General features: G+C 35.8%; 4 protein-coding genes and 2 non-coding genes across 13 annotated transcripts; 3 read left to right on the forward strand and 3 right to left on the reverse strand.

The window, feature by feature from the left end:
* Positions 1–26,488: 26,488 nt before the first annotated feature.
* On the forward strand, positions 26,489–42,890 carry LOC112754924 (uncharacterized). Of its 8 annotated transcripts, none has more exons than XR_003178848.2 (25): positions 26,604–27,172; positions 27,947–28,045; positions 28,183–28,407; positions 28,513–28,632; positions 28,840–28,923; positions 29,009–29,068; positions 30,207–30,335; positions 30,598–30,659; positions 31,005–31,061; positions 31,623–31,746; positions 33,216–33,350; positions 35,778–35,858; positions 36,191–36,304; positions 36,405–36,484; positions 36,731–36,866; positions 37,184–37,333; positions 37,565–37,650; positions 38,746–38,933; positions 39,022–39,114; positions 39,656–39,843; positions 39,999–40,110; positions 40,960–41,117; positions 41,578–41,694; positions 42,075–42,407; positions 42,509–42,890. XR_003178848.2 is itself a non-coding variant. In XM_025802747.3 (24 exons), the coding sequence occupies exons 1-24, from the start codon at positions 26,954–26,956 to the stop codon at positions 42,297–42,299; spliced, it is 3,042 nt and encodes a 1,013-aa protein (XP_025658532.1). In that variant the 5' UTR covers positions 26,489–26,953; the 3' UTR covers positions 42,300–42,890. The 8 variants fall into 8 exon arrangements, 4 of the variants coding, with proteins under 4 accessions (XP_025658532.1, XP_025658534.1, XP_025658533.1 ...); XR_011874542.1 differs by having other exon boundaries at positions 41,578–41,687; XM_025802747.3 differs by having other exon boundaries at positions 26,489–27,172; positions 42,075–42,890.
* Positions 42,891–53,156: 10,266 nt separating this feature from the next.
* LOC112757506 (uncharacterized) lies at positions 53,157–60,622 on the forward strand. The gene is made up of 3 exons (XM_025806078.1): positions 53,157–53,259; positions 58,893–60,343; positions 60,584–60,622. Exons 1-3 carry the CDS (start codon positions 53,157–53,159, stop codon positions 60,620–60,622), a joined length of 1,593 nt encoding a protein of 530 aa, XP_025661863.1.
* Positions 60,623–70,959: 10,337 nt separating this feature from the next.
* On the forward strand, positions 70,960–74,708 carry LOC112754927 (eukaryotic peptide chain release factor subunit 1-3). The gene is made up of 2 exons (XM_025802754.3): positions 70,960–71,303; positions 73,098–74,708. The coding sequence occupies exon 2, from the start codon at positions 73,119–73,121 to the stop codon at positions 74,430–74,432; it is 1,314 nt and encodes a 437-aa protein (XP_025658539.1). The 5' UTR covers positions 70,960–71,303; positions 73,098–73,118; the 3' UTR covers positions 74,433–74,708.
* Positions 74,709–75,278: 570 nt separating this feature from the next.
* Positions 75,279–80,789, reverse strand: LOC112754926 (uncharacterized). Its single transcript, XM_029293755.2, has 2 exons — positions 78,325–80,789; positions 75,279–75,943 (listed from the first exon to the last, which is right to left on the reverse strand). Exon 1 carries the CDS (start codon positions 80,692–80,694, stop codon positions 78,661–78,663), a length of 2,034 nt encoding a protein of 677 aa, XP_029149588.1. The 5' UTR covers positions 80,695–80,789; the 3' UTR covers positions 75,279–75,943; positions 78,325–78,660.
* Positions 80,790–86,532: 5,743 nt separating this feature from the next.
* LOC112761285 (small nucleolar RNA R71) lies at positions 86,533–86,640 on the reverse strand. Its single transcript, XR_003181686.1, has one exon. It is a non-coding gene; the product is annotated as a small nucleolar RNA R71 (small nucleolar RNA).
* A 14,459-nt stretch (positions 86,641–101,099) lies between these two features.
* Positions 101,100–101,207, reverse strand: LOC112759946 (small nucleolar RNA R71). Its single transcript, XR_003180407.1, has one exon. It is a non-coding gene; the product is annotated as a small nucleolar RNA R71 (small nucleolar RNA).
* Between the last annotated feature and the right edge of the window lie 42,972 nt (positions 101,208–144,179).

Raw genomic sequence — 144,179 nt, forward strand, 5'->3', positions numbered from 1 at the left:
TCACAAAATAATTGGATTAATTAAAGAAAAGGGCGTAATATGCAATAAATCAATGTCTTAATTTCAATAAAAAATATGCGTACACATTTTTTTGTTTCTAACATTGATCATTGCACATCTATAAATTGTATATCTATTTCTGTATCAAATAAAATTTAAATATTATTTATATAAAATTTTCTATCTAATTCCAACTACAAAAAAAAATATAAAAAATACAATTAACAATAAAGAGATACAAATTTATTAAACATTACCTGATCATATCAATTTATCAAAGACTTCTCTATACACAATATTAATCATGCAATTCTCAAAAACTCCCTCATGATATAAAAGTTTATAATCACATAATACATTAAGGGGACATATATATTGTATAGGATTAATCTACTCTAAATTAAAAATAGAAATATTCAATTAATTTGATTATCTATTTCAGAACAAATCATTATAATTATGTGCATTTAATTCTTAAAATTAAAAATATACTATTTCTTTTTAATTAATAGTATTTTTATTTATTTATATGTATATATTAATTATTTAATTAATAGTTACTTATTTTGTTTATATATATATATATATATATATATATATATATATATATATATATATATTAATTATACGTAAATATATTTAAGTCACATATAGGTTAATTATTTTTTAATTATGATTATTTTCTTTTGAGTCCATAATTATTTAATGATTCTTTTATTCTATATATATTAATTATTTTTTATTATAATTATTTTTTATAATTAATAGTTTTTTTATTCTCAAGATATATTTATTTCTTAATTACGATTATTTCTTTATATATATGAAGTTCTTGTTTTGAGCCTACAATCATTTAAAGATTTTTTTTATTTCTTATTATTAATATTAGTGTACGTGTACTAATATTAAAAAGTTATGGTCATTTTCATTAATCATGATAATTTTTATAAATTATTATTAAAAACATAAATTTGTATGAAAATAGTGGTATAATAGAAATAATAAAATTATAGATAGTATTATAATTACGTAAAATAATATTAATTATAATGGTATATTTATTTAATAGTAATAATGATAGAATTGATTTCTTTAAGATAGAAAAATAAATTTTTAACTAATACTAAATTAATTTGATATATATTAATTATAGTCGTAAATTTTAACTATTAACATATTTTTTTATATCAATAATTATTTCTTTATATATATATATATATATATATATATATATATATATTATTGGACAATTAAATTTTATTTTAATATACTATTCCTTCATTATAGGTTATCATACGATTATACGTGTAATTAACTATACGATAATATATTATAATAAAATTTTAACACAATAATTCTATAATTACACACTAATAAAATTTTAACCCAACTAAATATATTATTGGACATCTAAAATTTTCAATAAATACTATTGTTAATAAAATTTTAACCCAACTATTAATTATTTTATTATTTGTTTACAATAATTTTACATAATTAATTAAAATAATTGTCATTAAAGATATTATTTGTTATTAGCAGATTTTTTAACTTAACTATTTTTTTCTTAGTTATACTGAGAGTAAATAAGAATTAAAAATAAATTTAAAAACAAAAAATTTCATATAATAAAATTTAAAAATAACCTATCCAAAAATAATAGTCGTAATATATAAATTGAGACAACAATTTAAATTTTTTTAAAATTAATTTAATTAATTACTAATATTAGAACTAAATTATTTAAATAATATTTAAGCTATCCTAGTACTTAGACACGTATAGATTAGAGTCATTCTATTAACGACACCCAACTGAAATAATATCATCAACTCGAACATTTAGAATCCGTGAAAATGTAGACCATCATTTTGTTAAATAAGTTTCATCATCCGCTATCTATAGAATACAGTAAGGTATAAAATAGTCACATCGAGAAACTAAATTGGCATTTATTTTCATCAATGGCATTGCATTAATGCAGCAGAAGGCCGATAGTTTCTGAAAAAAATCACAATATCTTATAAAATTATTTTTATTACGAAAAGTTAAAAAAAATAAATATAGTACCAATATTTGAAATTGCATCTCTAAATTTGTCATAATTCTAGCAAGATTGAACTTGAATTGAGGAAATTAAATCTCATTATATGCTCCACTTCAAAGATTTTCGGGTGAACGTAAAAAGTATGAAAGGGATGAAATTTGAACTTAGCCTATAAAGCTCCTTGGAAGCAATTGCTCGATAGACGAAAAGAATAAGTTTGCGTAAGAATAATTATCAAAAGAATAATAATATATTGGCTACATAAAAAAATAGCATAAAAAATTGTAATTTGTACCTTAAAAAATCAATTTTGATGAAAAACGAAGAATACATTCTTATTCTATAATGTAGTCAAAGAAGAATAATAAATTAAAAAAATTAAACAAAATACTTTGGCTCTCAAACTTAGACTCATGAACCACAAAAGAAACACTATATATAACCTTTAATAATACGAAAGTAATTATAAAAATTAATTATTAATATCGATATCAATTTGTCACTAATAAATACACACGTGCATTATAGAGTATTTTAACAAAATTATTTATGTTAGTATCATATTTATGGCAATTAGAATCATAAATTTATATTTAATTTTTTGGATTTTTTTAAATAAAATAAAAAAATTTATTAGTTTCCCAAATACGATTTTTAAACTTTAATTCCTCAAATACGATTTTTTTGTGGAACCACTTGATAAAATGTGCCCTATTTTCTAGGGTTTGTTTGTGTACTCTGCTCTGCTAGGGTTTTTTCAGGAGAATCCTTAATTGTGAGGCCGTCTCATAGAAGACTACTAGGGAACAATGGCAGCACATGCTGTTGGTCGAATTCATGCTACTAATGCTACTGTGACAGATGAAGAAACAGTCCTTCTGTTCAATGATGAGGACATAAAGGATGGGATAGAAAAATGCTCAAGGAGTCTTGTAGGCAGGCTGTTTTCAGATTGAAAAATTTGTCCAGGAACTATTGAGGCAGCTTTATATGCGATCTGGAGCCAACCGATAGGTTTCAAAGTCATAGATCATGGGGGGGACTTGTTCCAATTCTTCTTCGACAATGAAACGGACTTGATCAGGATTGAAAGAGGTGCACATTGGCTTTTCAAAAACTATATTTTGAATCTACGAAGGTGGAATGAGGACTTGGAGATTAAAGATGAGGAGTTTGCAATGGTTCCAACTTGGGTTCAGCTATGGAGATTACCAAAACAATGCAAAACAAGAAACCTGGGCAGCAAAGTAGGAGAAACACTTGGGAGCATGTTAGAGACAGATCTGTTTTCAATAAGGGGTAAGGAGGACCGATTGCTGAAGGCAAAAGTGATGCTAGACATCACAAAACCACTAAGAAGATCCATTAAAATTTCAGGCAATAATCAGAAAGTAGTGGAAGTGAACCTGAAATACGAATGTATCGGTAACTTTTGTTATTATTGTGGTTTTATTGGTCATGAAGTGAGAAATTGCCAGCAGAATTTAGAGGATACGGCGGTTGGATAGTCAAAGGAAGAACAGTGGGGTTCGTGGCTGAGAGCTGAACAAGTGGGAGGAAAATAGAAAATTCAAAGGAGAACCAAAACCCCAACAAACCTAAAAAGGAGGAGGAGAGGAGACAAACGTCAAGGAAGCCTACACCAGTAAATCTAATACGTGCATTTGCTAGCTTATCAGTTTAAGAAGGCAATTCACAAAATAGTGGAGCTGAGGTAGGTTTCAAACCAGAAAACCAAATCCCAGAAGGGGGAGGAGAACAGGAGGAAGTGGGAAAGAGTGACCCAGGACTGGAAAGAAGAAAACAGAACAAGAGAAGGGGGAGAATTTGATAGAAGCTGCAAATTCTAACAGTTTATTCACCTTCGAAGCAACAAGCCGAAGTGAGGAGGGTAATGGAGGCAGCGAGCTGAAGTTGAAACAGTTAGCCCGAAGGAAACCAACCCTCAAATCGGTCTCAGGATCCAAGAGGAGCAATATGGGGTTGCAAGACATGACGAATAGGAAGAGACAGTGTCAAGTAGTAGATACATTAGCAAGCATGGGAGAAGGTGCCACCCAACATATGGCACCCAAGGAGGGATGAAGATGTTGATGTGGAACTGTTGGGGTTTAGGGAACCCCCTGACAGTTCACAACATCCAAGGGATCACAATATCCCATTCTCCCGAAGCATTGTTTCTATGTGAAACTAGAAAAAATGCTTTGACAGTGGAGAGGGTTGTTAGGAGGGTAGGTTTTACAAATTGTTTCACAGTGGATCTGGTGGGTCAGGCAGGAGGCATGGTAGTCGCATGGAAGGAAGGCATTAATTTACAAGTTATTGAGCAAGAAAGTTTCTTTATTCACTTCAAGTGTCACCATGTGGAATCTAATAAACAATGGGATGCAATTGGGGTTTATTTAGCCACAGAAGAAATAAGAAGAGAACAATTCGAAAGGATACTGCAAAGAGTTCAGATTGGGGACGAAAAGATGATTGTAATAGGGGACTTTAATGCAATCAAATTCCATCATGAAAAGGAAGGTGGTAGAAACAAGGTAGAATCCTCAATTCAAGAATTTAATGACTTTATCAATGAGGGTGAGTTGGTGGATATGGGCTTCGAAGGAGGAAAATTCACTTGGAGCAACCGTCAAGTTGGAGGTAACCTGATACGGGAGAGATTGGATAGGGTGCTAGTCACTAATGAGTGAAGAGTGGTTTGGCCGAATGCATTTGTGACGCATTTAGACGGCATTGGGTCAGACCACAAACCTATTTTGTTAAGTGACGATCGACAACATAGGAGATTTAAAAGAAGATTCCGCTTCCAAGAAAGATGGTGTGAAAAGGAGGAGGTGGTAGCATTAATCAAGGAAGCATAGAAAATAGAAATATCTGGATCTCCAATATTTAAGTTGGCTGGAAAGCTAAAAAACTGCAGGCATCGGCTGGTGGACTGGCAAAGGAACTCCTCCACTAACTCCCAAGTCCGAATTTCATACATTAAGGAACGGCTGGTTGCTAAATATGAAAAAAAAAGCCATGTTAATCCCACAGAGATTCGAATATTGGAAGCAGAACTTGAAGAGGCTGTGGAGGATGAGAAAAGGTATTGGAGAGAAAAATCCAGGGTTTAATGGCTAAATTGGGGAGATAGAAATACTAAATTCTTTCACTCGAAATTCAAATCAAGATCAAGGAGGAATAAGGTGTGTGTTATGGAGGATGAAGAAGGAAATTCAGCAACAGACCTGGATGGAATTGCTCAAATCGCAGAGGATTACTTTGTGAATATTTTTGCCTCTAACAACCCGGCTGATTCGGAGGAGGAGATTCAACATGTGCCTCTGAAAATTGATGCAGCCACAAACAAAAGGTTGATTCGGCCAGTTTTGGATGCGGAAATCAAGTCAGCAGTTTTCTCTATCAATCCCTTTTCAGCTCCTGAGGATGACGGATTTACAGCTAAATTCTTTTAATACTTTTGGGGGACAATTAAGGATGATGTGATCAGAGCGGTCCGAAGTTTTTTTTTTTGAGGTAAAATTTTGAAAGCTTTTAATCACACTCATATCTGCCTTTTTCCCAAAGTTGATAATGCGAGCACTATGAAGCATATTCAGCCTATAAGTCTTAGTAGTATTTTTTACAAAATTATCTCTAAGATTTTAGTACACCGAATGCAAATGGTCATGAATAGAGTGATTAGTGACAATCAAAGTGCTTTTGTTAAAGTGAGGCTGATTAGTGAAATGTTCTTATTGCTCACGAGTTTATGCATTTCCTAAAAAATAAGAGATATGGTGACTATGACTTAGCTCTAAAGCTTGATATGAGTAAGGCTTATGATAGAGTCGAATGGTCTTTTGTTTGGGCGATGATGAAAAAGTTGGATTTTTGCGATTAATGGTTGGACTGGATGAAGGAATGTGTGACGATGGTTTCTTACTCTGTTACTGTGGATGGTCAACCACATGGTTATTTTAAACCATGTAGAGGGTTGCGTCAAGGTGACCCTCTTTCTCCCTATCTATTTCTATTTTGTGCAGAGGGTCTCTCACATCTGCTCCAGAGAGGAGAACAGAGACAGGATCTTTCTAGTTTGAGACTGAATCACAGATGCCCAGAATTACCCATCTATTTTTTGCAGATGATTCAATTTTATTTAGCAAAGCTACAGAAGGAGACTGCCGAAGCTTACTAAGTATCTTACAGACCTACGAGGGTATAAGTGGCCAAGTGGTTAATCTAGACAAGTCATCTGTTTTCTTCAGCAAAAATATACTGTTTCACACCCGAGATCAATTGTCTAATCTTCTTATGGTTCTGCATGTTGGAAATCAAAATAAGTATTTGGGGTTACCGTCAGTTATTCAGAAGTCCAAGAGAGCTACTTTCAATTATATTAAAGACAAGGTCCGCCAAAAACTCCAACAATGGAAACGAGCTCTACTTTCTCCTAGTGGTCGAGAGATTTTGATAAAGGCAGTAGCTACAGCAATTCCCATCTATACTCTGAGTTGTTTTCGATTGCCTGATATTTTATTAGAGGAGTTACAACGCACTATCTTACAGTTTTGGTGGGGACAAAAAAATAGAGAGAGAAAGATGCAATGGATAAGTTGGCAGATTACATGTAGACCCAGAAACTAAGGAGGACTAAATTTCAAAGACCTAAAGGCTTTCAACCTTGCAATGCTTGCAAAACAAGGCTGGAGGCTACTTACTAAATCGAATTCTCTGCTTAATAAAGTCTACAGGAGCAAATACTACAAGTTCACAAATTTCCTGAGAGCAAAGACAGGGAATAACCCATCATGGGGCTGGAGGAGTGTCTTGGAAGGCAGGAAAGTCCTGGAAAAAGGACTAGTCTGAAAAATTGGTAGGAGAAATATGGTGAACATTCATACAGATTCATGGGTCAATGACTACACTGCAATTATGCCTATTTTTAATCAAAACACTGATCGAATCCCTTAGTGGGTCTCAGAACTAATTTTACCTAACAAAACTTGGGACCAGGATAAAATAGCAAAATTTTTTCAACCAGAAATCACTGAAGTAATCATCAATACTCCTATCTATAAAGGAGATGATAAACTAACCTGGATGCGGACCAACAACAGCGGATATTCTGTAGCGTCATGTTACTGAGTAGCATTCCTCTTCTACCACCCTCCAGCGGAGTTTCTCCCTGATCGATGCAAGCAACAAGAGCTTTGGATGAACATATGGAAGATGAAAAGCCAACCTAGATTCAAAAATTTTATCTGAAAGATGGCTCATGAAGGCTTACCAGTTAACCAAAAGCTGCATTCCAGAATTGCTTCTTCTAACCCGATGTGTATTCGCTGCTAAATGGAAGAAGAATCAGTAGGTCATTGTATTTTTGACTGCCCGGACTCAGTGGAAGCATGGAGGCTCGCGGAGCTTGAAGTTCCTGCACAACAAACGGAACTATGGAAGTGATGGTCAAAGTTCATACAAGCAACCAAACTTAGAAGCCATAACTATTCAAGTGATATAGAGCTAGCAGCAAACCTGTGCTGGCAGATCTGGAAAGCAAGAAATAAATTGATCTTCAATAAAGAGCGGAGAACACCTTGGATGTGTGTTGAAGCGGCTCACTGATCCATGCAGAAGAGATGAAGAAGATGAAGAAGATGAATTGGGTATGGTGTTCTTTGTGAGAGAGAGGAGAACGAAACTTCTTCTGAGGAATTAGAAAAGTTACTTAATCAATGTAATTCAATTACATTCATAGTCTTTGTTGGATCTTTTCCAAAATTGCCCCCTATGGGTAGTCCCTAGTGGACCTTTCATTTCATTTTATTAATGAAATATATTATTTGAAAAAAAAAAACGATTTTTTTGTTGAGAGCAAATTCACTGCACTCCCAGCGAACTCTATAAAAACGATAGAGTTCACCTTAATCTAGCAAACTCTACTCAAATTTTTAAAAACTCACATTTTTAATCCATATCATCGTCTCTAAAATAGTATATAGATCTCCAAACAGTATATAGGAGTACACAAAAATACACTGACAACAAACCTGGCTTCTTCAAGGATGATTTTTAAATTATAAATTTAAAAAAAATAAGCCATATTTAACAATGGCAACCATTATCATCGTCTCCAAAAATACACAGGTACACCGGAATAAGTCATATTTAACAAAAAAAAATTTAATTATAAATTGAAAAAATAACTATTTCCCAAAAATAAAATACGATGTACTCTCATGTACTCTGGAGACGATGATAATGGTTACCACTGTTAACTTTTCAAACTCAATCTGATATATTTGAAGTGAAGTTCGCCGGAGTAAGAAGAACACTCATTTTTATAGAGTTCGTCGGGGATGCGGCGAACTTGACCAAATGCCAAAAAAAAAATCTTAAACCTTAATTTTTTATTATTAATATCAATATCAATTTTTTTTTTTTTACCAAAGATAGGAGACTCGAACTCGCAACCTCTTAATTGAGTATGGGGAGACTATGCCATTTGAGCTATTAGTTTCGTTAAAAATTATATTATAATGATTGATAATTTATTTTTTTTACCAAAGATAGGAGACTCGAACCCTCAACCTCTTAATTGAGTATGGGGAGACTATGCCATTTGAGCTATAACTCATTGGCTTATAATGATTGATAATTAATATAATTAAAATGATTAAAAATATAAATAATTGACAACTAGTCTAATTATACATTGAATACTAATTTTTATATATAATTATAAAGATAATTTTCTAAAATAAGTTGAGAGAAGAGAAATATGTATATTGATATCATAATGTGCCACATCAATATTTTTAGCGCTAAAATGTTATCCGTTGTAGAATAATATAATGATTAAATTATATATAAATAATAATTTAACCAATGATTTTAAAGTAAAGAAAAGAACTCAAACGAGGTTGAACTAGTACTATTACTATTCTACATTAGAGATGGCAAAAATATCCAAATTCACGAAAACTTGCAGGAAAAATTTGTAACGAGAGTAAAATGAGAACCCGCAAAATTTTTATAGGGATGGGGATCCCTCCCCACGAATAAACAAGGGCAGAGGAATTCCTGCTAGCATAAAATTACTAAAATATCTTTTAGATATATATATATATATATATATATATATATATATATATATATATATATATATAAAAGTTAACGTGAAATTCTAAATCTCTATATGTTTAATTTTTTTTTATTTAGAAACAAATTAATGATGTGCATAATATCTAAATTTACACCAATTAATTATTTAAATTTGTATTATTTATGGTTCTAAAAACCAAACCGAATCGGCCAGTTCAACCGGATTAACCGGGAATCAGTCACCTAGTCGGTCCGGGTAAGGTTAGAAACCATTTGGCAAAAAATTGGTCAAAAAACCGGTCGAACCGGCGATTAACCGGTGAACCGGAAGAACTGTCCGGTTTTTTACGGTTTTTGGTTTGAAAATAAAAATGCTAAACGGCGTCGTTTTGGGAGTTTAAAAAAAAAAAAAAGGGGGCTAAACGCCTAAACGAGTAAACGAAGCCCTAAATCCCTAATGTTCACAGAAATCACCCAGATCTCATAACTCCAGAAGCCAGAAGAGAAGAAGAATCACTGAAAAAGCAGTTCACCACCCACAGTTCCACCGCCATCGCCACCGCATCCCGCAGCGACAGCAGCGACGGCGTTGAGCACGGCAACCACCACCGCGTCCTGTTTCGTCGCCGAACTCGCCCCCTGTTGCGTCGTCGCCGAGCTCGCCTCCTGTTGCGTCGTCGCCGAGCTCGCCTCCTCTTCCGTCGTCGCCGTTACTCGCCGCCGGTGATACTCTGTTATTCACTTGTTCTATTATTCCTCCTTGCTGCTTCATGATTTGTGGTTTTTGATTTGCTGAGGTTATTTGAATTTTTTTGCTGCTTCATGGTTTTGTGGTTTTTGATTTGCTGAGGTTATTTGAATTTGTTTGCTGCTTCATGGTTTTGGGTTTTGATTTTCTGAGGTTATTTGAATTTGTTTGCTGCTTCATAGTTTTGTGGTTTTTGATTTGCTGAGGTTATTTGAATTTGTTTGCTGCTTCATGGTTTTGGGTTTTGATTTTCTGAGGTTATTTGAATTTGTTTGCTGCTTCATGGTTTTGTGGTTTTTGATTTGCTGAGGTTATTTGAATTTGTTTGCTGCTTCATAATTTTGGTTGCTGAATTATTTATTTGTTCATGGTTTTCTGAAGTTATTTTCTGGCCTTTGATTTTCTGATTATTACAGATGGAACAATCACAAAGTAACCCACAGCCATAAGATAATGCTGAGAAGTGATTGAGCAATCTGGAGCAGTTCTTGCAGGCGATCACGCCCTCTGTGCCTGCTCAGTATCTTTCTATGGTTAGTTTTCAGTAACTAGCTGGCAAGTTTTGGCTGGAATTTTTAATAGTTGTGGCTGGGTTAGGGAAGAAATAGTTTCTTTAACTAAGTTATGTAATTTATTGTAGTATTGTCATTGTTTGTAACGGATAGATTTAATGGCTGGTGTGACAATAAGGAGTAACATTTTGAAGGTCTGAATAGGATCAATGAATAGAAAGGAGAAGTGAGTTTCTCATCCATAAAGAAGTAAGCTAGTAAATGATTATTTGGTATTTGATTATTGACAGATTTCCATTGTTTACAAGTCATATGACAGATTTCCTTTATTTTAATGTGGTTTACGGATTTGATTCTCCTTCATTGTTTTTGTTTTTAGCCATTTGCTTGTCTTTCCTCTTTTGATTGTGAATTGAATATTGCAGAGGATCATGATGAGAGTATACCCTTGTATTAAACAGGAATGAGAGTGTTGTTCAATATTAAGTTTTCTATTTTTCTAGAATTAAACATGATCATGATGGATTGAAATTTTTATTGAATTTGTATATTTAAAATTGTATATTGAATTTTCAATAATTATATTATATATTTAATGAAACCGGTTCAACCCCGGTTAGACTCCGGTTGAACTATTGAACCATTAAACCTGTCACCTGACCGGTTCAATGACCGGTCCGGTTCTCGCAACCTTGGTATTATTATAAGAAGAGAGTACTATTATCTAGGGGTGGCAACAGGGCGGGTTTTTGCTCTACCCGATTCCGCCCCGCCGTACAACAACCTGCATAGAATCCGCCCCTCTTCTACCCGTGGGTAGTAAAACGTTGAACCCTAACCCGCCCCTGCGGGTACCCGTCCCGCCCCTGCGGGTACCCGCCCCGCCCCTATCCGCCCCTATAATTATTAAAATTCAATAAATAAACTTAAATTTCAAAATTTATATAACCATCATCACATACATAATATAAATTAAAGTAAAAATTTAAATATGATACAATATTATTAATCATTTACTAATTATTTTACATATATTATACATATTATATATTAAAATTATATATATTATATATATAGCGGAGCAGGTAGGGGCGGGTATTACCTAAACCCGACCCCGCCCCGCCCCTCCCAAGAATCCGCCCCGCTAAAAACCCGCCCCGGTGTGGGGCAGGTAATTACCCGCCCCGAGCGGGTAGGGGCGGGGTGGGTACCTGCGAGTTCGGGTGGTATTGCCAACTCTACTATTATCAAATTATGATCGTTGATCAAGATTTATTATGTTACTATGTTAAAAAAAAATTATTTTATTTTATTTTAATTTATATGTGGCAAAATTTTGAATTTATATTATTAAATTAAATGTGTATGAATTATCTTTAATTTGATATATTTTAGTTGAATTGCATAAAATTTTATCATAATTTTTTTTAATTTAATATTCATAAATACTCACAGAAAAAAATAAATTGAAGTCCGTTACAAAAATGCAACAAGAATGAGAGACAAAATGTTTTAAATAGAAATAAGGAGTGGGAAAGCCAATGAGTTATAGCTCAAATGGCATAGTCTTTCCATATTTAATTAAGAGGTTGTGGGTTCGAGTCTCCTATCTTTGGTAAAAAAAAAAGGAGGTCTCTGCCCTATAACCCATTGTCATCCTGCTCTACATCCATTAAAATAAATTGAAAAAAAAATTAAATTGAGAATTTAGCACTTGGTTGTTATTTTAAACTTAGGTAAAGTTTAAAAGATTTTTCTCTTGCCTAAGTACAAGGCTCGACCCTTGGCGCCAGCATTTTTTAATTGAGATATAAATTAATATGCTTGTGACAATGACGAGGTCTTTCCACATTTTTTATTATTATAAATGGACTTTAAATTAAAATTAAGATAAATATAGAAGCTAAAATAAACAAAATTACTTAATTATTTTTATTAATTAAAAAATAAAAAATAAATTATATTCCATTCTTTTCTTTTTTTTCTTTTTTCTTTTGAGAATTATCATTATTGTATAATCATTATCATCAGAATGAAAGAAAGAAAATAATGCCAAAACAAAACTATAAAAATTATTCAACAAAAAAGGTGAAATCCTAGCACTTCCATAACTCAGGTTCTCATATAGTCTATTAGCAGTTCTTTTTCAACCACGTCGGAAATGGATAGTGAGTAGCGGTCCGCCAGCCACTAATAAAGTGCTGACACTCTCATAACTCCGATTTAGTTTGAGAATGACGAAAAAGACAACGACGGTGGTGGACGAAGAAAGTGAAGATGATATTGTTGTGTTTATCGATGTTGGGGATGCCATTAATGACGATGCCGCTACTGCACTTCGACGATAAAGGGAAGGTGGACGATAAAGGGAAGGTGGCAGTGGAGCAAGGAGACTGGCGACGTGATGATGAGTGATGGTGTGTTGACAGAAGGGAGAGGGAGTGAGAGAAGAAAAAATGTGAGAGGTGGGATAAAGGTATTTTAGGAACAAAATGTTATTAAAATTTCAGTTTTTGTTTTCATAAATTTCAATTTTTTGTGTCTCTACTTTTGGAGGTATTGAAGGGACTGAAATTTTGGAGATGGAAATTAAAATTTTAGTTTCACTGTCTACCTGACAAGAGAGGATTTATGCCAATTTGGATTTCTCAAAATAACTTCCGTTGTAAGTATAGACCAAACCGGCAATAGATCCTCTCAATCAAATTTTAATTCTAAAGATGTCACAATCAATACAAAATAATCGAGAGTATTTAAACTCCCGGATCGTCTTCCCTAAGGTAGCGTTTGGTAGAGAGACAGAGACTGAAAGACTGATACTGAGAGACAGAGACTTAGAGACAGAGACTGAAATAAATCTCAGTATTCTGTTTGGTGCAAAGTAGGAGATAGAAATTAAAATAAGAATGAAGCTCTAATTTAATTTGTACAAAAAATAAAATTGGAATTAATTAATTAAAATGAAGGTATTTTAGGTATAAAATGTTATTAACGTTTCAGTCTCTGTCTTTAAAATTTTCAGTCTCCTGTGTCCCTACTTTTTGGAGGTACTGAAATACTGAAATTTTGGAGACAGAGACAGAAATTTTAGTATCAGTCTCTAAGCCAACAAACATGATACTGAGTCTCAGTCTTTCAGTCTCTATCCAGTATCTCAAAACAAATACTACCTAAGAGTTGTAATTAATGTGATCAATCATTGGCTATGTGAGATTTTGGGGGTTTTGATAATAAGATGCAAGAAATTAAAATGGCAAGTAATTAAATAGAAAGCAAGTAAAGTAACAAAAAAAGGAATTAAATGGTAAAAAGAGCTCTTGGTAGGAATTGGGGAATTAGAGATTCCTATCCTATTTATGGACCACAAACATGGTAATTGTGTGGAATTAATCCCAATTAGTCAATTCTAACATAAAGAATTAGTCAAAAGGGCATAAATGATCTCAATCCACAAGTCCTTACCAACTCTATTAATGGAAGGCTTAGTGTTAGTGAAAACCAAATCAATTAACAATCCTCACACAATGTGGAATGGACATCCACCACTCAAGTTCACCCAATTACTCAATTTCTCAACTAAGAGTGTGAAAAATTATGCAAAAATCCAACCAAACGTTTTATCAAACACTTGGAAGGCATAAAAAGAAAGCATAATAAAATAACAAGAAACAATAAATTCTACAACTATCAAGCAAGAAAGGTAAGAATAGCAACTCAATTTAACAATAAAAGAGAATGGAACATAAATTGCATTAAATAGAAATCAAAGTAACAAGAGTGTTCTACTGTTCTTAAACAAAAAAGTAAGTAAAATGAGAAATTAATAAGGTAAACTAAGGAAATTAAGACAATGGAATAAAGAAAGGTAGAAGAAACTAGATGAAAATAAGAATTAAAAAGAGAAATTACAAAGAAATTAAACTAAGAAACCTTAATTCTAGAGAGAAGGAGGAGCTTCTCTCTATAGAAAATGACCTACATGATGCTAAACTAACCCTAATTTCTCTCCCCTTTTACATGGGATGATGGCCCCTTTGATATAGCAAGAATCAGCTTCAGAAAGCCCCAAAATTGGGCTCTGGAGGCCCAGAAATCGCCCCCAGCGATTTGCATTAATGAGGTCACGTGCTGAGACTTGTGCGTACGCACACTTGCTGATTTTCTTCCTGTGCGTGGGCATAGGTGCTGATTTGTTTTTCTCCTTTGATTTCTTCATGTTTTCTCCCAGTTCTATGCTTCTCTTCCACTCTTGTCAAGCCATTCCTACCTATTACACCTGAAATCACTCAAAATACATCAAGACATCGAATGAAATAATAATGGAATAAAATTGATTAAATTAAGTACAAAATAGCATGTTTTCATAATTAAGCTCAATTTAGGGAGAGAACACAAAAGTATGCTATTTGGATGAATAAATGTGGGTTTATATGATGAAATCCACTCAAATCAATCTAAAATTTATCGTCAAATATGGATTCATCACTACCAAACATAATATTGAGTCTCAATCCCTCAGTCTCAGTCCTAATATCTCAAAACAAACGCTACCTATGGGCCCACAGTTCAATCCTTCGAACTGCCACTGGTTTGCGCTAACTCATCCATTTTCGGCGAGTTTGACTGTCATTGACCAGGTTGTATGTAGGAACGGTCTAGGAGGCAAACAAAATTGGCTAGACTTCTGGTTCATTAGTTTTTCGGTTGAATCAATCAGTCCGGTCCAATTCTGATAACTATGTCTATCACTCTTATGGGCTTATGGGAGACTAATTTAGAGTGAAAGGGTTTAGGCTTAGTTTGGTCGAGTAAGGGCTTATTTGGTGAGCTTTTAAAAAAATAAGTGACTTTTTTAGAAAAAGTCTTTTTAAAAGTAAAAATAATTTAATATTTAGATATTTTGCATCTCCTGATGAAAATTTATAAAAAAAATTGTAAGCGTTTTCGGTGTTTATTTGAATAGTTTTGGTGTATTCAGTAAGCAATTTAGTGTATTGTAGAATTTATTCTTCTTTTTTGCAATTTTTTTGAACTTGGATTCATTTAGATTAACATCATTTCAATACAGCATAAGCAGGTTCATAGAAGTTTAATTTTGCAAAGAAAAATTATGAAAAACTTGGATTGAATATTTACAAAGATACAAAGTATGTGTTTGTTTGAACTATACATTGCCCAGATAATTCATTACACAACCAGTATAAAAATTCTTAATAATTTACAATATTCAAACTATTTACTATCAGTATCTCCTGATTCCAATGTACAGTAAGGACTTAATAATACAATAGATGGCTTGGATAACCTTATGGCTTCAGATTCTTGAATGGCTTTATTTTTGAGTTGATTTATTTCACCAAATAGAATGAGTGAAGCATATTCGACTCTGAAATGATCAACTTCTTCATACAATTTAAAGAATTTTTTTTATTAAACTCCGTTAATTTAGTATAGAGAGTTATTTATTTTTAAAGATAGTTACCTGTTTCTAATTCTTCCATAAATATTTTTTCTTTTTGATCTTTTTCGGTTCAATTATCTCCAGCCATTTCATCACATATATTGCACAATCGTAGCTAAAAACAAAAATAAATTAACACAATAAAATAGAACAGTAAGAGAAAACAGAGTAAAATTTCTTAGATAGTAAGATTGATACCTTGTATTCTGTCCAATGATGTTAACGTATGGTGCTTCGACTCCCTCATCCTTGTCCATCAAATGTTTTTCTCCAACAAACACCCTATTTTTGAAATTATGAAGCCCTAAAAAAAATATAAGAAACACTATATTTAACACCTAATTATACCGAAATGAATAAATGATAATGTCACACAAACAACTACCAATGCACCTTATTTCAAACAGAACTATACCGAATTTATATAACGATAATAACAGACATAGATAAGAGAATTTATAGAAAAAAACAAAAATATGTATCAGATAAATAACTTACAATAAATTTATTAAGTTCTGTTTTGGCTTCCGAAGGAGATTTTTTATTATATGGATCAAGGATATAAAATTTCTTCTTTTGAACATTCGTCATCCATATCCACCAATGGTTCGCATAGCAAACTGGGACAAATATCCGAAGTTTGGCTAGAGAGAATAATTTTTTTAGTTTAATTGGCACCTAATGAAAGAATTATTTAAGAATCTTTATAAATGAAAACTTACAAATGGATGGGATGCAAGCTTTTTTTTGTCTAAAAATGGGATGTAGTCCTTATAATCTTCAATTTGAAAGGGCTTGTTAGTTTCTGGATGATTGAAATTGCCTTATGACTCGCCAACACCGCATTCTACAAAATTTATATAAAACCGAAAGAAATAGTTACAGCAAATAATATATTTTAATAATACACCGAAATTTTAATGTACTACAGCTTATCACAATATTAAGAGGGAGACAGTATATGAGTTTTTCAAATCTTTCAATTTTTTTGCTGTTCAGAATTTGACACATTGCAAAAATAACCTACGAAAACAAAAATTCCAAACTTATTATATATATATGGCACAACAACTCATAACAAAATCATTAATGTTATTCCAATATTACTAGATTTTTGATATATGAATTGGCTTTTAAAGATGTAAAGTGCATTCTGGTAATTTTCAATTAAGATTCATGGTTCAGCTTGAATATCGTCTCCCACTCATTAGTGCCTTTATCTTCATAAGTCTTGATATTTGTGACCCAATGAAAGTATTTCTCCTTAAAATTTTCTGTTATTTCCTTTTGTCTCACCGGAGTTTGGAACTTGTCAAGGAAGTTCAAAGTAGACTGTATCTTTTCTGGTGGAAATTAAAACTTTTCTCCTTAGCATAATTTAATACTACTGTAAACCCAGTATTCATCATATCAACCAAATTTTCCAACTCTTTCATCAATACTGGGCTATCTTGAGATTTTTTTTATGTCAGCTAGTGGTGTACCCTCTTGAGTAAGTGTAGCTTCTTCACTTGATTGCGTAAAATCAAGGCTAAATGATGGTGCAAGAAAGTCATTCTTCAATGCAGCATTGGCAACCATCATTATTCCATCATTCACGTCTTGAGCGGGTGGATGACTGCATGGTGACGCATAAAATAGTTTAAGAATATACAAAAATATTAAAAAAATATTAAGTAGAACTTATACATTAGTAGGAAATTAGTAGGAGCTACTTCCTCATGAGATTCTTGTTGAGGTTGTTGAGGTTGTTTTTCGATATATTCCTCTGTCAGAGACTTTACAGTAGGTTGTTGAGGTTGTGGAGAATTACAGGATTATAAAAAAGGAATTTAATTAATACAACCAAACTAAGTGCACCTCAATTCATATGAAATATATCGAAATACGAACTAAATACACCACTATTTAAAAAGACATGCAACTCAATAAAACATGTATAAAATGGCACCAAAAGTACTACAACAAATTTCTATGGGTTAGTTGCAACAAATGCATTAACAAAGTCCCTCAAAATGGGAAAAATCAATATTTTGTTGCCTAGTTACAACAAAAAGAGGACAACAATACCAAGTGCACCTCAAATCACATGCAATATACCGAAAGATAAACCAAATACATTGAAACTATTAGAAAAGGAATTTAATACTTATATAACAACCCCAGTTTTTATAAAAAAAAAATGAGTTATTAGCTTATTTATGATAATTATTGATAATTTTATTTAAAGAAAATTATTTCTCTAAATGTAATTAAAATAAATTTTATGATATTTTGAGTTTAAAATTCAATAAAATTTTCTAAATAATTGAGTATTTTCATATTGAGGATTTAAAGTTTTAATAAATGAAAATTTTATACAATTTAAATTAAAATAATTAAAAAGGTTTTGATTAATATTATGTACTAAAAGGAAATATATTTATTTATCTCTAGTCTTAAATTAGAGTATTTAATTAAAAAATAATAATAATAATTTATAATTTGAAAAATAAATAATATTCTACTTAAAATTAATCATATTGATTAAATTTGGTTTTAACTCAAACCCTAAATTCCCAATTTTAAACCTTAATTTTACTAATCCTAATCCCTTCTACCCAACCCACACACACGTAAAACCCCCCTCCACTACTTGTTCAATCTTCAATTAGCCACGTTTAGCCTTCCATCACCGCCACACCGCTTCCCTTTCTTTCAAAATGTTATTATAATGAGGCCTAATTGACACGGATAACCGTGATACCAAGGTGTCTAATTGACACAGTAAAGGGACCATATTCGGGGTTCACTCCGAATAACGTCGAGTTACGGGTAGACAACCGACGCATGAGCTCATGGCCTGCTTAGGATAGACATGCATCATATTGATTGCGCATTTGCATTTGGTCTTGTTTTGCTTGTTATATTTTCTCTGTGATGTGTTGCTTGACTTGTTTGTCTTATTACAATTTGTTTGTTTGTTGATTTGTTTCTTGTGCTATTGTTTCTCTGTGATTGGGAACTAAGGTTGTGATTGAGATTCGTTTAAGTTCGGAAATTTAAAGAAGGTAACAAGTTAATAAAGTAATAATAAAAAGTATTTTCAAAGGTTTAACAAAATAGTTTTATTGAGTAAAGTTAGTTATTTGCATTTTATTTCATTACTTTTACGGCATTCATATTCCCTACTGAGAACTAATGGTTTATTCTCATCCCAGAATCTTCCACCCTTTCAGTGACACAGGTTCGGAGACTCGGTTTGAAGCTGCGGGTGATTATGAGTTTTATTTAAGTTAAGTTTACATGTTGAGTTGTTTTCATAGAATTTCCTCGCCTTTATTATTTAAGATTTTATTTTATACAGAGGGATAGGAATTGTATCTAAGTTTCTTTTGGATTCTTTTGTATAATATTTATTATTACTAATAACTATGTGAGTAGTATTGCTTGGGAATCTATGATATATGGTTTTTAATTAATAAAAGCAAATTTTTTAGACATTTTCTTAAAAATTGAAACGCGATATCGAACTAAAGGCTCAATATTAAATAGTAAATAAAGAAAGTAGATTAGTAATGCCTTATCTTTAGTACGATCATGACGTACTAATAGTTAGGGTGTTACAACTTACGCATTAATAGTTTTTTCTTCTATATATTCCTCTATGGGAGATTTTGCAGCAGTTTGTTGAGTTTGCAGAGGGATTTAGGCAGGTATTTCCGAAGGAGGAGCAAATACTTGAAGTGGAACTCTAATGAAGACAAAAATGAAAAAGTTAATATGGATTAAACATTCAAGTTCAAATGATTAACTTAATGAATAGAACATTGAAAGTGAATTGAAAAACTCACATGTCCAATGGTTCTGATTGAGAATGAGTCTGTTTTCGAAGAACAATAATTTTTTCTTTAGGATTATTATCTATTATTGCTTCCTGAACAGAAGCTGGTTCATTCAATGATTTTTCTTGTTCCTTGAACTTGAATTACACCAAAATCATCTCACCACTACACCTCAAACATTCAATAAAAACATAACTTCTGTTGTATGAAAACTTACATAGTTGCAATTTTTTCTTTTTTTGTTGCCTTTTTTTTCTTGAATAAAATCTTGAAGGACTTATTTTTCCTAAAAAAAATATGAAATCAGAAGTAGAATATAGTAGCACAAGAATTAAAAAAATGGTAAGAGAAACAGAAATTATATGTTATCACTTAGTTAATTTACACTACTCTGATAGCTTGTCTGTGTTTGAAACATAGAATCTTTTTTACTTGTCAAATTTACATATGGTATTCTAAGGACAAAATAAACATTATTCAGTAAAACTAGAGTAATTACATCCGGTTTTAGGAAATTTTAACAAAGAAAGAATTTTAGATATTGAATCCTATGTTTGCGAAGAATCATAGTGAGTTTCTGTGGAGTGGAACTCGCTTTCTGAAATACCTGTTATTTTTTCCTGCAATCATGGAAAAGCAAACAATCATCAGAAAAAAATATAATAAAATTGACAAAATACACCAAAAAATAACACATACTTTTGTGCAGGCTTATCATTTGTTTTCTTTAATCTTGTTTTTCTTGTTTCTTGCATTTATTCACTTCTAACAAAATATACCGAAAAGTGACACTTACTTTTTTACAGACTTGTATTTTTTTTTCAATCTTCTTTTTCTTATTTCCTTCCTTTCTTCACTTCTGACAATACATGCAAAACATTCTGTTAATAAATAAAATTTTGACAAAAAAAATATAGCATTACAATGATAGTTTTTGAATCTTACTCATCATCAGATTCAGTTTCTTTTTTTGGATTCCATCCTGGAAAAATAAAAAATCATCAGGAAAACAAATACAAAAAAATTGATAAAACACACTGAAAAAGCAATGCATACTTTTTTGCAAGCTTGTGAATTTTTTTTCTTAAATCTTCTTTTTGTTATTTCCTCCAATTCTTCACTTCTGACAATACATGAAAAAATTCGGTTAATAAATAAAATTTTGATAAAAAAAACAAAACATAGCATTCCAATGATAGTTTCTGAATCTTACTAATCATCATATATTCAGTTTGTTTTTCGGAAGATGAATCCTCAATAATGTGCTTTCTCTTTTTGGATTCCAACTTTAAAAAGCAAATAATCATAAGGCAATAAACGCAATAAAATTGACAAAATACACCAAAAATAATTCTTACTTCTTTGCCATTCTTTTAGGTTGTTTTCTTCTTTTTGGTATCTCATCTGAGTCATGTTCAGAATTAGACTCAGACTCAGCAACAATTTCACTTTTCGAAGAAATAATCTTCTTCTTTTGTGGCTTCTTTTGTTTCTTCATTTTTTCCTTCTTTTTGTCTTTTGATTGTTCTCTCAAATGTGTTCTTTTCAGATGCCCTAAAGTAGAAAAAATATTAGTTTACATAATATATTTAAAACAAATACACTGAAATTAAAGAAAGAATTCTGTTGAGTTACCATATCATCATTAATCTCAGCTTCTATTTTTTCAACCTGCAACTCCTTAGTTTAATGTCACACCCACAGTGGTCCAGAAATTGTATGCACGGGCTTATTCTTATGTGTAAATTCATAAAAATATACAATCATCAGAGTAAAGAGGCAACTATCAACAACATATTTCTTTTTCAATGTGTGCTCTCTGATGCTCTTGATGAGGAAGTTGAGCACATGACCACCCAAATTCCATTCACGTATTATGTCCACATAAAGAATGGGCGGCATATGAATCGGAAAAATTTTGTTTATCGTTGTCAGCAACAAGAAGCATATCTGAATGTAGAGGATGAATGTCCTCTTAAATTTTAGTCGATTTTCCTCCCCATCAACATTCATATCCATCAAAGAGTTTGTCAATTGCCACAAAGTCAAGTATTGGAAGTTTCTAACAACTTCCTTCTGCTCCTCACTAATATCTTTAAATTAAGGTTTAATTACTTTGTTGGTCTCTATAGTTTCGCAAAATTTTTAATTAGGTCCCTATACTTTTTTTCTTTTAATTGGGTCCCTGCATCAATTTTTTTTTCAATTAGGTCTCTCTTGGCATAATTGGCTTAATTTTATAGGGACCCAACTAAAAAAAATTGGTGCAGGAACCCAAATAAAAGGAAAAAAAGTGTAGGGACTCAATTAAAAAAAAATTGGTGCAAGGACTCAATTAAAAGGAAAAAAAAGTATAGGGACCTAATTAAAAATTTTGTAAAACTATAGGGACCAACAGAGTAATTAAACCTTAAATTAATTTTATTTGAGTAGCGTGGTCCTATAAAAGTAGCAAAAATATTTTAATAACACATAAATAATTTAATAAAACACCAAAATTTGATTTATAGAATAGATTATAAAATGAATTTTTACCAGATGCATTCAAGTCAAGGGCAACTCCTATATTTTTTTAGGTGATGTGGAATACACCATACCATATGTGCAGTGTGTTATTATACAGATCAATTGAATATGCCAATTCTTTTAAGAGCTTATGTGACACATTTATGGCAATATGCATTATACCAGGGAATCCCAATTCTTGAACAATAACTTTCTTATCATCGCTCATGTTGTGAAATTTATTATGAATGGATCTTGTGAAACATTTCAAATCATGAATTTTCTGTAAATAAATGAGAATCATGTAAATAAACTATTTATACAAAAAAAATTGAGTTGTTCCAACATATATATGCTTACATTATATTTTGGTGCTTCCTTTTTGGCGATGTCCTCCTAGCAACTTTTTTGATTGTCATTTTTTTTGTAAGGAATAAAAAAAGGTTAATAGGTAACAACAGCACCAGTTGCACCTCAATTTAGACGAAATACACCGAAAGACAAACCACATATACAGCTATTATTTCTTGATTACATCCTACAATGTGAGTTCAAAAAGACATGCAACTCAATCAAACATGCATAAAATGACACCAGAAGCACTACAACAAAATTCTATGGGTTAGTTACAGTAAAAAGAGGATATCAAGTGCACCTCAATTTACATAAAATACACCGAAAGATAAATCAAATATAACGTTATTATTTTTTGATTACATCATACAATGTGAGTTCAAAAAGACATGCAACTCAATCAAACAGGCATAAAATGACACCAGAAGTACTACAACAAAATTCTATGGGTAGTTATAACAAATTCATGAACAAAATTTCTAAAAAATGGACAAAAACATATGCAAACCACTCAAATATGTACAAAATAATATCAGAAGTACAAGAACAATATTCTATTGTCTAGTTACAGTAAAAAGAGGACAATAACACTAAGTACATCTCAATTCACATGAAATATACCGAAAATTATTACTGATTACTATAGATAAACTCAATTTGAAGCATGCAAACACTCAAACATACACAAAAATACGTTCAAATCCCTCAAACACATGCAAATATAGGTTAAACTATACGAGAAACTCTACGTAATATTTTTACACTGACCTAACATAATTATCACCAAATGAATAGTATAATGAGAACAATAATATGTACTTTAACGCAAGAACATAAAATGAATCTACGAAATAAACAAAAATATGACTATCTAGTATTTTGTGATAGAAATGAAAAAGAGAAGAGTGAGAAAATTGGACGATTAGTGAACAGTATCTTCAATAATCTTTCGTCTTCTGTTTTTGTGTTTCTTGTGAAGATTTTGAATTTAACTTTGAGATTTTCTTGAGTTTTGACGACGATTTTGAGAGATTTTTGAGAGATTTTGACCGTTATTTGAATTTTGAGCGTTGCAGTTTTGATTGAAGGAGAAGAAGCATTTTTCATAATAAAATTCGCGCTATTGAAAAGTTGTGGGAGCGCGTGTTTACACGCACTCTAATCCGAGGTTGGTTTTTGTTGAGCTTGGGCCAACTTGGTTGTACTTGGTTGCCAAAAAGGCTTGTATGTGTAACGTGACTGTAATTAAATTTAGTACATTCAAAAATATTGAGAATTTTAAATGCATAAAAAAAAAAAAGAAAAACTAGTAAATAGACTAATTTTGTGCACAACATTCAATTTCAAAGATTAAAATGAGTCATTTAATATAAAGTTAGGGACCAATTTAGTACATTTATAATGATGACATAGTGGATGACATGTAAACGAATAATGTTGTGACACATAGCAGAAGTTGACACATGCCAAATAGTATTGTGACACGTAGCACACCCATCCATGTTAGCTTACCACATGTCACTGATCGACCCGTCATCATATCATTACATGTGGCCAAACCATGAAGTGACACATATCACTAATAATCTACGTTATCAAGCCACGTCAGCATGCTGTTAATGAAAAAAGGGTCAAGGACTAACATAATGAACTTTTGCGAATTTTAAAAATGTAATTGATGCAATTAAAATCTTAGAAACAATTTTAGTGCACGACGCCAATCTCAGGACCACTTTGGGGCTTCCCTCAACATACAACTGCACAAGTCTATAAAAATCTATGATCCACGGACATTGACATGTACACGGGACATGACACGACACGAGATATACCGACACACGAATTTTAAAATATTATATGACACGAGGACACACATATTGTTTTGTCGATTTTTAGCAACTCGATGGTGGTTCGATTCTAATGGTCTGGGAGCGAAACCTACTACTCTTTCGCGGGTACCAGTTTTAGTTGCATCAAAATCTATGCCTTTGACAATGAAAAAGAAGAAAGAACCAAGCTTTGCAGAAATTCGAAATGAACAATAAAACTTAAATGGCTTGAATAAAAGGGAAATCAAATTACAAAAAGAAAAAGTGTTTAGAAAAATAAATGGCAAATTAAAAGGTAAAGACTGGAAAGAGTAAAAGTTGCTGAATTTAAAGGAAAGGAGAGGACATTGCAAGGAAGATAAATTGCATGAAAAGAAAGTTACAGGAAATTTAAATGAAAATTAAAGATATGGAAGGAACCCTTCAAAGAAAAAGACTCTTGACTGACTCAGAAAGTCGCTGAGGATGTGAGTGAGTGTGAGTGTTTTCTCTGAAAAGATTCCAACCTTTGTTCCTTCGATCTTTCACGTATTTATAGAAGTCTTCAATCAAATTCAGATATAACTTCCACGTGTGTTAATCCTTGAATAACTGTTTCCGCTCTCCTTGAGTGCCCTCTGTAACTGCCACTAACCATCTTCACTTGTTAACTTTTTCACTTCTTCGATTGCTTCACTCTTTCTTGATGAGTCCTAGTCGATCAAAATCCTCTCCTTCATCGATTGACCATCCTCGATGAATTCTATGTAGTTAATATTCACTTCTTTTTTCAACTAACAAATTGCCTTAGAGATTGAAACTTTTGCCTTCGATTTGGTTTTCTGTCTACCATCTTCAACACCAGTAACCTCTTCTTCGATCAGCTGACCTCCGTCGAGTCTGCCTCTTCGATTTTCATATTTGCGTCAATTGATTAATAGAGAGTACCTAACGGAGTACCTCATTGACTCCAATCCAAAGTTAATTCTAACATATATTTGGAGGTTGATCCAAATATTTTGGCTCTTGGCAATGATCAAAGTCTAACTTGTTGAACATTGGCTTGTCAAAAAATTCAATAACATCTTTATCGAAAATATTATTTTTGATATAACACATATATATAAAATGTAAAGTATTTTTTAAATAAATTGTAATAATATCTTGTTATTTTATTAATCTTAAAACATAAATAAAATTTTAATTATTTTTAATATCTTATTTAATTATATAAAGTATTTAAAATATTTTTATTTTAATAAATAATAATATATACTATTTCTAAATTTATTTCAAGAATATATATTAAGAATAAGATTGGACATGCTGATATGTTAAGAATTTTTTAAAATATCTATTGTTTGACAAAATAGACACGCGTGTCAGATGAATATCAATAAGTATTGTGTCCAAAATATATGTTCGACACGCAAACTTGACAACTCAAAAAAGTGTTTGTACTTCATAGATAAAAATAAATGTTTTATCCCAATATACTTTTTCAATGACTAGTAACTTTTCTAATAAGATGTTTTCTTTACTAATAAGTGAATGTATTAATTTATTTTAGTTCTTCATTTTTGCATTTTCTACTAAAAATAAATACATTATCAGTTTATTGAGTAAATATTCAACCCAATTTTTGATAATTTTTTTTGAAAGATTATAAAGTTTTTTAAAACAATTTTTTTTTTCAGTCTTTGATATTTAATTCTGTGAGACTGATTAATCCTTCTGTTAATGATTTTTTTTAAAATATACTTATGTGAAACGTTAATCACTAATATATCATCTATTTAATTTTTATAAGTAAAAAAATTTAAAAATTACTAATATTTTTTAGTTTTACATAATATATTTAGTTAATGTATTAGAAAAAAGTAATAAAAAATAAAATTAAAAACTAAATAGCCTTGACAATTATCATAAAAAGACAATGAGATTTCTAACAATAAAGAATTTGTTAATCCTAATTAGTTTTTAATGGATAAATCAACAGTTTAACATATTATGTAAGTTTATTCTGTTAATTTAGAAAAAAATATTAATAAAAAAGTTAATCAATTTGATAAAAATAAAAATGAGAGAAAAAAATATTTTTTTATTAAAAATTTTATTGTCATTTGTTAAGACTGTTTAAATTTTTTTTTTTAATTTTTTTATTACTGGGTCCAAAATCGAGAGGAGTAGCGGGTCCTCACCCCTCGTAGGGCAGGTAGATTGGAGAAGATCGGACCAATGGCAGTTCTAGAAACAATAAAAAACGCCCTTGAAAGAATTAAGAATAAGAGAGAGAATACAGCAATTGGCGTGTGGCGTATGTTGGGTCGCAGAGGAGCACAGCCAAACCCTCACACACACACTGCTTCATTCAATTGTAATTTGTAGCCCACAACACCAACCATAGCCGTCCGATGAACCCATAAAACAACGGTTAACACTTCTCCATCAGATTCCTCTTTCAATTTCCAGGCGTCGCTCCCTCCCTTCATCATCGCCATCATCCTTCCTTTCTCTTTTTTTACTAATTTCTAAAATTATTAAAAATTCCTTTTATTTTTTTAAAAAAGAAAAAAAAGAAAAAAGAGGGGGCGAACGAATGGAACTTGCAGTGAAGGTGGCTGAAGCTGTCCATGTGCTGAACCACGATACCCAATCGTGCAACCGCGTCGCAGCGAATCAGTGGCTCGTTCAGTTCCAGCAAACACACGCCGCCTGGGACGTTGCCACCGCCATCCTCACCGCCGATCGCCGCCACAATCCTCTCCCCGCCAATTTCGAGGTGGAGTTCTTCGCTGCCCAGATTCTCAAACGCAAGGTCTCTCTCTCTAGAATCCCTCTTTCTCTCTCGTAATTCACTTAGGTGGAGATGGAGACTTGATTTGATTGCATTCGGTTTATGATCCTTATAATTCAAGTTTCTACTTTTATGCTTATTCTGATTATGATGATTATGCTGTGCACTTAGGGTTTGTGTGGACTGTGGACTCTCGAGTGAAGTGTGATGATTTTGGTTGTTGTCGTTGCTTGTGCGTATCAAGCACGCACATGGCATTCATTTGTGAAGTGCACCTTGCGCTTCTTGTTTATAAGGGCGTTGAGATAACGGGAACTGTTGCTTCTCAATTTGAAAAATGTCGTATGCAATTATGTTTACTGTGTAACAATACTACTTGAGCTGTTGGGGAGACACATTCATTTATGTTGTGTGTGTGTGTGTTGGTTTAATGAGAAAAAAAGGGGTTTTGGGCTTTATGGATCTTGTCAGCTACTGTAACTTGGTCAAAGTCATGTGATAGAAGCTTCTATGATTTTTAGGTGTCAAACTTGTAGAAGGATTAAGGTTCCAAACTCTTATTTTCTATAAATATTTTTTTCAAGACTAACAAGGGCTACGGTTGGACTGTTTAAAAAGACACTGTGATGGGTTTAGTGGTGCCTAGCTACCAAAACCAAATTCCCCAGTTTGTAATTTTATATTTTTTGGTTTTTCTATTTTTATGCTGTTTGCTGATTAAAAAAATCCACAAAAATAAAACAGTTGATGCTTCAACTTAAACTAATTATTGTTGTTATATGTTTCATATTACAGATACAAAATGAGGGTTATCTACTGCAATTAGAAGCTAAGGATGCTTTGTTAAACGCCCTTCTTGTTGCAGTCAGGAGATTCAGCACTGGGCCTCCCCAGGTTTTTTATTTTTATTTTTTTAAGACACAAGACTGCTGATGGAGAGTTGTTATGATTAAAAACATTCAGTTGTCTTGTAGATTGATTCATCCTAAAGGCATTTAGTTTTGATTGGCTCTTTGTTTTTGCCATGACAGCTTTTAACACAGATTTGTCTTGCACTCTCTGCCCTTGTTCTTCAAGTTGTTGCGCATGGAAACCCAATTCAGCAGCTTTTTTACAGTCTGCAGAATTTGCAGAGCCAGGATAATGGTAATATTGCCGTCCTGGAGATGCTCACTGTCCTGCCAGAGGAAGTTGTTGATAATGAACGACCTGATTCTAAAATTAGTTCATTACAAAAAAGCCATTATACACAAGAGGTTTGGGACTTCTGCTTTAATATGTTTGCATGTCCTTGTGGTCTCTGCCCTTTCTGTCTCACTATACCTTCTAGTTCCATACACTCTACTATGGTTGTCTTGCAGCTTCTATCGCATACGCCTATGGTTCTTGATTTCTTGCTGCAACAATCTGAACTAAGTTTTGATGGTTCTGTGCAACAGCATGAAAGGAATCGGAAAATTTTGCGTTGCTTATTGAGCTGGGTATGTACTTTCACAGTTACACAGTCATATTAACCCATTTGATTTTTGCTATGGTGCATACTTCTAAGGTGGTTCACTTTGCAAGCATGGTTCTCCTTGGTTTTATTTGCTGGACAAGACATTTTCTGCTTTAGATATTCATCTATTGGAGCTCTATCAGATGTTCTGTTATCATTTTACTTTATTCTAGTATGTCCTTGTATTCAGGTTAGAGCAGGATGCTTCTCGGAGATTTCCCAGGGAACATTGCCAGCTCACCCACTTCTGAATTTTGTGTTCAACTCATTGCAGGTAATCCAGTTCTTGTGCAGTTGTTTCTTGAGATGGAGTATTCTTTACTACTCAAGATTGATTAATTTCCACATTCTCTGTGTAGGTACCTTCCTCATTTGATTTGGCCGTTGAAGTACTCATTGAACTTGTGAGTAGACATGAGGTATGGTTACCCACTTTGATGGAGTTTATTCTTGAGTCTCGATCTGTTCAACTTAATTGCATGCTTTTTATGGGGGAAAAACCTTAATTGCATTTTATCGTAATCTAAGTGATTGATGTAATGTCTCATTTCACTTGTAATCTGTTTACCTACTAAATTTTAGATTTGTCTAGCCCCTATAACTGTCATGCAGTTATATTGGTGGGCGATATTCAAATTGAACAGTCAAGGAACTGAGTTCAAGCTGCAGGGCCTTTAGGATAGTTTAGGTCGAAGATACTTGTTGTATTGATGGTTCATTAGAGCTTAGAGGCATGTCATGGTAAGGGATGTTTATCATGGATTCATGGGCCAATTTAAGGATATTTGGGTGCTATCAATTATATGTATAAAAGTTTATTTGTGGTCTGTGAAGTCTTCCATATCAAATTCTTCAAAACTCAGAAATGAAATAATAAGTGAATCAGAGTCAAGGAAACAGGTCTAGGGTAGACTTCAGATTGAGGAATTCATATATGAACTTGATGAAAAACAAAAGAACCCTTTGTAATATTAATTGATAGCTTGCCTATCCCACTTAGAGATTAGTTGCATTACTTTAGTGTGACCCAAAAGCCTTGAGCTATGTAATTTGGTTTTAAACCTTTTCACTTGGAGCACTTGAATGTATATGCATATTTGGTCTATGTTCACTTATATTTAGGCTACCAGTTAGTTTTACAAACCTAACATCTCTAGGATAGTTGAATACTTGATTTGAGTCAACCGAAATATTTTGAGTCTATTCTTTTTTCCCCTTTGACATGTTTAACTCTTTCTACTGGCTTACCTTTCATTTTTTTTTTTCGTTGTATATTTCAAAATTTGGTTGCCACTGTTCAATTTTTGCCATATTTGAAAAATGGCCGAGAGAAGCAGTGAATTGTTACTATTATAATTGCAAGGTTGGTTCCATTGCACATGTAACTAAAATTTTTCTGAATTTTATGCCTGGTATTTCTAGGAACATTTAGGGTGGACATTGGTAGTTTTCTAAGTGAAACTTATCTTTATATTTCATTGAGTTTTAATCTTTATGTATGGTGTCTCTAAGGACGTGTGATATATTGACCGATAATTTGACATGGCCTTTCTTTAGGGAGTGCCTCAAGGTCTGTTATGCAGAGTACATTATTTAAAGGAAGTACTTCTCCTTCCAGCTCTTACTAGGGGAGACATGAAAATAATTGGGGGCCTTGCATGCTTGTTGTCAGAAATTGGGCAGGCTGTAAGTAATGGAACAGTAATTTCACTAATTTGTGTTCCCTTGGATTTCTGAATACTTGTTACGGATACCTTCTTTTTGTTTTCTGTTGGAATTACACTGATAAAGCAACTACACACTAACTGCGACATTTTATTTAACTTTCTGTTTACTGTTATGAGAGTACCTGAGTTTCTTGTGGTTGCTCACGTTTATTGATTTTTTCTAGCATTTTATACTCATGCATGTCTCATTTAACTTGTCATACTTGTTGAATGTATGCTAGGCTCCGTCCCTTATAGTAGAAGCAAGTCCAGAATCCCTTGCATTGGCAGATGCACTCCTGAGGTGAATTGCAACAATTTATTTAGAATCCTTTATTGCAATAGTCCTTTCCAATCATTTGGTTGCCAAAGAATCAAGGAGTTTTTATTTGTTTTTTAATGAGCTTCCAGTAAATGAAATTATTAAATGTGACCTCTATGCTGTATTGCACATAAGATGCTTTTCCATTAAAATCTAGCCATATATAATGGTCATAAATATTTGGTAACAATTGTAATTGGGAACTTTCATAGGTACTTTCTCATGTTTTTAGAGTTTTGCATATTTCTAATAAACTTACTTGCATAAAGCACCTTATTTTAGATATTTGGTTTTGGATTGTGACTAAGCTACTGAATATGCGAGCAGCTGCGTGGCATTTCCGTGTGAAGATTGGGAGATTGCAGACTCTACACTGCAGTTTTGGTAATGCCATTTTCAGCAAGCTTCCAATTTGTTTATGTAGTACCTGCCTCTACTTGTCAATTGTTGTACATATGAATGTGTGATATATGTTGATTGTCTCTCTGTTCTCTCTTCTTTTTTACCTCTTGTTGACTGTGGTAGAGTTGCTTGCCTATGTTTATTCACTAAAGTATTTGGAGCATTTTCCAATTGAGATTAATTGGTTATGCATAGTTTCTTCATTTTCTCTATAATGTTCACATACTAAATCATGCTGCTGTTTCAACCTAGTTGATGTGTCGTAACTCATATAAGCCGAGTTTATCATCTATTGTTATTTTAATTGCTATGCACCTGTGTATGAGAATGATTACAGGATTTTAGCCTTGTTGTCTTGTATATGAATCCTGAAATCCTGAAATGCTGATAGATTTGAAATTCTTGCTGTACACTTGAGCTTCTTAGTTTCTTTAAGATTTTTTCCCCCGTTATTTTTTTCTTTTATCCTTTCATTCTATCTTCCGTGCCTTTAAAGACAATGTCTTAGTACAGTCAGCATGAACGTGATATATCTTGTTTCAGGTCCGCTCTTGCAAGCTATATCCTTTGCCTTGATGAGGATGGTGCAAAACATAGGAAACATGTGGAGGAAACTTTTTCACCTGTCTTCTCAGCATTACTTGATTCATTGTTGTTGCGATCTCAGGTTTATTTTCAGTCTGTTTGTATTATCCATTACGTGCCTTGATTAATGTATTGTTTCTTGTCTGACCCCTTTTTTAGCCCAGGAAGGATAGGGGTTTGATGTTGGCTTTATTATTTTTGGTTTATCTTGATGGGATCGACATCGTAAATCAAGAGAGTTCTCTACTTCTAACTTCTCAGTGCTTGGAGCCACATTGGATGTAACACTTTAAGCTGAATTTAAATATATCATAGCGCAAGCAAGACATCAATATTATTATTTATTATCTGAACCATATTTTGCGTAAGTTGTTTTTAACCCAAAAAAGGAAGTTGGGTTCAGTTGATCCTACATAGCTCAAACATATAGCCACTGCTTTACTGAAGACTCGGTCTCAGAAACACTTAGAGGCTGTTGAAGAATTATGAATTCAGGATTAAGGAAAATAAAAGATCGAATGCAAGCACAACTAAGTCCATGAATAAGAAGACTAATAAAGATAAACACATTAGGAATATGACAGAAATCAGAAATAGTAGGAATTGCTTCCTCAACAAGATGACAAATTGGGGCCATAATATTCTAATTAAATTAAGGATATTCTCAATACTCCGTAGTATTTGACATTAATATAAAACATTCCTAATATTTGCTACCAGAGTAAATCCATTTGCAGGAAGCAGTTAGAACAGGAGGAGTGGAACTTTTTCTCTAGGTGGTAAAAAGGCCTTAGGAAATAACCCTTGAAGAGGTACTTTGTAGTTTCAATCCCTGTGGTGAGAGGTGCCAAAGAGGTCACACCTAATTGAAGAAATGGATTAAGTGATTAACAGATGATAGCAGTAAAATATTTGACCTTCCATGCACGCTTAAGAGAGTGCCATGTGTTTCTATTAAGGGATATTCCCATTGTAGACAAACTTGTGTTGATGGTAAAAAATACTTTCAAAAGAAGCTTGAAAGTCTTTTATTTGTTAAATAGCGTGAAGGAAGTTTGCAAACTACTAATGATTTTCTTTTACTGTTCTAGTTGATATTTCAGGTTTAAAGACTATTGGATATAGCATTTTACTATACTTTTGCCTGAGACTTTACAATAGATTTATGCTAATAATAGTTGACCTTTTTTTTTGGTGTCTGTAGTTGACCTTATTTGCTGGCTAGATTATAATAGGCACAATTTAAATTCAATAGAAGTAAACTAAATTAATATCGGTATATGTCCCATTTAAGTTTTAATTTAATATACTACATAAGTACATATATGAAACAAATGTTTACTTGCGTATTGTTTTTGTGTGCATAAATAAAACAGCTGTTGCTCAAGAAGTCAGCTTCATTGTTTGTTTGTTTGTTTGTTTGTTTTGTTTTTGTTTGTTGTTGCCTTTTCCCCTCTCTGGTAATTCTTTTTTGATATTGCTTCTTGATTGTAATGATGGAATCTCTTGAAAGTTTCAAGTCTTCTTTCTTTTCCTTTTGGCACTTGGCAGGTGGATGATTCTACATACAATGATGACAGAAGAGTGATTGAGTTGCCTGATGGTCTTGTCCATTTCAGGATGAATCTAGTAGAACTTTTTGTGGATATATGTCACCTTTTAGGATCTTCCATATTTATACAAAAGGTATTTTGGATAGTTCCATTGATTTTAATTCGTTTTTGAGTTAATTTCCGCATCTCCTGGGCTATGTTGTGTGTTTTATACCTTGATCATGGTGTGATTATACACTGGTATTAGTTATTTATTATATAATAACTGCAATACTCACTACTTGTGAATCTATTTGATCATTTTAGGTTATTGTAAACAGATAGTGAGGATAATAGCTAGATTAATAGAGATATCATATCATCTTTTAACATACCTATTGATATATTTACCCACCAATCAAAGAAATAAAATATTGTTTCCCTGTGTTTGATGAAGAACCTTAGTAGAAGGAAAGAAAAGATAGGCAGAAGAAGGTATACGCTGCTAGAGCAAAAATGTAAAAGCAAAGCTAGGCTGATGAAGCTTTAATAGAATCAAGCTGAAGGAGAAGAAATTCCACCTCAGATATCTGAATGATATTTTTTTAGCTAGTCTTATTAAAAACAAGTAAGCATTTATATTTGAGGAGCAAAGACCCAACGATCACAGAGATTAATTCTTATGAGGAGCATTAATTCATATTTATGATGGATTTAACATGAACTTACAGAGAGAACTGTTGTTAAACCAAATAATCTTTATCATCTATAGTAAGAGTATTGTGTAATAATAATTTACTTCTTGATTAGTCCTTTGAGCTTGGAATTCTTGATATGTTGGAACAAGAAGGGGCTCAGACCAGTGGACAAAAGGGGCATAACGGGCTACTTTGCTGAATGATTTTGAATAGATCTTGTTATGATATAAAGAAAGCTGGAGACAGAATCATAAGTTTGCCTTGGCTAAGGACTATGATCCAAATTGGAAGCCTTTCCAATAATGTGGGTATAAGTAGGATTAAAAGAGCTTGACTAAGAGCCATTTTGGTGTTTGTTGAAAAATAAGGTTACAGGACTTAATGGTTACATCTGGTTTTTATCAAGGCTGCTGAGACAGCACTGGGGACAACCTGTGAAGGTGTTTGATAAGTTTCAGTGTGGAGGAAAAATTGGTGCTAGTACTTGCTTCACTTTTATCTCTTTGGTTCCTAAGAAGTGGTGCATGGTAAACCCATTAGTGTGGTCATTTTTCTTTTTGTCTGGATAGAATGTTGAGCCTTGAGAGATACTGTTTCAGAAACTAAAAGTGCATTTACTTCAGGTAACCATACTTGGGATGTTGTTTTTTTGCGAGAAGGAGTGGTAGATAATGCAACACTTAACAAAAACATAGTTTGTTTCTTAAACTTGATTTTGAGAAAGCTTTGATTGGTCCACTTTTTTTTATTTGGAAATAGATTTGGAGGATTGGTGCTTTGGTTCCGTGTGGGAAACAGAGGTACCTTCCCTGTGATGATAAATGGTGAGCCCAAAACATGGTTTTGCAATCAAAAGGGTGTTGGATAGGGAGGTCTTTGATCTTAATTTTGCTTATTACTAACCTTATATCTAGAGAATTTCCCAATGACCTTATTTAAAGTGGGTTGAGGGCATTGTTGTTTCTTATTTGTTAGTTGCTGATTAGATAGGACATATAAAAGTTTTTCCTTCGCCGTTCTCTCTCTTTGAGTGGTCATACCTGGCATTGGAGTGTTTGCTGGGACTAGTCAAAGGGCTAGTGCACCAGCTAACGTGGGCTCTAAGACTGCTAATTGTGGTGGGATGTTAGGATCCAACTGCAAGTTATTAGCTTTAGGTTCCAACATTGGAAATATGGGATTCTGGTGCTTGGGCTGTTCAATTTCAGCATGTAGCTTTTGTGGTGTAATTCTTCCTTCTGTAGGGAAACTAGGATACTTACAGACTGTTTTCCGACCCCAAGATATATATATATACCTGTGAGTATAAAGCAGAGGCTGTCTCAGTAGAGCTGCTAAGAATTATAATTGCGCAAAACATTCCTATCAGAGTCCTTTTGGATCTGCTTGACTCAGCTCATGTCTTCTCAGCTTAAACTTGTGATTCTATTTTACATCCCCTATTAGATTGGATGTATATGTTAAACTTGTTTACATTGATAGTGTATTAAAATGAAATTCTTAGCTCCAAAATTGTAGTTTTCTATGAAAATGAAGGCCAAGGAAGTCAATGTCATTCATTCATTCATTCTGGTAATTAGTTTATAAAATATTCCAAGGTTTTACTATTTAGCTCATCTCCTAACTTCATTTCTGAGCAGCGTGGTATAGTACTTTGGATATTTTTGCTAATTACTTTGCTAGGAAGTTATTTGTTTATTAGATTTTTGAATGGGAAATATTCTGTTATCCAGTCGTTCTGGTTCATTTAAATGTAAATGATATGCTTTCATAGATACCTCAATCATATTTTTTGTTAGACAGTTACTTGATCATCGGTAGATCATGTCATTTTCGTTATAAGTGAAGTCTGGTTTTTCAGTTCGAGTATGTTGAACTTGCAGCTCTTTATTGCTGGGTGGGCATCTCCAAATCTACCAATCCCTTGGAAGGAAGTGGAAAGCAAGCTGTTTGCTCTTAATGCTGTGAGTGCCACTCGCTGCTTCAATTGGATACCATATTAGCATCTTAATGACAGCATTGATTCTATTGATTTGGCATGCAGCAAAACAAAGAACTGAGAAACTGAGTATAATGTTTGCATAGTGTAATGCTTTTCTTTTAGTTTTGCATGTTTGCTTTTATAATACTTCAGCTCCTACTCATGTGGTGGTTGTCCCTTTCTGTTATATGTCTACCTGGCTTTGTTCTTTAGGGTATTGGGATATTGAAAGCTAGTACACTGTTAAACCTTTAACAGCTATATACTAGTGCCGCTCTACCCAATTTATTTATGGTAATTTATCCTTTGTTTCAGGCCGCTGATGTGATAATACAGAATGGCCAGAGTTTTGATTTCTCTATGGTCATGCAGATTGTGACCATGTTGTCCACAAAGCCGTCAGATGGGTTGAAGGGTTTCAACTGCATTGTGCGTTCTATAAGAACACTCTCTCATTTCCTCATTGACATTTGTTTCTTAGTGGTGTTTCTTATTTTCTTGTCCATCTAAAGGTGTAATTTCATTTTAGGTATACAGATCTCTAGCAGAGGTGATTGGTTCCTATTCTAAGTGGATATCTTCTTTCAAGGAAAATTTTAGGCCCTTGTTGTGAGTACTCACAATCTCCACTTTGTTGTAGTATATGCATATTTAATGGAATAATTGATCTTTTCTCGTTATTATTTTTAATTTTCTATTACATGCTCATTTAGGTTGGATAGATATATCTTATCAAGATTTATCATTTGTATAATCAAACTTAAAATAACTATGTTGAACATGATTGACTAATTGCTGATTTGATCATTATTGATATTCACATGTTATGTTCTGATGCAAACTTTCTATTTTCAGATTATTTCTTGCTATAGGGATTTCAGAGCCTCTATCCTCGAATGCTTGTGCGTCTACCCTGCGGAAAGTCTGTGAGGATGCTTCTATAGTAATTTATGAACCTTCAAATTTGGAAGTTCTGATGTGGATAGGGGAGGTAAGCTACTCTCCATGTTTCAGTGCCACAAATATCCAACTGAAAATATCATGCTTTGAGTTGATGATCTAACAAGTGATTGGATTTCTGTTGGTATTTCTCTACATTTTTAGCACTTTTGAGTTTTTCTATGTGATGTATATACATAGCTAAAAATTGTTAGCTTAATGTAAATGGAAGTTTGTGTTCTTTCTTTCTTTTTAATTTTTTTTTTCAGAAGCATTATCTAACTTCCCAATTCAGTGTATGATATCTTTATAAGATATATTGAATATTGTATTTTCCTTTGGCCACTTATGTAATGCCTATCCTTGTAGGGGCTAGACAAGTGGCATTTATCAATGGAAGATGAGGAAGAAGTAATGAATGCTATAAGTCTGATCCTTAGTTCTGTTCCCAACAGAGAACTGAAGAGCAACTTATTGGCTAGATTTCTTTCTTCTAGCTATGAAGCAATCGGGAAACTTGTGAGCCCCATCTTTCCTTCTTGAATGCTAATTTGGGTTTTGACTCTGATTCCTGTTTTGACTGGATCTACTGAGATGGATTTTTCAACCATACTCTATTGGAGTTGATTCACCTCTATGATTTTGCAATCTGTTTTTATATATAATAATTTTCTGAAGGAACTTGTTTGGGATGATTCTGTATGTAGCTTGCTCTATGAATTGGAGGATCTGATCTTATATATTTTTTAGGTTGATCCAGAGACCAGCCATTCTCTTAAGCAGAACCCTGCTTCCTATATGCAAGTTTTGAATGCTGCCTCTAGAGGGTTACACAGGTATGGCCAGTGAATACTATGTTTGGGATGTTCTGAAATTTTTGTACTTGGGGTAGACCAAGATAGTTGATGTACATATTACGAGGAACAATGGTAGTGTTTACATTACAGTGTTTGAACGGTCTGTATGAGGTTCAAAAGACGGGGGAACTTAATTACTTTAATTTAATTCCTGCTATTTTTTATTTTTACTGTTTGTATAAGATAATTGCCTTGCGTTCAATTGAAAAATACTCAATTTGGGTAAGACAATTAAATCAGTTTTCTTTTACAATATAATTATGTGGAGAAGTCCGAATGAAGGTACACAACCTTCACCACCCAAAAAGAAACCCATAAAACCACCGGTATGAAGTCAGACAATTCCTTATTATTCAGGTAGCTTCCTTTGTGCTGTACATTAAACAAATAATAAAAGTAAAAAATTTCCCGGAACTAGAATGCTAGGTCAGTGATAAATAAAATACATAAAATTCGTACACCCTTTAGCTGCTGAATATGATGTAATAATATTGGCAAGGTAAGGGGAAAGAGAAGTAAAACAGAACATCATGGTGACTTTGAAGCGTCAGTGAAAAGGGATGTTGAAATCAATTCTACTCATAACAAAGTAAGTTATCTTTGTTGCAAGTTGTCGATGCCATCCTGTCTAAGATCTCACTCAAACATTTCGTGCTTGCATGGAATGGATGTTAAATAACCATTCATATGCCTATACCTTGCACCTGCTTTTGTGATAAGTGATTTTATATGGTATCAGAGCTTCTATGATCAAAAGGTTTAAAGTTTTGATCCTTGATGCTCCAAAGAATTTAAGCACGAGGCAAAAATAAACCCATGCATAGTTCATGTTTCAAACCCAAAAAAGGCTATTGCGTGAGGAGACGGATAATATATATATAACCATTCATCTGCTTCTACCTAATAGTTTAAACTTTTAGGATAAGTGGTTTCATGAAAATAGGTTTCATTTTATGGGATTTTGTTCAGCCTTTTCTTCAGTATTTGTCTTTTTTTAGGTATTGGGATATTCATAGTAGATTGTTTGTCATGGTTATTCTTTCTGATCCTGTTCTCACAATCCTGTAAATTCAGAATGGGAACTGTATTCAATCATCTTTCTATATCTGCGGTGGCTGAACCTGCTGCAGATGACTCCATACTTTCACTCTTACGGGTTTTCTGGCCCATCTTGGAGAAAGTTTTTAGCTCTGAACATATGGAGAGTAGTAATTTATCCATGGCAGCCTGCCGAGCTCTTTCGCTAGCTATTCAATCTTCAGGTTTGTTATATTCATTTTGGACTTGTCTGGCAACATTTCATGAATGGCTCCCATGAGAAGTATTTTCTTTGGTATTTTGGATGTGCAGGTCAGCATTTTGCAACATTATTGCCGAAAGTGCTGGATTGGCTTTCAACAAATTTTGTTTTGTACCAAAGTCATGAGTATTACATAAGAACCGGTAAGTTCCTTATTGTCTTAAATTACCCATATTCTGGGTTTTTTGGCACTTACTGGTTAAATTAATTATTAAGATCTTACCGATGATTTTGCAAAGTACTGCTGATATGCTGCATGCACCATAATTTGTTAAGAACAATTTGATAAAGAAGCATCAATTTGTTAAATGATGGTGTGACCATTAGAATGTAGATGAGCCAGGCAGCTAGCTGAGGTGGTGTTGCATGTATTAGTTACCTTTTAAAGTTAAAACGATAAGTGATGTAATATTATGCAAAACTGCTTAATTACATCAAAATTTGATGTACATATGTATGGTAGGGGATGTATCAGATGAGAATATCTATAATTGATTTTTGGCGATAGATGAGAGGATCTGTCAGTATATTTTCATTTCTTTTCTCACCATCATACATGAAATCTGGAGTTGGTGTTACTTTTTATAATTATGAAATTTCTTCTGATTATGGAATGTTACAGACTTTGCTCAAGTTAGTCCCATTAACCGTTAAGAATTTCCTAACTCAAATATTATGTTTCAGCTTCCATTGTCATTGAGGAGTTTGGTCACCGAGAGGAGTACGGACCTTTATTTGTCACCACATTTGAAAGGTTTACTCATGCAGCTTCTGTAATGGCTCTAACTTCCTCCTACATATGTGACCAAGAACCTGACTTAGTGGAGGCGTACACCAATTTTGCATCTACATTTATTCGTTCCTGTAACAAGGTTTTCGTTATTATTATTGTTATCTTGTGGGCATTAGTTCCAGATTCTAGTGAAGTTGAAAACTGGTCACAATCTATTCTTTATGATTTCAGAGATTTATTATGTGGGAGAAATGAAGTCTGCATATTTAAAATGAGTATGATGATTTATTTCAGGATGCCCTTTCATCCTGTGGTTCTCTTCTTGAAGTTTCTATCCAAAAAGCTGCTATATGCTGCACAGCAATGCACCGCGGAGCTGCGCTGGCCGCAATGTCATATTTGTCTTGTAAGAAATATCTGCTTGTTATCCTCCTTGTTATGCACTTACAACTTGGTATTTGGTGGGAAGTTTGCGAGTGTTTTTATTGTTCTAAATTTCTTTTTAAATCTGAGATTATTTTAAGCTTTCCATTTTTTTTTTCTGTGGGTTTGACTAAGGTCATTTTTAAGAATATTAGAAGTAGAAAGCTTAAATGAAAAAAAATAAAATAAAATCTTCAATAATTAATTAAATTGGAAGAAATAAATTTCTATTTCTACTCTGTTAACAAGTGTTCTAAGAATACTCATTAGCTAAGCCTTTTATTTTCTTTGTAAAGAGGATCACTTTTTTCCTATATCTTTTTATTATCTTTCTGTTATGAAATATCTTGCCTCATCTGATAAAAGGGAAAAAAAAAAAAAGTAATTGTCAATTGAAAGTTGCCTCTAGTTTGATATCTTGGATCACAATGATAACTTGTAAATTTTAAAGTAAATGCATTTCTGCGCAGAGGGAATGGTATGAATAAAGACTAGTATATAATTCTAAAAAAACGAAGGATATCTTACGTTTATGAAAATATTGTAGCTGACTTGCATTAGCAATAAATCTTGATCTTCTACTAATCTCAGAAACAATTGCCATAATAATTAACTTTCGAACAAGGTTTCTTTATAAGGGTGCCTTCTGATTTGATCTCGTGAAGATCATGATGCAATTCAAATTAAATCAAGAGTTGATATATACATACATGCTAATTTTAGAGACAAGCTCACTTTTGAAGAGCTTTTTTCCAACTTTGTAGACCGAGTATCTTTCACACTATATATGCATCTCTTATTAAATGTGGTCTATTTTTACTTTGCTGTTCAGGTTTCTTAGATGTGGGCCTTGTCTCGCTGTTAGAACATATTAATTGTATTCTTGAAGGGTCATTCAACGCCACAACCATCCATGTCATTTCTCACAGTGGTGAGGGGCTTGTATCCAATGTGGTTTATGCTTTACTTGGTGTATCTGCAATGTCCCGGGTAAGTATCTTGTCACATGTAAAAGTATTACCTATACCTATTTTCTTTCTTTGGGATAGAATATAAAGGAACTACTTTTTCGCACGAGTTCTCTATCCCATTTTTTTTTTCCACTGAGGCTGATGTGCATACTGTTTAGAGTGAGAGAGCTGTTAAGAATGGGTTAGCAAGGTTTGGTTGATGGTGTGTGGTGGTTTTAGTTTCTGATCTTCAATTTGCTGATGGCAATTATGCAGTTGATCCTTCCCTTGATAATTTTATATGCCTTTCACCTGACATTGTTTATGTTGATAACCCAGAATTTTGAATGGTTCATGTACTTTCTAATTTTTATTTTTACCCTTCCCTCTCCCCAGCTTTCTTCATATGATTTCAATATTAATTGATCTTTTAGCTTAGATACATGGAGCCTTTTAAATTTTGATGAAAAATAGATTAAAATATTATGTTTACATGATAGGTTCACAAATGTGCAACAATTCTTCAACAACTGGCTGCAATTTGCACATTATCCGAAAGAACAACATTGAAGTCTATACTTTGCTGGCAAACTCTGCATGGATGGCTACAGTCAGCAGTCTCTCTCTCTCTCTCTCTCTCTCTCTCTCTCTCTCTCTCTCTCATATGTATTTATTATTATTCCTTTAATATGTTTTATTGTTTTATTTGACTCTTGCTATATGGAAACCAGCAGTTAGAATTGAGACTTGAAACCGAACATGATCATAGATAGAAATGTTTGGTTTGCTAGTATTCTATTTTCTTTCAAAAGAAAAATGTAACGACGCTCTTATGGGTTCTGATGTTATGCCTATCTGCATGGCCATTGGCATGAAACTCTGATCCAATGGTGTTATCTGATGCATCTCTGTCCTAATTGTTTACCATCTATTAGGCAGTTTTGTTCTGCTTTTATTTCTGATTTGTATTTTCAACCGGACAATTCGTGGCTTGCAGGTTCAGGCTCTTCCTGCTGAGTACCTAAATCATGGAGAAGCGGAGACCTTGGTGCCACTTTGGTCAAAGGCCCTTGTCGATGCAGCCGCTGATTATCTCGAGAGCAAGAACTCCAATGGATTGAAGAGTAATTACGGGCATATGCAAGGGAAGGGTGGCAGAGTTTTAAAGCGCCTTGTCCGGGAATTTGCCGATTCTCACCGGAATATACCAAATCTAACTTGAAGACATGACAATGTGAATTGTGAGAATTAGCTCATGCATTACAGCATTCAGCTTCAAAGAAAGTTGACCGAGGCACCTTACCTGTATCAATTGTTGTAAAGTGATGAGGTATGTATAGTCTCATCTTTCGTCCAATCTGGAGCCCTGCCATTCAAAATGCCTCACCATTTTCCATTACTATATTTGTGTAATTTTCCCTCTCTGTACAGTACACATCCCACAATTTTGGCCCTCAAAATCAGGTTAGGAAAAATGCCCACCTCCTTTTGAAATTGTACAGGATATCCGTGAAGGAATATCCAGAGATGGAATTAGAAATTTTGAAGGGAAGGAAACTCAATGATGTCTATTTTCGCTGTACCACCTGAAACTACTTGAATAATTGTAATAGTTAGAATTAGTTTTAGCATAATAAATGATGATTAGATCCCTCAAAGAAGAAGATAAGTTGAAGGGAGAATTTTCTTTTTTCATCTAGAAAAATACTGAAATAGAATAAACCAAACCGAGGATAGCACATGAAAGGCAGTTTAACTGAAAAAACGTGTGTGTATATATATATATACTAATGAATTTTTTTCGTCGGTGTAATTCTTTTCACAAAATTTAATTTTGGATTAAAAGTATATATAGTTTGTAATTCTATTAATAAAATTTTATATTGATTTAATACTATTTAGTATTTTTAAGTATATTAAAATTGATGATAATATAAAAATTAAAATCGTAAATAATTAAATGAATTGTAATTATAATTTTATTTATATCCAGTTGTTTTTTACAATAAATGATCATTTATTGTAATTCAACAATTGGATTGATAAAAAGTAATCTTTATAAAGTGAGATACCAGCAATATAATTTTACTGGAAATATTTTGTCAAATATAGGTACAATAGAAATAAGATACCGAAGATAAAATGATGGATATTTTTTAAAATAAATAAAATGAAATCATTACTTTTACATATATTTTAAAATGTTTTGTTAGGTATTTCGTTTAATGAGACAAATAATACAAAGTCAAGTATTTTGGTAGTGTCATTTCTCATTTAATTTGTGATATCCAAAGAGGGCACTATAATATCACAATCAGAAAAAATGACCCAAAGTACTTATGAAGTTTGCGAATACTGACAAAAGTATTCATAAACTAAGGAAATTAATGCTGTATTCATAGAAGATGGGTTATGTGCGATAAAGTGATCCAAATCTTAATTTTTTTTAATAAAATTTTTACATTATCTCCATCTTTAACTTTAACTAACTTTTTCAACTTTTCATAACCCAACCTGCACCATGGAAACCTTTGTCATAGAGTCTGAAACTACTACTACAACAGACTATCCGAAATCAATGGTGGTGGTGGTGGTGGAGGAGGACCTCGACCGGTTCCTAGCAGAAAAATCCAATATAGTGAGTTCTTTTCTATTTTTTTCACCACATCCCTACACAAAAAAAGTCCCCCAAATTAAGAAAAAAAAAAAAAGAAAGAAAATAACTGTAACGATTAAAAACTGTTCTTTTATAGTTCTTTCTCTGATTCTTCAACGATATTGGTTGATTCTGTTGTTAATCTTAGTGTTTTAATTCTCTGTTCCGTTACTATCCAGAGTTCACATGATAAATGTTCATTTCGTCTGTCCCTAGAAGCGCAACATCACTATTCAATTCGGTGTCGGCCCACCGAGGCAAAGGAGGGTGCCAGCGAAGGAGGCTTGCGTGAGAAGGTGGGTGATACTCTGCGGCGAGCTAGAGGTCTTTGAGGTGGCCGAGAAAGAGCATGGAGACAATGGAGTGGGAGTAGAAAATGAAGGCTATAAGTGCGATGGAGAAGGCCATGAAAAGGAGGATTTGAGAATATTCTACCGTCTTGTCCTATTAAACACAAAAAGACAGGAAGGCAGACAGAATACTGTGAGTACCACAAACTTTATGGGCATTCTACCAACGATTGCTATGATTTAAAGAATGTCATTGAGAAGTTGGCCAGGGAAGGTCAACTAGACAGGTACTTGGCTGAGAGGTCGGACGATCAGAGGAAAAAAAGAGAGATGAAAAGGGGAAACGACAAGAACGCCTCCCATAAACCCCTGAATGACACATACACATGATTAATGGCGGATTTGCGGGAGGAGGAATTTCAAAATCATCACAGAAAAGACATCTTAAAGAGGTGTGCCAAGTCAGAGAAGATAACAAAACACTCGACTTACCAACCATCTCGTTCACTAAAGAAGATGCTCAAGGGATAACGCCTGACCACGATGACCCAGTGGTGATAACAATGATCCTCGCTAATGCAAACCTCCATAGAACTCTAGTGGATCAAGGTACCTTGATAGATATACTATTTACACCCGCCTTCGATAAGCTCGGGCAGGAAGAAAATGATCTAAAGGCGTACCCAGACAACCTCTTTGGGTTAGGGGACACGCCGATCCAACCTCTTGGATTTATCTCCCTATGCACTACTTTTGGAAAGGACACTAAGTCAAGAACGTTAAGCGTTGACTATATTGTGGTCGATGTTGTATCAGCATACAATGCCCTAATAGGACGAACCACTTTAAACTGACTTGTAGCATTTATCTCTACACTTCACTTGTGTATAAATTTTTCCATTATAGAAGGAATTGCTACCATAAAGGGAAATCAAAAGTTGGCGCAAAGTGCTATAATAAAAGACTTAATCTAAAAGGCAGCCCAGGGAGAAAAGAAATCAACACAATTAAGGTTGGTGACATTCGAACTCGGGAAGAATTGCGCCCTCAACCTGGAGGAAAGGTAGAAGTAGTCCAAATCGGAGATCACCTTAAAAAGACGACGAATATAAGAGCTAATTTGGAAGGAGGACTAAAAGCACAGCTCTTTGACCTCTTACGAAAAAACTCCGATATCTTCACTTGAAAAATCTTCGATATGTCTAGCATAGATCTCGACTTGATGTCTCATAAGCTCGCTGTCTACCCAGATTCCATACCTATTCAGCAAAACCATTGAAAATTCGGACCTGAAAGGACACAAGTCGTGGAAGAACAAGTACAAGTGTCATTGGAAGCCGAATTCATAAGAGAGATAAAGTATCTATTGTGACTAGCTAACGTGGTTCTGGTAAAGAAGTAGAATAAAAAGTGGAGTGTAACACCCTAAACAACCAAAATCACAAGATTTTCTCAAAATCCAAACCAAAACAGAAAATCAGAGAAAAAAACTGGACAGAGAATAGTAGGATACTCACCATAATATCTAGATAGAATCGAAAAGGGTGAGAAGAGCGACGCGTGGCTGCAAACGGCTCGTCAATCGGAGCACTGGAGAGAAAGTTATGGTGATTTGAAGTTGATGGAGTTAGGGTTTTCTATCTTCTTCCTCTTTTCTCCATTTCAGCGCCTCTCCCTCTTTGTCTAAGGTTAATGAGCTGAAATGCTCATAACTAAGGTTTATATATGTCGGGTCTTAGGCCCAACTTGGGCCCGGTTAACATATATGGCCCGTTTGGTTTTACTTTGGGCCAAAACTTTTAAGATTAGCGTTTTAATCAAGGTAGTGAACTCGTAGTTTTTATATTGACTTGGAAGTCCGATGTAAAATCATAATTCGTAAAATCGTAAGACGAAACGTAAACATGACTCGTAAATTTTATAAGTCTCAAATAAACCAAATCAGTAAAATCACACATAATTCACATAAATCATAACCAGTCACAACTCTTCACAACTCAAATTCATACAATAACACTAAATTAAATCCAAATAATAAATAAAACACCCACATTGTTAGATGACATTCTTAACTCTAATATATATCCTAACAACATATTAGATTACAGAACCCTAAACCCACACAAAAAAAAATGTTTTATTAATTTAGAACAAAACAAAATAGAGCAAATTAAAAAAAATTACAAAGTAGAACATATATATGTTATATTCTAGCAAACCAGATTAATAACTAAGCAAAGAATGTGTAGAGCCAATACCTAGATATAATCAAAGAGGATGAGAAGAGCAGCGCGTGGGCGTAAACGGCTCGTCAATCGGAGCACCGAAGATAAAGTTATGGTGATTTGAAGTTGATGGAGTTAGAATTTTCTCTCTTCTTCCTCTTTTCTCCATTTCAACACCTCTCCCTCTTTTTCTAAGGTTAATGAGCTGAAATGCTCATAACTATGGTTTATATATGTTGGGTCTTGGGCCCAACTTGGGTCCGGTTCACATATATGGCCCGTTTGGCCTAACTTTGAGCCAAAATCTTTAAGATTAGCGTTTTAATTTGCGTTTTCATTATTTTTACCATATCAACTACCATTATTTAATTTTTTAACCTTTCTCACTCATAATTAATTTTCTCAACTGTAGTACCAGACAGATCTCAGCCGGTATTGCTGATCAAATTTCTAGTGCGTGTTTTTATGTAGAAAACTATGTTTTTTGACTCAGAAAAATCCACTGAGTCCAAATATCATATTTAAATGATCAAATTTCGATTGCTAAATTTCTAACCATTTTGGCCATATTTAATTAATTATGGTTTGACCGGGTTTTACATGGAGAATGTGTGTAGACTACACCAACCTCAACAAAGCTTGCCCCAAGGACCCATATCCTCTACCAAGCATTGACGCTCTGGTTGACACAGCCTCAAGTTATTGGTATTTATCCCTTATGGATGCATACTCGGGATATAACCAAATTCTGATGTATAAACCGGACCAAGAGAAGACCTCTTTCATCACTCCTAAGGCTAACTATTGTTATGTAGTAATGCCTTTTGGATTAAAGAATGCCAGAGCCACATATCAACGACTAATGAAAAAAGTGTCCCCCCCCCCCCACTTAGGAAAACTCATGGAAGTGTATGTGAACGACATGCTCGTAAAAACTAAGGACGACTTGGCTCTCTTGTCTGACCTCTCAGAGGTATTCTCCACAATAAGAAAGCATGGGATGAGGCTAAACCCCTCAAAATGTAAAGAGGCATAAAGGCAAACCTGAATAAGTGTAGAGCCAAACTAGAGATGAAGAGCCCGACTTGTTTCAAAGAAGTCCAACAACTAAATGGGAGGTTGGCGGCACTATCCAGATTTTTGGCAGGATCATCGTTGAAGTCCCTACCATTATATTCAATTCTCAGAAAGGGAAAGCAATTTGAATGGACCCAAAAGTTCGAACAAGCCTTTCAAGGCTTCAAAGCATTTTTAGGTCAACCCCCCATACTCACTCGACCTAACGTCGAAGAAGAGCTCGTCCTCTACTTAGTAGTGGCAAACTGAGCTATAGCTTCAGCCTTGATCCGAGAAAATGAGAATGGGAAACAATCTATTTACTTTGTCAGTAAAGCCTTACAAAGAGCAGAGTTGAACTGTCGAAAGATAGAAAAGTTTGCGTATGCTCTTATCCTCACCTCGCGAAAGCTCCGACCTTATTTCCAGTCTCACACTATAAAGATCCGTACTAATCAACTAATGAATCACATTCTACAAAAGACGGACCTAGCAGAAAAGATGCTACAATGGGTTGTAGAACTGTCCGAGTTCGATTTGAAATATGAATCCCAGATAGCAATCAAATCCTAGTACCTCACTGACTTTGTGGCCAAATACACTAAAAGTCAGGGAAGTTTAACAACTTGGAGCTTATATATAGATAGATCATCCAATAAAGCTGGCAGTGGAGCATGCGTCATCCTGGAAAGTGAACAAGGAACTCGGATAGAACTCTTGTTAAGGTTCGAGTTTCCTACTTCTAATAACCAAGCAGAATATAAAGCCTTGCTTGCTGGCTTGAAGCTGGCTAAAGAGGTGGGAGCACAAAGGTTAATAGTATTTAATGATTATCAAGTGGTAACTTCACAAATTAATGGCACTTATCAAGGCAAAGACCCCAATATGAAGAAATACCTAGATGAAGCACAAGAATAACTAGCATAGTTCTCGGAAGGAGAGGTCCGACACATAACTCGGGAGTCAAATGCCCGAGTAAATGTCCTTTCCAAGTTAGCTAGCACCAAGCCAAGGATAACAATAGAAGCCTCATCTAAGAAACTCTCCAGGCACTATCAATAGCAAAAGAAGATGACAATTCAAGAATAATGATCATATCCGACCAAAACCTAGGATGGATGGCCCTATAGTCAATTATCTTAAGTTTGATATTATTCCTAAAGATGAAAAAGAGGCTCGAAGGCTCATAAGGGAAGCAGAAAATTATACATTGGTCCACAATGTTCTATACAAAAGAGGGATATCAATACCTCTCCTAAAGTGCGTCCTGACCTCTAATGTGAAGGAGGTCTTAGAGGAAGTACATAATGGCATATGTGAAAACTACTTGGGATCTCACTCACTAGCTAAGAAGGTGATCCGAGTCGGCTTTTTCTGGCCAACCTTGCAACGAGAAGCAGCCGAGTTTGTCAAAAAGTGCTTGCCTTACCAGAAGCATGTCAACTTTCATGTGGCACCTCCCAAAGAGCTTATTAGCATCACCTCACTCTGGCCATTTGCAAAATGGGGTCTCAATCTCCTTGGACTATTCTCTCAAGCACCAGGGCAAGTAAAATACCTCATGGTGGGATCGACTACTTTACTAAGTGGATTGAGGCAGAACCATTAGCAACCATCACTGCCCAGTGAAGTCGGAAGTTTCTCTACAAGAACATCGTCACAAGGTTTGGAGTTCTCCACTCCATCACCACGGACAATGGGACTCAGTTTACTGATTCAACCTTCAAGAATTTGGTGGCCAGCCTCAAGATAAAGCACCAATTCACATCGGTGGAACACCCTCAAGTCAATGGACAAGCCGAAGTCGCAAACAAAGTCATACTGGCTGGGTTGAAGCACCGACTACAAGATGCAAAGGGAGCATGGGCAGATGAGCTTCCTCGAGTCTTGTGGGCATATCAGACACTCCCCATTCTACAACAGGGGAGTTGCCTTTCCGACTTGCTTGCGGAATGGAAGCCATGATTCCTATAGAAATCGCTAAAGAATCACCAAGGGTTACATACTACAATGAAGGAGTTAATACCTAAGCATAAAGGGAAGAACTCGATCTCCTCCCAGAAGTCCGAGAATAAGCTTGGATCAAAGAGGAAGCAATAAAGCAAAGGATGACCCTAAGGTATAATCAGAAGGTGATCAAAAGAAGCTTCACCACAAACGACCTTATATTGATCCGAAATGACATCGGGACTCAGAAGTCGAGCAAAGGAAAGATGACAGCAAGATGGAAAGGACTCTACAAGATCGTTGAAGTCTTAGGAAAGGGTTACTACAAAGTGTCTGACCTACAAAGAAGAGAACTCCCAAGGTCGTGGCATGCGTATAACCTGAAGAAGTACTACAGTTAGGTAGCACACCTTGTTTCCTGGTGTACTCTTTTTTCCGACTTCAGAATTTTATTCTGAAAAGAGTTTTTACTGAAGGGGGTTTTAATGAAGCACCATAACAAAGGATAAGGGTAGGCAAAAATCCCTAGTAGCAAACTCATGTAAGGCATTTTCTTCATTAATGAAAAATTCGTTCTTTCTTTATAAGTTTCCTATAAAAACGCATTAATTTAAGCTCGATAAACCACAAAAATCATTGCCCGACCTAGCATGCTTGGCAAGATGAAGTGACGAGGTGCAAATTAATATAAGAAGTTATATAAAAAATTCGTGAAACCGACCCTTAAAATCAAGGCGGGATAAAAACGAAGTATAAAAGTAACTTGACAAAGTTCGACTACACAAAGTCGAAACTTACAAAGGAAATCATTATACCAAACTCACCGACATCACCTTTTAACTTAGCTAAGAAATAACATTAAAAGTTGCTAAGACACGATCTTCAACTAAATGACTGAAGAGGCTAAGAACTAATTCAACAAAGATCTATATTCATTATCAAAATAAAGAAAGATTCTTTAAACGAAAGAAAATTAAAAGTTGTTTAAAATACAACTAAAACAAAATAATTTGTTTGAAAAACTATTGCAAAAGATGTTCATCCAAGACCCACATCCCGGGCCATAAGAAAACTACGAAAAAGTACAAGGAGACTACAAAGGATTAAGTTCATCCCCAGTAACCACGTCCTCAGCTCGGGCAGGAGTCGGGTCATACTAAAAAACTGGCACAGCCGGAATAGGACCAGTCGGTGAAGGAAGGAGATCGAAACTAAAAACCTCGGGAAGAACCTTGGGATTCTGAGGAGCCTGACCGACCTCTGCACCTGAAACCTTCGGGTTGGGCAAAGGGACCTCCTCATCATCCTTAGGAGCTGGGACGATCTTTCTGTCCACTACAATATTATCTTGGCTAAACAGGAAAAGGTCTGCCTTGGGAGCAAGACTTGGAACTGGGCCTTCATATTTGCAAACATCTCGTCCATTCCCTCAGCCACACACTCCTCAAGCATTGCATATCTGTCCCGAGAATTAGCCAGCTCATTCTCAAGGTCAAGCCTCTCCCTGAAAACGCAGATATAACTCTCTTCTGCCTTCTTCTTCAGTCCTTCCGACATGGCCAAGGATGCCTTCGCTTGTTTTAGCTTGGCCCGAGTTTTACCCAGGTCAGACATCAGTGAATCCCTCTCTTGCTCAAGCTCCCTTTTTGCCTCCTTTAGGGAATCCACTTCAGCCCGAGAAGATACCAAAAAGCTGTGAGTAGCTCTGAGAGGAGTCTTCTCTAACTCCCTGGCCAAGGCAGCACACACACACCTGCCATTTGAATTCCACCTCGAGCCAGGAGCTAAATGTGGTTTTGGATGGTTCGTCAAAACCCTTATCATATATACTATCCCCCTCAGAAATCTTCTGCCTTTTGGGACGAGGTTCAGATGAAAAAGGAGGAGGGCGGGCCACATCACTGTTCGACGTAGAGAAAGGGGAATTGTTCGAGATCTAGGGACGGGTATAATCTTCCGCGAAGAAGAGGTACCCGAGTCCAACTTTGTAGGGGAAGGTCGGGTAGCAGTATCACCAGCTTCTTTTAGTTGAATACCCCAAGCCACAATGTTCTTTCTGGTGGCCCGAAGTGTCTTCATGGCAGCAGATTTAGAAGCCATTATTTTTGCAATACAAAATAAAGGCACATTAATTGTCAAACACAAACTTACAACCATAATTCATAAGCAAAAGGTAAGAGAACTACCTAGCTCGGACAGAAGTTAACTGGGATCTCGTAAAAAAATTTTGGTGTCCAAGTAAAGAGCTCAGCCCAGCACTCTTGAAACAGGCTAATTACACTTTTCTCGAGCTCATTTAAGTAATCTACATTATATTTGGCCATCACTGGTTTCTCTTTCCAATATAATGAAAAATATGGTTAATCATTCTCATCTAAGAAGAAAGGTCGGGCATCCTCAACCGCTTGGATTTTGAAAATAATTTTTAAAATCGTGGAAGGACTCATCAAAAATGGAGAAAATCTTCCTACCCTGGACAGCCCGAAAAGAAACCTAACCTAATTTCTTGGAAGAACTAAAAGGTTTGGTCAACACAAAGAGTAGAAGGACATTTTCAGGGAAGGTCGGACATCCAGCTCCCGACAAAGGAGCTGGTATATTTTCAAAAAAGCACATGAGTTCGGGTGTAGTTGGGTAGGGACAACGTTACAAGTCCAGAGGACATTAATCTCAAAGTCAGAAAAAAGAAGCCTAATGTCTAGCTTAGTAAAAAAACAATCATAGGCATAAAATAAAGGGTGTTTCGACTTATCCAATGGGGGAAAACTTAACCTCTCCTCAGGATCAGCTACAACCATTGTTCTGAAAATCGGATCGGATCGGCCGGTCGAACGGGTTTAACTGGGAACCAAAGTAGAAAATGGTCCGATCCTCCTACTAAAACCGTTGATGACAAAACTACTAGAGAACCGTTGAACCGACCGGTAACCGGTCAGTTAGACCGGACCAGGAACCGACCGATTCGTATGAAACGCCGTCGTTTTGATTTTGTTAAGAAAAAAAAAACCCACCCACACCCACGTGAGTTACTCCCCTCACGGCCTCACCCCACCAAACAACCCTTCCTTTGAAAGACAACACAGAACACACAGCAAGAGCAAGCCCTAGCTCCTTCCCAACCCAAAAATCCAACTTCCTGGACGGAACTGCTGCCGCCGTTCGTCTTTGTCGGCGTCTCTGCGGCCTCTTCCTTCTCCTTCTCCGTAGCGTCTCCCCTTTCTAGCTCGGCACGTCTTCCATTCACAGGTGAAATCGCTGCTCGAGGCCTTCAGTTGGTGCGCTGTGGTGTCGTTGTCGTGTCTTCGTCGTCCCGCCGTCGTCTTCTTGCTGACAGTGGAAAGTTAGTGAAACTATGATTTACTGATTTGAGGTTAGTGGAAAGTTGAGTCTGTTACTCTGTTTCAGGGATTTGAGGTTGAATTTATGATTTGTGATTTCTTGGGTCTTTTGTAATGCTGCTGATTTGAGTTTGGAATTTGTGATTATTGATTAGTGACTTGTTAAGCTGCTGTTTTGTTATGGCACTGAGTGTTTTGAATTTGGAATTTGTGATAAGTGATTTGTGATTAGTGATTTTGTTATGCTGCTGTTTTGAATTAATTTAGGGGTGATTATTTGTTATGCTGCTGTTTTGATGGCTCTGTTTTGTAGATGCTAGTTGCCGATGACTCTGAAATACGAGGGGTTGTAACTTTAGTTAAATCAACACTAATTTAATGGCCACTTTAATTTCTTAAGAAAATCCTTCTCTCATTCACTTTTTTCACAATGATTCATGTTTTAGATTTTGTTCTATGTCTAAATCTGGAGAATTTGTAAATTTTTTTGCCTTGCAAATGAATGAATGATGATGCAGATAACATGAAAGACAAATTTTGCAGGATGTAGGTGAAGATATAGATGAGATGTATGATGAATTGTTTAAAAATGATGGGAAAGTGGTATTTAAGAGGAAAGATCAAAAGCCTGCTATTGCAGAAGTTGATGATGATGCCGAAAGCCTATCGTGTAAGCCTCAAAAGCAGTATATTAAACTTGTAACTTCGTTTTTATATGCAATCTATCACTTTTAGTGGCATGTTTCTTCTTGTATTTTGATAAAGATCATATGGATATAGTTGATGATATTTTATGTAGTGTTTTAAATTTCGAAGATATTTTAAGATTTATATTAGACTATAATTATATTTTATGCTGTTTATTTATAATTTATTTATTATTCTATTCTAAAATGGTTTTTTCAGTTGAACTACCGATTAGACCAGTAAACCAGTGATTAGAGCGATTTGATGACTGATCCGGTTCTCAGAACCTTGGCTACAACTATTTCATAATTTCTCTCATCCTCCCGACTTTCACACAACCTATGGTGCCTATGGAAGGTCTCGACATACTCACTATCAATAACGGAAATGGGAGTAAGAACATAAATATCCACCCAAGTCAGATGAGAGGGGACTTTGGTAGACATGTTGTGAATAATAGAATGAGACATAAAGCTATACCTACAAACACAACAAACAAATCGTCACAAAGAAGTCGGACACCAAATAAAGGAAATCGTATTTTCAACAAATAGCGTAAAAAGTTCGATTTCAAAAAGTTTTTTCACAAGCAAATTCAAGAATTAAAAATGCGTCACTTCTGAACTACCAAAAAGAAACACATTTGGGGACAAAGCAAACACAAGTACTCAGAACAACCAAAAGACAAAAAACAAGAAAGTGGATAAAAACACCAACATTGATGAAACGCGAAAATGGAAGGGCACGTCAAACACTAAGAAAACTCGAACATTCCTCTTCGAAGTGCAAAGAAATCTTCAAAAGAATCAAGATGGAGAAATCTTGAAGCTGAGAAATGGTTATGAAGCAAGAACAAAGGAAGAAGAATGAAGGAGTTTTCGATGAAAAAAATGATGAAATGCAAAGCGTTTCAGAAACGAAAAAGAAGGGAGAAGGAAGAGATGGGGCTTTTATAAGAAACAAGGCGCAAAAAAGCATTTTGCACCCCTCTTTAAAGCCATGCGCCGATTCCCAAGAAACTGTCGCGTAATTCGTCATGTCATTAAAGAGGCAACGTTTTAAAATTTTGAAACACGTCGAGTACCCGACCTCTTGAAGGCGCCGTACCCAACGATAGAAACTGAAGCCACGAATGCTTGGGCTCGACCTCATGAACAGCTCGAACTCAAATAGGAGCACTGTTCATACCCTGGCCAAAATATAAAGTCAGGCCCAATAAAGATAAAGGCCCACCAAATAAGGTGTCTCCTTTCTACCTGCCCGACCTCATAAGAGGTTGGGTACGACGACATAGGATCGGTTCTGCTCATTTGAATAAGCAACCGAATCCTAAAATATTTTCTACTATCTCTCTACTCTATCTAGAAGGAAAATCTCAACAAATTTCCAAGATAAAGGGAATGGTTATCCACCAATAAAGGTGGAACTACTCAAAAATGTAGTTATCTATTCTACTATAAATACACGGGCACCTTTCAGGTATATTCACGTCCCAATCTACTAAAAATCTACCTAAATCCCTTGCTAACTTAAGCATTGGAGTTTCTTGCAGGTACCACCCCCACCTCCTCTCGAGGAACTCAGACGGCGGTACCTCGGCACCAATACAAGTTAGACGCTGCCTTAAAAGGAGCCTGGACTTCACGTTCAGGCCCAAATCACCGTTTCAGGTAACTCTAAAAAAAATGTTTAATCTAATATTTATAAACACGTCTTTACTGATCTTGTTATCACACACACGATCTTGTTATCACACACACGCACACACATGCATATATATATATATATATTCCTTTATACTGCAAATAGTAATACAATTATTATTTGTCTCATTTCCAAACAAGATAGGTTAGAATCAGTACATTTACATAATTTGTTAATGATATAAAAAATGCAGAATTTAATTTAAAAATGGAGAAAAAATAATGTAACTCAATAATATTATATCATGGTGTGTTATGAAAAAATATGAATCTACAAATTTACAGTATGATAAATCGTAAGATGTGTTTGTTAGTAACAATAAACTAAAAAAAAAAAGCTACAAAACACAACATGCGTTATGCATGAGAGTGAATGTATACTCGAAACGTGTCCCCCAAGCCCTGCGCCTTTGACCAACTATGCGTGGGACGAAGTAAAACACAACCTATATTTTGCTGGTGTACCACATTGAACGCAAGTGCATGCACAACACTATTTTTTTATTTTTAATATTGGATTAACAATGGTGTTTTTCTAAATTGTAATCTATTGTGGTATTTTTCTAAAATGTGGGATGATTTAATGTACGAAGTATAAATCGGACCGTCCAATTTTTAAGAGGTACAGAAATCAGACCGTCCGATTTCTTTACTCGGACCGTCCGATTTGTGTACTCCAAACTTTTAAAATTTTTTAAACACAAATCAGAAAGTCCGATTTGTGTACCCCCATAGTTTTAAAAAACATAAAAAATTATCATGTTAAGGTATAACACTTATTCTACTTCTATATTTAAATTTTTTAGCCTGCACAACACATGTTCCCTCTTTTCACTGGTTTTTTTTTAGTTGCCTTTTATATGCTTTGCTGCATTTGTGTTTTACTCACTATGTTAATGAGCATGTATTTCTTTTGTATGTGAGAGAGATGGTGAAAAAGTGTTCTTCTCTTTTTTGTCAGTTCAAACAGTCTTTTATTTTTTAAAATTTTAATTTAATTAAAATAGTTTGTAATTTTATATAAATTACAAAACATGTTATTAAACATTAGGATAATTTGCAATATGTAAATTTTTTTATTAATATATTATACTGTTATTGTTATTGTTAATGTTATTATTATTATTATTGTTATATTATTACTGTTATTATTATTATTGCTGCTATTATTAGTATTATTAGCACTGTTTTTATCATCATCATTATTATTTTATTATGTGTAGTATACTACCGTCGTTACTATTATTAATTTATTATTACCGTTAATATTATTATTATTAGTAGTAATAGCACTGTTTATTATTATTATTATTATTATTATTATTATTATTATTATTATTATTATTATTATGTGTGTACGGCTGTTTATTATTATTATAATAATTATTACTGTTTTTTTTTTTTTTGTGTGTGAGAGAAAAGAGTGTATCTCAGAATCATGAGAGAAGAGAAGTGTTTGACATTGCTATGGGAGTTACAAATTAGTGCCTCCGATTTGTTCTATTTTTTAAACAAACAATCACAAATCGGACAGTTCGATTTGTGATTTCGAAAATAAAAAAATTTTTATTGCTGAAATCGGACCGTCCTATTTTTATTTTAAAAAATAAAAAAATATCAAATACAAATCGAACCCTCCAATTTATAGTTTTTTTTTTCAAATAGATTGGACCCTTCGATTTGTAGTTTATTTTTTTCTTCAAATAAATCGGACCGTCCGATTTGAATAAAACACCATATAATAAAAAATACCTAATATTCCAATAGCAATGTATTACACATATATTTAATCAATATAAAAAAAATTAGCCGTTTTTTTTACTACTACTACTATGTGTGTACCGCTGTTTTATTTTTATTATTATTATTATTATTATTATTATTATTATTATTATTATTATTGGCAGATTACTAAAAATTTATTGCCTAAAAAATTTGATCTGTCATAAACCTATAATGAGATAACTGCAGTCGCCTTAAGTTTAGTTTGGTAAAGATTTTACTTTTCAGAAGTATCTTATAAAAGATAACTTTTAAAAGTTAGCATTGTAAAAGTTGTAGCATTTGTATTTGGTAAATTAAATAAAAAATGGCTTTTAAGCATAAACAACAACAAGTGCATTTGGTAAAATAACTTTTAAAATTTAAAAATATTATAATAGACATCAATGTAAGAATTAAATTTAAATATTAATTAATGTACGAGGTTATATTAGACTTTTTAATTTTGATAAGCAAAAGCTAATTTTAAAAAGCTCATCCTTAGGTGTTTTCAAAAGCATTCTTAACTTTTAAAAGTTTCAAGCATAAACATATGGGCTTTTTATTTATCAAACATAAAACGAAGTGCTTATGCTTTTCAAAAGCACAGCACCTCTCCAAAAAACTTTACCAAACCAAGCCTTAACCGGTTCCATCACATTTCGCAAATAAGCGAAGTAAAAGGACATTATGCACTATTCAGTGCTTTAGTGAAGCGATAGAGGCCGGAAACTCATATATTCCACCTTTTAGTCAGCGAAGTGACTGTCATCTAGAAGGCATTATACATAATCTAAGGTGGCCATGGTCCCCCCCAAAATTTTTTTAAAAAAATAGTAAATAGTAATAATTAATAATATTAATTTTTTTATATATAATATTAAAAAAATATGTTACAAAATTTTATAAATTAAAATAACTAAAAACTGCATTATGTATTGGATATTTGAATTATTGTTGTTCTTGTTAACAAATAGCCCATTCTAATAATTAATAAAAATGGTTCTATTATACTAGTTCAACTCCCAAGCCCATACTATTAATTAAAGTAACACTAGTACATTTTTCAAATATTTGTTTTAAACCATCAGAGGCATCAGCGCCACTTTTCTCTCTCTTTTAGTGGTTTCCAAACTTTTGGTCTTCTACTCTTCTCATTCTAATTTTCTTTCCATACCAAAACAAGACATATGAAGAAAAACCATTGAAGTGAACAGCAAAATATTAACCATTGAATGCATAACAAAGATTCAAAGAGGTATATTTCAATTTTTTTTTAAGTTAATAACAATGTCAAGTATTATTTACATTATTTATTTAAAATAATTAATTTTTTTTATAATGGATAGTGTTCAAAGATTGAAGTGAGGACAAAACTCAATAGAATTATTTTTGGGTGAGACTTGGAATAAAAAAATATTCAGGTAAATCAATAACTTTATTTTTGGTTATTATATATTTGTGTTTCTAAAATTATTTGTTATTGCTCAATAGGTTTAATATTTTTTTTAAGAAAATAATATATATGCAATTATTTTTGTTTTTTTTTTGTTAGATAGTTCAAGTTAAGTTAAAAATGTCAAAGATGAAAATAATTCACTCATTTTTCAAGAGAAAAGAGAGAATATATGATGAACAAAATTCAGCTTCAGATTCTTTGAGTAATGTTCAAAATATTATTGAACAACCTGTGACACAACTTGTTGAGCAAGATATTCAACCCACTGCTTCCAAAATAACAAGGACTGAAATAGATCAAGTTAATATTGATACATTGATGCGTGATCCCGGAAAGCGTCCGCAAATTTGGAATTATCCTATCAATCAACAAGATGAAATCCGTAGAGCATACATAAAGTTTGGACCATATCAATTTATTATGGATGAGTACCCTCTTTCTGGTCTAGAAAGTCATCCTCGTCGTTTCAAAGCTCATTGGTTTAAGAGTTTTTCTTGGCTAGAATATTCGCCAGAAGTAGATGTTGTATTTTGTCTTCCATGCTATTTATTTTCTAGAAAATCAAGTCCATTCACATCAGGAGGATTTCACAATTGGAAAAAAGTGAATAATGGAAAGGATTGTGCATTTTTATCTCATGTGGGTAAATCTCTCTTAATTCTCCTCATAATATTGCTGTTAAGTCTTGTAAAGATTTGCTTAATCAATTATGTCACATTGACAAAGTATTGGCTAAGCAAAGCTCACAACAAGTTTTAAGCAATAGATTGCATCTTAAAGCCTCTATTGATACTGTCAGATGGTTAACATTTCAAGCTTGTGCTTTTAGGGGACATGACGAGAGTCATGAGTCTCAGAATCGAGGAAATTTTCTTGAAATGTTAAAATTATTAGCTTCTTACAATAAAGAAGTAGATGCAGTTGTTTTGGATAATACTCCTCAAAATGCAATATACACATCACCTTCTATTCAAAAGGAAATTCTACATATTTTTGCTAGAAAGGTGCAAAATGAAATTCGCAATGAGATTGGTAATGCAAAGTTTTGTTTGATTGTTGATGAAGCTAGAGATGAATCTAGAAGAGAACAAATGGCACTTGTTGTTAGATTTGTTGATAAGCATGGATTTGTCAAAGAAAGGCTAATAGATGTTGTTCATGTCAAAGATACTACTTCTGCTACTCTAAAACAAGAGATTTGTTCTGCATTATCTCATCACAATCTCAACATTCAAAATGTTCGAGGTCAAGGGTATGACGGAGCTAGTAATATGCGTAGAGAGTGGAAAGGGTTACAAGCTTTAATTATTCAAGAATGTCCTTATGCATATTATGTTCATTGCTTTGCTCATCAATTACAGCTAGCTCTTGTTGCTGCGGCTAAAGAAGTTGTTGATGTTTATGCTTTTTTCCAAAGTTTGAGTAATATTATCAATGTTGTGTGCTCTTCTTGCAAATGCAATGATGAATTACGATTTGCTTATGCAACTGAAATTATCCATTTAGTTGCAACTAATCAAATTGAAACAGGAAGGGGAGCAAATCAAATTGGCACATTAAAAAGATCAGGAGATACCAGGTGGAGCTCTCACTTCAACTCAATTTGTAGCCTTTTACGTATGTTTGGAGCAACAACTTCAGTTCTGGAAGATTTGGCTACTAATGGATCTACATATTCTCAACGTGGTGATGCTACTTATGCTCTTAAATCTTTATTATCATTTGATTTTATTTTCATTTTGCATATGATGAAAGAAATCATGGGAATCACTGATAAACTTTGTCAAGCATTGCAACGAAAATCTCAAGACATTTTGAATGCTATGCATCTGGTTTCTAGTACAAAGTCATTGATTCAACAGTTAAGAGATAGTAGTTGGGGAGCACTTTTGGAGAAAGTTAGTTCTTTCTGCAATGATCATGCTATTCAGATACCTGATATGGGTGCTTCTTTTAGTGACATAATTCGGTCTCGTCGTAAAAAGGATGTTGTCACTGTTGAACACCACTATCGTGTTGACATTTTTACTAGCGTGATAGATTTTCAATTGAAAGAGCTAAATAGTAGATTTAGTGAGCAAGCAACCGAGCTCCTCATATTGAGTACATCTTTAGATCCTAAAGATGCTTTCAAGTTATTCAGTGTTTGCAACATATGCAATCTTGCAAAGAATTTCTATTCTTTAGATTTTTCTGAGCAAGAAAAGATTCAATTGGATTATGAGTTACAACATTATGAACTTGATGTGGTTAAAGCTCCAGATTTTCAGAATTTGTCTACTCTTGCTGAATTGTGTCAAAAATTGACAGAGATAGGAAAATCAAATATATATCCTTTAATTGATAGATTAATTCGTCTTTTTTGACTCTTCCTGTGACAACAGCAACAACTGAACGGACTTTTCAGCTATGAAGATTATTAAAACAAGGCTTCGAAACAAGATGAAAGATGAATTTTTAGCAGATTGTATATTGACTCTTCCTGTGACAACAGCAACAACTGAACGGGACTTTTCAGCTATGAAGATTATTAAAACAAGGCTTCGAAACAAGATGAAAGATGAATTTTTAGCAGATTATATTGTATATATTGAAAGGAAATTACTTCAAAACTTCACTTCAGAGATGATAATTGATGATTTTAGTTCCATGAAGCATCGTCGAGCAAGTTTAAAAATATCAAAATCTTAAAGTATGTAGTTGAACATTGACTTTTATATAATATAATTACTTTTTTGATATATATACTAAAATATATTTTGTTAATTTTTTGTTATATTTATATTTAATTGGCCCCCCTCATTTAATTTAAAATGGAGAAAAAATAATGTAACTCAATAATATTATATCATGGTATGTTATGAAAAAATATGAATCTACAAATTACAGTATGATAAAACGTAAGATGCGTTTTAGTAACAAATAAATTAAAAAAAAAAGCTACAAACAACAACATGCGTTATGCATGAGAGTGAATGTATACTCGAAACGTGTCCCCCAAGCCCTGCGCCTTTGACCAACTATGCGTGGGACGAAGTAAAACACAACCTATATTTTGCTGGTGTACCACATTGAACGCAAGTGCATGCACAACACCATTTTTTTATTTTAAATATTGGATTAACAATGGTGTTTTTCTAAATTGTAATCTACTGTGGTATTTTTTTAAAATGTGGGATGATTTAATGTACGAAGTATAAATCGGACCGTCCGATTTTTAAGAGGTATAGAAATCGGACCGTCCAATTTCTTTACTCGGACCGTCCGATTTGTGTACTCCAAACTTTTAAAATTTTTTAAACACAAATCAAAAAGTTCGATTTGTGTACCTCCCATAGTTTTAAAAAACATAAAAAATTATCATGTTAAGGTATAACACTTATTCTACTTCCATATCTAAATTTTTTAGCCTACACAACACATGTTCCCTCTTTTCACTGTGTTTTTTTAGTTGCCTTTTATATGCTTTGCTGCATTTGCGTTTTACTCACCATGTTAATGAGCATGTATTTCTTTTGTGTGTGAGAAAGATGGTGAAAAAGTGCTCTTCTCTTTTTTGTCAGTTCAAGCAGTCTTTTATTTTTTAAAATTTTAATTTAATTAAAATAGTTTATAATTTTATATAAATTACAAAACATGTTATTAAACATTAGGATAATTTTCAATATGTAAATTTTTTTATTAATATATTATACTATTATTGTTAATATTATTATTATTATTATTACTGTTATTATTGTTATATTATTACTGTTATTATTATTATTACTGCTATTATTAGTATTATTAGCACTGTTTTTATCATCATCATTATTATTTTATTATGTGTGGTATACTACCGTCGTTACTATTATTAATTTATTATTACCGTTAATATTAGGGTTAAGTACTGAAATCGTCCCTAAGGTAAGTGGCGAAAATCAAATTTGTCCCCGACGTTTTTTTGCTATTAAAATCATCCCGAACGTTTAGAAACACTTTAAAATCATCCTTTCCCAAATTTTTGGACCAAAATACCCTCATCATCATCATTCTCCTCTTCACCTTCATCACCCCACCATCATCACCACCACCACCACCACCACCACCACCACCACCACCACCACAGACACAAACACAAACACAAACACCAACACCTTAACCCCACTCCGGTAACCCCCACCCCTCACCGCCCCCCCCCTCACCCACTCCCTCACCGTAAACCCCCACCCCTCACCCCCTCCACCCCCCTCATCCCCCACCCCTCACCCACTCCCTCACCCCCTCACTGTAACCCTCCACCCCCTCACCCCCTACCCCTCACCCACTCTCTCACCCCCTTACTGTAATCCTCCACCCCCTCACCCACTCCCTCACCCTCTCACTGTAACCCTCCACCCCCTCACCCCCTACCTCTCACCGCCTCCCCTTCACCCACTCCCTCACCCCCTCACTGTAATCCTCCACCCCCCTCACCCACTCCCTCACCCCTTCACTGTAACCCCCCATCCCTCACCACCTCCCCCTCACCCACTCCTTCACCCCTCACTGTAATACCTCCCCACCACCCCCTTTCTCATGCCCCTCTCTTCATGTTCATCATCATCATCATCATCAACAGAAAATTCAAACATGCACAACAAATTTTACAAAAAATCCAGTCCACAGATTCAACAAATTCAGTTCACAGAAGAAAAAGAAAAAGAAGAAGAAGAAGCGGTGTGCGGTACGGTGCGGGGGGTTGGACCCACGGTGCGGCAGGAGGGTTGGACGCGGAGCGGCGGCGGGATGGACGCAGGGGCGGCGACGGTGAGGGGGTGAGGCGGCGGCGGTGAAGGGGTGAGGGGTTGACGGTGATGGGGGTGAGGGAGTGGAAACTGATGATGATGATGATGATGATGATGATGATGGGATGGGATGGGATTTGGGGGTGGGTATAGGAGGAAGGGAAATTGGGGGGTTGGGGGGGAGAGAGAAGCGAAGAGATGCTGATGGGTGAGGGTGGGGGTAGGTTTTTATTTTTATTTTTATTAATAGTCAAGGGTATTTTTGTCCAAAAATTCGGGAAAGGATGATTTTAAAGTGTTTCTGAACGTTCGGGATGATTTTAATAGCAAAAAAACGTCGGGGACGAATTTGATTTTCGCCACTTACCTTAGGAACGATTTCAGTACTTAACCCTTAATATTATTATTATTAGTAGTAATAGCACTGTTGTTTATTATTATTATTATTATTATTATTATTATGTGTGTACGGCTGTTTATTATTATTATAATAATTATTACTGTTTTTTTTACTACTACTACTATGTGTGTACCGCTGTTTATTATTATTATTATTATTATTATTATTATTATTATTATTATTATTATTAACACGTGTAGTATACGGCTGTTTTTATTATTATTATTATTATTATTATTATTATTATTATTATTGGTAGATTACTAAAAATTTATTGCCTACAAAATTTGATCGGTCATAAACCTATAATGCGATAACTGCCATCGCCTTAAGTTTAGTTTGGTAAAGATTTTACTTTTCAGAAGTATCTTATAAAAGATAACTTTTAAAAGTTAGCATTGTAAAAGTTGTAGCATTTGTATTTGGTAAATTAAATTAAAAATGGCTTTTAAGCATAAACAACAACAAGTGCATTTGGTAAAATAGTTTTTAAAATTTAAAAATATTATAATAGACATCAATGTAAGAATTAAATTTAAATATTAATTAATGTACGAGGTTATATTAGACTTTTTAATTTTGATAAACAAAAGCTAATTTTAAAAAGCTCATCCTTAGGTGTTTTCAAAAGCATTCTTAACTTTTAAAAGTTTCAAGCATAAACATATGGACTTTTTATTTATCAAACATAAAACGAAGTGCTTATGCTTTTCAAAAGCACAGCACCTCTCCAGAAAACTTTACCAAACCAAGCCTTAACCGGGTTCCATCACATTTCGCAAATAAGCGAAGTAAAAGGACATTATGCACTATTCAGTGCTTTAGTGAAGCGATAGAGGTCGGAAACTTATATATTCCACCTTTTAGTCAGCGAAGTGACTGTCATCTAGAAGGCATTATACATACTTTTGACCTGCCGATTAATGGGACCCCATGACGGGCAGAATGGATAGCAATCACTCATTTTTGGTAGGTAGCCCAGTCCACACGATTACACGTTGGGGAAGGTAAACCTAACATGGGTTCGACAATGCAAAGACACCAAACCATTAGACACCCAAGAGTCTGTCGAGTGGTATGTCCGGGCTCACATATTCTGCATGCTTGGAACTATTGCGTTTCCAGACAAATCGACCAACTCTGCTAACTCGAAGTTTTTACCTTTTCTTCGAGATTTTCATAGCATTCGATTACTGTTGGGGGCAACTTGTCTATCACATCTATACAAGTCGTTGTGTCATGCATCACGATACAATTGTGCAGAGATGGATGGCCCTCTTATTTTGCTCTTTGTTTGGGTATGGGAGCATATATCGTGGATAACATCCATTCTTTGCGCTGAACTTCCAATTGTTGGCTTTTCAATTGGGTAACAGTAAGGATTATTATTATTATTATTATTATTATTATTATTATTATTATTATTATTATTATTATTATTATTATTATTTTCGTGCGTTTGATTTCATGTTTTGCATGTTTATTTTTATTTCCGTACGTTTGATTTCAACTCTTGTACGCGCTTTTTTTTTTATTTTTGGATTTTGATTTCATGTTTTGTACGTCTTTCGACTACTTTACATCTCATAATATTTTATCCAAAGAAAAGTGTATACATAAAATAGTTTACATGCATAAATACATAAAAATCTAAAAAATAAATAAAAAACTAAAAATACATAAAAAGGTTACATAAAAAGCTAAAAAATATACTAGTTACACTATTAACTCTATTGAACTCGAGTAGAACTTAGACCTGCGCGCTAAGGGCATCGAATATGGCTATGACCCTCTCGTCCACATAGAGTACACCGGCGAGGAGCGCGTATATTCCGCGAATCCATCTCATTCAAGTAGCGGGTTGACTTCGATCGTCTTTTAGTCGCGCGCCTCAATGTTCAGTTGACAATGACCTTTGGACCATCATATCTAGGCCACGTAGATAGGGATCGCCCATCGGTATAAACTCGTCTATGTAAACCTTATAAATTTCTGACATCTTGTACACGTCATGTTCATATACTTGCTAACCAAGACGCTGGTTAGTGCAACATGCAAGCACGTGACAACATGGTAGCCGCTCGACCTGAAAATGGCCAGAATCGCAAAGTTGTTGCGCGAGATTAATAGTGTATATAGAACCGTCATGCATTTCATAGACCTCAAACATCTCATTGCACCTGTCGAACCGGTTGACAACTATGTTTCATGCACATCAAAAACTTTCTTCAACTTGTCGAGTGGCGAATTCTGAATATGTGAATCCATTGAGAACGTGCTCATGAGCCTCGGCAATCTTCCAATTAAACAATTCGTTTAGCTGATAGAAAGTAAATCTAACTATGGCCATCACAGGAAGGTTGCACGTACCTTTAAGGACAGAATTTAGCACTCTACCAAGTTTGTCATCATATGACCCCAACGATGACTCCCGTCAAATTACAACACCCATTTCTCAACACCAATCTCATTATACCATCGGGTATATATCTTACCACGCTCCTTAAGTCTTTGGTCGTTTTTGTTGTACTCCTTCTCCGTCCTAGAGTAGCCTATAAAACAAACCATGCTACTGTCATAAGTAGACACTAGAAATTACTAAGAATAGAACCATAATACCAAATTCAAATACCTATGTTAACCACGAGTTTATGCAAGTATGGAGTCTTGAATCTTCTTAAGAAGTTGGATACAATGTGCCTGGTGCAGAACATGTGCCACGCTCTTAGCGTTGCCTATGAACCATTACTATGAGTTACTGCTGCCTCGATGAAATTGTGGCGGTCAGAAATAATGCTGATGTCATCTCGAGTAACAACATATCTTCGTAAATTAGTAAGAAAAAAGTCCCACGCATCTGCCGTTTCACCCTTCACTATGGAAAAAGCAATCGGCACAATGTGTTTAGTTCCCGTCTTGCGCAACCGCAATTAAAAGTGCACCTTTATATTTTCTGTAAAGGTATATGCCATCAACTGGCACCAATGGCTTGCAGTGTCTAAATGCTATAATACACGGATAAAAGTTCAAAAACATTTGATGGAGAACTCTTACACCATTCACCTCCTTACTCTCATAATAAACAAGCAGAGTTTTTATTTGAACACGAGACATTGACAACTTGGCACACATTATTTCAACCACATTGGCATAGTTTGGTAAAAAAACTTTCCAATCACCAAAACTTTTGGTGATGGACTTTTACTTTGCCAACCAAGCCTTGCGGTAACGAATAGTATAGTTGAACCTAAATTGAACTTCTGCAATAATAGATTTCTTCTTTATTAATGGGTCTGCTTCAACCAGCAGTCTGATAGCATCTGCAATCGTGTCTGAGTCCAACTTGGTATGATCTTGTAAAATCATCCCCATGGTGCACGTGTATTTGCCATTGTATTTTCTGATGGAGACGGACTTTTGCTTTGCTAACCAAAAGTTGCGATAACTTACAGTATAGTTGAACATAGATTGAACTTTCGCAATAATAAATTTCACCTTTATTGTGGGTCTGTGTAACACCTGAATTTTTTTGCAAACTAAATAATGATTTATTTATGATTCATTATCTTTTAGGGATTTTATTTTCAGAAAATTTTTTATAGTAATTTAATCAAATTTTATGATACTTTGAGTTTTAAAAAAAATTATTAGGACTCACATATAATTTTCATAATTATTGGATATTTTCTTATTTAAAATTTAAAGTTTTAGTAATTAAGATATAATAAAAATTTGAAATTTTAATTTGAAAAATTATGATTTCAGTATAATTTTATAAACTAAAAGGAATTTAATTGAATTATTGCTAATTTAAAATTTGAGTACTTATTAAAAACTAATTAACAAGTTGATAAATAAATAATGTTCTTAAATAGTTTTATTGGAATATATTTGATTTTTAATTACTATTTTATCCTGTAATTTTATTAAAATTTCTAAAATATCCTTACTTATCATTTTCCCAAACCAAATCCTAACTCTAATTTTAAAACATACTCACTCTCCCTCTCACATACACACACTAATACTTCTCACTCACTCTCACTCTCTGGAACCACAAAGAAGGAAAGAAAAGAGAGAAAGAAACAGAGGGAGAGGGAGAACGAAAGAAGAGAAGAGAGGAGGGAGAAGAGAGACCGCACGGCAAGGCTTTGTCCTGCTGCCGGATTGCCATCTCCGTCGCGTCGATGTCACAGAGGAAGGAGAGAGAGAACGAGACTGCAACAGAGAAGAAGAATGGTGCTGCACGCCATCACCGCCGCGCACCGTCCCGCCTCTGGAGCCGATTAGAACCTTCACCGTAGAGTCACTCCGTCGTCGTCACCATCGTCGTTGCGGCAGCAGGCATGAGGGTCGACCAGGGAGAAATAGGTCGTATGGAAGAGGGAGGAGTGGCGACGCTGTCGTCGAGCAACTGCCAACACCGAGCTCGCCGTTGAGGTTGCTAGAGCCCCTGCCTGTCTGCTTGGCATTCTGCCCTTGCTCTGCTCCGCCGGGGGCTGAGCCCTGCCTCTCCCCTATTCATCAGAGCTTGTGGTGTTGCTGTGGGAGTCACTGCCAGAAGAGCAGAACTGCCATCACCGCTGTTCTGCTATATCCTTCATCGTCAATGCTGGAGAAGGTCACCGGAGCCATCCTCTTATTTCCTTTGGTAAGACTAATTTTGTTCTGCCTTGTCTTGCCATAAAGCTCTATTATTGACTCTGTACTATCTTGCTTGATGTCCCTTTTTGTCTTTGCTCAGTTTTAAACCACCATAGGCTATTGGATTCGCTGTCAATGTTACTGTGGTTGTTCTATGTTGTTGATACTAGGGCTGTTGTTGATGTTGCTGCAGTGAGAAATCAAAGTTGTTGCTACTACTTCGGTCCAAATTTCGTGCTCTTTAATTCCATTCGACTTCAACCTTCCTCACCTTTTATCTTGGCACTCCGGAGTTGGTCTCTTCGGTACCTTGAGACCAATTTGTGAGTAGGTTTTATATTTATATATAATTGACTAGCTTTGCATTTATAATTATTTTGATATACATTGCTTTGAACTTATAATTATACTTACAAATATTATTATCAAAGGATTTTAAATTAGATTGAATAATCGATTTATTAGAATAAAATATTTATCCTTGTTAAGTTCATTTTAATATGCACATGAGACTATATATTTTTATGAGGCTATATGCATGTTTGATGAAGCTTTATATTATTTTAAAACATTTGATTTTATTTGAATATGTATATTTTTTAAGCATTGAAGTATTTATTGGTACTCACTTAGTTGGAAATTGTGAAATATGTTTGAAATGCCTAAAGATTGAGAAGTATGATTGAAAATGATTTGGATGAGAAAGTATATTATTTGATTTGATTTGATACATTATATGTTTGAAAGACTGAAGAATTTGTTATATTTGAAATTATATGTTTTGAATTGGTCGTCCACATGGTGCATGTGTGTTTGTCATTGTATCTCCTGATTTCCCAACAACCTTTCTTTTGGGTCAAGCTAACTCGGATAAGTTAATCACATCCTGTACCATACCCTTGCATTTTGCGAAGAATGTTTGCAGCTCCGACTCATACACAGTGTAATCAATTTCTCTAGAGATAATATAGCTTTTGATTGTAGAGATAATCGACTCTCTAAAACCAAATTTATTCCGATACTAAACTCTTCATCTTCCACTACAACATTGCATTCACCTATCAAATGCAAATTACCATTAGTCAGTCAAGGTTAAATAAAAAAAAATGGTAATAGTAACTTTAATAAAAAAATATAATATACCCATATTCACATACTCAAAAAAATTTCGGGGAATGTATGGCTGCAAGATTCAGAGCTCGCATAAAAGACGAAACACCGAAGGGTTGCTGGTTGACAACTGCATCTGCTTCATTTTGCACCGCCAGATCTTCGTCATCATTTTCATCATCGACTTCGTAGTTGGCTTCGAATTCCTCTTCACTGTCGTTGTTATCTTCTTTCCAACCTATGTCCCTGATTTAATCCATATGCTGTTCAAACTCAACGTACAATTCTATTATCGACACGTAAAATTGTGTTTGTTGATAAATAAAGAACATTTGTTGCATACATGTGTCGTCAGTGATGAACATTATTTGAAACTGTATTAGCTCACCAAATACTTGTACAGGACTTCTATATAAAATATTGCTCACACTCTTTGAAATGTGACTTTTTATGTTTTCACAAAGAAAAAGTATAGAGTACTAATATATTATCTGCCAACTTATTGCCAATAAATTAATTAATTATTATATTTTAATTACAATTAGTATTGACATGTATAAGGAGATACATCCACAAAGACACTTTCAGTAGACACAGCCATTAAAAAGACATTTCTATTAGACACATCCACAAAGACACTTCTATTAAACACAACCATAAACAAGAGTTGGCAGAAATTGGTAGAATCCTTATTGGTTACGTAGCGGGATTGTTTCACAAATACTATTTTATAACTCTACAAAACTCATGGTACATGGAATAACAAAAAAAAAAAAAAAACCGACATTTACATGCAAAAGTTACTCCCTTATATGTATTTGATATGATCTCACTGTTATAATACACATTTGTAAATTTACAATACCTTCAATAGCCTCAACCTCACTTCAACCAATTTTTTTTTTGACATCGCTAGTTGTCACAAAAAAACCACAAATATGAAAGAAGAGTTGAATGACAATAATATTTATAGGCAAAGACTTTTGGATTAAAATATTTTTAATACGCAAAATGCAACCTACAATTTATAATCTTACAAAAAAAATCAAAACACAACCTGTATTTTGTAGGTTTTAAAATAAAAAAAAAAAGTTTAAAACGCAACTTATATTTTGTGTAATTAAAAAAAAAAGGGCAAAACACAACTTATATTTTGCAAGTTGTATATTTAAAAAATGTTAAACTTCTAATCGGAAACTCCATTTTGTAGGATTCAAAATAATAATAATAAAAAAAAAAAATCGCAGGTTGCTTTTTCTATTGATATTATATTAGTGTAAATACTTTATATACATCTATTTTATTTTATTGTATGATGCTAATTTTTTTTCTATATCTAAAAACATCAGCCTAAAAAATATAAATAATTTAAAAAGATATATAAAAAAATTATAAAATGTGCCATATTCCACAGTATTGTCAACTAAACTCTAATCAATTAGGGTGACAAATTATTTTCTTAACCATTTTGTGGCTAAAATTTTTATATATAGAGAATTTTAATGAGAAATACAAAAATATTTGATCATTTTAATGTTTTATAGAATTATGATAATAGTACAGAACATTATTGACGTTTTGTAATAAAAAAATTTTTAATTATAAAAGAATAAAATATTACTAATATTTTGTAATAAAAAATATTATTTTAATTATTAAAATATAAAATATCATTGACGTTTTATTAAAAAAATATTATTTTAATTAAAAAAACACAAATGTTACTTAGGTTTTGTATATCATCGTAGTAATATTTAATATACAATTTAATTTATCATGGAAAATTTCACCCCTAATAATACAATATTAAAAAGAAAAAGTTCTCATTTTGCATTTGAGTTTTAGATACGAAAAAATTCGCGTGCGCGTCCGCTCCCTGTTTACATAATCGAAATCAATGTGCCATAAAGTTACTACAACAATAATAATAATAATAATAATAATAATAATAATAATAACTATTGGAATATTATTAGAAAATTAATTTTGAGGACAAGGAGGAACATGGTGGGGTGGGTCCTGCAAGCTATTTGTCAGAAAATCCAAATAAGAATGAAAAAAATTTAAGCAGCAGCCTTGAAGTCGAAGAAGCACGTCACTAGAGCTAAGGGGGAAGCAAAAACCCTAGTCGCAGAGCCTCTCGTTTAAAATCCTAATCGAACTCCTCCTAATTTCATCACACAGGTATCTACTTTTGTTGGAGTCAATTATTCACTCCCTTTTCTACGTTCATCGACTTATTATGATTCGATCTGAGTTTATTTTCTCCTTTTTTTTTGGTTTTTTTTATATTAATATTTTTTATAGCTGATGCTTTTCTCTGCCAAATTAGATCCGATTAGTTTGTGAAAACAAGACTGGATCCAATTACAAGTTATAGTTGCTGTTACTTTCTGTTATTTTTGTATTTGTGTTATTTGAGTTGATTTGTTTCTGGGTATAGTTCTTATTGTGGGATTTTTTTTTTCATTTCATTGATGTAAATTTTTAGCAGTTTGACTTGAATCTTCTGTGTTTTGACTACAACGTGTTTTTTACTTTTTTCTTATTTGAGTGTTATATTCTTATTTTCCAAAAATCGTGTCTTAAAGTAGGAAATTGAAAAAGGAAGAGCCCAAAAAAAGGCTCATTGATTAAGGATTTCATGGATCTTAAAACCTGTCGTAACTTAAAATAAGAAAGAAAAACACACACACACACACAGTGAAACAGCAACTGTGATACTTGTCATTTTTTTTTCTTGCGATAATTTGATCTGTTAGTACAACTACAATACCTATCTTCCGGAGTTCAGTATTTTTTGTAATTTTATCCGTTTTTTTTTTAAAACAATTCTTCAATCATATTAGCTTCTGGGGCTTACCGGTATACTTTCTAATCGTTTATTTAAGGGTTATGCTTGTGTACATACTATTGTTTCTGGTTCTTTTTGATATGGCTATGAAGTTTCTGGCTCTGCCATAGTGGTGTGGTCATGATATAAAGGCTTTTATGTACCTTTTACCTTAGAACTTAATCTTTTTGGGTGGAATGGTTCATGAACTGTCAACGAACTCTATAACCATGTGGTCTAGAGTTCTATGTTGTCTTAAGTCTTTTGAATACATAGCAATCTAGTATAAGTCAGGTCAACTTGTGCTTTGTCTACGCTTTGGACGTAAGGTGCGTGGTTGAGTGGACGCGCCACTATCTAATAGGTTAAGCTCTTAGGAGGGATGATTTGTGACTATAATAATAAAACGCAATGTAGATATTTTCTGTTTAACATCAGCTTTGCACAGAAGTGCCAACTATTTTCTCCTCTTCTGCTGCAACGGTTGCCATATTAAAGCAATTTTGTCACTTCGGCATCAGCTAATTCACGAAGCTGACATCACCTAGTTGTCCAGGCTTGATAGTGGTGGTTGTTGCCACATTAAAGCAGTTTTTTATTTTTCTTTTGAAGAATTAAAAAAGAATGCGAATTAGGTTGATGCATCTTTAATGTAGTATCATATTATACTGTTACCCTCGCATGAGTTGTGAAAATGAATTATGAAATTAACCACACAGCAAAACCTAAGTGCTTGAAATAAGTGTTGATTGTTTTTAAATGCACCTGTACCCTTGACTTTTGTTGGTTCTTGTGTTTTGACAAGTGTTTTCTCTTTGCCTTTTTCTTTTTAATTTTTCTTAATGAGCAACTACAATTCCAAATGCTAATGTACTAATAGCTTGTACTGAACTGAACATGGTTTTTTGCTTTGTCAATAAGCACTTAGCAATTTTCTGATGATGGACTCTCTCTACATTCCTAAGCACTGCATTTGTGACAGATGTACAAAATATTGCTTTATATTTTTCTTGTTACTGTATCAATCATAAGGAAATATAGTGAAGTATTTGTGATTTTGAATTTTGAAAGTGGTATTGTGTAATGGTTAATTGGTAAGGATTTGCTACGTTATTCTTTCATTTTCATTTGTGTTGCATTTTTAGGATTCTTGTTAACCACCAACAATGTCTGATGGTCAAGAATCGGACAAGAACATTGAGATATGGAAGATCAAGAAATTGATTAAAGCTTTGGAAGCTGCAAGGGGCAATGGTACCAGCATGATTTCTCTAATCATGCCTCCACGTGATCAAATATCCCGTGTCACTAAGATGTTGGGAGATGAATTTGGAACTGCTTCAAATATTAAAAGTAGGGTGAACCGCCAGTCGGTGTTGGGAGCCATTACTTCTGCTCAACAGAGGTTAAAGCTTTACAATAAAGTTCCTCCAAATGGGTTGGTCCTTTACACCGGAACCATTGTCACTGAAGATGGCAAGGAAAAGAAGGTGACAATTGATTTTGAACCATTTAAGCCTATCAATGCATCACTGTACCTCTGTGATAACAAGTTTCACACTGAAGCTCTAAATGAACTTTTAGAATCTGATGACAAGTTTGGTTTTATTGTTATGGATGGAAATGGAACCCTTTTTGGGACTTTAAGTGGAAATACTCGCGAGGTGCTTCATAAATTTACTGTTGATCTGCCAAAGAAGCACGGTAGAGGAGGGCAGTCAGCTTTGCGTTTTGCCCGTCTTCGTATGGAAAAGAGGCACAATTATGTTAGGAAGACTGCAGAACTTGCCACTCAGTTCTTCATCAATCCTGCTACTAGTCAGCCTAATGTTTCTGGACTTATACTCGCTGGTTCAGCTGACTTCAAGACTGAGCTGAGTCAGTCTGATATGTTTGATCCTCGTCTGCAAGCAAAAATATTGAACGTGGTTGATGTTTCATATGGTGGGGAAAATGGCTTTAATCAAGCCATTGAGTTATCTGCGGAGATTTTGTCAAATGTGAAGTTCATTCAAGAGAAACGCTTGATAGGAAAATATTTTGAGGAGATCAGTCAAGATACCGGGAAATACGTCTTTGGGGTTGATGACACATTGAAGGCTCTGGAGATGGGGGCAGTTGAAACACTTATTGTATGGGAAAATTTGGACATTAATAGGTATGTCTTGAAAAATGCTACTAATGGTGAGATCATCATAAAGCACTTGAGCAAGGAACAAGAGACCGACCAAAGCAACTTCCGAGATGCAGCCACCTCTGCAGAGTTGGAGGTCCAGGAGAAAATGCCCTTGCTTGAGTGGTTCGCCAACGAGTACAAACGATTTGGATGCTCACTTGAATTCGTGACCAACAAGTCACAAGAAGGATCGCAATTTTGCAGGGGGTTTGGTGGAATCGGGGGCATCCTTCGCTACCAGCTCGACATCAGATCGTTTGATGAGTTATCCGATGATGGAGAAGTGTATGAGGATTCTGATTAAGTGTCAGCTAGTGTCAAGCCTTTTCCCCTGGTTTTTGGATAATTTATTGAATCACTGTCGTCACTGTGACAAAAATTCCATAAACATCTCATGGATTTTATGGTTCTAATGCTTGGACCTTTTGTGTTGGATTCACCATACATGTACTGTTCTTTTTTCTATTTAATATCTTACTAAACTTTTTGTTAGTGAATGGATCGTATATGCTTGTGACATCTCTACCAGATTGTGATGAATTTCTTGATTAAGAGAAGGTAAACAGGCATTCAGCTCAAATCAGACTGAGTGATTTAATGTCTAGTTATATTTAGTTCATGTTTACATTAAGTGGAGAGCTACTACTCATGGTATGTTTAGGTTGATGTATTTTGTTTGTCTCCTTTGCTCGTTTTTGTAGAGTAGCATGTGATGATTGGTTTTCATGTGAAAATCAGTTACTCATTAAACCTTTTGTTTTTTCGTTGTTTTTTTTTATAAAGAAAAACTAGTTGAACTGAAGATCGAATATGGCTTTGGTGCTTACCTATTATATCTAGCTTCCAACAAAATTTATTTTAATTATGATTTAGTACAATAATTTTTTGTTTGGGGTTTATTATAATGAACGTTTTTGGTTGAAAGTTTCCAATTAATTATCATCTATGTTATATGTTTCCATTCATTTGCTGAAAGACTTACATTTCAAACAATCGTGTTAGATTACTAAAAATTTCATAAAGGAAAAAAGCCAACAATTTTAGTGAACCCACAAAAATTTAACTCATCTGTCCCACGCGCAAGAAACATCCCAAAATTAAATGAAATGAGCTATCCTCCCCTAAAAGCATGCACTTGTTTAAGATTGCATTCACCCAAAATTTCACATTTTTCTCCCTAATTTCTTTTCAAATCACATCCAAATCTTTCTTCTTTCACAATTGAAAATCAAACAAAACTCTAACCCCCGAAAAATTCAGAGAAACAGGCTTCACTTCACACCCAAATAGAACTACGAAACCCAGGCATGCAGAGCTCCGCCATGGCTCTATTACACCATGTGAGGCAGAGCTCTGGTATCCAGAAATGAACCCAGGAGTACAGAGCGTTTACATGGCTTTGGTGGTAGTGAACAATGAACCACAGTCATCATTTATCAAACTAAACTTTGGTTCTTAAGTCTAGTTTTAGAACGCAATGCCACCTCAAATGTGCAATTACTGAGCTCAGGGAAGTTCTGGCGTCAAAATGTTTTATGCCCAATTCCATGCCAAGAAGTTAGCAATGAACCCTTCTCAGAGTAATTTATCAAACTTCAACTCAATCTTACAACCCACCTGCAATGCCATTTTAGAGCTTTTGCCCATTCAGCAGGGCATTCTGATTATGTATACAATACATCAATAAAGAGAGCATTCATTTTGTTTAGCAGAAAACTGAACTATCAATCATCCCTACTCATCATCCTCCGGATCAAAATCCTCATTCCTCAATCATCACATCTGCATTTTCTCCGTACCAAATGCAGTTGTATACTACAAATGAAAGGAATCCAGTCAGCATATAACCAAAAAGACAGAAAGGAAAAAAACAAAAGAAGATATTTTTAAACAAAAATGAACAAACTAAAAGGAGCCAAGGTGACTGAATTATTTCCTGTCAGAATAGCAGCCATAACTCAAAACAATTAGAACAACATCACCAACTACATAGACCTTTCCAAGGTACTGAAATCCCACTTCTTAATTCAAGGACCTTTGTGAATTCCAAAACAAGGCTAATTGTATAAGCAAGCTAGCACCAGTTCCAATTCCCTATGAGAAAATTTGTCCTTTTCTGTTTCCCTTATAAAAGGTGTTATCAAGGGGATAAAACTACACAAGGGATAGAGGATAAGACATCCTCAATATTAAAGATAAGAGTAAAACAAATAATCAAAATAGTAATGCGTTCCATTCACTTCGCATATCTGAGAGAATGTCTGTTGTAGTTGCCCCAAGAAGAAGCAAACAACTAACTCTATTTCACAAAGTTCGACCGCTAGATACTATCATTGAATACATGGGAGTGATACTCCAGCCAAATATTCACTAACACAATACAATGGTATGAACAGTGCAATGCCACATATCCCAACCAACAAAACACATCAACAGGAATTGTCCAATTTCTCCAACCAACACTAACAAAGGATACCAAATAGAGGATTCCATAAGAAATTGTCTCAATTTATTATAGATATTTTTTATTATAGCTTGCGAGCTTGATAGATATTATTAAGAAAAATCAATCAACTACAGAAACAGAACAATTTTAAGAAAACACAACCAGTTGTGTTAGATCCAAATCTAAGAGAATACATAAAGCATAGCAGTAGATGCGCCACTTGAAACTGCAGCTCTAGCATAAAGTTCCCTAAGAGCAAGTCATATTCACCTAAGGTAATGTCAAATCACAATTGATATCAGAATAAATTCAAATAATGTCATGACAATAACTAATGAAATTCAAATTCGTTATAAAAAATATACTCAAATTCAGCATAATAAATAAGGCAGATAAAAAAATAGATAAAAAAAAACAAATTAAGGGGAACAAAAATGAATGAGAACATTTGGATCATACTTTGGATGCTTATCCACATAGAGATTTGTTGTCAAGACTCAGCACATAAACAGATTGGAAATAAATGCATGATTTCTCTTTGCTGGAGGTCAAATAACATTAGGTAAACAAGATCGAGAGAAATTAATGAAAACAGGAAGAGGGAGTCAAGTATAGTACAGTAGAAGAGCTTGATATATATATATATATTTTGATTTTGAATTTGAATTGACAATTCAGTAGTGCTTCCATCATATGGAAGTAAGTTCAAAATGAGTTTTGAATTAGAAAGAGTTACGCTGTTACTATTCTTTTGATGGCTTCAGATTTTATTAACTGACCATATCAGAAAGATTAAAGATTAAATCTTTTACCAAAAGCTATTAGAAGGGGGTGAATGTTTGAGGCTAGTTAGGAACAGTTTTGGGAAGACTTGAAATAGAAAGGGAAGGATGTGGCACGAACTGAATTAGTTGAGTTAGGTAAAGAGAAAGCGCTGGCTAGGAGTTTGGGTGGGAAAAGTAGTTAGAAAGGAATATTAGGGGAGAATGATGTAAATAGGGAAGTTAAGAGTAGTTTCCCCTATGGCCCTATGACAGTCATTTTGCATCAGAACTGTATGAGACCGAGGCTCTCATTCCTCAAGACTAGAAATCCCAATTGTACAATTAATGTTCTTAGCGCATCGCCAAGGGTCCTCCTTTAATACAAGTATATCCTCTCTGTCCGCTTGTATTCCTGGGCATCAGTTTTAATACAAATATATATAACTGACCCCACCTAGTGAGATAAGGTTTTATTATTGTTGTGTTTTTTTTTTTTTGGTTGGGAGGGGGGGGGGGGGTTTGAACAATGCAGCCTAAAACTACTATGGAGTCAAGATATATTTGTGTTGCAATTACTTCTTCATAGCAAGTAGCCATCAAAAACCTCCGAAGCAGAACCTACATGAAAAGAAAAAGTGTATTGGTTCAACAATACAAGAATGCAGTGCGACTATGGCAATGCTCCATGTTCATTGCATCATTAAGTACGGTTATTTTGGGTGTAAGTTAGACAGCAGAAGCACTAATCCAAGAGTATAAAGTAATATAATGGGAAAAAAGAGTATCAAAGTCATTTCAAGACTAGCGAGGTTAACCGATGACAGAAACAAAAACTCAAAATATAATCATCAAAACTTCAACAGTAGCCAGGCCATTGTGGTCCAATTTCCCTAACCCAAAATACGGCGTGTTAAATATTCAGAGTTTCAAACAAATTCAACATAAAAAAAAGGGTACAATTGACATTAAAAACTAAAGAAACTGACCTCGTTTTTTCATCTCATAAGACCTTCAGCAATGGCTTCAACAAGTTACTCTATCGTTGTGGGTCTGTTTTTCAGAACAGTAAGAATAACTCTCAAAGGTTAAAACATTTGAGAAGCATCCATGTCTCCACCTTTTAAGCAAGGACGGTGCTTTATTCGACATCTCTTCGCAAAGTTCATAGATCATAATGGTATACTTTTGGCATCGGATACCCCACTATAAGCAAGGATGCTCAGAGAATCCTGTGTGATATTTTGCATTCAACCTATAGACACACCATGAATTGCGATAGCCATGTGCGCATATCAATACAAATACCTTTGGCCACTACAACATTATGAAATAAGGCGCTTGCTGTCCATGTTAAGATGCCACCTTTTGCAAAGTACATCTAGGTAAGTGATAAGACGTAAGCGTAGATCTTTGTCATGAATCACATTAACAAGCTGCCATGCATTTGAGATTCTACCAACTTTACACAAGCCATCCACTAGGGAAATATAAGTTACAAAATCGGGAACTAAATTTTTTAGACGCATTTCTTCAAAGAGATGCATGGCTTCATCTATCCTTTCACTCTTGCAACATCCAGAAATCAAGATGGTATAACTACAAACATCAGGTTCCAAACCATTTTTAACCATTTTGTTAAATAATGAAATTGCCTGGTCAAGATTTTGGGTTTTGCATAAAGCATCTAACACGACACTGTAAGTTATTGTATCAGGGGGTGGACCTATATCATGCATCTCATCAAGAAACTTTAATGCACTCGAGATCCTCCCCAATTTACACATACCATCAATAAAAGAACTATAAGTTACAGTATGAGGAACCAAATTCTTTAGATGCATTTCTCTCAAGAGCGCCAAAGCTTCGTGTATCCTTTGCTTTTTGCAATAACTATTAATCAATATGGAATAACTCCAAACATCAGGGGCCAACCCATTTTTAGTCAGTTTGCTAAATAAGGCAACTGCCTTGTCAAGATGTTGGTTTTTGCATAAAGCATCTAAGAAGATACAATAAGTGACAATATCAGGGCTTAGGTCATTAGCACACATTGTATTAACAAGCTTCCAAGCATATGAGAATCTCCCAGATTTGCAAAGACAATCAATAAGACAATTATAAGTCACAAGATTGGGAAACAATTTCCTGCAAAACATTTCATCGAAGAGCTTCAAAGCCTCATCTAATCTTTCAAGCTTACAATATGCACTTATCAGGATATTATAAAGCCAAACATCAGGAGCAATACCCCATCGAAAAACCATGTCAAATAGTTCTCTTGCCTCATCTACTCTATCATTCAAACAATAACCATGTATCAAAGCAGTGAAACTAACAATGCTAGGTTCATGACCCAATTCAATCATTTTATCAAACATATAATGAGCTTCCACTAACATTCCTTTTTTACACAATGCATCAATCAAAATAGTGCATACATAAACATCCGGGACTACGCCCTTCAGAACCATTTCCTTAAGCCACCAAACTGCTTCATTCACTTGCCCCACAACACACAATTTGCAAACTAGAGGCCGGTAAGTGAACAAATTAGGACTAACACCCCTAACAATCATTTCAAGATACAAATCACGCGCCTCATTCACAAGCCCATCTTTACACAATCCATCAATAATGGTGCTATACATCACAACATTCGGCCTAACTGCTCGCCCCTCTATCCTCCTCAGCATCCAAACTGCCGCCCTGGTACGCCCAGCCTTGCACAACCCATCAATCAAAGTCCCATAACTGAACCCATCCAACCGAAACCCCATCCCAACAAGCTCATCATGAAACTCCAAAGCTCTCACAATCTCCCCACCCAAACACAACCCTTTAATCAAACTATTCAAAACCACAATATCAACGCCATAACCAAATTTCATAACCTTCCCGAAAACAGAGAAAGCAAGTGCGACCTCACCAACATGGCAGTAACAATTTATCAAAATGGTGAGAGTAACAAGACAGGGAGTGATACCTTTCAACCTCATTTCAGTGCATAGAGAAATGGCAGTGGGGTAACGCTTCATCTTCACAAAAGCGGCCAAGAGCTTGTTAAAATGGAACACCGGCGGTGAAGGGCGCGCGTGGAGCATGCGGTTGAAAGAAGCAACCGCAGCGTCGTGTTCAAGATTGGATGAACGAGGAGAAGAAGAAGAAGAATAATAGTGAGGGATAGACAGGAAGAGGAAGGTGGAGAGAGACACGGTGGGGAAGGTGCAGAACCTGGGGAAGCGGTTACAGTTACGGTTACGGTGGTAGGTGGTTGTTATGGTGTGAGGAAAGAGCATGTTTGTGAATAAGAATGTAAGGAAAGCATAGGAGCTGGTTAGAGAAGCGAAATACAGCATGCAACAACTCAAGAAGGAGGCAGAAGCTACGAAAGAAAAAGGGCAAGGTGCTACTGCAACACATTTTTTTGGGCCGAAGCCGCAAAACAAATATCGGGTCCAAAAGTTTTAAACATGTTTGCATTTTAATATTAGAAAAATTGTATATTACCAGCAAATATTATTATTTTTTATTAATATTTAGTTAGTAATTATTTATATTTGCATTTATAAAAATTTTAAATAAAAAAAATATATAATTTATATTTATTAAAATTTGTACAATTTTTTTTAATAACTTAAGTTTATACACATAAATTAATATTATATTTTTTAAAATTTACACACATAAATTAATAAAATTTATTTATTAAAAATAATTTAATATTTATATTTTTATGATTCTTCTCTTACGTTTTTAAAAAAATATTTTTGTATAGAGTTTATTTAAACAAGTACTAGATATTTTTACAAGAGAGAGTGAGGGGTGGAGAAACACAAGACGGGATAGAATTAAGATACCACCTATTGAAAAAATCCACTGAAAAGCGTATCATCGACCGAATAAAGAGTGAATCATTCTCAATTTTTGTGGATAATTTACCGGACAATGTTTCGAAGAATGAATTATTTCATATGTTCAAGTGGATAGGAAGGATAAATGACATCTATTTGTCATGTAAGAAGAAGTACGGTCGGATCCATTTGCTTTCATCAGGTATACTAAGAAAGGAGGGGCATTAATGATTGTGAATGAGATGAATGGAATGCGTTTGAGGAGTAAAGAGATCTTTGTGGATGAGGCTAAGTATAGGAGGAGAGCTGATACCACGCAGGATGTAGATAACAGGAAATATTCTGAGAAAAACAAGGAAAGAAGTTAAGAAAGGGACAATGAGGTAACGAGGAATGTAGACTTGTCTTTGAACACCATGGAAGCAAAAAAATAGAAGCTTGGAGGGAACTGATGGAGTTGGGATGGGATGCAGCAATGATGATGTCACAGGGGCTATGAGAGGTAGATCATGACAAGGATAGAAAGGTAATTGTCGTTGAGGATTTAGATGAGTGGCATGAGAATTTTTTGAAATGGGAACGGCTAATCCTAGGATGAACCCGACAGTTATGGTGAGTGCGAAATATATGGCATTCAATCAGTAACGAAGCAATCTCTAAAAGGACGGTATCTTAGGAATATGGGGTAAAAGAAAAGAAGTGGCTGATTTGGTGGTGAATACAAGATCAGTTTGGGATGGTTTGAAGCATATGAGACCCAATAGAGTAGTTCAGAATAATATGGGAAAGAGGTGTGAGTTAGGCCAAACAATAATAGGCCCATTTGGTAAAGAGAACCTTGGCTATTGGGCGAAGCGAGTCAATCCACCCAAGAGGAGTGCAGGAACGCTGGGAACGGGTAGGAGAGTGCCGCTGACTGTTGCAGTGATTGGCGCTGCCCAAGCCAGCGACGCTGCTGTGTGGTGCGACGGCGAGTACGTCGTTATACGGATTAAAAGGGCCCCTTGGTGGCTGTTGCAAGTGACGGTGAAGGGAGGAACATGGCTGATCATCGAGATCAAGAAGGGGTTGCTGCCATTGTGGACGGCGATGGGGCGGCGGACTTGGAAGCAGCGCGAGAGACATCTACTGGTGCCGGTTGTGATGATGTCTGTGCCGAGCTTGCTGTCGTGGAGGGCAGGGAGGTGCGTGGAGTTCCTGATGACCCAAAGAGCAGTAGCACTGATGAGCGGATAATTTATACGCTTTTTGGCATTGTTTTTAGTATGTTTTTAGTAGAATCTAGTTACTTTTAGGGATGTTTTTATTAGTTTTTATGTTAAATTCACATTTCTGGACTTTACTATGAGTTTGTGTGTTTTCTGTGATTTCAGGTATTTTCTGGCTGAAATTGAGGGACTCGAGCAAAAACCAGATTCAGAGGTTGAAGAAGGACTGCTGATGCTGTTGGATTCTGACCTTCCTGCACTCAAATTGGATTCTCTGGAGCAACAGAACTCAAAATGGCGCGCTTCCAATTGCGTTAGAAAGTAGACATCCAGGGCTTTCCAACAATATATAATAGTTCATACTTTGCCCAAGTTTAGACGATGCAAACTGGCGTTCAACGCCAGCTCTCTGCCCAATTCTGGCGTCCAGCGCCAGAAACAAGTTACAAAGTAGAGTTCAACGCCCAAACTGGCACAAAAGCTGGCGTTCAACTCCAAGAATGACCTCTCCACGTGTAGACTTCAAGCTCAGCCCAAGCACACACCAAGTGGGCCCCGGAAGTGGATTTATGCATCAATTACTTACTTCTGTAAACCCTAGTAGCTAGTTTATTATAAATAAGACCTTTTACTATTATATTAGACATCTTTAGATGCCTGGTTCTTAGATCAGAGGGGCTGGCCTCTCGGCCATGCCTAAACCTTTCACTTATGTATTTCTAACGGTAGAGTTTCTACACTCCATAGATTAAGGTGTGGAGCTCTACTGTTCCTCAAAGATTAATGCAAAGTACTACTGTTTTTCTATTCAATTCATCTTATTTTGCTTCTAAGATATTCATTCGCACTTCAACCTGAATGTGATGAACGTGACAATCATCATCATTCCCTATGAACGCGTGCCTGACAACCACTTCCATTCTACCTTCGACTGAATGAGTATCTCTTAGATCTCTTAATCCGAATCTTCGTGGTATAAGCTAGATTGATGGCGGCATTCATGAGAGTCCGGAAAGTCTAAACCTTGTCTGTGGTATTCCGAGTAGGACTCTGAGATTGAATGACTGTGACGAACTTCAAACTCGCGAGTGCTAGGCGTAGTGACAGACGCAAAAGGATAGTAAATCCTATTCCAGTATGATCGAGAACCTCCAGATGATTAGCCATGCAGTGACAGCGCATCGGATCATTTTCACAGAGAGGAATAGGATGCAACCATCGACAAGGGTGATGCCTCCAGACGATTAGCCGTGCTGTGACAGAGCATTTGGACCATTTTCCCGAGAGGATTAAAAGTAGCCATTGACAACGGTGACATCCTTACATAAAGCCAGCCATGGAAAGGAGTAGGATTGATTGGATGAAGACAGCAGGAAAGCAGAGGTTCAGAGGAACGAAAGCATCTCTATGCGCTTATCTGAAATTCTCACCAGTGAATTACATAAGTATTTCTATCCTTGTTTTATTTTCGAAAACTCCATAACTATTTTATATCCGCCTGACTGAGATTTACAAGGTGACCATAGCTTGCTTCATACCAACAATCTCCGTGGGATCAACCCTTACTCACGTAAGGTTTATTACTTGGACGACCCAGTGCACTTGCTGGTCAGTTATGCAAAGTTGTGAAGATATGTTTAGACCATGGTTCTGTGCATCCGTTTTTGGTGCTATCGCCAGGGAATCAATTTCGAACAATAATTCACAACCTGAGTAACAATTTCGCATACCAAGTTTTTGGCGCTGTTGCCGGGGATTGTTCGAGTTTGGACAACTGACGGTTCATCTTGTTGCTCAGATTGGGTAACTTTCTTTTCATTTTCTTTTCAAAAAAATCTTTTAAAAATTTCTCCTTTGTTTTTGAAAAAAAAAACTTTTTTAAAATAAAAATATTTTCCAAAAATATATTTTTCTTTAGAATTTTTAAGAATGAATTCTAGAGTTTCATGAAGCATGTTGAAGCATGCTGGCTATAAAACCATGTCTAAATTCTTTTGGACAGAGGTTTTGGCTTAAAATTGAATGAATTACACTCATATTTTTACTAAAGCTCGGCTGGCTATTAAGCCATGCCTGACCCTTTGATTAGAACTTTAGACTAAAGAGCATAAGATTCCTGGAATTCATATTAAAAATTTTGGAATCCTTATTTTTCTTTTTCAAAATGATTTTCGAAAAAATTAAAAGAAAATACAAAAAAAATCATAAAATCATAAAAATAAAAAATATTTCATGTTTCTTGTTTGAGTCTTGAGTCATGTTATAAGTTTGGTGTCAATTGCATGTTCATCTTGCATCTTTCGAAAAAATTCATGCATTCATAGTGTTCTTCATAATTTTCAAGTTGTTCTTAGTAAGTCTTCTTGTTGGATCTTTGCATTTGCATGTTTTGTATCTTTTCTTGTTTTTCATATGCATTCCTGAATTCTTTATGCCTAAGCATTAAAGAATTCTAAGTTTGGTGTCTTGCATGTTTTCTTTGCATTAAAAATTTTTCAAAAATGTGTTCTTGATGTTCATCATGATCTTCAAAGTATTCTTGGTGTTCATCTTGACATTCATAGCATTCTTGCATGCATTCATTGTTTTGATCCATAACTTTCATGCATTGCACCATTTTTCTTGTTTTTCTCTCTCATCATAAAAATTCAAAAATCAAAAAAATATCTCTCCCTTTTTCTCTCTTAAAATTTCGAAAATTAGATTTGACTTTTTCAAAAATTTTTAAAATCTAGTTGTTTTTATGAGTCAAATCAAATTTTCAATTTAAAAAAATCTTATCTTTTTCAAAATCTTTTTCAAAAATCAAATCTTTTTTTCAATTTTTTTTTAGTTATTTTCGAAAATTTTAAAAATATTTTTCAAAAATCTTTTTCTTAATTTTACATCATATTTTCGAAAATAATATCATCAATTAATGTTTTGATTCAAAAATTTCAAGTTTGTTACTTATTTGTTAAGAAAAATTCAAACTTTAAGTTCTAGAATCATATCTTGTGATTTCTTGTGAATCAAGTCATTAATTGAGATTTTAAAAAATCAAATCTTTTTCAAAAACTAATTTCTATCGTATCTTTTCAAAAATATCTTCTTATCTTACCTTTTTCAAAAAAGTGATTGCAAAATATCTTTTCTAACTTCCTAACTTCTTATCTTTTCAAAATTTGTTTCAACTAACTAACTAATTTTTTGTTTGTTACTTACCTTTTTCAAAACTACCTAACTAACTCTCTCTCTCTAATTTTCGAAAAAATCTTCCCTCTTTTTCAAAATTTCTTTTTAATTAGACTAATTATTTTATTTTTTATTTGAATTTTCGAAAAACTACTAACCTTTTTCAAAAACTATTTTCGAAAATCACTAACTCTTTTTCAAAAATTATTTTCGAAAATTCTCTCCTCCTCTCATCCCCTTCTATTTATTTATTCATCTACTAACACTTCTCTTCATCTCACATCTCTGCTCCTATCATCACCTTTGTGTTTGGATTCTTCATTCTTCTTCACCCCTATTCCTTTTCTTCTTCTACTAACAATAAGGAACCCCTTTACTGTGACATAGAGGATTCCTCTTCTTTTCTTTCTCTCTTCTCTTTCTTATGAGCAGGGACAAAGAAAAAGGCATTCTTGTTGAAGCTGATCCAGAACCTGAAAGGACTCTGAAGAGAAAACTAAGAGAAGCTAAATTACAACAATCCAGAGACAACCTTATTGAAAATTTCGAACAAGTAAAGGAGATGGCAGCCGAACCCAACAACAATAATGCAAGGAGAATGCTTGGTGACTTTACTGCACCTAATTCTAATTTACATGGAAGAAGCATCTCCATTCCTACCATTGGAGCAAACAATTTTGAGCTGAAACCTCAGCTAGTTTCTCTGATGCGGCAGAACTGCAAGTTTCATGGACTTCCATCTGAAGATCCTTTTCAGTTCTTAATTGAATTCTTGTAGATCTGTGATATTGTTAAGACTAATGGAGTAGATCCTGAAGTCTACAGGCTCATGCTTTTCCCTTTTGCTGTAAGAGACAGCGCTAGAATATGGTTGGACTCTCAACCCAAAGACAGCCTGAACTCTTGGGATAAGCTGGTCACGGCTTTCTTAGCCAAGTTCTTTCCTCCTCAAAAGCTGAGCAAGCTTAGAGCTGATGTTCAAACCTTCAGACAGAAAGAAGGTGAATCCCTCTATGAAGCTTGGGAAAGATACAAGCAGCTGACCAAAAAGTGTCCTTCTGACATGCTTTCAGAATGGACCATCCTGGATATATTCTATGATGGTTTATCTGAGCTATCAAAGATGTCATTGGATACTTTTGCAGGTGGATCCATTCACCTAAAGAAAACGCTTGCAGAAGCTCAAGAACTCATTGACATGGTTGCTAATAACCAGTTCATGTACACTTCTGAAAGGAAACCTGTGAGTAATGGGACGCCTATGAAGAAGGGAGTTCTTGAAATTGATACTCTGAATGCCATATTGGCTCAGAACAAAATATTGACTCAGCAAGTCAATATGATTTCTCAAAGTCTGAATGGAATGCAAGCTGCATCCAACAGTACTCAAGAGGCATCTTCTGAGGAAGAAGCTTATGATCCTGAGAACCCTGCAATAGCAGAGTTAAAATACATGGGTGAACCATATGGAAACACCTACAATCCATCATGGAAAAATTATCCAAATCTCTCATGGAAGGATCAAAAGCCTCAACAAGGCTTTAATAATAGTGGAAGAAACAGGTTTAGCAATAGCAAGCCTTTTCCATCATCCACTCAGCAACAGACAGAGAATTCTGAGCAGAATCCATCTAGCTTAGCAAATTTAGTCTCTGATCTATCTAAGGCCACTGTGAGTTTCATGAATGAAACAAGGTCTTCCATTAGAAATTTGGAAGCACAAGTGGGCCAGCTGAGTAAAAGGATCACTGAAGTCCCTCCTAGTACTCTCCCAAGCAATACAGAAGAGAATCCAAAAGGAGAGTGCAAGGCCATTGAATTAATTACCATGGCCGAACCCACAAGAGAAGAGAAGGACGTGAATCCCAAAGAGGAAGACCTCCTGGGACATCCAGTGATCAATAAGGAGCTTCCCTCTGAGGAACCTAAGGAATCTGAGACTCATCTAGAGACCATAGAGATTCCATTGAACCTCTTTATGCCATTCATGAGCTTTGATGAGTATTCCTCTTCTGAAGAGAATGAGGATGTTACTGAAGAGCAAGCTGCCAAGTTCCTTGGTGCAATCATGAAGCTAAATGCCAAATTATTTGGTATTGAAACTTGGGAAGATGAACCTCCCTTGTTCACCAATGAACTAAGTGATCTGGATCAACTGACATTGCCTCAGAAGAGACAGGATCCTGGAAAGTTCATAATACCTTGTACCATAGGCACCATGATCTTTAAGGCTCTGTGTGACCTTGGTTCAGGAATAAACCTCATGCCTCTCTCTGTAATAGAGAAACTGGGAATCTATGGGGTGCAAGCTGCTAAAATCTCATTAGAGATGGCAGATAATTCAAGAAAACAGGCTTATGGACAAGTAGAGGACGTGTTAGTAAAGGTTGAAGGCCTTTACATCCCTGCTGATTTCATAGTCCTGGATACTGGAAAGGAAGAGGATGAATCCATCATCCTAGGAAGACCTTTCCTAGCCACAGCAAGAGCTGTGATTGATGTGGACAGAGGAGAATTGATCCTTCAATTAAATAAGGAAAACCTTGTGTTTACAACTCAAGGATCTCTCTCTGCATCCATGGAGAGGAAGCAGAAAAAGCTTCTCTCAAAGCAGAGTCAACCAAAGCCCCCACAGTCAAACTCTAAGTTTGGTGTTGGAAGGCCACAACCAAACTCTAAGTTCGGTGTTGGGAGGTCTCAACAAAGCTCTGCACATCTGTGAGGCTCCATGAGAGCCCACTGTCAAGCTATTGACATTAAAGAAGCACTTGTTGGGAGGCAACCCAATGTTTATTTATCTAATTTTATTTTTGTTTTTCATGTTTTCTTAGGTTCATGATCATGTGGAGTCACAAAATAAACGAAAAATTTAGAAACAGAGTCAAAAATAGCGGAAGAAAAATCACACCCTGTAGGAAGCACCTGTCTAGCATTCAACGCCAGAACAGAGCATGGTTCTGGCGCTGAACGCCCAAAATGGGCAGTATCTGGGCGCTGAATGCCCAAAATGGGCAGCATCTGGGCGCTGAACGCCAGAATTGCACCCTGGAGAAGAGCTGGCGCTGAACGCCCAGAACAAGCATGGTTCTGGCGTTCAACGCCAGAAATGGGCAACAAATGGGAGTTGAACGCCCAAAATGGGCACCAACCTAGCGCTGAACGCCCAGAGTTGTGTGCAAGGGCATTTTACATGCCTAATTTGGTGCAAGGTTGTAAATCCTTGAACACCTCAGGATCTGTGGATCCCACAGGATCATCTCAGGATCTGTGGACCCCACAGGATCCCCACCTACCTCCACTCACTCTCTTCTCTCTTCTCAATCATCCTCTATTCCCAATAAACATTCTTCTCCAAAACCCTTCACCTATCACCTCCATCTCTCTTCCCTATTAACCCTTCACCACTCACATCCACCCACTCTTCCCCATAAACCTACCCAATAAACTCCACCTACCTTCAAAATTCAAACCAATTTCCCACCCAAACCCACCCATATGGCCGAAACTTAAACCCCAATTCCTTCCCTATATAAAGCCTTTCATTCTTCCTCATTTTCACACAACACAACCCTCTCTTCTCTTCTTGGCCGAAACACACCTCCCCCCTCTTCTCCATCTTTTCTTCTTCTTCTTCATCTAATTCTTTATTTTCTTGCTCGAGGATGAGCAATATTCTAAGTTTGGTGTAGTAAAAGCATAAGCTTTTTGTTTTTTCATTACCATTGATGGCACCTAAGACCGGAGAATCCTCTAGAAAAGGGAAAGGAAAGACAAAAACTTCCACCTCCGAGTCATGGGAGATGGAAAGATTCATCTCCAAAGCTCATCAAGACCACTTCTATGATGTTGTGGCCAAGAAGAAGGTGATCCCCGAGGTCCCTTTCAAACTCAAAAGAAATGAGTATCCGGAGATCCGACATGAAATTCAAAGAAGAGGTTGGGAAGTTCTAACAAATTCCATCCAACAAGTCGGCATCCTAATGGTTCAAGAGTTCTATGCCAATGCATGGATCACCAAGAACCATGATCAAAGTAAGAACCCGGATCCAAAGAACTATGTTACAATGGTTCGGGAAAAATACTTGGATTTTAGTCCGAAAAATGTGAGGTTGGCATTTAACTTGCCTATGATGCAAGGAGATGAACGCCCCTACACTAGAAGGGTCAACTTTAATCAAAGGTTGGACCAAGTCCTCATGGATATATGTGTGGAAGGAGCTCAATGGAAGATTGACTCCAAAGGCAAGCCGGTTCAACTAAGAAGATTGGACCTCAAGCCTGTGGCTAGAGGATGGTTGGAGTTCATCCAACGCTCCATCATCCCCACTAGCAACCGATCTGAAGTTACTGTGGATCAGGCCATCATGATCCATAACATCATGATTGGAGAAGAAGTAGAGGTTCATGAAGTCATCTCCCTTGAACTCTACAAAATAGCCGAAAAGCCCTCTCCTGGGGCAAGGCTAGCTTTTCCTCATCTTATCTGCCATCTATGTTACTCAGCTGTTGCTTCCATAGAAGGAGACATTCACATTGAGGAAGAGAAGCCCATCACTAAGAAAAAGATGGAGCAAGCAAGAGAGCCCATTCATGGAGCTCAAGAGGCGCAGGAAGCTCATCACCATGAGATCCCGGAGATGCCTCATATGCATTTTCCTCCACAAAACTATTGGGAGCAAATCAACACCTCCCTAGGAGAATTAAGTTCCAACATGGGATAACTAAGGGTGGAACATCAAGAGCACTCCATCATCCTTCATGAAATAAGAGAATATCAAAAAGCAATGAGGGAGGAACAACAAAGACAAGGAAGCGACATAGAAGAGCTCAAGGACATCATTGGTTCCTCAAGAAGGAAACGCCACCATCACTAAGGTGGATTCATTCCTTGCCCTTCTTTCTTCTGTTTTTCGTTTTCTATGTTATGTGCTTACCTATGTTTGTGTCTTATTACATGATCATTAGTAGTTAGTAACTATGTCTTAAAGTTATGAATGCCCTATGAATCCATCACCTCTCTTAAATGAAAAATGTTTTAATTCAAAAGAACAAGAAGTACATGAGTTTTGAATTTATCCTTGAACTTAGCTTAATTTATCCTTCAAAAAAATAGAAAGAAAGAGAAAAAAGCAAGCAGAAAAAGCCAAAAGCTCTTAAAACCAAGAGGCAAGAGCAAAAAGCCAATAACCCTTAAAACCAAAAGGCAAGGGCAAATAAAAAGGATCCCAAGGCTTTGAGCATCAGTGGATAGGAGGGCCTAAAGGAATAAAATCCTGGCCTAAGCGGCTAAACCAAGCTGTCCCTAACCATGTGCTTGTGGCGTGTAGGTGTCAAGTGAAAACTTAAGACTGAGCGGTTAAAGTCAAGGTCCAAAGCAAAAAAAAAAGAGTGTGCTTAAGAACCCTGGACACCTCTAATTGGGGACTTTAGCAAAGCTGAGTCATAATCTGAAAAGGTTCACCCAATTATGTGTCTGTGGCATTTATGTATCCGGTGGTAATACTGGAAAATAAAGTGCTTAGGGCCACGGCCAAGACTCATAAAGAAGCTGTGTTCAAGAATCATCATACTGAACTAGGAGAGTCAATAATACTATCTGAACTCTGAGTTCCTATAGAAGCCAATCATTTTGAACTTCAATGGATAAAGTGAGATGCGAAAACTATTCAAGAGGCAAAAAGCTACAAGTCCCGCTCATCTGATTGGAGCTATGTTTCATTGATAGTTTGGAATTTATAGTATATTCTCTTCTTTTTATCCTATTTGATTTTCAGTTGCTTGGGGACAAGTAACAATTTAAGTTTGGTGTTGTGAAGAGCGGATAATTTATACGCTTTTTGGCATTGTTTTTAGTATGTTTTTAGTAGAATTTAGTTACTTTTAGGGATGTTTTCATTAGTTTTTATGTTAAATTCACATTTTTGGACTTTACTATGAGTTTGTGTGTTTTTCTGTGATTTCAGGTATTTTCTGGCTGAAATTGAGGGACTTGAGCAAAAACCAGATTCAGAGGTTGAAGAAGGACTGCTGATGCTGTTGGATTCTGACCTCCTTACACTCAAAGTGGATTTTTTGGAGCTACAGAACTCAAAATGGCCCTCTTCCAATTGCGTTGGAAAGTAGACATCCAGGGCTTTCCAGCAATATATAATAGTCCATACTTTATCCAAGTTTAGATGATGCAAACTGGCATTCAACGCCAGCTCTCTGCCCAATTCTGGCGTCCAGCGCCAGAAACAAGTTGCAAAGTGGAATTCAACGCCCAAACTGGCACAAAAGCTGACGTTCAACTCCAAGAATGACCTCTCCACGTGTAGACTTCAAGCTCAGCCCAAGCACACACCAAGTGGGTCCCGGAAGTGGATTTATGCATCAATTACTTACTTCTGTAAACCCTAGTAGCTAGTTTATTATAAATAAGACCTTTTACTATTGTATTAGACATCTTTGGATGCCTGGTTCTTAGATCAGAGGGGCTGGCCTCTCGGCCATGCCTAAATCTTTCACTTATGTATTTCTAACGGTAGAGTTTCTACACTCCATAGATTAAGGTGTGGAGCTCTGCTGTTCCTCAAAGATTAATGCAAAGTACTACTGTTTTTCTATTCAATTCATCTTATTTCGCTTCTAAGATATTCATTCGCACTTCAACCTGAATGTGATGAACGTGACAATCATCATCATTCCCTATGAACGCGTGCCTGACAACCACTTCCGTTCTACCTTTGACTGAATGAGTATCTCTTAGATCTCTTAATCAGAATCTTCGTGGTATAAGCTAGATTGATGGCGGCATTCATGAGAGTCCGGAAAGTCTAAACCTTGTCTGTGGTATTCCGAGTAGGACTCTGGGATTGAATGACTGTGACGAACTTCAAACTCGCGAGTGCTAGGCGTAGTGACAGACGCAAAAGGATAGTAAATCCTATTCCAGTATGATCGAGAACCTCCAGATGATTAGCCATGCAGTGACAGCGCATCGGATCATTTTCACAGAGAGGAATAGGATGCAACCATCGACAAGGGTGATGCCTCCAGACGATTAGCCGTGCTGTGACAGAGCATTTGGACCATTTTCTCGAGAGGATTAAAAGTAGCCATTGACAACGGTGACATCCTTACATAAAGCCGGCCATGGAAAGGAGTAGGATTGATTGGATGAAGACAGCAGGAAAGCAGAGGTTCAGAGGAACGAAAGCATCTCTATGCGCTTATCTGAAATTCTCACCAGTGAATTACATAAGTATTTCTATCCTTGTTTTATTTTCGAAAACTCCATAACTATTTTATATCCGCCTGACTGAGATTTACAAGGTGACCATAGCTTGCTTCATACCAACAATCTCCGTGGGATCAACCCTTACTCACGTAAGGTTTATTACTTGGATGACCCAGTGCACTTGCTGGTCAGTTATGCAAAGTTGTGAAGATATGTTTAGACCATGGTTCTGTGCATCCGTTTTTGGTGCCATCACCAGGGAATCAATTTCGAACAATAATTCACAACCTGAGTAACAATTTCGCATACCAAGCACCCCAAGAAGGAGACTGCGGAAGATGTGGGAAAACTTCCAAACAACACAGCGGAGGGAAACATCCACCACGTACAGTTAATGACTTTCACGCATATTTGGTGAGAGTGGTAAGCAGCATGTGGGCATAAGTCTACTAAGGGGTGATGAAGTGGATGATTCAGATTTAGAGGATTAGAATATAGTGGTAAAGGAAACCTGGTTGGAGGAGGAAGGGGTTGTAAAAAACTTGGAAGATTCGGAGAACTCAGACAAAGACATGGATAGTGCAACTAATCAAGATAAGCAAGGAGGAAGTTGGGATGAAGATATAGCTGAAAACAGGACTGTTTGGGACTTGGCAGTCAAATCAAGAGTTGTTTTATATGATGAGGATGAAGACATTATGGCTATTCTCCAAGTTCAGAATGAAGTAATTGCACAAAAAAGGCAAGCAAAACATACAGAGAAAGCAAGAAGGAGCCACCCCCAAAAACCGGAATAAAGTGTAATAAAATTTTTAAATGATTTATAGTTTGTGGAATTTGAGGAATTTAGGGGTGATACACGAAAACTTGTCTCTCAACAAATTTCCACTGGCATGTGCACCAGATTGTCATCAAATAAAAACTCACTATAGAGTGAGGTCGAATCCCACAGGGATTGGTTGGTTGATCAACTTTAATTGGAGAATTGTTCTAGTTGAACTGAATTAGATTTGAATTGAGGATTGTAGAATTTAAATTGGCAGAAAACTTAAAGAGTAAGAAATGTAAATAACTGAATTTAAATTGCAGGAATGTAAGAAGCAAAAACTTAAATTGTAGGAAATTAAAGTACAGAAGCTTAAATCGCAAGAAATTAGATGGGAATGGGGATCGTTAAGCATGAATGTAACAGCATAATTAAAAGAATGGGTAAGATCAGAAGTGGGAAAGCTCATTGGGGGGTCAGGAGATGTTATAATCCTCCGAATCAAATTCATTTTCATCTCTTCCTCAATCAATGCATTCATTGATCTCCTTGGCAATCTTAGGTGATTGGATCCCAATTCCTTGGCAATCCAATCTCTCTAAGCATGAACAATTACCCAATTCCTTGATTTAAGTTCTCATGGGAAGAGATGAATTTTGGTCACTGATTATACCACACACATTCATAGATCAAGGTATTAGTAGGATTACATGTCACTATATCCATCCAACCCCCAACCTAATCCAATGTGAGAAAGATTTCAAGCATGATTCTGCGATTTCTCTTCCAAGCCTAACACAGAACCCAATTACATTCAATTTCTTTACCAAGACAATTGAATGATTGAATGAAGAACGAAACCTTTCCAGCAGATCAAGAGAAAAGACAGAAGAAGAAGAAGAATGAAAACTAGTATTGATCCATTGAATTACAACAGAGCTCCCTGACCCAATGAAGAGGGGTTTAGTTGTTCATAGCTCTAAAAATTGAAATTGAAATTGAAAAGTCCATAGCAGAAGTAAATTGCAGAAAAAGTACAGAGAAAATGATTACAGAGTTCCCCAAATTGGGTTCCTGACTGCCTAACTCTAACTAACTTAAACTCTATGCTATTTATACACTTTCTCCAATTGGTTTTCAAGTCTCTGGATTGGGCTTTTGGCCTTTGTTGAAGTGGATTGAAGTGGCTCTCAATGCTGTTGAGGAGAGAGGTGCTCAATTATACAGTTCTGGTATCAACGTTGGGGTCAACATTTTTTTAGCAAACGTTGGGTCAAACATTCTCTTAAGGAAAAATGGATTCTAGGTATTTTGAGCAACGTTTCACTCAATGTTGGGGCACCAACGTTCGCCTGGTCACGCGTACGCGTGGCCCACGCGTACGCGTGAATGGTTGATTTTGCCCTTTCACGCGTCCGCATTGCCTGTGCGTGCGCGAGGTTGGGAAGACAATGTACGATGACGCGTACGCATCAATGCATATTTCCCAATTCCAAATTTGAAAAGTTATCGCGAACGTTGGACTCAGCGTTGGCTTGGCAACGTTCCCTCCAATGTTGGCTTACCCACGCGTGCACGTGGATTGTCAATTTTCCCGTTCACGTGTGTGCGTGGACCACGCATGTGCGTCGCTGCTATTTTCTCAAACTTCAGAATTAAACCTTCTGTCGTGAACGTTGGACTCAGTGTTGGCTTGGCAACGTTCTCTCCAATATTGGCCTACCCACGCCTGCGCGTCGCAATAAATTCTTCCAATTTCCAGAAAGCATACTGTATTGAAAAACGTTGGAGGTAACGTTGGCTCACCAACGTTCCCTCCAACGTTGGCACCAGAATTTACAGAGTGTAGCATTGCCCTTCCTCCAACGTTGCTTCCTCTTCTTCTTTCCATGGCCATTCTTCAACTTCTTTCCATGCCTTTCTTCACCTATCATCAACCAATACATGCATCAAGGCCTTGCTAGATTCACAAGAGTTTTCACCATTCTTAACACACAAGTAAATGTAACATAAATCTCATGAAAATGCATCAATTTAACCATGTTTGAATGAATCAAGGTATGCATGAATTTTTCATCCAAACACTTACTTATTGCTCAAGAAAGTGTATAAACCTAATAAAAACAAAAGAAAAAGGCTAGTGAAACTAGCCTAAGATGCCTTGGCATCAAGGGGTGTTGAAAAGTGGGGAATGGTAAAAAAATTTTAAGCGAAAAAATAATGTGAATATGTTAGGATTGATAGAGATAAAGAAGGAAGTGATTACTAAGTTTGTAGTGTAAATTTGGGGTAATGATGTGGTGAGTTGGGAATTTGTGGGCTCGGATGGTGCTTCTAGAGGTTTATTGATAATGTTGGATGATATGATGTTTAGGTTGAGTAATTGTTACAAAGGAGAGAGATGGTTGTGTATCGAAGGGGTATTGACAAACAAGAATTTTTATTATGCGTTTTGCTTGGTGTATGGTGCACATACAAGAAAAGAGAAGCTTGCTATGTAGGAAGAGTTGAGTTTTTTATCGATAAAGGAAAGGCACTAGTATGTTAACAGCAATAGTGGAAGACTTTAAAATAGATACAAGATACAAAACTGGTGGATTTAGAACTAAATGATAGCACGTTTATGTGGTTCAGGGGCTAATCGTGCAGTTGAATTGATAGAGTGAAGGTTGTAGAAGGCTTAGAGAAGGGGGGTTGAATCCATGACCTTCTTTTTCGTTACTGAATTAACCTTTTTAAAACAAACTTGCAATCTAAATCTGTTTGAACTTAGCAGCGGAAAATTTATGAGACAATTTCATTTTGTCTCATGAATATCAAAAAACAGAACAGAGCAGGGAAGAGAGAAGCTGACACCATCATGTATCCTGGTTCGGTTGCCTTGTGCAATACAACCTACATCCAATCTCCACCACAACAGTGGTGGAATTTTCACTATAATTAAAGTATTACATACACCAATTCCACATGATTGACACAATCCGTTCACACTCAAGTTCTAACCCAACTTGACTTGGTTATACTAATACCTAACTCTTTCTCTTAGTGCTAACCCAACTAAGAAAGGGGGACCTCACAGGTACAAGATACAAGACACAGAATCAACCTAAAGAAATCTAAAATAACTCTAGACTTTTCACTCATGTGTATCTCTTTGCCTTTTACCATTCTTAGGCTCTTTCAATGACTCTCTCATTCAACCTTTTACCTCAAGAAATTACAAAAAGATAAACATTGAAAAGAAAATTACAATCTATAAAACATGAAGGAGATTGACTCTTCAACAGCCTCTTTGCTATGTGATAAACCAGATTTGCTAGCCTCTGATTCAGTTCTTCATTCTGGCAGAATGCTCCTTTGAATAAGAAGTACTGTCCAAGTAGATGAACTTCTTCAGAAAGCTCTTCTCAGAATATACACCTCAAGAATACTGGTTATCTCTCCTTGGCTTCTGAATGGTGAACCAACTTCTTTTGTATCTCCTTGCATGTTGCTGAGTTACTCTCCCTAGGTCCACTCCTTGAGCTGTGTGCTTTACCAACTCACCACATCACTTTTTCCCATTAATCCTCAAAATAGGAATTTTGGTTCTGACCTTCTCTTGTTGACCGAAAGCCACAGAACAGCAGAAACATATATTTTTAATGGTAAACCCAGATATTGGCCATTGAAAAACAACTTGGTCCCTTGATGAGCGGATAATTTATATGCTTTTTGGCATTGTTTTTACATAGTTTTTAGTATAATTTAGTTAGTTTTTAGTATATTTTTATTAGTTTTTAAATAAAAATCACATTTCTGGACTTTACTATGAGTTTGTGTGTTTTTCTGTGATTTCAGGTATTTTCTGGCTGAAATTGAGGGACTTGAGCAAAAATCAGATTCAGAGGTTGAAGAAGGACTACAGATGCTGTTGGATTCTGACCTCCCTGCACTCAAAGTGGATTTTCTGGAGTTACAGAACTCCAAATTGCTCTCTCTTAATTGCGTTGGAAAGTAGACATCCAGGGCTTTCCAGCAATATATAATAGTCCATACTTTTCACGAGTTTAGATGATGCAAACTGGCATTCAACGCTAGTTCCATGCTGTATTCTGGAGTTAAACGCCAGAAACAGGTTGCAAAGTGGAGTTAAACGCCAGAAACAGGTTACAAACTGGCGTTCAACTCCAAAAGAAGCCTCTACACGTGTAAAGCTCAATGCTCAGCCCATGCACACACAAAGTGGGTCCCAGAAGTGAATTTCTACATCAATTACTCATTTCTGTAAATCCTAGTAACTAGTTTAGTATAAGTAGGACTTTTTACTATTGTATTTACATCTGGAGTTTCATCTTTAGATCACGTTTGGGGGCTGGCCTCTCGGCCATGCCTGGACCTTCATCACTTATGTATTTTCAACGGTAGAGTTTCTACACACCATAGATTAAGGTGTGGAGCTCTGCTGTTCCTCTTGAATTAATACAAAGTACTATTGTTTTTCTATTCAATTCAAGCTTATTCCGATTCTAAGATATTCATTTGTATCTCAATATGAATGTGATGATCGTGACAGTCATCATCATTCCCAACTATGAACGCGTGCCTGACAACCACTTCCGTTCTACCTTAGATTGAATGAGTATCTCTGGGATTCCTTAATCAGAATCTTCGTAGTATAAGTTAGAATCCATGGACGGCCATTCTTGAGATCTGAAAAGTTTAAACCTTGTCTGTGGTATTCCGAGTAGGATCTGGGAAGGGATGGCTGCGACGAGCTTCAAACTCGCAAGTACTGGGCGTAGTGACAGACGCAAAAGGATCAATGGATCCTATTCCAGTATGATCGAGAACCGACAGATGATTAGCCATGAAGTGACAGCGCATTGGACCATTTTCACTGAGAGGACAAGATGTAGCCATTGACAACGGTGATGCCTAACATACAGCTTGCCATATAAGGGAGTATGAATGATTGGATGAAGATAATAGGAAAGCAAAGGTTCAAAATGAACGCACGCATCTCTATACGCTTAATTCTCACCAATGAATTACATAAGTATCACTATCTTTATTTTATTTTATATTTATCTTTTAATTATTAAATCTCTATAATCAATTGAATCCGCCTGACTGAGATTTACAAGGTGACCATAGCTTGCTTCAAGCCAACAATCTCCGTGGGATCGACCCTTACTCACGTAAGGTTTATTATTTGGACGACCCAGTGCACTTGCTGGTTAGTTGTGCGAAGTTGTGACAAAGAACTAAGATTATGAACGTGCGTATTGAGTTTTTAGCGCCGTTACCAAGGAATGGAACCGTCATGATTTCTGCGCACCAAGTTTTTGGCACCGTTGCTGGGGATTGTTCGAGTTTGGACAACTGACGGTTCATCTTGTTGCTTAGATTAGGTAATTTTATTTTATTTTTAAGCTTTTTATTTCTTATTTTCGAAAATAATATAAAAAATTTTTTTTCTTCTTTTTCGTTTTTCCAAAATAATTTTCGAAAAATCCAAAAAAATTAATAAATCATAAAATCAAAAATAACTTTGTGTTTCTTCTTTGAGTCTTGTGTCAATTTTTAAGTTTGGTGTCAATTGCATTCTTTTATTTTTCTTAAAATTTTTTCGAAAACACATGCATTGAGTTTCTTTCTTGTTCTTCATGATCTTCAAGTTGTTCTTGATAAGTCTTCTTATTTGATCTTTAAAATTTCTTGTTTTGTGTCTTTTCTTGTTTTTCATGTGCATTTTTGCATTCATAGTGTCTAAGCATTAAAAATTTCTAAGTTTGGTGTCTTGCATGTTTTTCTTTTCTAAAAATTTTTTTCCAAAATAAGTTCTTGGTGTTCATCATCATCTTGACATTCAAAGTGTTCTTGGTGTTCATCTTGACATTCATAGTGTTCTTGCATGCATCATTTATTTTGATCCAAAATTTTCATGCATTGAGTCTTTTCGGTGTTTTTCTCTCTCATCATTAAAAATTCAAAAATAAAAAAAATATCTTTCCCTTTTTCACTCATAAATTTTCGAAAATTTGAGTTGACTTTTTCAAAATTTTTTAAAATTTAGTTGTTTCTTATGAGTCAAATCAAATTTTCAATTTAAAAATTCTATCTTTTTAAAATCTTTTTTATTTATTTTTATATATTTTCGAATTTTTTTTAAAAATTTATTTTCAAAATCTTTTTCCTATTCTTACTTCATATTTTCGAAAATCTCACTAGCATTTAATTTTTAGATTAAAAAAAATTTCAAGTTGTTACTTGCCTATTAAGAAAGGTTCAACCTTTAAATTTTAAAATCATATCTTTTTGTTTCTTGTTAGTCAACTAATCAACTTTGATTTTCAAAATCATATCTTTTTAATTTTTAATCATATCTTTTTGATTACTAATTTCAAAATCTTTTTCAAAAATCAAATCTTTTTAATCTCTTCTTCAATCGTATCTTTTCAATAATATCTTTTTTATAAATTGCAATCATATCTTCTCAATCAAATCTTTTTCAAAATAAATTTCAATCACATCTTTTTCAAAATCAATTTCAAAATCTTTTCTAACTTCTTATCTTTTCAAAAAATTGATTTTCAAATTTTTTTCAATTAACTACTTGATTTTTTGTTTGATTCTTATCTTTTTCAAAACTACCTAACTAACTCTCTCTCTCTAATTTTCGAAAATCACCTTCCCCTTTTTCAAAATTCCTTTTTAATTAACTATTTGTTTTAAATTTTAATTTGATTTAATTTTATTTTCCTTTCTTAATTTTCGAATTTTAACTTTAATTTTTAATTAAAAATAAAAATATTTTTTATTTTCATTTATTTAATTTTCGAAATTCTCTCCCCCTCATCTCTTTCTAATTATTTTAATTATCTACTAAAGCTTCTCTTCTTCTTAAAAATTTGAACCCTCTCCCTCTTTCTGTGTTCGAATTTCTTTTCTTCTTCTACTCACATAAAGGAATCTCTATACTGTGACATAGAGGATTCCATATTTTCTTTTCCGTTTTCTTCTTTTTCATATGAGCAGGAACAAGGATAAGAACATTCTTGTTGAGGCTGATCCTAAACCTGAAAGGACTCTGAAGAGGAAGCTAAGGGAAGCTAAAGCACAACTCTCTGGAGAAAATCTGACAGAAATTTTCGAAAAAGAAGGAGGCATGGCCGAAAATAATAACAATGCAAGGAAGATGCTTGGTGACTTTACTGCACCTAATTCCAATTTACATGGAAGAAACATCTCAATCTCTGCCATTGGAGCAAACAATTTTGAGCTGAAACCTCAACTAGTTTCTCTGATGCAACAGAATTGCAAGTTTTATGGACTTCCATCCGAAGATCCCTTTCAGTTCTTAACTGAATTCTTGCAGATCTGTGATACTGTTAAGACCAATGGGGTTGATCCCGAGGTCTACAGGCTTATGCTTTTCCCATTTTCTGTAAGAGACAGAGCTAGAATATGGTTGGACTCTCAACCTAAGGACAACCTGAACTCTTGAGATAAGCTGGTCACGGCTTTCTTAGCCAAGTTCTTTCCTCCTCAAAAGCTTAGTAAGCTTAGAGTGAATGTTCAAACCTTCAGACAAAAAGAAGGTGAATCCCTCTATGAAGCTTGGGAGAGATACAAGGAACTGACCAAAAAGTGTCCTTTTGATATGCTTTCAGAATGGACCATCCTGGATATATTCTATGATGGTCTGTCTGAATTATCAAAGATGTCATTGGACCATTCTGCAGGTGGATCCATTCACCTAAAGAAAACACCTGCAGAAGCTCAAGAACTCATTGACATGGTTGTAAATAACCAGTTCATGTACACTTCTGAAAGGAATCCTGTGAGTAATGGGACGCCTCAGAGGAAGGGAGTTCTTGAAATTGATACTCTGAATGCCATATTGGCTCAGAATAAAATATTGACTTAGCAAGTCAATATGATCTCTCAGAGTCTGAATGGATTGAAGGAATCATCCAATAGTACTAAAGAGGCATCTTCTGAAGAAGAAGCTTATGATCTTGAGAACCCTGCAATAGCAGAGGTGAATTACATGGGTGAACCCTATGGAAACACCTATAATCCCTCATGGAGAAATCATCCAAATTTCTCATGGAAGGATCAACAAAAGCCTCAACAAGGCTTTAATAATGGTGGAAGAAACAGGTTTAGCAATAGCAAGCCTTTTCCATCATCCACTCAGCAACAGACAGAGAATTCTGAGCAGAATCCATCTAGCTTAGCAAATATAGTCTCTGATCTATCTAAGGCCACTGTAAGTTTCATGAATGAAACAAGGTCCTCCATTAGGAATTTGGAGGCACAAGTGGACCAGCTGAGTAAAAGAGTCACTGAAACTCCTCCTAGTACTCTCCCAAGCAATACAGAAGAAAATTCAAAGAGAGAGTGCAAGGCCATTGATTTAACCATCATGGCCGAACCTACAAGGGAGGGGGATGACGTGAATCCTAGTAAGGAAGACCCCCTGGGACGTCCAGTGACCAATAAGGAGTATTCCTTTGAGGAACCAAAGGAATCTGAGGCTCAATTAGAGACCATAGAGATTCCATTGAACCTCCTTCTGCCCTTCATGAGCTCTGATGAGTATTCTTCCTCTGAAGAGGATGAGGACATTACTGAAGCGCAAGTTGCTAAATACCTTGGTGCAATCATGAAGCTGAATGCCAAATTATTTGGTAATGAGACTTGGGAAGATGAATCTCCCTTGCTCACCAATGAACTGAATGCATTAGATAGGCAGAAATTACCTCAAAAGAAACAGGATCCTGGCAAATTCTTAATACCCTATACCATAGGCACCATGACCTTTGAGAAGGCTCTGTGTGACCTGGGGTCATGAATAAACTTAATGCCACTCTTTGTAATGGAGGAACTTGGGATCTTTGAGGTGCAAGCTGCCAGAATCTCATTAGAGATGGCAGACAACTCAAGAAAACAGGCTTATGGACAAGTAGAGGACGTGTTAGTAAAGGTTGAAGGCCTTTACATCCCTGCTGATTTCATAATCCTAGACACTGGGAAGGAAGAGGATGAATCCATCATCCTTGGAAGACCCTTCCTAGCCACAGCAAGAGCTGTGATTGATGTGGACAGAGGAGAGTTAGTCCTTCAACTGAATGAGGACAACCTTGTGTTTGAAACTCAAGGATCTCCTTCTGTAACCATGGAGAGGAAGCATGAAAAGCTTCTCTCACTGCAGAGTCAACTAAAGCCCCACAGTCAAACTCTAAGTTTGGTGTTAGGAGGCCACAACCAAACTCTAAGTTTGGTGTTGAACCCCCACATTCAAACTCTAAGTTTGGTGTTGGGAGGTTCCAACCTTTCTCTGATTATCTGTGATACTCCATGAGAGCTCACTGTCAAGCTATTGACATTAAAGAAGCGCTTGTTGGGAGGCAACCCAATGTTATTTAATCATATCTATTTTATTTTCTTTTTGTTATTTCGTGTTTTATTAGGTTGATGATCATGTGAAGTCACAAAAACTACTGAAAAATAAAAAACAGAATGAAAAATAGCATTGAAAACAGCACACCCTGGAGGAGAGCAGTCTGGCATTTAAATGCCAGAAACAAGCATCTATCTGGCGTTTAACGCCAGAAACAGGCACCAAGCTGGCGTTAAACGCCAGAAACAAGCTACATTTGGGCGTTTAACGCCAGAAACAAGCTACAGTCTGGCGTTAAACGCCAGGATTGCACAGCAAGGGCATTTTACACGCCTAATTGGAGCAGGGATGCTAAGTCCTTGACCCCACTTGATCTGTGGACCCCACAGAATCCCTTCAGGATCTGTGGACCCCACAGGATTCCCACATCTTCTTCTCTCCTCTTCACACCTTTTCATAACTCTCTTCCCCAAATATCCTTCACCAATCACCTCAATCACTCTTTCCCATCGCTTCTTCACCACTCACATCCATCCTCTCTTCCCCATAAACCCCACCTACCTTCAAAATTCAAACTAATTTCCCTCCCAAACCCAACCCTAATGGCCGAACCCTACACCCTCCCTCACTCCTATATAAACCCCTCACTCCTTCTTCATTTTCACACAATACAACCCTCTCTTCTTCTCCTTGGCCGAATACATCTTCTTCCCCCATCTCCTCCATTTTCTTCTTCTTCTACTACTTTCTTTCTTCTTTTGCTCGGGGACGAGCAAACATTTTAAGTTTGGTGTGGTAAAAGCATAGCTTTTTGTTTTTTCATAACCATTTATGGCACCTAAGGCCAGAAAAACCTCTAGAAAGAGGAAAGGGAAGGCAATTGCTTCCACCTCTGAGTCATGGGAGATGGAGAGATTCATCTCAAAGGTCCATCAAGACCACTTCTATGAAGTTGTGGCCAAGAAAAAAGTGATCCCTGAGGTTCCTTTCAAGCTAAAAAAGAATGAGTATCCGGAGATCCGACTTGAGATCCAAAGAAGAGGTTGGGAAGTTCTCACCAACCCCATTCAACAAGTCGGGATCCTAATGGTTCAAGAGTTCTATGCAAATGCATGGATCACTAGGAACCATGATCAAAGTGTGAACCCAAATCCAAAGCATTGGCTTACCATGGTTCGGGAGAAATACTTAGATTTCAGTCCGGAAAATGTAAGGCTGGCGTTCAACTTGCCAATGATGGAAGAGAATGCACGCCCCTACAGAAGAAGGGTCAACTTTGATCAAAGGTTGGACCAAGTCCTCATAGACATATGTGAGGAAGGAGCTCAATGGAAAATTGACTCAAGAGGCAAGTCGGTTCAACTAAGAAGGCATGACCTCAAACCAGTGGCTAGGGGATGGCTAGAGTTCATTCAACGCTCAATCATTCCTACTAGTAACCAGTCTGAAGTTACTATAGACTGGGCCATCATGATCCATAGTATCATGATTGGAGAGGAGGTGGAAGTTCATGAGATTATACCTCAAGAACTTTACAAGGTGGCTAACAAGTCCTCCACTTGGGCAAGGTTAGCCTTTCCTCACCTCATATGCCACCTCTGCAATTCGGCTGGAATTGACATAGAGGGAGACATCTTCATTGAAGAGGACAAGCCCATCACTAAGAAAAGGATGGAGCAAATAAGAGATCATGGACCTCAACATGAGCATGAGGAAATTCCTCACCATGAAATCCCTGAGATGCCTCAAGGGATGCACTTTTCTCCACAAAACTATTGGGAGCAAATCAACACTTCCCTAGGAGAATTAAGTTCCAACATGGGACAACTAAGGGTGGAGCACCAAGAGCACTCCATCATCCTCCATGAGATTAGAGAAGATCAAAGAGCCATGAGGGAGGAGCAACAAAGGCAAGGAAGAGACATAGAGGAGCTCAAAAGCACCATTGGTTCTTCAAGAAGAGGAAGACGTCACCCTCACTAAGGTGGACTCATTCCTTAATCTCCTTGTCTATTTATTTTACTGTTTTTCGATTTTTGAACTTTATGTTTTATTTATGTTTGTGTCTTTACTATATGATTACTAGTGTCTAAGTGTCTATGCCTTAAAGTTATGAATGTCCTATAAATCCATCACCTTCTTAAATGAAAAATGTTTTAATTACAAAAGAACAAGAAGTACATGGTTTCGAATTCATCCTTGAAACTAGTTTAATTATTTTGATGTGGTGATAATACTTTTTGTTTTCTGAATGAATGCTTGAACAGTGCATATGTCTTTTGAATTTGATGTTTATGAATGTTAAATATGTTGGCTCTTGAAGAATAAGGAAAAAGAAGAAATGTTATTTGATAATATGAAAAGTAATAAAAATGATTCTTGAAGCAAGAAAAAGCAGTGAATACAAAAGCTTGCAGAAAAAAAAAAGAAAAAAATATAGCGAAAAAAAAGAAAGAAAAAGAAAAAGCAAGCAGAAAAAACCAATAGCTCTTAAAACCAAAAGGCAAGGGTAATAAAAAGGATCCAAGGCTTTGAGCATCAGTGGATAGGAGGGCCTAAAGGAATAAAATCCTGGCCTAAGTGGCTAAACTAAGCTGTCCCTAACCATGTGCTTGTGGCGTGAAGGTGTCAAGCCAAAAGCTTGAGACTGAGCGGTTAAAGTCGAGGTCCAAAGCAAAAAAAAAAGTGTGCTTAAGAACCCTGGACACCTCTAATTGGGGACTTTAGCAAAGCTGAGTCACAATCTGAAAAGGTTCACCCAGTTATATGTCTATGGCATTTATGTATCCGGTGGTAATACTGGAAAACAAAGTGCTTAGGGCCACGGCCAAGACTCATAAAGTAGCTATGTTCAAGAATCAACATACTGAACTAGGAGAATCAATAACACTATCTGAACTCTGAGTTCCTATAGATGCCAATCATTCTGAACTTCAATGGATAAAGTGAGATGCCAAAACTATTCAAGAGGCAAAAAGCTACAAGTCCCGCTCATCTGATTGGAGCTAAGTTTCATTGATATTTTGGAATCTATAGTATATTCTCTTCTTTTTATCCTATTTGATTTTTAGTTGCTTGGGGACAAGCAACAATTTAAGTTTGGTGTTGTGATGAGCGGATAATTTATACGCTTTTTGGCATTATTTTCACATAGTTTTTAGTATAATTTAGTTAGTTTTTAGTATATTTTTATTAGTTTTTAAATAAAAATCACATTTCTGGACTTTACTATGAGTTTGTGTGTTTTTCTGTGATTTCAAGTATTTTCTGGCTGAAATTGAGGGACTTGAGCAAAAATCAGATTCAGAGGTTGAAGAAGGACTGCAGATGTTGTTGGATTCTGACCTCCCTGCACTCAAAGTGGATTTTCTGGAGCTACAGAACTCCAAAGGGCACGCTCTTAATTGCGTTGGAAAGTAGACATCCAGGGCTTTCCAGAAATATATAATAGTTCATACTTTGCTCGAGTTTAGATGACACAAACTAGCGTTCAACGCCAGTTCCATACTGCATTCTGGAGTTAAACGCCAGAAACAGGTTACAAAGTGGAGTTAAACGCCAGAAACAGGTTACAAACTGGCGTTTAACTCCAAAAGAAGCCTATACACGTGTAAAGCTCAATGCTCAGCCCATGCACACACCAAGTGAACCCCAGAAGTGAATTTCTGCATCAATTACTCATTTCTGTAAACCCTAGTAACTAGTTTAGTATAAGTATGATTTTTTACTATTGTATTTACATCTGGAGTTTCATCTTTAGATCAAGTTTGGGGACTGGCCTCTCGGCCATGCCTGGACCTTCATCACTTATGTATTTTCAACGGTAGAGTTTCTACACACCATAGATTAAGGTGTGGAGCTCTGCTATTCCTCATGAATTAATACAAAGTACTATTGTTTTTCTATTCAATTCAAGCTTATTCCGATTCTAAGATATTCATTCGCACTTCAATATGAATGTGATGATCGTGACAGTCATCATCATTCCCAACTATGAACACGTGCCTGACAACCACTTCCGTTCTACCTTAGATTGAATGAGTATCTCTGGGATTCCTTAATCAGAATCTTCGTGGTATAAGTTAGAATCCATGGACGGCCATTCTTGAGATCCGGAAAGTCTAAACCTTGTCTGTGGTATTCCGAGTAGGATCTGGGAAGGGATGGCTGCGACGAGCTTCAAACTCGCGAGTGCTGGGCGTAGTGACAGACGCAAAAGGATCAATAGATCCTATTCCAGTATGATCGAGAACTGACAGATGATTAGCCATGCAGTGACAGCACATTGGACCATTTTCACTGAGAGGACAGGATGTAGCCATTGACAACGGTGATGCCTAACATACAGCTTGCCATAGAAGGGAGTATGAATGATTGGATGAAGATAATAGGAAAGCAGAGGTTCAGGAGGAATGAACGCATCTCTATACGCTTATCTGAAATTCTCACCAATGAATTACATAAGTATCACTATCTTTATTTTATTTTATATTTATCTTTTAATTATTAAATCTCTATAATCAATTGAATCCGCCTGATTGAGATTTACAAGGTGACCATAGCTTGCTTCAAGCCGACAATCTCCGTGGGATCGACCCTTACTCATGTAAGGTTTATTACTTGGACGACCCAGTGCACTTGCTGGTTAGTTGTGCAAAGTTGTGACAAAGAACTAAGATTATGAACGTGCGTATTGAGTTTTTAGCGCTGTTATCAAGGAATGGAACCATCACGATTTTTGCGCACCATCCCCAAGGCACACTTATGACCGTAGATGTACAGCAGTGAAGAGCAGAGATCATCTTTCCCATGTAACCCAGAATAGATAGGCAGAACGTTGAAGATGAAGAGAAGAAGATATGATGTATGTATAAGGAAATGAAATAACCTTTTAGCTTCTGACTTCTTGATGCAGTTTGATGTGGGTGATTAGACTTCAACCTTTTGCTTAACCTTCTCTTTCTTGCTTCTTTGGTGAACAACTTAGGGACTAAGCTTTCTCTTTCTTCTCTGATTTCTGACCAAGAGGGAGAAAGTGTACGTTGCTTTTGGTGAAAGCACATGGGAGGGTTTGAATGAGAGAAGCAATCGGGCTTGGATCGGGTCTTTTCACTTTAGACTGTTGATTCCCTTTTTGCTTTACTCATTGGAGAATTCAGCTTGTGAGGGATAACTTGGGCTTGGATTGAATTCACTTACCTTTCAGCCCATTTTGAATTTCTTTGTCTATTTTTCTGGGCTACTGCAATATGGATTTTTGGCCTGCAATACGTAACAAAAAAAATTAAAACTAATTGGGTAATTAACCCAATAATCTAATGTTTGTCATCATCAATTATATTTATTAATTTCTTAACTCAACAATCTCTCCCTTGATGACAAACATAATTAAACATTAACCAAAAAGAATTAAATTTTAGTAGAGTTGAGAAACTTCCCTTTGAATGATGTTTCTTGCTTATGTGTTGCTCCCCCTTTCCTTTTCAAGAGTAGCTCCCCCTGGATTTATGCTCTTCTTTTTGTTCATGTTTACATTACACTTATAGATAGCACAATAAAGAGCTACACAAATTCATCTTGACTAAGGGAGTTTATACAATCAGCACCACAAATCCAGCCCAATACTGAACATATCATTTTAGCAACAAGACAAAGCATCAAGTTCCAATATTCATGCCAAAAAAATCTCAGCAGTAGCAAAAATTTGCAAATCAAATTTTCATGCCAAAACCATTGTGGCACCAGCAATAAAAAATCACAAAGAAAAAATCACAAGAAATTCAGTAGCAGCAATTAAATTCACCCAAAAAAATTCACTGCTCATGCTATTACTCCCCCTTTTGTCATCAAGGGTGGTGCATAGCCAACACCAAGTAAAATCCGTACCTTAAAACATGCAAGAAAGTGTTAATGCATAGTATAAAAACACCAAATTAATATAAAGTAAATGCAGCAATTGTTAAGGTATTACAGTCATCTGAATTAACAAAAGTAGTTCAAAAGTAACAAAAGAAACAGTTTTTATGAGACAAAAGTGAGCAAACAACAGCAGTTTCATAAGACAAATCTAGGCATCTGAACCAGTTCCCTCCGAATCAGCTTCCTCTTCAGCATCAGTGGCATGATCTTCATCTTGTTAAAGATTATCAATAAACTTCATAAATACGGCCACTCTATCCCTTGATTTTCGGAGGAAATTCTCATGCTTGCTTGCTAGCTTCCTTTGTTCCTTACTCATGGCAATCATGTGATTGGATTGGGAGAAAAACTCTTGGACCATGTCCAGAACAACATTAAACAGAGCAGATTTTTGTCCAGTGGATATGGAAGTGCCTTCAGTGGAAGGAAGAGGAGATTCCTCAGGAATGAACTCATCATCTTCATCATCTAGAACCACTCTCTCAGACCGAGTTGGTCCTTTTTGCTGTTTCACTGCACCACCTCCCTTTAGATATGAATGTTTATTTTCATAATCCTCATTGGACAAGTCAACACCAAAATGCTCAAAAATACAAGTTAGAAACATGCCATAAGGAAGGGCTTTGTCTTTTTCACTTCTAACAGAGTCAAACATGTATCTAACCATCAAATAAGCAAAAGAAATTTCTGTTTTAGTGAGCAGGGCATACAAAACAAGAGTGTCAATATAAGATACCCTTTGATATGAACCACATTGAGGAAGTATGATGTGGTTGACAATTTGGTGTAACTGAGCACATTCATATCCTAGGACTTTGTGAGTGGGTGTGATGCCATCAATCAAGGAAACATGTTCACAAATATGAGCCAAAGCATCATTGAAAGAGATGCCAACTCCTTCATCCCACTTAATAGAAGTATAAGCACAAGCCCCAACATCAGTATATTTCAATGAATCACTGATTGTAAAATAATATCTCGGCCCTTGACATAAGAATGCACACTACCCTCATGATATGTCATGTTAGCATAAAACTCTTTGACCAAAAGAGGGTAAACATGCTTTTTGATGTTAAAAAAGTAATTCCAGTCTAAAAATTTCAAATTTTCAACAAATGGAAAACCTTTCTTTTTTAGGTTTGGCAAATCAACAAGAAAATAGGGACACAAGGTACGGTACTTAATAACTCCTTCATAAAAGTCATTATTCATGACAGACTTAAATCTATAAGAATTATAATTGGAGTGAGATGTCATGAAATGGGATTTATGTGCAAAGGGATCAATGTCTGGTTCTCTAAGTGATTTAAGAGGGAGTCGAGGTTTACCTCTTTGAGAACGCAAGGGAACAGACCTTGTCTTAGGTTGAGTGGGCTCAGAGGAGGGTTCAGTCGCGGCTGGGCATTTCCCTTCGATGAACTTGGCTTTGATGAACCAGGTTTGGATGGAGGTTCCTTCGGTGGTGGCGTCTGCTTGGCTGAAGGAGGAAACCTTGAAGGGTTCTTAGTGCGTGCCATGGGATCAGATTGAGGAGGTGAGGTAGGAGGAGAAGGAGACGGAGTGAAGGTTCGGTCCTGAGAGTGAGTTGAGAGTTTTGGTTTTGCAGGAAGTTTGTATATCTTTTCACGAGGAGGCTTTTGAGATATGGTTTTCTTCCTTATTTGGTTGGTTTCAGACTTTTGAAGGAAGAGAAGCAGTAAAGGTAGTGGAGAGAAACCAAAGGGTTGGAGGAGTTATGGAAGGAGAAGAAGAAGTATTGGTAACCGTACTCAAAAGAAAATTTTTTAAACCATGCAACTGCATCACCTTCTTATTTGACTTGAAATGACTTGACATAATAAAAAGAAAGATTTGATTTTATTTAAAAATTAAAACGAAAATTAATTTTTAAAAAATTGAAATCTTTTTGGACTAAAGGACAAAAAGAAATAAACCAAAGCAAACAGGCCAACAAAAATAAAACAAAAAATATATATCATTCATATTGGGCCCAGAGGTGGTTGGATTTAAGGAAACACATAGGACCACTCATGTTCTGATTTTTGAGATTGGCCTAGATAAATCTGCACGTGCAACAAGCCCAGAGAATGCTGTTTGAAGAGAACGTTCTTCACTTGCCCAGAATTGTGTCACACCTGTTTGTGAGACAAAAACTCCAACAAATACATCAGCAACTTTCAAACAATGAATCATAGCTTAAAATTCCTAGGCTAGTCCTAAGCATGCAGAATCTATCCTCAGCTAGTGGTTTAGTAAAAATGTCTACTAATTGTTCCTCAGATTTAACAAATTGAATGATAATATCCCCTTTTTGAACATGTTCTCTAATTGAGTGAAACTTCATTTTAATATGTTTGGTCCTAGAGTGCAAAACTAAACTTTTAGAGATATTAATGGCACTCATATTATCACACAACAAGAGAATATTTACAGCATTTAACTTGTAATCTGCAAGCTGTGTTTTTAACCACATGAGCTGAGAACAACAAGAAGAAGCAGCTATATACTCAGCCTCTGCAGTGGATAAAGCCACTGTTGGCTGTTTCTTACTTGACCAAATATTCAAGGACTTTCCAAGGAAGCAACATAAGCCTGATGTGCTCCTTCTATCAACTCTATCATCGGCAAAATCTGCATCACAATAACCAACTGTAGAAAAATTATCAATCTTAGGATACCAAAGACCAAAATTAGATGCGTGATGAACATATCTAATGATCTTTTTAACTGCAGAAAGATGAGACTATTTTGGTTTAGATTGGAATCTTGAACACATTCCAACACTTTGTACAATATTGGGTCTAGAGGAAGTTAAATATATAAGAGAGCCAATCATTCTTCTATACCTAGTCTCATCTACATCTTTCTCAGTTTCTCCCTTGTCTAATTTTGAATTAGGGTGCATGGGAGTTCCCATGGGTTTGCTGTTTCCATACCAAATTTCTTAACTAGTTCCTTGACATACTTCTCTTGATGAATGAAAATACCATTTTCAGTTTGTTTAATTTGCAGCCCAAGGAAAAAATTAAGTTTACCCATTATACTCATGTCAAATTCACTTGTCATGAGTTTTCCAAATTCAGTACAAAGGGATTCATTGGCTGATCCAAAAATTATGTCATCAACATATATTTGGACTAGAATGAAAGAATCACTAGAATTTTTTATAAATAGAGTAGTGTCTGTGGTGCCTCTTTGAAAACCATTTTTCAAAAGAAAAGTGCTAAGTCTCTCATACCAAGCTCTAGAAGCTTGTCTCAAACCATAGAAAGCTTTTGATAATTTGAAAACATGGTTGGAAAATTCTTTATTTTCAAAACCTGGTGGCTGCTCCACATACACTTCTCTATCTATCACACCATTTAAGAATGCACATTTCACATCCATTTGATATAATTTAAAACCACAAAACGCAGCATAAGCTAAGAGAAGTCTTATGGCTTCCATTCGGGCAACAGGGGCAAAGGATTCATCAAAGTCTATTCCTTCTTCTTAGTCATATCCTTGTGCCACTAGCTTTGCTTTGTTTCTTGCAATGCTACCATACTCTCCTAGCTTGTTCCGAAATATCCACTTGGTGTCGGTCACTTTCTTTCCATTCGGCCTTGGAACCAATGTCTAAACTTGGTTCTTCTCAAACTCATGAAGCTTATCCTCCATTGCCTTTACCTATGAAGGGTCATCTAGGGCTTCCTTGACATTCTTAGGCTCCATTTGAGAGAGAAGAGCAACATTTGACTCTTCACTTGCCTTTCTAGTTGAAGACTGAGTTTTAACCCCATGAGAGATGTCCCTAATTACAAATTCCTCAGGATAATTCTTCAAGAATCTCCATTCACGAGGTCTGGTGGACTTGGAGGTAGATTCAGTCACCAAGGGATTAAGGGAATTGCTGGTTTCAGGTTCTCCTACAGATTCATGAGACAAAATGAAATTGTCTCTTAAATTTTTAGCTACAGCAGTTTCTGGTTCAGCTTGTCCAGAATTTCATTTTCATGATTTTGTGCAGTCTCATTGTCCTTTTGAGCTTGATTCCCTGCTTCACAATCTTCCAAAACACTTTGTACCAAGTTAGTATCACAAAATGTAACATGTATGGACTCCTCGATTATCCTAGTATCTTGATGATAAACTCTATATGCTTTACTAGTTGTGGAATATCCTACAAATAGACACTCATACGCCTTTGGATCAAATTTCCCTAAATTATATTTGTTATTAAGAACAAAGCATTTGCATCCAAAGATGTGCAAGTAATCCAAGTTTGGTGGGTAACCTTTCCAAAGTTCATAAGGAGTTTTTTTCAAAAATTTCCTTATGATTGTTCTATTCAAAATGTGGCAAGCTGTGTTAACTGCTTCAGCCCAAAGGAATTTCAGAACATTGCTCTCACAAAGCATAGCTCTTGTCATTTCTTGAATGCTTCTATTTCTTCTTTCCACAACACCATTTTGTTGTGGTGTCCTTGGACAAGAGAAGTTGTGAGATATTCTAAATTCCTCACAAAAGGATTCAAATAAATGGTTTTCAAATTCGGTTCCATGATCACTTCTTATAGAAGAGATCTTTAAATCCTTTTCATTTTGAATTTTCTTGCAAAAAGGTTCAAAGGCCGAAAAGGCTTAATTTTTGTGTGTAAGAAATAAAACCCAACCAAACCTAGTATAGTCATCCACAATCACTAAACCATAATGTTTACCACCTAGGCTTTGAGTTCTTGTTGGACCAAATAAATCAATATGTAGCAATTCAAGTGGCCTTTTAGTAGAGATGTCTTCCTTTGACTTAAATGAACTTTTTGTTTGTTTTCCCATTTGGCAAGCATCACAAGTGATGTCCTTGTCAAACCTTATCAAAGGAAGACCTCTTACTAAACCTTTCTTTACAAGTTTGTTTATTTGAAACATACTTGCGTGACCCATTCTCTTGTGCCATAGCCACTTTTCAGATTCTTTAGAATGAAAACAAGCTACATTTTGATCCTTTAGTTCATCAAGGGTAAGTCCATACACATTATTGCAGCGCTTAGCAATAAAAAGTACTTCATTGGTATTTTCATTTACCACACAATATTCAAGTCTTTTGAAAATCACTAAATATCCTAGATCACAAAGTTGACTTATACTTAAAAGGTTGTGCCTCAAGCTATTTACCAAAAAGACATCATCAATGAAAGTGGACTGATTATTACCTACTTTTCCAACAGTCACTATTTTACCTTTACCATCATATACAAAGGTCACAAAACCTCCATCATACTTGTTTAGTTTGATGAAGCAAGTTGATCTTCCAGTCATGTGCCTTGAGCATCTGCTATCCAAGTACCACATATCCCTTTTGTTCTTGGATGTTAGGCAAATCTGCAACAAAAACTTCAAGTAACCTTAGGTATCCAAATTAATTTGGATCCTTTGAAGTTAATCCATTTTGGTTGCCCAAGTGCATCGAAATCACACACAACATTGTGAATTTAGTTTCCTACAATTCTTTTTTCAATGAAACATTATGAATATGAGTGACCAAATTTTTTACAATTAAAGCAATAATTTTCTGATGCATGTTGCTGAAATTGAGGTGAGCTATTATGCTGGAAATGATTAAAGGATTGAAATTTTCTGGTTTTTGAAAGAGGTGCATGATAAACCCATATTTTATTATATATTTTGTGCTCAATTTAAGTGATTTATTCAATCCTTCACTCACTTATTCATGTTAATTGCATGGTTTTACTTTCCCTTCCTTATTATGTGATGTATGTGAAAAACATGTTTCCTATACTTTAAAAATAATTATTTTAATTACCCTTTTATTACCATTCGATGCCGTGATTTGTGTGTTGAGTAGTTTCAGATCTTCTAAGGCAGGAATGACTTAAAGGATGGAAAGAAAACATACAAAAATAGAAGGAAAGCACAAAATGGAGTTTTTGAAGAAGCTGGCAGCGACGCGAATGCATGGACGACGCAGCCGCATGCCTAGAGCGAAAAGGCAGCGACGCGAACGCGTGAATGACGCGAACACGCGCCACGAGCAAAACGTAGATGACGCGGACGCTTGACCGAAGCGAACGCGTGATAAAGAAAACTCCAAATGACGCGACCGCGTGACCCACACGGACGCGTGACAGAGGCCACGCACCAGAAATTACAGAAAACGCCCCCTGTGATTTCTGAAGCCCTTTTTGGCCCAGATCCAAGTCCAGAAAGCACAGATCAGAGGTTATGAAGTGGGAAAATACATCCATTCAAAGGAGAGCCTCCAATTATTCACTTTTGATGATTTAGATGTAGTTTTTAGGGAGAGGTTCTCTCCTCTCTCTCTTAGGATTAGGATTTAGGATTTTTCTTGCTTTCATGATTGCCCCTTTTTATCAGGTTCAACTTTCCATTTAATTAATTATTTTCTCAATTTGACTTATGAACTTTTCTATGTTACAGATGATTCCTTTAATTAATGTTATTTGAGGTATTTCAGTTTATTATTGCTCTCTTTTGTTTATGTTACTGTTACTTTCAATCTGAAGATATTTTTATTCGAGTAGATTTACTTTTCCCCTTTTGGTCTTGGTTAAGAAATCAGTAACTCAGGAGTTATCGAACTCAACGTGATCGATAATTGTTATCTTTGCTAATTGAATTAAACTTCAATAATTCCAGTCTTTTCTTAGGGATTGACCAGAACCTAAAGTTCAGACTAATTAGTCCACTTGATATTCCTTTGCTTTAGTAAAGGCTAACTAAGTGGGATTAAGACTCAATTCTCATCACCATTGATAAGGATAACTAGGATAGGATTTCCAATCATACCTCACCAAAAGTTTATTTTACAGTCATTTACTTAATTTAGTTGCAATTTAAATTCACTATCTCTCCTTACTTTCAAAACCCCAATTTACAATCTTCATAGCCAATAATAAGAACATACGTCCCTGCAGTTCCTTGAGAAGACGACCCGAGGTTTAAATACTTCGGTTATCAATTTTAAAGGGGTTTGTTACTTGTGACAACCAAAACATTTGTAAGAAAGGTTGATTGCTTGGCTTAGTAACTATACTTGCAACGAGAGTTTACTATAACTTCTATACCATCAATCCAACAGTTCTTCAGTGCATTTCTTTTGACAAACTGATTTTTGATATAATTGTTCCTCTTTGCAAAGGCATTCCAACCAGAATTTTTGAAAAATTTTTGGACTTTTCGAATATGAGGTTTTGTTGTAAAATGGTGGTTTTTTGAAAGCAACCTCATTATTCAAAATATATCCCAAACCTGACCTGTTTGAAGTAGGTTCGGTTCTGGGTGAATGCTCGGTTTCACTGGTGTAAACTTCATCAAATTTCTCCTCAAGTGTGGGAACATATCCAATACCAGATCTATTGGATATGGATTTAGTATTTGATGAGGAAGCCACAAATTTTATAAAGAAATTATTAAAAACTGCACTTTCTTTGGTTGTAGAAGGCTAAGAGAAGGGGGGGATTGAATCTATGACCTTTTTCGTTACTAAATTAACCTTTTTAAAACAAACTTGCAATATGAATTTGTTTGAACTTAGCAGCGGAAAATTTATGAGACAATTTCATTTTGTCTCATGAATATCAGAAAACAGAACAGAGCAGGGAAGAGAGAAGCTGACACCATCATGTATTCTGGTTCGGTTGCCTTGTGCAATACAACCTACATCCAGTCTCCACCACAATAGTGGTGAAATTTTTACTATAGTTAAAGTATTACATACACTAATTCCACAGGATTGACACAATCCTTTCACACTCAAGTTCTAACCTAACTTGACTTGGTTATACTAATACCTAACTCTTCCTCTTAGTACTAACCCAACTAAGAAAGAGGTACCTCACAGGTACAAGATACAAGACACAGAATCAACCTAAAGAAATCTGAAATAACTCTAGGCTTTTCACTCATGTGTATCTCTCTGCCTTTTACCACTCTTAGGCTCTTTCAATGACTATTTTATTCAGCCTTTTACCTCAAGAAATTACAGAAAGATAAACATTGAAAAGAAAATTACAATCTATAAAATATGAAGGAGATTGACTCTTCAACAGCCTCTTTGCTATGTGATAAACCAGATTTGCTAGCCTCTGATTCAGTTCTTCATTCTGGCGGAATGCTCCTTTGACTAGGAAGCACTGTCCAAGTAGATGAACTTCTTCAAAGAGGTCTTCTTAGAGCATACACCTCAAGAAAACTGGTTATCTCTCCTTGGCTTCTGAATGATGAACTAACTTCTTTTGTGTCTCCTTGCATGTTGCTGAGTTGCTCTCCCTAGGTCCACTCCTTGAGTTGTGTGCTTCACCAATTCACCACATCACTTTTTTCCATTAATCCTCAAAATAGGAACTTTGGTTCTGACCTTCTCTTGTTGACCGAAAGCCACAGAACAGCAGAAACAGATATCTTTAATGGTAAACCTAGATCTTGGCCATTGAAAAACAACTTAGTCCCCAAGATACACTTATGACCGTAGATGTACACCACTGAAGAGTAGAGATCATCTTTCCCATATAACCCAGAATGGATAGGCAGAACATTAAAGATGAAGAGAAGAAGATATGATGCATGTATAAAAAAATGAAATCACCTTTTAGCTTATGACTTCTTGATGCAGTTTGATGTGGGTGATTAGACTTCAACCTTTTGCTTAACCTTCTCTTTCTTGCTTCTTTGGTGAACAACTTAGGGACTAAACTTTCTCTTTCTTCTCTGATTTCTGACCAAGAGGGAGAAAGTGTACGTTGCTTTTGGTGAAAGCACATGGGAGGGTTTAAATGAGAGAAGCAATCGGGCTTGGATCGGGTCTTTTCACTTTAGCCCGTTGATTCCCTTTTTGCTTTACTCATTGAAGAATTCAGCTTGTGAGGGATGACTTGGGCTTGGATTGAATTCACTTACCTTTCAGCCCATTTTTAATTTCTTTGTCTATTTTTTTGGGTTGCTACAACATAGATTTTTGGCCTGCAACACTCAACAAAAATAATTAAAACTAATTAGGTAATTAACCCAATAATCTAATGTTTGTCATCATCAATTATGTTAGTTAATTTCTTAACTCAACATAGAGTGTTGGTGAGCTTGGAATGCGTTGAAAAGTTTATTGAGACGCGACTTAAAGGTGGGCCAAGAGGATTATATGATCATTGTCCCCTGTTAATGGAAGATAATAGAATGAAAGGGGGTCCGAGGCTGTTTCGAAGTCTAGACTCTTGGTTTATACATGAGAGCTTTCTCCGAATGGTGAAGGAGGAATGGCGGGGTTTAGTGAAAATTCAATTTACTAAAAAGTTGAAGGTTTTGACGGTACCTTTGAGTAGATGGGATAAGGAAAATTTTGGTGATATTGAGTTGAGGATAAAGAAACTGGAGAATAAAATCAGGAAGATAGACGATTTGGTTAGTGATGGGACTTATGAGGGAACTTTAGAGGCAAGAAGAAGGGTCCTTGTTAGCTGCTGTAAGAAATGGTATGTTCGAAAGGAACTACATTAAAAGCAGATGTCAAGATCTCGACATGTTAAGCACATGGATAATAATTCTAGATATTTTCATAACTTAGCCTCAATAAGAAGAAGGAGCAATATAATTGATGCTTTACTGATAAATGGAAGATTAGTGAGGAATCAAGCCAGGATCAAAATTGCTATTCGATACTTTTACAAGAACTTGTATCATCAGGAAGTGTTGTCGTTGATAGGTGATGAGCGGATATTTTATATGCTTTTTGGGGGTATTTTCATATAGTTTTTAGTAGGATTTAGCTACTTTTTAGTATATTTTTATTAATTTTTATGCAAAAATTACATTTCTGGACTTTACTATGAGTTTGTGTATTTTTTTGTGATTTTAGGTATCTTCTGGCTGAAATTGAGGGACCTGAGAAAAATCTGATTCAGAGGCTGAAAAAGGACTGCAGAAGCTGTTGGATTCTAACCTTCCTGCACTCGAAATAGATTTTCTGGAGCTACAGAAATTCAATTGGTGTGATCTCAATTGCGTTGGAAAGTAGACATCCAGGGCTTTCCAACAATATATAATAGTTTATACTTTGCTCGATTTTTAACGATGCAAACTGGCATTTAAACGCTAACTTCCTGCCCTATTCTGAAGTTAAACGCCAGAAACAGGTTACAAACCAGAGTTAAATGCCACAAACAGGCTGCAACCTGGCGTTTAACTCCAAGAAAAGCCTCTACACGTGTAAAGCTCAATGCTCAGCCCAAGCACACACCAAGTGGGCTCCAGAAGTGGATTTCTGCACTATCTATCTTAGTTTACTTATTTTCTGTAAACCTAGGTCACTAGTTTAGTATAAAAACTACTTTTAGAGACTTACTATGCACCTTATGACATTTTACATCAGAACTTGTATTTTCTACGACATGAGTCTCTAAACTCTATGGTTGGGGGTGAGGAGCTCTGCTGGTCTCGGGATTAATGCAATTACTACTATTTCTCATTCAATCACGCTTGTTTCTATTCTAAGATATTCACTCGCACTTCAACATGATGAATGTGATGATCCGTGACACTCATCACCATTCTCAACCTATGAACGCATACCTGACAACCACTTTCGTTCTAACTTAGATTGAGTGTGTGTCTCTTTGGTTCTTGGTTCACGAGTTTGATTGCCTCTCCTGACAACAGAGCATTCAAATCTGTGAGATCAGAATCTTCGTGGTATAAGCTAGAATCAATTGGTAGAATTCCTGAGATCCGAAAAGTCTAAACCTTGTCTGTGGTATTCCGAGTAGGATCCAGGAAGGGATGACTGTGATGAACTTCAAACTCATGAATGCTGGGCGTAGTGACAGTGTGCAAAAGGATCAATGGATCCTATTCTAGCATTAGTGAGAACCGACAAATGATTAGCCATGTACATGGACACTTTTCACTGAGAGGACGGCTGGTAGCCATTGACAACAGTGATCCACCAACATACAGCTTGCCATGGAAGGAGCTTTGCGTGCGTGAAGAAGAAGACAGTAGAAAAGCAGAGATTCAGAAGACAGAGCATCTCCGGAACCTCAGCCTGTTTCTCATTACTGAATCACAAGTAACCTTTATTTCATGTTATTTAGTTTTCATAAACAAAAGTAATTTTTATCATTAATCTCCTGACTAAGATTTACAAGATAACCATAGGTTGCTTCAAGCCAACAATCTCCGTGGGATCGACCCTTACTCACGTAAGGTATTACTTGGACGACCCAGTGCACTTGCTAGTTAGTTGTGCGGAGTTGTAAAAAGTGTGAATTAAAAACTTCGTGCACCAAGTTTTTGGCGCCGTTGCCAGGGATTGTTCGAGTTTGGACAACTGACGGTTTATTTTGTTGCTTAAATTAGAAAAAATTTATCTTTTTAGTTTAGAGTCACTAAAATTGCGTCTTCTATTATTGTTTTTGGTTAAAAAAATTTTTAAATCTTTTTTTCTTTTTCAAATTTTTTCGAAAATTTTTTATAAACTAATAATTGAGTTTTTCTGTTTGAGTTTAGTTTCATATTTTAAGTTTGGTGTCAATTGCATGATTTTATTTTTTTCAATTTTTTTCGAATTATTAGTGCTCAGAATATAAAAATTTTTTAAGTTTGGTGTCCTTTGTGTTTTTGTTTTCTTAAAAATTTTTCAAAAGTTGTTCTTAGCATTCATCGTGATAGTCAAAGTTTTCCTGTTTGTTTCCTTTGTTTTGATCTAAAAATTTATGTTTGGTGTCATTTTTACTGTTTTTCTCTTTCTTCATTAAATTCAAAAATATATTTTCTCTTTATTTTAATTAATTTTTGAATTTTCCTTTACAAATTCAGATTTTTATTTTAAAACTTTTTATTCTATCTTATCTTAGTTTTGAAATTTCAAAATTCAAAATCTTTTTCAAAAATCATATCCAAAGTTTTTCAAATCTTCTTAATTAAGTAATTATTTTAGTTTTCAGATTTATTTTTCTCTTAGTTTTTGAAATTTATATTTTAATTTCTAATTATTTTATTTTATCTTATTATATTTATTTATTTTTAATTATTCGGTTTGTTTCTACTTAAATAAAATAAAAATAAAAATATATTTTATTTGCAATTCATATCAATTCCTTTTTATCCATCATGGACCTAAATGGAAATGAATAGTCCAGAAGGACTCTGGAGTCATATGCTAACTCCATTACTGCTGCATATGGGAGCAGCATTTGTATACCTCCCATCAAAGTAAGCAGTTTTGGGCTAAATCCTTAGCTCATTGTCATGGTGCAACAAAATTACCAGTATTCCGGTCTTCCACAGGAAGAACCTACTGAGTTTCTGGCACAGTTCTTGCAAATTATTGACACAGTACATGACAAGGAAGTAGATCAGGATGTCTACAGATTATTACTGTTTCTATTTGCTGTAAAAGATCAAGCTAAGAGGTGGTTAAATAACCAACCTACAGCAAGCATAAGAACATGGAAACAATTATCAAACAAATTCCTGAATTAATATTTTCCTCCAAAAAGGATGACACAGCTAAGGCTGGACATCCAAGGCTTTAAACAAGAGGATGATGAATCCCTTTATAACGTCTGGGAGAGGTACAGAGGGATGCTAAGGAAATGCCCCTCTGAAATATTTTCAGAGTGGGTGCAGTTAGACATCTTCTACTACAGGCTTACAGAAAAAGCTCAGGTATCTCTAGACCACTCAGCTGGTGGATCTATATACATGAGAAAGACTATTGAAGAGGCTCAAGAGTTTATCGATATAGTTGCTAGAAATCAGCATCTGTACATAAGTAATGAGTCCTCCATGAAAGAAGAAGTTAAGGCAGTATCAACTGACTTTAGTCCTCAGGAACAAGTTACTGAACTCAATCAGCAACTATCTTCTATACCAAGGCAGTTAGCAGAATTTAAGGAGATGCTACAAGAAACCAAAAATGCTAACAAGGATATGGAATCACAATTGAATCAGACAAAACAGCAATTATCAAAACAGATAACAGAGGAGTGCCAAGCAGTTCAATTAAGAAGTGGAAAAATATTAACTACCTCAACTCAAAGCAGCAGAAAGCTAAGAAAAGAACAGTTGACAGAGGATGAGCAACCTGCTTGATAAACCACTATTTTATGGTTTATCTTGTGCTCAATTGAGTGGTTTTTATCTACTCTTTACCCACTTATTCATACTATTTGCATAGTTTTACATTTGCCTTTCTAATTATGTGCTTTGATTGAAAACATGCTTCTTTGATCTTATATTTGCTTATTATTAATCCTCTCTTATCACCATTAGATGCCTTGATATGTGTGTTAAGTGTTTTCAGATATTATAGGGCAGGAATGACTTGGAGGATAGAAAGGAAGCATGCAAAAGTGGAAGGAATACAAGAAGATGAAGAAGTTGCTAAGTTGTCCAGCCTGACCTCTTCGCACTCAAACGACTATAACTTTAGCTACAGAGATCCAAACGACGCGGTTCTAGTTGCGTTGGAAAGCTAACGTCCGGGGCTTCGATTTGATATATAATATGTCATAGTTACCCTGATACTAGGTGACGCGACCGCGTGCTCCATGCGGCCGCATCGCAGTGACAGAAATCAGCGTGTTTGAATTCTTCTCCAGCGATTTCTGGGCTGTTTTCGACCCAGTTCGCGGCCCAGAAAACACAGATTAGAGGCTATAAAGTGGGGGATTACATCCATTCATAGGAAAGCTTTCGAATTCACAATTTTAGGAGTAGATGTAGTTTTTAGAGAGAGAGGTTCTCTCCTCTCTCTTAGGATTAGGATTTAGGACTTCTCTTAGTTTTAGGAGTGACTCTCAATCCCAGGTTCAATGTTCTTTTATTTCTTTTCTCACTTTTGTTTATGACTCTTTATGATTGATTTTCTATTTTAATATATTTTGAGGTATTTCAGACTTATGATTGCTCTCTTTAATTTATGTTACTGTTGCTTCCCATCTGAAGGCATTTTTATTCCGGTAAATTTTACTTTTTCCCCTTTTGGTCTTGGTTAAGAAATCAGTAACTCAACATTATCAAACTTAACATAACTGATAATCGCTATCTTGCTAATTGAACTGAACTTCAATAATCCTAACTTTTTCTTAGGAAATAAATAGGATTCGAAGGTCAAACTAATTAGTCCCTTGACTTTCCTTTGCTTTAGTAAAGGTTGACTGAGTGGAATTTAGATTCAACTTTCATTATTGTTGAGAGAGATAACTAAGTTGGACTTCCAATTTCTCTTACCGTGCCAAAAGTTTGCTTTACAGTTATTTATTTATTTTTATTGCTTTGAAAATATACCTGTGCCCATTGCCCAAACTCCAAATTTCCCCAATTTACAAACTCATAACCAATAATAAGAACATACCTCCCTGCAATTCCTTGAGAAGACGACCCGAGGTTTAAATACTCGGTTATCAATTTTAAGGGGTTTGTTACTTGTGACAACCAAAATGTTTATATGAAAGGACTTTTGAAGGTTTAGAAACTATACTTGCAACGAGGATTTATCCGCAATTTCTAGACCACGCAAAAGTTCTCTCATCAAAATGGCGCCGTTGCCGGGAAATTGCAAACGTGTGCCTTATTATTGGTTATTGTAAATATTTTATTTTTGCTTGTTTATTTGTTTTTATTTTTGTTTTTATTTTTGCTTTTTCTTAAGTTAAGAGGTTATTGGTTTTTATTTTAAAAATTTTTATCTTATCTTATTTCAAAAATCAAATTTCAAAATTCAAATTTAAAAAATTTTCAAAATTCAAATTTAAAAATTTTCAAATTTCAAATTTCAAAAAATTCAAAATTCAAAAATTTAAAATTCAAAATTTCAAAATTTAATTTTCAAATTCAAAATTTAAATAACCTTTTAATTTAAAATTATTTTTATTTTCATTTTTAATTTTTATTTGATACTATGAACTCTCACCCCTTTGGCTATGAGTCTGGTTACAATAATGTTGCAGGAAGAAGAAATTACAATGAGAACAGGCATCAAGGTTGGAACAATCAAAGATGGGAGGAGCCACAAGAATTTGATCAACCCTCATGGCAACAACCAACTCCAATGGACTATCAACAACCACCACCATATGCCTATGAACCCTCTCCTCAACATAACTTTGGACCACCAAACTCACAAGCCCCTTTCCGCCATTCACCTCCATATGACCCTAACCCTCAACTACCATACCAACCACCTTATGAGCCATATGAACCATATATAGAACTACCCCAATTCCAACCCAATTACTCACAAGAACCACCACTTCAATATTCACCATCTCCATATCCATCAATCCAAGAGCACTATGATCCTATTTATGAAAGCTGAGTGCATCAAGAGACAAAGGATCGTCTCAAAAAAACAGTGGATCTATTTCAGGCAACCATTCATCAATTGGGGCAAGCAATAATGAGTCAATTAGCTTCCCAACGTTCGGACACTCAAGGAACCCCCATGGCTTCATGTGGACAATCTAATGAAGAACGTAGTATGAAGGAGATACTAGAAACTCCAGTGAACAGTACGGAGCATGATTTTGTACTGGAACAAGTAGAGGAAGCCGGAATTATTGAAGAAGAAGAATTGGTTGAAGACTTAGGAGATGCTGAACCTCCTTGGGAAAGTCAAAACATAGAGCCTCCTTCCAAGACGGTTGCAATTGATGTTGAGGAGGGTGTACAACCTCCAAGGCATATCACAGTTGAAGACTTGGAAGAGGTTGATCAAGAGATGGAGATTCAAGAAGAAGAAGCACAACCTCCCATGCCCTTGGAAAGCAATGAAGAGAAGATTGAATTGGAAGAAAGCTACCAAGAAGAAGAGGTTGAAATTGAAGAAGTTTGCAAAGAGGTGGTAATTATCAAAGAAAAGCACAAGGGAGTGGAGCTTGCAATTTCATTAAAAACACCTCCCCCTAAGTTGTCATCATCCTTCACAACATTCAAGTGGGTAAAATTCATATCCCTTAGCTTTCTAATCCCACTTGAATATGGGCTACTGGAGACGGATGGTCAACTTAGAGCTCTTTGTGGCATTAAGAGTAAGAGGAAGATGGTCAGTGGTAAGAATTGTCCTGCAAGGTTCATTATGGTTGGAAGCTTTAAGTTTAAACGCAAAGGTTGGTGTAAAGCTCAACTGAATGGGTCTAGAAAGTTGTTTGGCCGCTTTAGTGAGAATTCAGATTGCTTGCTACCCGGATGGAATCATGATAATCAACACAAAGACGGGTGTAAAAGCAAGATTTGGGATCCTGGAATCTGCTCTGACATTTGTCACCCCGGGAGCCTAAGAATCTGTTTGAAGCTTCTTAAGGGCTTTACATGCCTAGTTTGGGACCCCGAAAGCCATTGGAATCACAAACATTGGTGGAGATTCCTGGATCAGTACAAGCACAAGCCACCATAACACAGGAAGCTCATCCAATGTCCAACTTAAGGACTTTAACTAAAAGGGCTAGGTGGGAGACAACCTACCATGGTATGATTGTTTCTTTTTCATTTTTATTTAGTTTTATTTGTTTTTGAGTTTTATTTTATTATGTTGAACCTGGAGTTTTACATCACATTCATATTAACACTGCATTCTGTATTTTTTTCAGATTATCAAAGATAAAAAAAACACGCACGCGACGCGGCAGCGTCGCTGACGCGTCCGCGTCACCAGTGCAATGGGAAGAAAAGAAAATGAACAGAAAGTTACGCAGGAGCAGGGCTGGAGGCGTGCCAATGGCACAAATTACCCCACGCGACCGCGTCGCTGATGCGACCGCGTCATATGGGAATAATAGCCTCCCACGCGACCGCGTGCCCCCACGCGGCCGCGTGACCAGGATTTCGACGTCAAAAGGGTGCATGGCCGAAAGTCGAGCTGGAATTGGGCTGGACCCGTGCTAGTAGCACAAGCCCTGCCACGCGAACGCGTCACCCACGCGTCCGCGTCATATTGGAAATAAGGCCACCCGCGCGATCGCGTCAACCACGCGATCGCGTCACCCTGGATTTTGGCAATACTGAGTTTTGAACAGCGAGTTGTGCGACCGCGAGGCTGCACTCGCGCCACTAGCACAAATCGAGTCACGCGATCGCGTGCCCCACGCGTCCGCGTCACCCAACCTTATCGCGCACCATGCGACCGCGTCACCCACGCGACCGCGTCGCCAGCGTTGCACAACCTATCCAGATTAGTGCCAATTTTCTTATCTTTTCTTTTCTAATCCTAATTTCTTCCCTCTCTCGCCTTTCTCACTTTCTTTTTCTTCTTCTCATCCTTTTTCCCTCTCATTTTATTTTATTTTATTTATTTTCATACTTTCATTCATTGCATATTTTTATTTTTCTAAATTTATTATTGGTGTTCAAATGCTCTTATTCAACTGTTATTTCTTTTCTGGTATTATCTTGGTGCTTATGACTTGTTTTATTCTGGTTAGGTAATATTATTTAAATCAATGCCAATCTTTTATACCTGTATTACTTTTGTATTGATTTTTAATTTATATTATCTTTCCTTCCCCACTCTCTTTCCCATTGTTGCATATTCTGCACCACTGGTATGCCATGGCTTCTATTGTTTTCTCACTTACATGTTGTAGCTACTATGTAAATGAGACCCTTTTCATTTGGCATTAACCCAACCATACTTCATTTATTTTCTTATCTCTATTATTGGGTTACCTTTCTTCCCTTTTTCTTTCAGGATGGCCACCAGGAAGAGAACCGGAAGACGTTTACATGGGGAGACAGACAAGTCTATCTGCACAATCCTTAGAGAAAAGCAATAGTTGAAACAACCCGTCCACCTGAAAATCTCAGCATGCACCGAGGACGGTGTAATCTTTAAGTGTGGGGAGGTCAATACCGATCTCCATGGGTTGGTTACTCTTCTATCTCAACACCAATGGTTTATTTTTCTTGTTAGTTGTTGCATTTGCATATTTGATTGCATGTTTATTTGATTTTGTGCATATTTTATCACTTGGTTGAAGTAATATTTTCTTTTTCAAGAAATTCTTATAGTATTTCACTAATTTAAATTAAAAAAAAAAATTTCTATTAAAACTTGTTTGAAGTTGTATTTGGAACATGGTTTTTGAGCCAAAGAACACACAACCTGTGAGATTTTGAGCTTATTTATATGGTTACATTATTTAACCATAAATATTTTATTCCTGTGTGTTTCCTTCTCTGTGATTGTAATCTATTTTTTTTGTTCCATTCTATATGTCCAATATTTAGTGTATTTACATGCTTGCATATGATTGAGGCCATTGTTTGATTTTAGCTCACTTATCCCAAAATTAGCATACCTTTTACATCACCCTTGTTAGCCCCCTTGAGCTTTTAAATCCCTTCTGATTTATAACCACATTACTAGCCTTAAGCAGAAAAACAAAATAAGAATCCCAAGTTGAATCTGGTTAGCTTAAGATAGATATTGTGTAAAATTTAAGTGTAGGAAATTTTATGGGAACATGGGATGATATGAAAAAGTAGGGAATTAAATTGAATAAGTTATTTGAAAATTTGGGAAGCATGCTCATGTGAAATCAAAATAATTAAATTACCATGTGCATTGAAGAAAGATATATTAAGTAATCAAATAAGGGGATACAAAAAAAAAGAAGAAAAGAAAAAATGAAAAAAAAATATATTACCCCAAATGCAAAATAAAAAGAATCAATGCACATGGGACAAAATTTGAAAATAAGTTTGATACATGAGCATGTAATACAAAAGTGGGAAAAATTTGGGTAGTTAGGTAAAGTATTTTAAAATTGTATAAAGTATGTATAAGTTAGGTGAGATCTTAGACTAATCAAGGATTCACTTTACTAGCTCACTTAGCCTTATATATACCCTTACCTTTGCCTCAACCCCATTACAACCCTGAAAAGACCTCATGATGTTTGCATTGGTACATTAAATATTTGTTGATTGGTTAGATGAAGAACAAGGTTTAGAAAGCATGATTAGAGAAGAGTAGAGTGATTAATTAACCCTATACACTTGAGAGATTAGAGTGATATACACTACCAGTGAGGGTTCAGTGCTTAATTCTATGTTCCCTGCATTCATGAGCTATCTTCTTACAAGTTTACTTGTTTTTACTGTATGATTTTAATTAGTGAAATCTGATTTATGTTTGTCATGGAAATTTTATTTACTTTTAAACCAAGTAGGTAGAAACATTTTTGCATGTAGTTGCATTCATATAGATAGGTTGCATTTCATACATCCTGCCATTCCTCTTCATCTTTATAGTTTCTCTTGAGCTTAGCATGAGGACATGCTATTGTTTAAGTGTGGGGAGGTTGATAAACCACTATTTTATGGTTTATCTTGTGCTCAATTGAGTGATTTTTATCTACTCTTTACCCACTTATTCATACTATTTGCATGGTTTTACATTTGCCTTCCTAATTATGTGCTTTGATTGAAAACATGCTTCTTTGATCTTATATTTGCTTATTATTAATCCTCTCTTATCACCATTAGATGCCTTGATATGTGTGTTAAGTGTTTTCAGATATTATAGGGTAGGAATGACTTGGAGGATGGAAAGGAAGCATGCAAAAGTGGAAGGAATACAAGAAGATGAAGAAGTTGCTAAGCTGTCCAGCCTGACCTCTTCGCACTCAAACAACTATAACTTTAGCTACAAAGGTCCAAACGACGCGGTTCTAGTTGCGTTGGAAAGCTAACGTCCGGAGCTTCGATTTGATATATAATATGTGATAGTTACTCTGATGCTAGGCGACGCGACCGCGTGCTCCATGCGGCCGCGTCGCAGTGACAGAAATCAGCGTGTTTGAATTCTTCTCCAGCAATTTTCGGACTGTTTTCGACCCAGTTCGCAGCCCAGAAAACACAGATTAGAGGCTATAAAGTGGGGGATTGCATCCATTCATAGGAAAGCTTTCGAATTCACAATTTTAGGAGTAAATGTAGTTTTTAGAGAGAGAGGTTCTCTCCTCTCTCTTAGGATTAGGATTTAGGACTTCTCTTAGTTTTAGGAGTGACTCTCAATCCCAGGTTCAATGTTCTTTTAATTCTTTTCTCACTTTTGTTTATGACTCTTTATGATTGATTTTCTATTTTAATATATTTTGAGGTATTTCAGACTTATGATTGCTCTCTTTAATTTATGTTACTGTTGCTTCCCATCTGAAGGCATTTTTATTCCGGTAAATTTTACTTTTTCCCCTTTTGGTCTTGGTTAAGAAATCAGTAACTCAACATTATCAAACTCAACATAACTGATAATCGCTATCTTGCTAATTGAACTGAACTTCAATAATCCCAACTTTTTCTTAGGAAATAAATAGGATTCGAAGGTCAAACTAATTAGTCCCTTGACTTTCCTTTGATTTAGTTAAGGTTGACTGAGTGGAATTTAGATTCAACTTTCATTATTGTTGAGAGAGATAACTAAGTTGGACTTCCAATTTCTCTTACCGTGCCAAAAGTTTGCTTTACAGTTATGTATTTATTTTTATTGCTTTGAAAATATACCTGTGCCCATTGCCCAAACTCCAAATTTCCCCAATTTACAAACTCATAACCAATAACAAGAACATACCTCCCTGCAATTCCTTGAGAAGACGACCCGATGTTTAAATACTCGGTTATCAATTTTAAGGGGTTTGTTACTTGTGACAACCAAAACATTTGTATGAAAGGACTTTTGAAGGTTTAGAAACTATACTTGCAACGAGGATTTATCCGCAATTTCTAGACCATGCAAAAGTTCTCTCATCACTGCTACCCAAAATCCCTCTGAGGACAGTAAGAGCCCAAAGAAGAATAAGTCTGGCATTCAAACTACAGAAAAGGGTGAAAAACTGGCGTTAAACGCCCAATCCATGTCCAGTTCTGGCATTCAAACGCCAGAAAAGGGTTGGAATCTGGCGTTAAACTCCCAATCCATGTCCAGTTCTGGCGTTCAAACGCTAGTGAGGGATCAGACACCTACAAGTGCTGATAATAACTCCCTCAAGAAGGCTTCTCAACCCGCCTCTATAGGAAATAAACCTGCAGCAACTAAGATTGAAGAATATAAAGCCAAAATGCCTTATCTTTAGAAACTCTGCCAAGCAGAACAGGATAAACAATTTGCCCGCTTTGCAGACTATCTCAGGACTCTTGAAATAAAGATTCCGTTTGCAGAGGCACTTGAGCAAATACCCTCTTATGCTAAGTTCATGAAAGAGATCTTAAGTCATAAGAAGGATTGGAGAGAAACAGAAAAAGTTTTTCTCACTGAAGAATACAGTGCAGTCATTCTAACAAGCTTACCAGAAAAACTTAAGGATCCCGGAAGCTTTATGATACCATGCACATTAGAGGGTACTTGTACCAAGACAGCTCTATGTGACCTTGGGGCAAGTATCAATCTATTCCCTGCATCCACTATTAGAAAGCTTGGCTTGACTGAAGAGGTCAAACCAACCCAGATATGTCTTCAACTTGCTGATGGCTCCATTAAATATCCATCAGGCATAATTGAGGACATGATTGTCAAGGTTGGGCCATTTGCCTTTCCCACTGACTTTATAGTGCTGAAAATGGAGGAGCACAAGAGTGCAACTCTCATTCTAGGAAGACCTTTCCTAGCAACTGGACGAACCCTCATTGATGTCTAAAAAGGGGAAGTGACCTTGAGATTCAATGAGGATGAGTTCAGGCTGAACGCTGTTGAGGCAATGAAGCATCCAGACACATCAAAAGACTGCATGAGTGTTGATATTATTGACTCCCTGGTAGAGGAGATCAACATGGCTGAGAGTCTCGAATAAGAGCTAGAAGATATCTTTAAAGATGTTCAGCCTGATCTAGAGGAATCAGAAGAAATAAAAGAGCCTCTGAAAATTCTTCAGGAAGAGGAGAAACCTCCTAAACCCGAGCTCAAACCACTACCACCATCTCTGAAATATGCATTTCTGGGAGAAGGTGACACTTTTCCGGTGATCATAAGCTCTACTTTAAATCCATAGGAAGAGAAAGCACTACTTCAAGTGCTAAGGACACACAAGACAGCTCTTGGGTGGTCCATAAGTGATCTTAAGGGCATCAGTCCAGCAAGATGTATGCACAAGATCCTATTGGAGGACGATGTTAAGCCAGTGGTTCAACCACAGAGGCGGCTAAATCCAGCCATGAAGGAGGTGGTGCAGAAAGAGGTCACCAAGTTACTGGAGGCTGGGCTTATTTATCATATTTTTGATAGCCCCTGGGTGAGCCCTGTCCAAGTTGTCCCCAAGAAGGGAGGCATGACAGTAGTTCATAATGAAAAGAATGAATTGGTTCCTACAAGAACAGTTACAGGGTGGCATATGTGTATTGATTACAGAAGGCTCAATACAGCCACCAGGAAGGATCACTTTCCTTTACCATTCATAGACTAGATGCTAGAGAGACTAGCAGGTCATGAATATTACTGCTTTTTGGATGGCTATTCAGGTTACAACCAAATTGCAGTAGATCCTCAAGACCAAGAGAAAATAACATTCACATGTCCTTCTGGAGTGTTTGCCTACAGAAGGATGCCTTTTGGTCTGTGCAATGCACCTGCAACCTTTCAGAGGTGCATGCTTTCTATCTTCTCTGATATGGTAGAGAAATTTTTGGAAGTCTTCATGGATGACTTTTCAGTATTTGGAGACTCATTCAGCTCCTGCCTTGACCATTTAGCACTTGTTCTGAAAAGATGCCAAGAGACCAACCTAGTTTTAAACTGGGAAAAATGTCACTTTATGGTGACTGAAGAAATTGTCTTTGGGCATAAAATTGCAAACAAGGGAATAGAGGTGGATCAAGCTAAAGTGGAAGTAATTGAAAAATTATCACCACCTGCCAATGTTAAGGCTATCAGAAGCTTTTTGGGGCATGCAGGATTCTATAGGAGGTTTATAAAAGATTTTTCAAAAATTGCAAAACTTCTGAGCAATCTGCTAGCTACTGACATGCCATTTGTGTTTGACACAGAGTGTTTACAAGCATTTGAAACTCTGAAAGCTAAGCTGGTCACAGCACCAGTTATTTCTGCACCAAACTGGACATTACCATTCGAACTAATGTGTGATGCCAGTAACCATGCCATTGGTGCAGTACTGGGACAGAGGCATAACAAGCTTCTGCATGTCATTTATTATGCTAGCCATGTTTTAAATGATGCACAGAAAAATTACACAACCACAGAAAAAGAGCTGCTTGCAGTGGTTTATGCCATTGACAAGTTTAGATCATACTTAGTAGGATCAAAAGTGATTGTGTACACTGACCATGCTGCTCTTAAATATCTACTTACAAAGCAGGATTCAAAACCCAGGCTCATAAGATGGGTGTTGCTTATGCAAGAGTTTGATATAGAAATAAAAGACAGAAAAGGGACAGAGAACCAAGTGGCTGATCATCTGTCCCGGATAGAACCAGTAGAAGGGACGTCCTCCCCCTCTATTGAGATCTTTGAAACCTTTTTGGATGAGCAATTGTTTGCCATTCAGGAAACACCATGGTTTGCAAACATTGCAAACTATAAAGCTTTAAGATTCATACCCAAAGAATACAGCAGGCAGCAAATAAAGAAATTAATTTCTGATGCAAAGTACTACTTATAGGATGAACCATATCTCTTTAAGAGATGTGCAGACGGAATAATCCCTAGGTGTGTGCCCAAGGAAGAGGCACAGAAGATCTTATGGCATTGCCATGGATCACAATATGGAGGACATTTCGGAGGTGAGCGAACAGCAACCAAGGTTCTCCAACGTGGCTTCTACTGGCCTACTCTCTATAGAGATTCCCGAGAGTTCGTACGTAACTGTGACAGTTGCCAGAGAGCTAGTAATCTGCCTCATAGTTACGCCATGCCTCAACAAGGGATCTTAGAGATTGAGTTGTTTGATGTATGGGGTATTGACTTCATGGGGTATTTCCCACCATCATACTCAAATACGTATATTCTGGTGGTAGTAGACTATGTATCTAAATGGGTAGAGGCAATTGCAACACCCACTAATGATACTAAGACAGTGATGAAGTTCCTCCAGAAACATATCTTCAGCAGGTTTGGTGTCCCTAGAGTACTAATCAGTGATGGAGGCACTCATTTCTGCAATAAACAGCTTTACTCTGCCATGGTCCGATATGGAATTAGCCACAAAGTAGCAACTCCATATCATCCACAAACAAATGGGCAAGCTGAAGTCTCTAATAGAGAACTAAAAAGAATCCTGGAACGGACTGTAATTGTCCGTAAAAGGGATTGGGCAAAAAGCTTGGATGATGCTCTGTGGGCATACAGAACAGCATTCAAGACTCCTATAGGAACCTCTCCATACTAGCTTATGTATGGCAAGGCCTGTCATCTGCCCGTAGAACTGGAGCATAAGGCTACTGGGCAACCAGATTCCTAAACCTTGATGCTAAGTTAGCTGGAGAGAAAAGATTACTCCAGTTAAATGAGCTAGAGGAATTCAGACTCAAATGCTTTCGAAAATGCAAAAATTTACAAGGAGAAAGCAAAAAGGTGGCATGATAAGAAACTGTCATCCAGAGTCTTTGAACCAGGACAAAAGGTTCTACTGTTTAACTCTAGGCTCAGATTATTCCCAGGGAAACTGAAATCCCGGTGGAGAGGATCATATGTGATTGCAAGTGTGTCACCATATGGCTGTGTGGAGCTTCAAGACATTGATTCTAATAAGAAGTTCATTGTTAATGGACAGAGAGTCAAGCATTACCTTGAAGGCAATGTTGAGCAAGAATGCTCAAGGCTGAGACTAGATTAAAAGCTCAGTAAGGTCCAGCTGAAGACAATAAAGAAGCATTCGCTGGGAGAAAACCCAGCCATTAGCAAGAGTTATAGAAGGATTCAGAGGATTCACAGAGAAAAGGAGCTCATTGGCACGAAAATGCCAGTAAGAAGTGTTTTTGGGCGTTAAACGCCCAAAAGAAGCATCAACTGGGTGTTTAACGCCAGTAAAGATACCTTTCTGGGCGTTAAACACCAGAATGGGTACCATTCTGGGCGTTTAACACCAGAATTACAGCATCCTGGGTGTTTAGAAAAACGCCCAATGACAAAGGATTTCTGGCGTTTAACGCCAGCCAGAAGCAATAGCTGGGCGTTAAACACCCAAAAGAAGCATCAGCTGGGCGTTAAACGCCCAAAACAAGCAACAATTGGGAGTTTAACGCCAGAATTGTGGAGGGGAGGAAGTTTTGTTTCCAACTCATTTTTTTTCAAATTTTCATGATTTCATCCATAATTTCTTACATAAACATGTTACAAATTTTTATCTTTCAACTTCAATTTCAATAAATAAATAAATAAATAAATAATGATAATAAATTTTATATTAATCCTAAAAGTTCTCCTTAATCTTTCTTTAATTTCTTCTCATATCTTTTTTCAACTCACATTATCTTTTCAAATTCAAATTTATCTTTTTCAAATCTCTCTCATATCTTTTCAATTTTAAAATTTCATCTTTTGAATATCATATTTATCTTTTACAACTCACATCTTCTATCATATCTTTTACAACTCATATCCTCTATCATATCTTTTATAAATCATATCTTCTATCATATCTTTTTCAAAATTTTCGTGCCCACCCCCCTCCCTTTTAAATTGCCATTCGGCCACCCCTCTCCTCTACCATTCGAATTTGGCTCTCCTTCTATTCTTCTCCTTTCCTTTGTTTTGCTTGAGGACAAGCAAACTTCTAAGTTTGGTGTGTTTTTCCATGATCACCAAGCCAAGACTCACTAAGATCATAGCCCCCAAGAGAAAACAAATCACTTCAAGACGGAAGAAAGAGAATAATCCAAAACCACTTTGGAATCAAGAGAGGTTCTTAACAAAAGAACATGCAGACCATTACTACAAAATAATGGGTCTAAGATCAGTGATCCCGGAAGTTAAATTTGATCTGAAAGAAGACGAATATCCGGAGATCCAAGAATAAATTCGAAAAAGGGGCTGGGAAATCCTAGCTAATCTTGAGACAAAGGTGGGAAGAAACATGGTTCAGGAATTCTACTCAAATCTGTGGCAAACAGATAAGCAGAGAAGGACTGGAACCGCCTTCTACACCTTTCATTGGACGTTCTATACTGCCCACCAGTAACCGCTCTGAAGTCACTCTCAAAAGAGCAATGATGATCCATTGTATTATGCAGGGAAACGAAGTGGAGATTCATCATCTGATTTCTTGTGAGCTCTACACAATTGCAAACAAGAACTCCAAAGAAGCCAAATTGGCTTACCCAAGCTTAATATCTCTGCTATGCAAAGACACTGGGGTAAAGATGGGAGTGGATGAGTATATCTCAGTCGAGCACCCAATCACTAAAAAGTCAACGGAAGGACAACAAGTGCAAGATAACTCCATCAAAAGGAGGGCATAGGAGTTCCTCCCAGAAATCCCTCAGATTGACTATTAGACCCGCCTAAAAGCATCTGTCACCAAGCTGCAAGAAGCTATGGATCAACTGAAAGAAGAACAACAAGTTCAAAATAGCATGCTCTGCAAACTGCTGAAAGAACAAGAGAAGCAAGGGCGTGAGCTACAGGATCTGAAGCGCCAGAAGCTGTCTCTTGAAGGGCCAAACACCCCACAGATTGAAGGAGCATCCATCTCCCAAAATAAAGGTTATTGAGTCCTAATATTAACTCTGTGATAACTTTTGCTATTAGAGATCCACCCTAGGAGTCACATGAATAATAGTAATTAGTATCTTTATTTTTATTTTTATTTTTATATTATTTCCAAGTAAGCTATAATTTATTTTTCTCATCATCATTAAACATAAATAAAATAGCAGATTTTTTAGAATAAGGAGGCAGTTTTATTTTCGAGTTCTTAATAAGAAAAATTCAAATTATTTATATGTGGTGGCAATACTTTTTGTCTTCTGAATGAATGCTTGAACAGTGCATAATTTTTGATAGTGAAGTTTATGAATGTTAAATTTGTTGGCTCTTGAAAGAATAATGAAAAAGGAAAAATGTTATTGATAATCTGAAAAATCATAAAATTGATTCTTGAAGCAAGAAAAAGCAGTGAATACAAAGCTTGCGAAAAAAATGGCAAAAAATAAAAGAAAAAGCCAATAGCCCTTTAAACCAAAAGGCAAGGGTAAAAAAAAGGATCCAAGGCTTTGAGCATTAATGGATAGGAGGGCCTAAAGGAATAAAATCCTGGCCTAAGCGGCTAAACCAAGCTGTCCCTAACCATGTGCTTGTGGCGTGAAGGTGTCAAGTGAAAAACTTGAGACTAAGCGGTTAAAGTCGTGGTCCGAAGCAAAAAGAGCGTGCTTAAGAACTCTGGACACCTATAACTGGGGACTTTAGCAAAGCTAAGTCACAATCTGAAAAGGTTAACCCAGTTATGTGTCTGTGGCATTTATATATCCGGTGGTAATACTGGAAAACAAAGTGCTTAGGGCCACGGCCAAGACTCACAAAGTAGCTGTGTTCAAGAATCAACATACTAAACTAGGAGAATCAATAACACTATTTGAATTCTGAGTTCCTATAGATGCCAATCATTCTGAACTTCAAAGGATAAATTGAGGTGCCAAAACTGTTCAGAAGCAAAAAGCTACTAGTCCCGCTCATCTAATGAGAATTTGAGCTTCATATAAAACTCTAAGATGTTATTGCCTCTTTATTTTCTTTCTATCCTATTTTATTTATCTAGTTGCTTGAGGACAAGCAACAGTTTAAGTTTGGTATTGTGATGAGCAGATATTTTATACGCTTTTTAGGGGTATTTTCATATAGTTTTTAGTAGGATTTAGCTACTTTTTAGTATATTTTTAGTAGTTTTTATTCAAAAATCACATTTATGGACTTTACTATGAGTTTGTGTATTTTTCTGTGATTTCAGGTATTTTCTGGCTAAAATTGAGGGACCTGAGCAAAAATCTGATTCAGAGGCTGAAAAAGGACTGCAGATGCTGTTGGATTCTGACCTCCCTGCACTCAAAATAGATTTTCTGGAGCTACAAAAACCCAATTGGTGGGCTCTCAATTGCGTTGGAAAATAGACATCCATAGCTTTCTAGAAATATATAATAGTCCATACTTTGCTCGAGTTTTGATGATGCAAACTGGCGTTTAAACACTAACTTTCTGCCCTATTCTGAAGTTAAACGCCAGAAACAGGTTATAAACCAGAGTTAAACGTCACAAATAGGCTGCAACCTGGCGTTTAACTCCAAGAGAAGCCTCTACACGTGTAAAGCTCAATGCTCAGCCCAAGCACACACCAAGTGGGCCCCAGAAGTGGATTTCTGCACTATCTATCTTAGTTTACTCATTTTTTGTAAACCTAGGTCACTAGTTTAGTATAAAAACTACTTTTAGAGACTTACTATGCACCTTATGACATTTTACATCAGAACTTGTATTTTCTACGACATGAGTCTCTAAACTCCATGGTTGGGAGTGAGGAGCTCTGCTGTGTCTCGATGGATTAATGCAATTACTACTATTTCTCATTCAATCACGCTTGTTTCTATTCTAAGATATTCACTCGCACTTTAACATGATGAATGTGATGATCCGTGACACTCATCACCATTCTCAACCTATGAACGCATTCCTGACAACCACTTCTGTTCTACCTTAGATTGAGTGTGTGTCTCTTTGGTTCTTGGTTCACGAGTTTGATTGCCTCTCCTGACAACAGAGCATTCAAATCTATAAGATCAGAATCTTCGTGGTATAAGCTAGAATCAATTGGCAGCATTCCTGAGATCCAAAAAGTCTAAACCTTGTCTGTGGTATTCCGAGTAGGATCCGGAAATGGATGACTGTGATGAACTTCAAACTCATGAATGCTGGGAGCAGTGACAGTGTAAAAAAGGATCAATGGATCCTATTCCAGCATTAATGAGAACCGACAGATGATTAGCCATGTACATGGACCCTTTTCACTGAGAGGACGGCTGGTAGCCATTGACAACGGTGATCCACCAACATACAGCGTGCCATGGAAGGAGCTTTGCGTGCGTGAAGAAGAAGACAGTAGGAAAGCAGAGATTTAGAAGACAGAGCATCTCCGGAACCTCAGCCTGTTTCTCATTACTGAATCACAAGTAACCTTTATTTCATGTTATTTAGTTTTCATAAACAAAAGTAATTTTTATCATTAATCTCCTGGCTAAGATTTACAAGATAACAATAGATTGCTTCAAGCCAACAATCTCCGTGGGATCGACCCTTACTCACGTAAGGTATTACTTGGACGACCCAGTGCACTTGCTGGTTAGTTGTGCGGAGTTGTGAAAAGTGTGAATCAAAAACTTCATGCACCAATAGGTTTTCGGGGTGGAATAGTTAATCAGATTCAGGATGAGGAGGATGTAGAATTGGAGAGGTTGACATCGGTTGAAGAGATAAAGGATGAAGTATGGGATTGTGAGTCGTCTAAGGCTCCTTATAACCCACCTCCCAAAATGTTCATGAAGGACCTATACATGTTCCTAACTTGTATCATACCTGATCCAAGCAATCCAAATGCTAAAATAGATGTCTTTTTGTAATCCTTGGTGGATGAGTTGATGGAGTTTAGGGTTTAGGGTTTAAGGTTGTGTTGATGTGGACCATTAACGAATTTTCTGCGTACGGGATGTTATCAAGTTAGTCCACTCAAAGTAGAATGTCGTGTCCCATTTGTATGGAGGATACAAAGGCATTTCGGCTGACAAATGGGGGTAAGAATTCGTAGTTTGATCGTTATCAAAGGTTACTCGATATTGATCTTCCTTTTCGGCGCAACAAAGACTCATTTAGGAAGAATAGAACTGAACAAAAAGAGGCACCCATGCGATTGAGTGGTTTGCAAGTTTAGTATTGAGTCAATAGAATCCCAAAGATAACGGGCACGTGTGAGACCTCCGGGGTAGTAAGGAGTATAATTGTACCAAGCAGAGTATATTTTGGGACTTGTCTTATTGAAAAGACAATTTGATTCAACATTGTCTTAACGTGATGCACATTGAAAAGAACGTGTTTGATAATATCATGCACACGGTAATAGACGATGAGAGAAAAAAGGTTAATGATAAGGCAAGGTTAGACTTGATAGACATTTGTAGACAGCCAGATCTAAACTTAACGAGACTTGATAACGGCTGGTGGGCTAAACCAAAGGCAGTGTTAGCTCTAACGAAGGACCAGAGATTTTTTTATGGTTATGCCTCTAACTTGAGTAGGTGTGCAAATGTCTCACAAGGTAGGCTTCCTGGGTTGAAGAGTCGTGATTGTCATATCTTTATGGAATCATTGCTTCTTGTTGTGTCCCGAAAATTTCTTACCAATATCTTGAAACCACTTATAGGAATAAGTGAGTTTTTTAGGGATTTATGTTCTACAAAACTTAACGTAAATGATCTCCCAATAATAGAGAAGAAAATTCCGATCATATTTTGTAAGTTAGAGAGGATGTTTCCTTTCGAATTTTTTGACATCATGGAATATTTAGCAATCCACCTGCTGTACGAAGCAAGAGTATGTGGGCTAGTCTAATTTAGGTAGATGTACTTGTTTGAGAGAATGATTAGATCATTCAAGTACATCGTGAAGAACAGAGTTCGGATCGAGGATAGTATCTGGGAATCATTCCTAGCTAAAGAAACATCTGCATTTTGCTCCTTCTATTTTGAGCCTCACGTTGAGTCACGTAGAACAAAAGTTGGAAGGAATGATGAGAGGGGAGAATCCTTGTCAGGAGGATCAACGTATCTAATATTTGTTCCGGAAGGAGTTGCAATGGGTGCGGGTAGTGAATATTGGGTAATGAAAAAGGAAATTGATGCCACATATCTATATGCGTTGCTTAACTGTGATCAGGTTTTACCCTACTTGATGTGAGTTTTTAAGCCTTCGTAACTATTGTATTTAGTAAGATATTATCTTCGTTATCTAATCAAAACTTTATTATATTGAAATTTTCTTATTTATCTAATTGTATCATAGGTTATTCCAAGAGATAAATCCTGAGACATCACTGAACAATTTTTCCAATTGGTTCAGAGAATCCGTCAGAGTGCATCAAGCTGACACAGCAGATTCAGAACTAGTTGCACTTAGTTGGGGTCCAATGAATATAGACACAAGCTACCTGATATACAATGTTAATGGATATCGGTTCCATTCTTTACAATGGTTGGTTGGAAAGAAAACAGATAACATCGGGTTCTGGATTCGTGAAGATTCAGGCGGTGGTCATTCTGATTGGTATGATGTGTTGCACAATATAATTTAATTAGAGTATTTTGGTCGCACTACATACAAGGTGTTTGTGTTTAAATGTCAATGGTATGATCCAAGTTCGCGACAAATAACACGAAAGCATAAAGACTACAATATCATTGAAGTAAATGTGACCAGGAAATATAGGCACTACGATCCTTTTATTCTACCTCAAAATGCACGACAAGTATACTATTTGCCTTATTCGGAGTCATGCAAGTCTAGTTGGGTGGTTGTGGTTAAGACTAAGCCAAGAGGTCACATCGAGTCTGATGGGACAGAGGGTCAGGAACCTTTCCTAATTCATAACCTAGCCCCTTCGAAAAAAGTAGTCAATACTGGTGTTCCGATCACTTTAGATCGGCTGTTATAGATGATGACATTATTAACCTTAGAGTAGATGACGACACACTACCACTAGACAATGACGATCTTCAAGAAGAAGACGGAGTTGATTAAGAAGAAGAAGAAGAAGAAGAAGAAGAAGAAGAAGAAGAAGAAGAAGAAGAAGAAGAAGAAGAAGAAGAAGAAGAAGAAGAAGAAGAAGAAGAAGAAGAAGACGACAAATTCGAAAATTAGAAAATTACCTCAAAAAAGGAGGATAATGAACCAGAGGAAGAAGATGATGAATCTGAATAAGATTAATGTCAATATAGTTTTATCTTATGTATTTCGTTAACAAACTTTTGTTTCATGTTTACATTCTGTATATTTGATATTTTACATCATATATAAATTACTATTTTCAAATAAAATACTAATTTATTCGATGTTAATTAAGAGTTGACTATCAATGGTTAATTATCGGGGTACATCATAGATTGAAAAAAATAGAAAAATATTTACCCTACTAGCAGATTTACCGATAGAAAATCCCAACAGTAGCGACCATTCATATTTTTTTAAATAAAAACCTTTTCTGTCGGATTTACCGTCGGACAAAGTGGCTCGAAGGCTCATTTTATGGCGCCAATGTTACTGTCGGATTTTTTTCGCCGGTAATGTTACTCAAAATTTTTGCCCCTGAACAATCATATATCGATGCTAAATTCATCGCAAGTTACCGGCAGATCTGACGGTACATATTTACCAGTGAGGTTTATACCGTCGGATTTAGTCAGATGGAAAATTCGCCGGTAAACATGGTGCTAGCGGATTTTTTTGTTTTTCCACCAGTAAATTCAATGGTAATCAGTATTTTTCTTGTAGTGAACTATTTGTTACAAATGACTCACACACACAAACTCTAACTCTCACCCCCCCCTTTTTATAGCCATCCACCTTCTTAATGGATGGTTATGATTAAATATAATCAACGGTCCAAATTGATCATCTAGAACCTTTACTACAAATATTTATTCTACCACATTTCTCTAAATTCTTCTAGATTATTCCATACTATACTTCATACTTTTATATACATCCACACTCTTCTAGAATACTCTATGACCTTCTAAAGTCTTCTAGAACCTTCTAGGATATTCTAGGACCTTCTAGGACATTCTAGAATATTCCGGAACCATCTAAAGCATTCTCAAATACTCCAAAAAATTATACAAATATTGTTAAATCAAATCTTCTAAAATTTACTGTGACATAAAAATTAAAATATACGATATTTTTTAATTTTTTGCTTTATTTAGGGATTAAAAAATTTGGATATGGATATTTTTTTTTGTATTAGTCCAGAACATAAAAACGTGTGGTGTTGTATTTTAGGGTAGTGGGCTCAACTTTCTCACAGTGAGTGAAATATGTTTTTTTTTAATTGAATGAAAAAACTTTTTATTATGTGCGAGATGCATTGTTAAAAATTTTTAAAAATAATTGAATCTTTTATCTCACAGCATGGGAGTTTTTTTTTTTATTTTGAAATAACAAAACTATTTATGTATGTTGTATATTTTATTTAACAATATATTTAGCATAAATACTGTTCATACCCTGGCCCAATGCTAAAGGCCCAGGTCCAAACGAGAGACCCAATCCAAAGGATTGACCCTCCCTCTACACCTTCCCTCAAGAAGTCGGTTCTTATCACGACCTGCTCTAAGGAAGTCAGAGTATAGATTAACTGGCAGATAACACCTATTCGAATAGGTAACTGCCCCTAGAATCTCTTAACCCACTTCCAGGAGCCATATCCCAACTTCCCTAAGATAAAGGGACGGTTAATCCTCTTTAAAAGGAGGATCTACTCCAACGGTGGTTATTGGTTTACCACTATAAATACACTGATATCCTTCAGGTATCTCTAAGCCCCAATACTCTCTAGGCCTGCTTACACCCTTGCTAACTTAAGCATCGGAGTATCTTTGTAGGTACCACCCCCCATTCTCTCATACACAAAAGTCGGACGGAGGCCCCAAGGCGCGGTTGATAAACCCCATATTTAGAGTTTATCCTGTTTTAGATTTAGAGGGTTTTATCATCTCTTACCCATATTTATTTAATGAAATAGCATGGTTTCATGATTGTCTCCTAATTTGTGCTTAAGTGTGAAAACATGTTTTTTTTAGGCCCTTAATTGTTTAATCTTGAGTTACCCTTGATTCCATTAGATGCCTTGATATGTTTGTTAAGTGATTTTAGATTTAGGAGACAAGAATTGGATCAAGGGAATGAAGGAAAAGCATGTAAAAATGGAGAACTCATGAAGAAATGAAGGAATCGCAAAAGCTGTCAAGCCGACCTCTTCGCACTTAATCGACCATAACTTGAGCTACAGAGGTCCAAATGATGCGGTTCTAGTTGCGTTGGAAAGCTAACATCTGGAGCTTTGAAATGATATAAAATTTGCCATAGTCACATCGCGTTTAAGGGCACGCACACGCACTGTACATGTACGCGCTGATTTGCACGTGATTCATTACAAGCAAATTCGTGGCTAGCGAATTCTAAGGCATTTTGGGCCCAATCCAACTCATTTCTGATACTATTTGACTCAAAGATTGAGGAGGGATGAGACATCTAGTCATTAGTTGAGTTTTATTTTAGTTTAAGGATGCTTTAGTTAGTTTTAGAGAGAGAAGCTCTCACTTCTCTCTAGGATTAGGAGTAGGTTAGATCTAGATTAGAATTTCTTAGATCTAGGTTAATTTCATGCTTTGATTTACTTTTCCTTTTGAAATTCTTCTTCTTCTACCTTTCCTCTCTCTAGTTTAGCATTTAATTCTTGTAATTCTTTACTTTTATGTTCATGCACTTTTGTTTCTTCTATTTTCATTTCAATGCAATTTATGTTTTCATGTTCCTTTGTTGTTGATTTGATTTATTGTTGTTTGATTCCTTGCAATTGAGTAGTGTAGATTTACTTTCCTTGCAATTTTACTATACTTTTCTTTTGTGCCTTCCAAGTGTTTGATGAAATACTTGGTTGGATGTTAGAGTAGAATTTTATGCTCTTGGCTTGGGAAGGTAACTTAGGGACTCTTGAGTTGCTAATGTCCAAGTGATTGACGATTGGGAGCCATTAACGCTAGATCTCACTAATTGATTTGGTGGAGACCTAGGACTTATGGTCTTGGATTGACATAGCTCACTTGACTTTCCTCTATTAGTTAGAGGATGACTTAGTGGGGTTGATCCTTGTCAATTCTCATGTTGTGGTTAGTGATTAGGATAGAGATCCTTGACCACCAAACCTTGCCAAGGTCTTTTTAGTTATTAGTTTACTTCCTTGCTATTTACATTTCATGTCTCCTATCAAAAACTCCAAAACATGCTCCATAACCAATAACAAGACACTTTATTATAATTCCTAGGGAGAATGACCTGAGGTTAAATACTTCGGTTTATAAATTTAGGGGTTTGTGCTTGTGACAAACAATCTTTTGTATGAAAGGATTATTGTTGGTTTGGAAACTCTATTGCAACGAGACTTCATTTGTGAAATTCTAAACCACACAAAAGTCTTTCTCATCAAAATGGCGCCGTTGCCAGGGAGTTTCAATGGTGTTATGTTATTGGTTATTGTATATATGTGAATAGTGTGAATATCTTGCTTTTTGCTTTATTTGCTAGTTATAGAATTTTGTTTCTCTT

Source organism: Arachis hypogaea, chromosome 16 (assembly GCF_003086295.3).
Source record: "Arachis hypogaea cultivar Tifrunner chromosome 16, arahy.Tifrunner.gnm2.J5K5, whole genome shotgun sequence".
Taxonomy (NCBI): domain Eukaryota; kingdom Viridiplantae; phylum Streptophyta; class Magnoliopsida; order Fabales; family Fabaceae; genus Arachis; species Arachis hypogaea.

Bases quoted from the DNA above. Each gene is read 5' to 3' on its own strand.
- LOC112754924 (XM_025802747.3), top strand. From the start codon at position 26,954: ATGGAACTTGCAGTGAAGGTGGCTGAAGCTGTCCATGTGCTGAACCAC. The intron at 35,859-36,190 runs GTGAGTGCCACT...CCTTTGTTTCAG, and splicing joins AGCTGTTTGCTCTTAATGCT to GCCGCTGATGTGATAATACA. The intron at 37,334-37,564 runs GTGAGCCCCATC...TATATTTTTTAG, and splicing joins ATGAAGCAATCGGGAAACTT to GTTGATCCAGAGACCAGCCA.
- LOC112757506 (XM_025806078.1), top strand. From the start codon at position 53,157: ATGTATGATGAATTGTTTAAAAATGATGGGAAAGTGGTATTTAAGAGG. The intron at 53,260-58,892 runs GTAAGCCTCAAA...AGTCTTGTAAAG, and splicing joins TGATGCCGAAAGCCTATCGT to ATTTGCTTAATCAATTATGT. The intron at 60,344-60,583 runs GTTTGCAACATA...CTGTGACAACAG, and splicing joins ATGCTTTCAAGTTATTCAGT to CAACAACTGAACGGACTTTT.
- LOC112754927 (XM_025802754.3), top strand. From the start codon at position 73,119: ATGTCTGATGGTCAAGAATCGGACAAGAACATTGAGATATGGAAGATC.
- LOC112754926 (XM_029293755.2), bottom strand. From the start codon at position 80,694: ATGCTGTATTTCGCTTCTCTAACCAGCTCCTATGCTTTCCTTACATTC.